The 144,179-nt window shown below is 45.5% G+C and overlaps 1 long non-coding RNA gene across 2 annotated transcripts; it reads left to right on the top strand.

Moving 5' to 3' along the window:
- Positions 1 to 24,499: 24,499 nt before the first annotated feature.
- LOC138297431 (uncharacterized) lies at positions 24,500 to 142,914 on the top strand. 2 transcript variants are annotated; one of them, XR_011204099.1, is made up of 4 exons: positions 24,500 to 24,644; positions 44,095 to 44,216; positions 75,442 to 75,544; positions 142,852 to 142,914. It is a non-coding gene; the product is annotated as an uncharacterized lncRNA (long non-coding RNA). The 2 variants fall into 2 exon arrangements; XR_011204098.1 differs by lacking the exons at positions 75,442 to 75,544; positions 142,852 to 142,914 and adding an exon at positions 50,025 to 53,455 and having other exon boundaries at positions 44,095 to 44,295.
- Positions 142,915 to 144,179: the final 1,265 nt, after the last annotated feature.

The following is a 144,179-nucleotide window of genomic DNA, read 5'->3' as shown; positions in this document are numbered from 1 at the left end:
GTTACTGAGCCTGGGTCTGAGGACTGTCTCAAAGTACAATTGTTCTGAGCAGTGTTTTGTACATTTCTGTGAGTACCATAAAACAAATTAAACATTCCTTTCTGGGTCAACAATGTGAGCAGTTGTCTTGGAGCCATAAATATGGCCCTGATAACAAATGTAGGTGGGCTTCGAACTTGAGTGGACACAATGAGGGCCAGTGGATAATGTGTCCAGATGTCCGGCCTCGGGGGCACACAATCACTGTGTGTACTGTTTGTGCTGTGTTCTGATTGGCTGAGTATTCCTAACTACATCTGGCATCTGACTTTATGGTGTTTGGGAATGTGCTCACCCCTCTGGAAATGTGTGCTTTATTGGGGCCAATCTCCTGGGATAGTTGTGGTGTCGCACAGCTGCCCCACCTGTGACCTATCAGTCAGTATCCTCAGGCCTAGGTCTCACAGCCTGCCTAACCATGTACTTTTGACTCAGGGTTGATGGAGAGTTCATAACGGGTGAATGCAACAATAGTGATGTGATTTTATTCTTATATTCAAACATATCATGGTGCATATCAACATCAATGTTTCCAAAATTAACACCCCCCCCCCAGTTGAATTTTCAACTATACCATCTAACCCATACTTTAGTCACATTATTGGGGGCTTGGTGTTCTACATCCCTAGTCACTTGCATTCTACCCAGTTTGAAGATTGCATTTTTATAGCAGGAAACCCCCACTTGCAGGAATCCACACAGAAAAAATAATTCTCTGAAAATGGGCAACAATGAGGTGCACAGACCTTGGGAGCCAGGAGAGCTAGTTTGTGAACCACTCATGCTCAGGGCAGCTCCCTACTTACTAATTTCTCTTTGTAAACAGTGCAGTGCTTGTATGGCAAGAGCCAGCATACTGTTGTCCATGTTGCTGTCTGGTATAAACGTGCAGCAGGAGGCACCGATCTTGGTGCACACCCCTCCCTCCATTGCAGTCATTAAGTTCAACACATATCAATGTTGCATCACCATGGGGCGGATGGCTCTCAGTTCTTCCTTGATCGAATTAAGGCCGAGGTCAGTGCTGTTCATCTTTTTGAGCATTTACCACCTGGCTATTTGTAACCAGCAGGCGTTTGCTTTTGTCTCCATGGTGAAGGAGTTTATGGACCCTCCCACTGATATTTGTGCATCAGAGAACAGTCTGAATTTTTCTGGGATTTCCTTGTATTGAGCCCAGTGAAAATAATCAGCAGTTATTTTTCCCAAGCCTGATGCAACAGACTCATCTTCTGTTTTAACTGGTGTTGGTACAACTCTAACAGATCTTCTCAGGGAATGACCAGTGTCAGGTGAGTATAATGATGTGGAACCACTGACCACACCATCCAGGGATGAGCTGAGTGTAGGCAAACTCACCGCATTGCCAGTAAGTGTCCATCAGCATGGATGTACCCCATTGCATGTTTGCAATGTGCAGGATTGTGGCACAGTTTTCATTTGTTCCCACTGTCCTTCACTTCTGAAACACAAGGAATACAGTGTGAATTTCTGCACAATTAGGGTTGTCCCTTTCCTTCTATCCACGTATATCTACCTAACTCAGAATCCTAGATTTCCTGACATGTGGTCTCTATGTTGTCACTGAACCCTCCCCGACAAGACTTATTTCCCTTTGTTTCATTGAGGTGGATGGCCCTACACTGGCATTCCATGTCTGGGGTCAATTTGTTATTGAAGATGACAGCCCCAGATCCATTAGGGGCCACCCTGGGACCACAAATGGAAGCAGAGGTGGACATGTTCATGCACTGGTTTGGTGGTTTTGCTACCTCCAAGAATCTCTTGGAGCTAAACAATATCCTCCTATATGGTGCCCTTCCTGCACATCCTATCTAGCGCAGCTTGATGTCGCTAGGCTTAGTGTAAAGGTACAGTGTGGTGGGATTAGTCTTGTATTCGGTCAGATTTACTACTACTCTATTGGGTTCTACTCTGTTGGCTTATATCTTGGTCCTAATCCTACATAGGTAAAGTTCGAAAAAGTGTTTTGCTTTTTGAGGGGTTACTTCTTGGGGCAAGTAAAGCCTATCTGTGCCTACTGCATGCGGTATCAGCAAACAGACATACATGACCTGGCTGATGCCTTGGAACATAGAGCAGCCATGTGCTGGTTACTATGTGTTGTATAAAAGGGTGCTGTATAGTGCATATGGAATGATAGTTTTAGGTGTGGTGTAATTATAGATGACATGAGAGAGGTCCCTTCGCAAGCCCGATGATAATTTCTGAATAGATTCCATTAGACTAGACTGCTTTTTGGCAATGAATAGATGCAGCAGCACCCCTAGTAAACAGAGGTTATACAAATGTGCAAAAACGCATAACTTATAGAAAATTGTGGGTCTTGAAATGAATCCAAGGGAGATGTCTGAAGTTTACTGGTGATGGGAGTTTCTTAGATGTAACAGTTCAAAAAATGTTCTCTGAGCAGTTTGCAGTTCTGATTCCTGCTGAAAAAGTGATGATCAGTTGTAAAGGTGGTGCAAATGGCAGCTCAATTGTAGACCTGTTGGATAAGAGCTAGGTTTGGTTTGTTATTTGAAAAACAAATTGCATCTTTGCTGGTTGTTCTGGTGAACCTCCTCTTATGCAATCTGTTGGATTTTGTGCATGCGCTGTGGAGGTTATGGGATCTTCACTATTCCAAGCGAAAGGGAAACCTGGCTCCCGACACCGGAGGACAGCTTTGTTTTGGAACTCCATTTGACTGGAGGCTGTTTAGCTTTCAGGGGGGCACTACTGCTATTGTGACTACACACCACAAAGAATTTTCGGTCCCAGCTAGGCACCTGCCCGAGAATGGGGGCTTTCCAACTTGGTGACTGGAACCTGTCCCAATTGACTTGTGAGTGCAAGGACCTGGGGTGCCTGCTTTTAGGCACTGGCCGGGGTGCTGCCCTGCCCCCTTCGTCAGACTGCCCTCCCACTGGGGATCAGAAGCAGAGAGGGACCTACGCTTCCGTAGGTACCCAGAATGGTGGATGTTAGTGAGGATACCCAGTCATCAAAACATGTGCAGCAACTCTGAGCTTCCTGAATGCAAGTAAAGTCCTGAATCTCTAATGTTGCCTCATGTGTCCTTCTTTTGAGGTTTCACAGTGAAGTTTTAGATGTGCGTGAAATGGATGCTTCGAATTTGGGGTATTAACTTTACTACACATGTGGATTCTGCATGTGTGTGAAGAAATTGCTTTCCCAAAGAGTAATCCCTTCCTGCCCTCATCCTTGTTGGGATGGGTTCCCTGTCTGTGGTTGCTGTTGCCACATGTTTGTCCAACTACCTGACCCCTGTTGCAGTAGTGCAGCGGTGGACTGATTTCCCTGCAAGTGAGTGTAAGGTGCATTCAGGTTTCTCTGCGCTTGGCTTTGTGGAAGTACAATTGTTCTGAGCGATGTTTTATATATTACTCTGAGTACCATAAAACAATTTAAACATTCCTTTCTTAGTCAAAAAGTGACCAGTTGTCCTGAGTCATAAATAAGGTCCTGATAACAAATACATCTGGACCCTGACCTTGCGTGGATACAATAAAGGCCAGTGGAGATCATGTCCAGATGTTCAGCCTGAGGGGTGCGTGATCACTGTGTGTACTGTGTTTGCTATTGGGTCCAGTCTCCTGTGACCACTGTGGACTCACCTGAGTTTCCTGTTTGTGCACTTGCCTGCTGGCTGCGTGCTTCCCCACCTGTGGCCTGTCAGTCATTAACCTCAGGCCTATGTCTCAGAGCCTTCCTGACGGCATACTTGAGAGTTCATGATGGGTGAATTTAACAATAGTTCTGTGATTTCATTCTTATATGCAAACATTATCATGGTGCACATTGACATAAATGTTTCCAATATTAACAAAATATGGTACATTTCTAAATTCCATTGCACAATTTAAGCAAAAAATTTAAAGTACTGACCAGGAGTATGTGTGTAGTTTAATTAATGAGGAAAGTAAGTTTGGTGAAAAAGAAGAGAATAGATTAAAGCTGAAGAAAAATTTAGACTGTCAAATTTGTACCCAAAATTGATAAAGAAACATGAGGGAAAGGGTGAGCAGTGTATGGTGCGTCTTGATCCTACTAGAGTTGAGATGGTTGAAAATATGAGTGAAAGTTAATTTGAGAAAAGCTATGCTGTAAATAGTGATTTTCTGGCTGGTGAAGAGCCTGTTCTGAGAGCAATATATTATGTGTCTGTTAAGACTGCTCATTTTAATTTGCTGCGTAATTGGGTTGAATTATGATTTTTTGCTTTGGTGCTTCCTAGACTAAAACATATGAGTGGAATAAATTATGCAATTAATCTGAAGAGAGTGAATCATGGATTTGGACAGATGATATTAGATAAATTAGGAGCCATTATTCCACTTGTAGGTGTGGCAATGAATGACGTGAAGATTAGACTTTTGCCTACACTTGTGCACTGGCTTGCTTCTAACACAGCTGGAGCATTAACTCAAAGTCATTTGGAGTTAATAGCAATATGGGCAATGATTATGGAAAACCATTTAGATATCCTCTTGCAAAGGAAGGACATGTTTTCCTGGTACTGAAGATAAAGGGGTGTTCTACCTATATACCTGAAGGGTTATTAGTGCATTTGTTTTTTATATGGCTTTGTCTGCAGGGTCTCCCCCCAGCTTTTTGTCTTCTGTTGCTGAATCTGTTTTTGTTAGCAATCAAACTCTATGCACTTTCCAGAACCAGATGTGGAGCTAGGACAGGGAGTTACTCCCACACAAAGGCTGGTACCAGGTATAAATATTGGACCTCCAAATCCGCTCATCAGAACCCTCCTGAACCTGTGGGCTTTACAAAAGAATGACTGCCCTGCTGCTGCCAGAGAACTGCCCGACTGCTTCAACACTTCCTTGCTGTCTGAGAAGGAAGACTGGACCTGCTTACCTTCATCCCAGGCTAACCTGCGTGACTCCAAGTGTCAGTTGACCTTTGTCAGCTACATTGTCACACAAAGCTCCAGAGGCCTCCCTGCAATTGACCAGCTGACCTATTGCAACTGGACCTTCCTGGACCTACAACTGGATCTGCTTGAACCCTGTTGGCTTCCTGATTCCCCAAGAGGTGCCTCCTCAGATCTCGAACCCTTGGTTCTCTTCAGTTTGAGCTTCTCCACAGAAGAAAAGGTGAAATCCTGAATGTTAGAAATTGGGTCTCTAGCTGAGAGGGGTATGCACCCTGTTCAAGTAGGGACCACAATCCTAGTCAGGGTAAGTCAGATTCACACCGTAAATTAACCTGTGCTCATCCTCTAGTAGCTTGGCACAGAGCAGTCAGGCTTAACTTAAGAGACAATGAGTAAAGTATTTGTGTAGCACTTAATTACATTAACACAGTGCAAAATAACACAAAAAAAACTCAATACCAGTTTAATGAATAGAGAATATTAATTTGCATAAAACAAGACCAAAGTGATACATATCCAATAAGTAGAAGTCGAGATATGAATTTTTAAAGATTAAGGCCCTGATTACAACCCTGGCGGTCGGTGATAAAGCGGCGGTAAAACCGCAACAGGCCAGCGGTAAAAAAAATGGAATTATGACCACTGCGGAAACCGCTCAGACAGCCACTTTAACACACTGACCGCGATGGCGGTATCAACAAGCACCACAGTGGTAACCGCCAACAGCCAGGCAGAAGACAATGTACTGCCGACAATATTACGACAGGCCTGTCCGCCACCTTTTCTGGGGCGGTACCAACAACATCAAAAGCACAGCGGAAACAGAACACAGAAGTCAAAGGACTCACCTCTGGAGACTCAAAACAACCACAAGGCCATTGAGCCCGAGCTGCACATATTTCCGATGCTCATCTACCTTTTCCTGCATTATGAACACCAACGACGGAGAAGACGACCAGAGTGTGTACTGCTGACTAGCGCACAAGGGATGGGGGGAGAGAGTGACACACACATGCAACACACAACACCCCAACACCATACACACAACCAGATGCAGTAACATTACATATCCACCCCGTACCTCTTAGGAATAATGCAAGGACAAAATTATTTGAAGAAAGTGAGTGTAATACGATAAAATAACATGAACAAGTGCATCAAAATACAAACGTATATACATATTTACAAATGTAGGGACACTGCCCAGTCCTCAATGTCCTTGGGCCACAGGGGCACATCACATAGGCCAAGGCCCCACCTCACTCCTGCAACAACACGTAGAGAACACTGCAGGGGCATCAGGTCGAAAATACACAGGCACCTCAGGGGGACGGGGAATGGGGGTGCACCTCAGCCGGAAGATGGTACAACATCACTGGTCCTGGACCACAGTCTCTCAAGTGGGTGGTTTGCCCACTGCTTGGACTTGGGGAGTGCAAGGTCAAGGCCTCTCAAGTGGGTGGTTTTCCCTCTGCTTGGTCCTGGGGCGTGCAAGGCCACAGTCTCTCAAGAGGGTGGTTTTCCCACTGCTTGGTCTTGGAGAGTGGAGGCCACAATCTCTCAAGTGGATGGCTTCTCCACTGGTTCTGGAGGGGGCCTTGTGCCCAGTGTGCTTCATCCTGGGATGGATGGGGTGAGTGGATGGCTTCTTCCACTGGTTCTAGAGGGGGCCTTGTGCCCAGTGTGCTTCATCCTGGGAAGGATGGTGTGAGTGGATGGCTTCTTCCACTGGTTCTGGAGGGGGGATTGTGCCCTGTGATACAGATCTTGGGAAATTCACGGTCAAAGTCTCTCAACTGGGTGTCAGACCCACAGGATTTGCAAGGACCAGGACGCACAACAGCCCATGGAGGAAGGACTACACACTGTCTGCCGGCGGTGATGGCTGCTCAGTGGTGGCAGTGGCGGGGCTGGTGTCGGTGCTAGCAGTGGTGGGGGAAGGCTCCAGCCCACTCACTGCAGTCTCAAATGGCTGCCAACTGGGGCTGCTGCTGGCAGTGGTGCTGGTGGCTGTGCTGGCAGTGGTGGGGGGAGGCTCCAGCCCATCCCCTGCAGCCTCGGACGGCTGCCCACTGGGGCTGCTGCTGCTGGCCGTGGTGCTGGTGGCGGTGCTCACAGTGGTGGGGGGAGGCTCCAGCCCATCCCCTGCAGCCTCAGACAGCTGCCCACTGGGGCTGCTGCTGCTGGCAGTGGTGCTGGTGGTGGTGCTGGTGGTGGTGCTGGCAGTGGTGGGGGGAGGCTCCAGCTCTTCCCCTACAGATACTGCAAATACATAGCAACTTTGATACCCAGATCATTCCCGAAGTATTACCCCCCATGATAACAGAGCGTGCTACAGCAGATGACCAGTCACTAATGTCATATTTCCAACCCCCTTCCATGGATACTATTAAAAAGAAGATTCTTGAAATTAAATCAGGCTCCCCTCTGGATCCGTGTCCTCCTTCCATTTTTCACTTGGTCCCCATTTACCAAGAGGTAGCTATGTCTGGGGAGTACCCATCTATCTGGAAAGAAACGATAGTAGTACCCCTCAAGAAAAAAACAGAGGGGGATAATCAAGACATGAGTAATTTGCGGCCAATAGCACGTCTCCCGTTTTTGGCAAAGATTCTAGAAAAAAAATTGAACTCTGAATTGAACGAGTTTTTAACAAAAGCGGATGCTCTTGATATCTCCCAATACGGGTTCAGAAAAGGGCATAGTACTGAAACTGCCCTAATCTCATCCTCTGATACTATTCGAAGGATGGTTGATGAAGGCAAGGGGGCCGTTTTGGTTCTTTTAGATTTATCCGCTACCTTCAACACTATCTCTCCCACACAATTAATGTCCTGTTTGCATCATGTGGGTTTGAGGGACAAGGCGCCTAAACTTTTGAAGTCTTTTCTTACAAATAGATGGACCACAGTTAGCTGTGGTGATTTCAAATCTAGACCTTATCTTCTGCCATGTGGGATTCTGCAGGGATCTTCCCTCAGCCCCACATTGTTTAATGTGTATGTAGCGCCTTTGGCTTGTCTAATTCGTACTTTTGGTTCCATTCCATCTTCCCATGATGATGACTCCCAGCTTATTATTCCTATTAATCAGCCATGGGAGGAGGTTGCAGATCGGTTTAGTAATTGTATGGTGGAAGTGAGTAAATGGATGAAGACCAATTGGCTAAAAATGAATGCCATCAAAACTGAAGTTTTATGTTTTGGACCTGGAAAGAATTTATGGAACTCACGGTGGTGGCCCTCTGAATGTGGTAACTGCCCTGTGCCCACTCCTGTTACTAGAAACCTAGGCATTTTGTTCGACGAACATCTGTCTTTTAAAAAACAGATTAATCATGTGGTAAACATCAGTTTATGGTCAATTAAAATGCTCAGAAAAATCTTCCCCTATCTGTTACATGAATGGAGAGTATCTGCTATCCTGGCATTGGTAATGTCCAAGATAGACTACGGTAATGCACTGTTCCTTAATCTGGATAAGGGGCTGATAAAAAGACTCCAATTAGTTCAGAATTCCGCTGTCAGAGTGGTTCTTAATCTCCCACGATGTATATCAGTTAGAGAGAGTCTCAGGAAATTACATTGGTTACCAGTGGCGCAGCATATCCAGTTTAAGTCGCTCTGTCTTACTTTTAAGGCAGTTCATGGAATAGGACCACGGTACCTGACTTCCAGACTCCTCCTGTATGTACCTAAAAGAAGCTTGAGGTCTTCCCAAGCACACTTGATTCAGGTCCCTTGCACACATAAAGCCAAATGGGGAGACAAAGCTTTTACAGTAGCTGCAGCTAGAGGATGGAACTCTCTCCCACAGAATATTAGGCAAGAATCAGGTTATATGAAATTTAGAAAAATGGTGAAAACTTGGCTCTTTCCTCGTTAATTTTTTGGTACATCAAGATCAGGGTCTTTGATTTAGTTTATTTCAGTTTCTTCTACTGGATGTTTTTTCTGTTATTTTTCTTATCCTCTGTCTATTTTTTACTACGTGCTTTCTTCCCAGCGCTTCAATGGTCTTTGAGTAGGAACGCGCTTTATAAATCTCTAATTACATTATATTACATTACAGCCTCGGATGGCTGAACCACCATGGTTGATGGTGGGGCTCAGAATGAGCCCCTGCACCAGGCCTCCTTTCCTTCCTGCCTGCTGGTGCAGGCCCCTTGCCCTTCCTGTCAGCAGCCGGGGATTGCCCCTTGTCCTTCCCTCCTGCAGCTGGTGGTGCTTCCTTGCCCTTCCTAGACACTGCTGGTGGTGCCTGCTTGCCCTTCCCTGTCACAGCTGGTGGTGCCTCCTTGCCCTTCCTTGATGCACCTGGTGCAGGCACCCTGTCAGTGTTGCTGCCTGGTGCCCGGGATCCTCTCCCACTTGCAGTAGCTGTCGACACTACTGTGGCCGTGGACTGGCTGGCTGAGGTGCTCGCCTGGGTTCTGACCACCCTGGCCTGACAAGAAGGGAGGGGGGAGTGGTAGGGAAGTGGTCAAGGGTGGAGAGGAAAAGCTTCCTAAGGACATTAGGGCGGTAAGAGGGTGAAGGTTTGGGAGTGGAGGAAGAGGAAGTGGTTGTAGGAGGTGTATGTCAGCTGTGTTTGGGTGCAGGTGCATGGGCTGGATGCTGTTGTGAGGTGGATGGCTGTTGGGTGTCTGAGTGTTTGCATTTGTGTACTTAGGGAGGAGGGTGCACAGGCACAGTGGGAGAGGACACAGGGGACGTGTGCATGGATGTGGGGGTGGTAACTGCCATTGAGAGGCGTGTAGTGATAGGCATGATGGTGGTAGTGGATGAGGATGTAGTGCATGCAGGTGTGGGTGTAGACGCTACTGGGAGGGAGGTGGACGAGATGGAGGAGGAGGACACATTGGAGGCAGTGGATGTTGGTATGTCTGCATCTGGATGGTGTTTGTGTGAGTGCCTGTGGGATGATGTGTGGTGCTTGTGTTTGCCTGAATCACTGCTGTGTGTTGTCCTGGGTGCATGCTGGTCTGCCTGTGTGCTTTGAATAGGTTGGGGTTTAGGAGAATGGGATTGGGCAGAGGAGGTTGGAGGGGGGAGCCAACAAACAGGGACAATGGCTGCCATCAGGGAGGAGGCCAGAGCCGGGATGGATCTCTGTTGGGCCGCCATGCCAGAGTGAATGCCCTCTAGGAATGCATTTGTTTTTTTTTCAAATGGGCTGCCAGCCTCTGGATGGCATTCACAATGGTTGACTGCCCAACAGAGATGGATTGCAGGAGGTCAATAGCCTCCTCACTCATGGCAGCAGGGCTAACTGGGGCAGGGCCTAAGGTGCCTGGGGCGAAGGAGATGCCCACCCTTCTGGGTCAGTGGGCACGGGAAACATGCTGAGGGGCTGCTGGGAGGGCGGTGCTGGTACGGAGGTGGTGGCTGTACCTGTAGTTGGGGTGGACACAGAGGTGTCAGTCACCACCAGGGAGCTTCCATCAGAGGAGGTATCACTGTCAGAACTGTTCCCTACTGTCTCCGCCGTGGTGCTCCCCTCGCACTCCGTCCCACTGGTGCCCTTACCGTCGGTGGATTCGGCGTCCTGGCCCAGTGGGATGCAGATCTCCCTGTCGCCGGTGCCTCTGCTCCTCCGCCAGATGATGCTAATGCACATAAGGACAGGGTGACAAAACAAAAAGGGGGGAGAGACAAAGGATACCCTTGGTCAATGGCGGCAACAACACCACAGTTGGCGTACACGACACACACACAGGGAACAGCCCTACGCACTAGGCAATGCACCAACAGTCACAATGCTAGTCACCAGCCAATGGACAGAGATACCTAATGCCAATTGCAGCATACCTGAGACTCACAGACACCTGCTGAGTAGGGGATGTCTACTAGCTTGGTTGGAGGAGGTTTACATCAGACTCTGCCTAAAATGGGCCCTACCCTGCAATGTCCGGCCTGGCCTAGGGGGCACCCTCAGTCTCACATCCCCCACCCGGATGCCAACCCATCATGCACAAGTAGTATATTGGGGCACTGTACTCATCCCCTTGTGCTGCTGTGATGCCCCAAGCACCCATCCAGCTCCGGATAGACCACTGCCTGTATGCGGGCAATCAGGGGGGTTAGGGTTCGACGGGCACCCCTTCCTCGTTGGGAGGCCATTCCCAGCTGGGCCTCTGCCGTCTTCCATGCCCAGCGCCTCAGGTCCTCTCACCGTTTGCAACAGTGGGTGCTCTGCCTGCCGTAGACCCCCAGGGTCGGTACGTCCTTGGCGATGGCACGCCATACACCCTTTTTTTGATGGGCGCTGACCTGCAGAGAAATATACATAGGAAAAGGTATCAGTCAGACCATCCTGCCTGTTACACTCGTGGCCCACCACAGCCCTCACATCCCCTTACGCACAGACATTGCCCCCCATACATGCAGCACGCTGCCCAGGGCCCTTCCACCAACCCCCCCACACGAGACCCTCACACACAGCACTCATGCTTTCATACCTCATGCATTGTGCTCACAGTGTATTCACCTGTTGGTCTCGAGGCCCATACAGCATTCGGTACTGGGGTAGGACCCCATCCACCAGTCTCTGCAACTCAGCAGCAGTGAAGGTAGGGGCCCTTTCCCCAGTGACACAAGCCATGGTCGGTTCCAGACACAGGTCACAGCAGCCCTTGCAGTGTAGATCCTCTCCTGTTGAAGGTCAGGTAGCAAGTGAGTGAACAGATAGAAAATGGCAGTCACGTCCGCGGCAGTGCGTACCTTCACCACCAGTGTACATCACCATTGGCCACTGAAACCCAAAGGGCCCAATGGTAATCAATGAGGAGTTGCACGGCAGTTCTCGACTGCCTCCCGCAACGGCCCACAACGTCAACAGAATTATCTCATTTCCACATGTCCCTCCATACAGGACATGCGGACATCATTTCAGGGGGGCAGGCCATGGCACCTAACTGTGTCACAGTTCACAGAGGCACCATTTGGGCCTATCCAACAAAATACTGTTACAGTCACAACATGCAATGCAGTGTAGTGTTTGGAAATATGGAATACTGACCAGCTGCTCACCGTTTGCCCCCTAGATTGCAACCGCTGCGGAGGAATAGGAGATGGAGCCATCCCCCTGTGTACAGGCCCCTGGTGGATTTGGCAACAATGGAGGACAAGCACATTATCCTCACCTATAGACTGGACAGGGCCACAATCACAGAGCTGTGTGCCCAACTGGAACCTGAACTGATATCTGCTATCCGTCACCCCACTGGGATCCCCCCTCTTCTGTAAGTCCTATCAGTGCTCCATTTCCTAGCAACTTGCTCCTTTCAAGTGACAATGGGCTTGGCAGCAGGAATGTCTCAGCCAATGTTCTCAATAGTGCTGACCAGAGTGTGTCTGCCCTGATTAAACACATGTGCAGATACATCATTTTCCTCCAGGAGGAAGATTTGGCCACAGTGAAAGCTGATTTCTATGCAATGGGACATACCCCCAACATTATTGGGGCAATAGATGGTACACATATTGCATTTGTCCCCCCCCCCGGAGAAATGAGAGGGGTTCAGAAATCGAAAGAGCTTTCACTCCATGAATGTGCAGATAGTGTGCCTGGCTGACCAGTACATCTCCCATGTCAATACAAAGTATCCTAGGTCTGTGCATGATGCCTTTATCCTGAGGAATAGCAACATCCCATATGTGATGGCTCAACTCAAGAGGCACTGGATGTGGCTAATAGGTGAGCCCTGGTTCCCAACCAGTAGGTGTTGGTGTATGGGTATGGTGTGGGTCCTAAGGGTTAGTGTGTGTCTAACAGGTGTCCCTCGATATTTGCAGGTGGCTCTGGTTACCCCAACCTCTCATGGCTACTGACCCCTGTGAGGAATCCCAGGACAAGGGCAGAGGAACGGTACAAAGAGGCACATGGGCGAACAAAAAGAATAATAGAAAGGACACTCGGCCTCCTGAAGGCCAGGTTTCGTTGCCTCCATCTAACAGGTACTACTCACCCAAGAAGGTGTACCAGATCATCGTGGCATGCTGTATGTTCCACAACCTTGCCTTACATCGCCAGGTGCCTTTTCTGCAGGAGGGTGAGGCTGGAGATGGGCATGTGGCAGCAGTGGACCCTGTGTACAGTGAAGATGACGAGGCAGAGGATGAGGATGAGGACAACAGAAGTGCAATAATACGACAATACTTCCAATGACACACAGGTAAGACACTGTAATTTCACTTTACATTGACAGTTTTGTGTTTGACATTGTCACTGGCAGGCTGATTTTCCCGCTTCTATTGCCACTTACTGTACCCTTTGGCATCTCTATTTTCAGATATTTGTGCCCCACTATCGCTCCTGGTGTGTTGACTGTAGCCAACTACAGGTCATTCCTATGTATACATTACTGTACAGTTGTATTGCAGTGTTTAAAGCTTGTTAAACAAATACATAGTTCAATCATTTAAAGGTCTCCATTCTTGTATTTATTCAAATGGTGTTTATTAAAGTGCTAATAATTACAGGGGGTTGTGTAATAAGCTGGGGTGATGGTGGAGGAATGTCCAGGATAGAGTCCAGTCTATTTGTATCACAGATGCATCGTCTAAGGGGGCATAGGAAGTGGAGCAATGGCAGTTCAAGGTGGACAGGGTGACTGTGTGGGACACAAGGGTGACAATCAGGAGAATCTTATTTCCTGGCGGGGGTCTTGGCAATAGTCTCTGGTTTCTGCCTGGATTGCAGGGACTGTTTGTGGGGTGGTTCTCCTTCTGCAGGGGGTGGGGTGCTGGTGGCCTTTTGTTCCTGTGGGGGGCATCCTGTCCACTAGCAGCAGCGGAGGTGGAAGGCTGTTCATCGGTTTTGCTAGTGGCAGGGGTCCGGTGGTGTGCCACTGCCTCCCTCATGGTGTTGGCCATGTCTGCCAGCACCCCTGCAATGGTGACCAGGGTGGTGTTGATGCCCTTCAAGTCCTCCCTGATCCCAAGGTATTGTCCCTCATCCAGCCGCTGGGTCTCCGGCAACTTGACAAGTATCTGGCCCATCATCTCCTGGGAATAGTGGTATGCTCCCAGGATGTTGGTGAGGGCCTCCTGAAGAGTTGGTTCCCTGGGCCTGTTCTCCCCCTGTCGTACAGCAGTCCTCCCAACTTCCCTGTTGGCCTGTGCCTCTGTCCCCTGAACCATGTGCCCACTGACCCCAGGTCCCTGATCGTCCTGTTTGTGGTGTGCCCTGGGATCCCTCTAGTGGTGGACACACTGCTGATTGACGTGTCCTGGGGATAAAGGTATGGGCCCGCTGGATGGGTACTGGGCTGGTGTTTCCTGAGGGGGGAGGCTCTGTTGTGGTATGGGACTGTGCCTGGGTTACCGACTGTCCGGAGATCCCTGATGGACCAGGTTGGTCATCCAGATCCATGCTTCCAGAGCTGCTGTCATCACTGTGGGCCTCTTCTGGGGGTGGTCTGGATGTTGCTGGCACCTCCTCTCCAGTGACGTTGGGTGGGGGAGCAGTGGGGATGTAAATGCATTGTTATTATTTCTATGTGTGTCATCTTGTGCATGGGTGTGTTGTTCTCTATAATTGTTATTGCTCTGTCAGCTTTGCCTTGTGTGAGTAGGTATTTTGTGGGCAAGGTCATTCTCTCTAGTGTGCATGCTTTAGTGATGGGTGTCCATGCAGGTCTCTGATGGGGGTCCGTGCATTGGTGTTACATGCAGGGCTTGGTATTGGGAGGGGTGGGTTGTGATGGTGGGGTGTGTGTGAGGTGTTGGAGTGATGGGAGTGAGGGTAAGGGTGGGGTTTTGTGATGGCATGCAGTTAGGGGGGTGATAGTAATAGAGATTTGACTTACCAGAGTCCAGTCCTCCTCCAACTCCTGCCAGGCCCTCAGGATGCATGACTGCCAAGACTTGCTCCTCCAATGTTGTCAGTTGTGGGGGAGGAGGTGGTGGTCCTCTGTACAGCTATTTGGTGTCTTGCTGCTGTGGAATGCACCTTCCCCCGGAGGTCGTTCCACCTCTTCCTGATGTCATCCCTTGTTCTGGGGTGTTGTCCCACGGCGTTGATCCTGTCCACTATTCTCCGCCATAGCTCCATCTTCCTAGCAATGGATGTCTGCTGCACCTGTGATCCGAATAGCTGTGGCTCTACCTGGATGATTTCCTCCACCATGACCCTTAGCTCCTCCTCTGAGTACCTGGGGTGTTGTTGTGGTGCCATGGGTGTAGTGTGAGTGGTGTGGGTGAGGGTGTGTGCGGTGCTGTGTTGGAGTGTGTGATATAAGGTGCGTAGATGGTGTATTGGTGATGGTGGTGTGTGGCTGTGGTCTTGTCTGTGGTCTTGCTATCTCTCTTGTGGCAATTTTGTTTAGTCGTAAAGGGTTGTGGGTAATATGGGTGTGTGTTTTATAGTGGTGTGGGTGTGTGGGTGTGGTGTGTGTATGGGTGTCAGGTGTGTGTTATTCAAATTGTCCAATGTAGTGTTGTTTTGTTAGGTTGTGGGTATTTTCAGCACGGCGGTATCTACTGCCAATGGTTTAGTGCCACTGAAAGTCTGCTGCGGTGATTCGTGGGTCATGATGCTGTGGGCGTAGTTCTGTTGGCGTAATGGTGTGGATTTTGCTACTGCCCATTTATCACTGACCTTTGGGCTTGCGGACTTGTGTGTGTGGCTGTATAGTGACGGATTGCTATGTGTGGGTCATATTATAGGTGGCGGTAATCCACTGCGGCGGCAGTATGTTGGCGGCAGTCAGCATGGCGGTAAGCGGTACTTACCGCCAATGTCATAATGAGGGCCTGATAGATGTGAACACAGTGCTTAGAAGTCACTAGCGAACAAAGGTTACTTGAGGTGCAATGTCCAAAATGCAGGCTGACTATGATGGAGGGTAGGCCCACTACAGAACCCATGTAGGGCCCGCTGAAACAGTACCTTTGATGGAGAAAAGCACTGACGTAGAGGGCATGATGTGCCTGTATATTTCATGCAGTCAGGTCACTGTATAGTCGTCAGGCTCCACTGAAGTCAATGTGATGCGTCATCGTCGAGTCATGCAGAGTGTCGTCATCAAGCGACTCAGGCTGTGAATCCACTGTCAGCGAGCAGCCTTTACGCAGGCATCAAGGGAGAAATGTGTCAGAATATCTCCTCCACTCGAGGTGATGCGTCGTTTTTTGCAGAAATCAGCTGCAGAATCCACTTCTGAAGCCCAGGACTGAGAGGGCCACCCCAGGCTAGGGTAGGAATCACAGATGGAAGAGTCCAGCATCACCAGGAGAGTTGCAGGCAGTCTTTGATGTCCCTGAGACTGCAGAATATCAGGGAGCAAGCCAACAAGCCCTTGGAGGATCTTTGGGTTCAAGAATGTAGACAACAGGGCCAGACCTTCTCACTGCAGGCAAGAACAGACAGGCATTGGGCCAGCACAGCAAAGCAAGTAGCAAAGTAGCACAGCACAGTACAGCACACAACTAGCATTAGGCCAGCACAGCAATGCAGTTGTAGAGTGGCAGTCCCTCCTGGCAGCACAGCAGTTCCAGTTTAGAAAAATGTTGAATATTTATCTGCACAAAACAAGACCAAAATGACAAAAATACAATAAGTAATAGTTGAGATATGAATTTTTAAGGAATAACTGTGAAAACAGTGCTTAGAAATTACTAGCGGTCAAAAGGTTACTTGGGGTCACAAGGGACCAGTGCAAATCCAAAATCCAGGCTGAGCGTGATGGAGATAGGCCCACTACAGAACCCATATAAGGTCCGCTGAAACAATACCTTTGATGGAGCAAAGCATCGATGTTAAGGGCATGGTACGCCGGTATTTTTCACACAGTCAGGTTACTGAATCGTCGTTGGGCTGAATGTGATGCATCTTCATTGAGCCACGCAGAGCGCCATCGTCGAGCCACGCAGGCTGTGAAGCCACAGACAGCGAGCAGCCTCTGTGTCAGCATCGAGGGAGTGATGCATCAGAATTTCTCCCATCCTTGAGGTGATGCATCATTTTTTCCAGAAATCAGCTGCAGAACCCACTTCTGAGGCCCAGGACTGGAAAGGGGCACCTCAGGTATAGGTAGGGCTCACAAATGGCAGAGTCCAGAAGCACCAGGAGAGTTGCAGGCAGTCTTGATGTCCCTGAGACTGCAGAACAACAGGAGGCAAGTCAACAAGCCCTTGGAGAATCTTGGGTTCAAAGACGTAGAGAACAGGTTCAGTCCTTCTCACTGCAGGCAAGAAGCAGCAGGCAACAGGCCAACACAGCATAGCAAAGCAAGTAGCAAAGTGGTAGTCCCTCCTAGAGCACACAGCAAGCAGTAGGCCAACACAGCAATTCAGTTGTAGAGTGGCAGTCCCTCCTGGTAGCACATCCGTCCTTCTTCCTGGCAGAGTGTCCTCCGTTCCAGTAGAGTTCTGATTTAGTAGGATTTGGGGTCCAGTACTTATACTCAAATGTGCCTTTGAAGAGGGGGAGACTTCAAAAAGGGTTTTGAAGATCACAAGGTCCCTGGCCTTCCTTCCATGGCTCGAGACACTGCAGCCCTTTGTATAGAGAGGCACAGCCCTATTCAGGTGTAAGCGAGCCAATGCTAAGATCTGCCCCCCTCCCCAACGAGCCAGTTAATGGCCTATTATGGCCCATTCAATCACACCCAAGCTCCCATTGTGTGTGACTATGTAGAGGGAATGCACAAAACCCAACTGTCACCAACCCAGGCATGTATTCAGAGACAGGCAGAGGCACAGAGTGATTAAAGTCACAAAATGCCAACTTTCCAAAAGTGGCATTTTAAGAGTTACAATTTAAAATTTGACTTCACCATAAGTTGTGATTTCAAATTGTGAATCCAGAGCCAACAAATTCCAAACGTATATATTTTCCCAATTGGAAGCTACGCTTAAAGGCTGCTTCAAGGTAACCCCAATGTTAAACTACAGGAGACAAGGGCCTTGCAGTAGTGAAACATGAATTTGATCGTTTTTCGCTATCAGGACATGTTATACTTAAAAGTACATGTCAAGATTTTTAAATACAATGCAACCTGCTCTTGGGGCTAAGTAAGGCCTTCCTTAGGGGTGACATATGCAATACAAAAGAAAGTTTTGGCCTGCCCAGTGGCAGGTCTGAGAGATGTTTGAAAAGGTACTGTAGTGGGCGGCACAATCAGTGCGCAAGTCCCACTGGTAGCATTTCATTTACAGGCATGGGCACATGTAGTGCACTTTACTAGGGACTTACGGTTAAATAAAAAATGCCAATTGTCACTAAGCCAATATTACCACATGTTTAAGGAGAGAAAACAAGCACTTTAGCAACTGCTTAGCTATGATAAAGTTCACAGAGCCCTAAAGCCAACAAAACAAGGTCAGAAAACGAGGAGGAGGTAGGCAAAATGTCTGGGGATGCGTCTGCAGAAGGACCATATCCAACACTGAAGTTTGGACTCTTCACAGCAGCAATGGGCCCCTTCATGCTGAGAAACTGCCATTCATGACAACCGCCAATGTGTTCTTTGCTCTACAGTGACCACCAGTGATGACTGGCAACGCAAGATCTGCTCTCCGCACTACAGCGATGACAGCCGTCAGTGACCTCCAAATGTGAAGCTCCCGAAACATCTGTCTGAAAAGTCTGTGGTTCTTCATGCTACAGCGATGACAGCCCATGACACCCGGCCTGCTCTTCGTGCTACAGCAACGACCATCTGTGACACTCTCCCTGCTCCTCGCGGCCTCCTCCATCGCAAATGGACATCTTCATGCCAGACTTTCAGAAGGTAACTTTTTCAACAGGTCTAACCAGGTCCCTGTATCTGATCGGCGCTCCATCACTGTCGGCCTGAAATTGTGACTTTTGTCCAGTCTAGTACTACCAGAAGAGTACGAGTGATACTTTGTGCTTTTCTGTGCTTTTTTGCACTAAAGACTTTAAAATTGCACATCTCTGAGTCGATTGATTGGACTTTTATTGTTCTGGTGTCATTTTATTTATCACAACTTACTCTATTTCTCCAAATTGGTGTATTATTTTTCTTGTATTGTGTTTTCACTTTATTACGGTTTGTGTGTTGTTTTTAAATTGTGAGTGTAAAGATAAAATTAAGTAATTTAAAGCGAAAGAGAGAAGTGCTTGAAATGAAAAATGACAAGGATTATTTTTACAACCATCTAAAGAGAATGAAAGATTCAAATAGAACGAAAGAAAAAATGATGCAGACTCAGTTATAATTGTTGCTTAGCCTAATTCAATTAATTGAGTACTTTAGTGCTGTATGATAGGCCGTTGGTCTAGGTGCAGGCAGCAACTCTCCTGTTAATTGGTATTTTATTCTTTATTTTTAAAAATTGGTTATTTATCAGATAGTGTTTTTATGTAAATACTGTATGGTGTTTAACTTATAAATGTTGGGTTGTGGCCTGATTACTTTGTACTGAAATACCTTTTGTTTTATGTCTTTGTCTTTTAAATAGTACTAATGATGGGCGTGTATTTATTTGATATGGACTGCATTATTATTTGTATAGTTTCTTCTTTTTTTTCAATGTTGGGTGAACATGTGGATCTCTGTAGAGTTCCAAATCGCGAAATAAATAAAGTGAATTGAAAACTGAATTGAGTACTTTAGTGATTATAAAGTAATTAGAGAGGGGATTTTGAAAGATGTATATAGGTTCAAATATTTGTGCCTCATTAATAACGTGCAGAATACATTTTCACACTCAATTTCACATATGCATATTGATAACGTACTGCTGCTTTTAAAACTTGGTTACAGGTTCTCAATGTGGCAAAGGGAGTTAGCAGTTGTTACTCGGACCCTGTTGCATTAATGAATCTCCCAGATTCCAGTAGTGTGGGACCACAAACTTCTGATCAGGAAATCTGGTCAAACTCACATTCTCTGAATCATCATTTTCACAACCTTGGAATCATCAATGACAACAAGCTCAGCTTTGATATCACAAATAAAAGCTGTCTCGCCTGCCTGCTTCCTCACTTAGCGCATGCTACGTAAGATCTTCAAGTGGCTACCCCTACACACAAGATGCACCATGACACAGGCCCTAATCACCAGCTGACTGGACTAAGGCAACACCTTCTGCAAAGGAATCACCGCACACCTCTTACAGAGACTTCAGACCATACAGAATGCCGCAGCCAGACTCATCATCGGCCTTCCTCAATGAACCCACATCACACCCTACCTCAGGCAACTCCACTGGCTCCCTATACAGAAGAGATGCCAATTTAAGCTTCTGACCCACGGTACACACATGGCTCTACACAACCAAGGACCCACGTACATTAACCACCGCCTGAACTTCCAGCAAACATCGAGAAGACTACGTGCTGCCTCCCTTTCACTTGCCCATACTCCCTGCATCTACCGAAGCAGGAGTGGAGGACTCTCCTTCTCTCACATTGCAGCAAAAACCTGCAACAGCCTCCCCATCCACCTCTGGACCATCACCTCACTTCTGGAATTCTGAATGGCTCTCAAGACCTGGCTGTTCGAATAAGCCTCCGGGACCGGCAAGTGCCTAGATAGCCTATTCGATGATTAACTGCGCTTTATAAATCCTGATTGATTGATTGACTCACTGCAGGGTTCTGCCCCATCTTCATACACAGACAGCAGACAGCCATTGGGTATTCCTGCAGTTCAATTCAGTGACTGGTTCTGGGCAGTTCTGCACTTTTGCTATTTCCATTCAGACTGGTCTAGCCATTGTCTTTGTCCAGACCCTGAGCAGGAAGGTGGGGGAGCTGGACGTTTCCATTCAGGAGAAGCCCAAAACAAGAGCATGAAAGTTATTCAAGCTGTCCCATTCAACCACATGTTACCTTTTAGAAGTAGCCCTTCGAGCGAACAAAGAACCAAGAAAGGACGGGAAAAAACTCCTTAGCTTCAAAGGGACCCAATGTCTCCACTCCTGCACAATCTCCATCCTTCCCACTAAAGAGACTGCTGGAGCATCTGAAGGAATCATCCACTTCACATCATCAGTTTGGCTATTTCTGGTCATCCATCTTAGGCACCACTTGGACTCTGCAATATACAAAATGGAAGCTAGTTTGGACATGGCCATCTGCACCATACATATTCATAGTGCTTTTTCTACTCACATAGACAAATTTATGCATGTGACATCCATGTACTGAGCAGATCGGAGAACATGCCGTTTTAGGGGACTGGCAAGGAATTCTAAAATCCTGGGAGAGGCTGGTAGGCAACGGGTAAAAAGGCCTGTCCTGCAACTATAAGAAAACTTAATAGGTAACGGAAATCTAGCCCAGCAGTAGACTCTCAGATTACTGGTTACCTGCCAGTGACAAATTGTCATGTAAACTACAACAAAGTGTATCTGATTTTCTGGGAGTAAAATATAAAGTCCTTGAATCATGAATGTTTCATGGGAAATTATTTTTATTTTCACAGACTAATATTTAAATCCACATGATTGTTTATGCAAAGTAATAAGTGAAAGCCAACTCGTTTTATGTGAATAATCACTTCTTCAGGGTTGTTTAAAAAATGAGGAAAGAAACAAAAAAAAGAAAAACACAAAACCAAAGTGACATTTTTATTCAGAAAAAAATCAAGTAGGGAGAGTAAGAAGCAAGGAGGGGTTCACTTAGCTTCCTATTGCATTACCAGAAACATCAAAGAAGAGGATGTTGTGTGATGTGAAGGAGTAATAACTGGTCCCTAGCACATCCAACTGTTTTTAATCTTACCCCCTCCCGATTGTTTAAAGCGCCATCCTCCTGCGATAGGAGGTAATTTTATTCTACCCTTACAGATGCCTCCATGTCTCTATACCCAGTAATTCTTCCTCCTGGTGGAGGTAAAACTTGACGATGAAAGGATACGCTATGAGTACATCAGTGGAGATAACATACACCACTGATAGAAACTAGCGGTTGAGGGTCTCTACTCAATGTTTTAAGAGACTCTGGTTCCTAGAAGGGTGTGGTTTTACTCCCCTTTGATGTTTCTGGCATATTTGAATTATCACAATGTCACTCCTTAAAAATCTTAACATTTCCAGCATGAGTGAACAAGTATTTGACTGCAAAAATGACTGAATTGTGAGCAACTGTACTAGAACAGGATCAACATGAGAGTGTGGATTATAATTTGAGAGATGAACAGGAACAACATGAGAGTGTGGATTATAATTTGAGAGATTAACAGGAACAACATGAGAGTGTGAATTAAAATTTGAGAGATGAACATGATCAACATGAGAGTGTGGATTACAATTTGAGAGATTAACAGGAACAACATGGATTACAATTTGAGAGATGAACAGGAACAACATGAGAGTGTGGATTACAATTTGAGAGATGAACAGGAACAACGTGAGTGTGGATTACAATTTGAGAGATGAACAGGAACAACGTGAGTGTGGATTACAATTTGAGAGATGAACAGGAACAACATGAGAGTGTGGATTACAATTTGAGAGATGAACAGGAACAACATGAGTGTGGATTACAATTTGAAAGATGTATAAAATGGCACCTTCTGAATTGAAAGACCTATACCAGTTGTTTGAGCCTGTGGCACACACCACTCTCGTTGCTGTTTAAGCACCTTAAAATATATATAATCATCCTGCTAAGGACCCCTGAATGGAAGAATATTCCCCTGTGAGGAACTGAGAAAACCATGAAACGTGTGTCGACAGACTTCCAGAATAAGTCTGTGTGATTTAACTGAAATCTAAGTAACCGGAGCTGTGTTTATCACAGTGTGACTGGTTCTACATGTGAGTGTATGATCCACACATTGGAAGATTCTTTTTTCTTTTAAGCAGCCCTCTACACCCATTGTTTTTTTGCTGTGTCATTCATGTTTTAATTCTACCCCCTACAGCATACAGCATGGGTATTGGTCAGCCCACTTCAGCCAGTGGCTAGCATACCTGTGAGTAATGACATTCTCCACTATCACAAGCAGTACACATGCACAGAGTACTCCTTTCCTCTGCCAATGACTACTGTGGCAATGTGTGCTTTTTGAGACAAAAGCATTTTGATAGTAGCCATGTTTTCCTTTATATTTTCGAGGGCCCCCAACAATAATTTTACAAAAACCAAGACAAAATAAGCATAGGCAAAGCCAATAGATCTGACATTGGCTGCCAGATTTTCAACTTTGTCAATGCTTCCTTTGTAATGTCATGATTTTTGTAAAGCTTTATTGTTGGAACATTTGCTTCACCCTCGGTGATATCACAAAAAAATGCCTGCAAGCAAAAATCTTGTTTTTGGTCTTCAAAGCACTCACCGTCATAGTAGCCCTATGTACTGAAAAGAACTACTTTTCGTACTGATGCGCTTTCCTTTTGAAAGAGCAGAATGCTGACACGCATAGGGAAGATAACACATGCCTGAGGTGGGATGACTCGTTGTCCCATGCTCTATGCTGCAGTGGGTGGAAAGAAATGTGAATGGCACAACGGCAGACCAATGAAAGAAGAGGGCTGGCTGAAAGCCCCTGTGAGTAAGGGTGCTATATATATACATATTGTAAAATCAAAAAGTCTTACGTAAGAGAGAGCCGACCAAACTGTCGGTTTCAGTCCTGTCTGTGTTTTTTTTTTTTATTCTGTGATAGGCTGAAGAGAATTCAGTTTGAATTCAGCTCCACATACTACGGAATTTTTTTAAAAAATTGCCCAGCTCTAGAATGCAAAATTATAGTTTTCTTTGGATCTTTTGGTGAAAATGTCACCTCTGTGTCTGTGGTCTGCTTGAGTTATCGTCGTTATAGTACTGTTCGGTCTTTTGGTGCAAAGGTCATTTGATGTCGGTAAGTTGGGATACATGTCTTTGTGGCGGGCTTTTTTGTTTCATTTTTGTTTTTGCAACAGTCGTAAGGTACACGTGTGAAAAACTGCCCTACACAGGTGTAAATATATGTATAATATACATGCAGAAGAGCTGTTTTAACACAATTGTGATGTAGAACTGTTGAATATTAACAGTGCTTCGCATTGGAAGGCATTAATGAAAATTCACAATAACTCATAGTACAAACTATAATGCTTTTATTTCTCTGTGACATATATTCATTGGGTGCTTTTTAAATTTCTAAATCAAGATTGTGATTTACTATACGAAAAAAGAGGACTCGTGCCAAGCCTGACCAGCCTTTTCATGTCCTTCAGGGAAGCACGAAGTTTAATACACGGTGTTCGCCTGTAACCAGCTGGTTGTCAGACATGTTACGGACCTCAGTGACGCATGAAAGAACCAAGCGGGCGTCGGGAAGTGTCTGCAGCAGGCGCTGAACCCAGAGAGCTACACCACGGGCGCTGCTTTCCAGGGGCCTCTTTGGAGCTCCGAGGGAAGGCTGCGGTGACCGGGGGAGCGCCTAGAAGCGGCCAGTGGGGCCCTGCTCTGGAAACAATGGGAGGGCAGGTGCGGCCCACAGACCACGCACTGCCAGGAAACGCCGGAGGAACGCGTGACGAATCCGGTTTCAAAGCAGTGGGCGCACATTAATGAAAGATAAAACAGACACGCTCTAGTTGCCCTGTGTTTTTTTGTTTAGACGTCTTTAGCGCAGAAAGGAACGGGGCGAGAGCGCAGGAGGCTCCGAGCGGGGCGTCCCCTCTCTCCGCTCCTCAGAGTGCTGGGGAAGCCGCGGCTCGGCGACTGTGGTGCCGTTTGTGGGGCGCCACAGGGTGGGAAGGGTGTGCGGAGAGGACAGGTATGGCGGTAGCGCACAGCTTACTAAACCGCAGAGCAATGCTCGACTCAGGGGTGCAGGTGGGACTCCGAGCTGTGGAAACAAAAACATCCCCGCAATGAGAGCGGCTGTGGGTGTCGGTGGGCGCCCCTTAACCCCGCACCGCCCGTCCCTGATAAAAGGTGCCCAGCTTCGTTTGCATGTAGATTTCTGCCCCCGTTCGCGTTTCAGGATTTTATTTTTAATAAACTTGGTATGTCAAAATTTAAATCCACCCGGTTATCCCCCCCCCCCAGCTCCACCAACCAACACCCTTACACCCCACTCACACACATAGAACACAGATACTTTCGTTTTTCGCTGGCAGTGATTTATAGCACCTTGGGGGTCATCAGAAGTGGACAACACCTTGTTGATGGGCTTCGTGTTGGTGCTGAAGTCTGTTCCATCACAATGACATTTCTATTGCGAATATGTAGAAAAACACCAAACCGGATGTAATAGCTTTTATTTACAAATAAATACATACATGGTGGTGAAAGTTTGTATTTAAACCATACATTCAGCTTTGTGATATACGATAGGAATACGTGGGGTTGTCCTAGAATGCTTAAACAAACAATTATCGGTACTTTACTCGCAGAGCTCTGTGCTCGGGTCGGTGCCACCTGTCTCGTCATTTGATGGACTGTTCCTATTTTTTGGGGAGAAATGTATTATTCTTGTCAATTAAGTTTGATTAAAAAAATAGTGCTCTGCCTGTACTCTTCAACAGAATGTGTAATTACATCCCCAAAATACTGTTGTGTGTTCTGTCTGGCAGATCACTTACAATTCTCACGTGCCCCCAAATGCCCCCGAAAATGTCCTTCGAAAGGTGCCAGCCCCATTTCGACCTTAACTGTAAGTGGCACAATGTTGTTGTGTGTTTTTCGATTATGATGGGTGACGGCTTAGTCCCAGCTCCACTCCTTGCGACGGTTTGTGATCTTGGGCGCACAACCGACCGCACACTCTATGCCAAACATAAGAGATCAGACTTTAAGCTGTGAGGTGGGGTGACACACGCAGGCTCACATGTACATGTACAGGACAGGTGCCACTCAGGTGCAATTATAAGGCCAGACGCACCAATATGGTTTCTCCAAATTCGCGATAATTGTAACTCGTTTTTCTGTGAATAAAAGGCTGATTCAATTAGTGTACAATTGAAAACAATTTTATGACATGAGACTCGTTTATTCTCTCAGATGTGACGTGAACGACAGAGCCATTATCAACAAAAACAAACTTCATAATACGAACACTCACACTACAACTAATAAAAGTATCTATTATTATTATTGTTTTTATTGTTATTACATTTGATGTAGTGTTCATACCGGTTTCAAAGCGCTGCAGGGAGAGGCTTTGCAGTTATCCGCCATATTGCGAGTTATGATGCCCCGAAGTTATTTTCCTGTTTCTCACAATTAGCGAGTGTGCAGCCGTAAAAAAGCGAGCAATACTAAGTGGCTCTCTTACATAGTAGGCCCTTGTGGGGGTTTCTTTCAAACCCGGAAACGAGAGTTGCTTCTCAGCGGACGCTCTGTTCACGTTCGCCGAGCAGCGCTCTCTCTGGATGAGAAGTGTTGACCCGGACACTGTGATATGACCGAGGGTGGCTCAGACTTTTAGAGTTCCATTTTATGTGGGGAGAAGAGAAGGGCTTGAGGGGGTGGGGGACGGAGTAAACCCCTCGAAGGTGCACCATCAGAAAGACTGAGGTCTCTTTTGCGGGTATCTGGCGGTATTCCGAAACCTAACGCCTCCTTTCCATAACTGGACCTTCTTTATAAGATTTTGTTGACTTTAAATTGCTGAATTATGGGCGATCCCAAGTATGTTTATTTAGCAATAATACTCATATGCCTCATATACTTACTGTACTAAATGTCAAAATGTATTCATGCATTTACAATTGTTGATAAACTAAATATTAAAAATAAAAGGAACATAATTTCACGTTACATGTTACATGTTACATGTTACAAACAGCAAATAGGGCTTTCTGATCGAAATACAAGTAGTGACATGAAGCCCGTTCAAAGACCGGGTTTATTACAAATTAAACGTGGTTTTTTTGTACCAAAAAAAACTTGCACTGATGACCACCAGGGGGAGCACAGTAGACGCAAATGTTGTTTGGCTGCCTTAGCGTCCGCTCACCTTGTGCAGTAAATTGCTACGATGTGTGTGAATAACGCACATACGTAGCCATGCATTACATTTAATGGTTTTTGATAAAACCACAGACACGTCCATCTGTGTGGCGGGTAAGCCCGGGTGGTTTAGTTAGCAGTTGCTAAAACTTCTCTGTGCAAAGAACATTGTTAGCTGCACTTAACCTCTCATCCGTTTAAATCGACAAAATACGAATCGGCCAGTTTTGTAGCGAGATGACATATTATTCCAAAGCTAAAAGCCCCCGTCCGGTGATAGAAACGCGAAGGCAATCGTAAACTTCCCTTTGTTCTATTGTCAGCGTATGACTATACCCTGCAGCCGAAAATGTATTTTTTACTGGAAAAAGTGCCCGTATACCCATTGTGGAGTGACGATATCAAATATTTAACTTTTGTATAGCGTTCAACATTTTGTCTTCTGATAGGTGACCTGGCCCAATGATTTCCCAAGAATAATGATAGCAATTTGGATATAGCCAGTGCTTAATTTGTAAATAAAAACGTGACGGTGCCGAAAGCCCTCCTCCGAAACAAGTGTCTGCTACAATTAAATGTGCGAGCACAGAATACTAAGGCAGCGTAATTCTGAAGCCATCTCGGGCCTCTTTAATCCATTTACAGCCACTCCCTGGCCCTTCAGCTCACTCTTGCTGCTTTCTCCCTTAGTGGTGCTTTTTCGTTTTTCTCTTCCTCCGTCTTTCCATACGAGTCTTTTGCTCGCAGTAAATGCTTGAAGCAGAAAAAGAAGTGCCGGCCCTCAAAAATAAGTGCGGGTGTTCCTCACCGGAATCAACAAGCAGAAATTAAGCACTGGATATAGCGCGTTCTGCTACGGGAGCGGGATCGTAGCGCTGCAGACAAATCACAGATGTTATTAGTAAGCAGCCGAACGAAGTTTGGACGATGAATGTCAGGACTGGAGATCAACATGTGAGCATGAGACTGCTGACTGCACACAGCTCACGGCAAAGCCGCCCTAGACAGACTGCTCGGCTTCTGCTGTGAACCAGCACGAGTCACGTCCGTCCATCAAACGCAGAATTCTAGATGTGAAATCTGCATAGTGCTATAAATTGATATGGAATTGTAGGTCGATACTGATTTTACATTGGCTGTACTGTAATCGCTGCTGTACTGCTCAAAATAAAAGGTAAAAAAAAGGTTTACGGAACCTTGTGGGAAGTTGGCCAAATGATTTTTTAAATGATTTGCAAATCACTCTGAACATTTACAAAAAACAGCGTTTTTGTCGCTACTACGTTGCAACTTAAGGGCGCTTTGCCCGTGGCTTATTTGGGGAATCCAATATCTTTCTTCTCTTTTGAAACTATAATTCTTTTTGAAGGATCAAAATATATTGATTCGTTTTTGCAGTATATCAAGGCATTCTTGCCATTGTCACAAGGCACATTTTTCGTTTTCAACGAGCATTAACAGGGCCCATAGTTATATGTATTTTTGATTTTCATGCTTTTAAGGGGTGTTTCGCAAATTTGCAGATTTAGAATAAAAACACATAGCCTCTTTATTCGGCTGACGTCCATTACTTGTCCAATTATTCGAAATTGTGATACACTCCAAAATGTGCTTCAGCTGCGTTTCACAGAGGAGTCTACCTAGTCTGTAATTTCCAGGGAAAATATATTAATTGAAGGTGAGAGACAGTTGTGCATTTTACCATTATAGGAAAGTGATATAGGAGCGGAACAAATGCACATATGTATTATCACAGTTTGCCTCTATCTCAGTACTTCATTGTGTCTGCTCAAAGGTAAGGCGTTTATAGCGCCTACTTCAGCTATTTGCGCCTGCTGCAGGGGGGCAGATTCAGGACAGAGGCTTAACTCCATCGGGGCCACAAAGACCCCACTTTTGATTTATCGACTTCAATGAGTTGAGTAGCGAAGGAGGTCCTTATTTAGAGGGATGAACATTTTCACCGTAATACCGCAATATGGTATTAGCATTACGAAAACGGGGGTGTGGGGTGCTGTGACAATACAGCAGCAAGTTTCATCACACTTTTGTGTGCACTTACTGCCGGCTTTTTGCTGCTAGTTGGTTATCTTGCTTTTGCTATGTTGTATTGTTGTATTGTTAAACATGGCCGCTGTGTCACAGTGATCCTGCCAGGCAGGATCTCAGACACAAAGGTAGGACAACAAAAAGCCACAGGTTGGATGCTTGAATTAATTTGTGTCAATGGTGATTACTCTGGCTGCATTCCTGTGCATCATTGCTTAGCTGTCTGAGCCACAGCAGCCGGGCCTCAACGAAATACTCTTCAGACTTGACCCTACCCCAACAGAGGCTGATATATCTGACCCGCTATGTGCTCTATAAACCAGAACAAAAGCAACAGCAGACATGTTTTGGCCTAAATGGGCCTTATCATCACTAAGCAGGTTGGGTCCCGTGGTGCAGTGAGCTGTGGGATCCACTTTTGGGAATACGCGTCACACTTGGGCTTCTCTTTGAGAGAAACAAAAAAGTGATGGGTGGAATGCTTGAAATAATCTCAGCCACGTGTACCTCTGGGATGCATTCCCCTCCATCATTTTTTGCTCACTTTCACAAAGTATATGGAGGCCAACCATATTCAAATTAGTGGCTGAGATAAGTCAAAACACCTCATTAATAATTTTTCTTTTTGGACAGATGAAGACCAACCAAACCATCAGGGGTGTGTTTTCCATCAAACCACTCACTTATTTTTTAAGCTAAACCCCTCTCATACAGAGTTACATGCTAAGCAGTGCTTGAAATGGAAAAATAGAAGTGCTGGTACTCTGTACAAGAGTATCTGCCTGTTTCCGGGAAGTGCAGGTATTCTCCAATTAAAAGTGTTGCGTTTTTCTTGAGAAGTGCAGATACTCTGCCCTCTCAAAATAAATAAGTGCCGGTACTCAGTACCAGACAGTACCGGCCCATTTAAAGCACTGATGCTAAGACAACCCTCCAGCAGTGCTAGACAAAGGAGACCCTTCACAAAGGCATTAATGGGTACCTGAGACAGCACTCCTGTAGAACTCTCCTTGGTACTTCCAAAATTCCTTTGTGAATTGGCTCCAAAACATTTAGAATGGGAATGAGATAGGAACATTCAGGGGATATTCATAAACAGCACAATTGAAAGGACTGTGTCTTTTTGCCCTTTTATTAATGGGGAGATGTACGTTTCTGGACCTGTTCACAAAGGCAGTAAGAGTATGTAAAAGAGTACTTCTGTTAGTACTATTTCTCATACTCATAAATGCTTTTGGGAGTTGGCCCCAAAAGTTTTGAAAGTCAATGCACCAGTCAGAGGATCACCAAAATACCCCTCAGCCACTTCAGGAGGTTCAAACAGTTCTAGCCCAGCTCACCGTTGGACCCTAAACGTAAAGCTACGTCTGCGCGACCCTCACCGACCACCAATAAACCTGTGGATCTCATTGAAAAGCCTGATTGCAATTTTTAAATATTGAGCTTGGATGGTGAGCCGCTTCTAACAAAAGCACCTGATAGTACAGTGGTGGAACAAGAAGCCATTGTCAGTGTGTGGTTTACTGCACTCCAAGTATGAGGCACTGATACATGATTAGTGGTAAGCGATGGTCAGACATAGACATTTCAGGTAGAGCATGACCATCTGCAGACAGAAGCTTTACATCCTGTATGCGCCTTACTGACAAAGAGCGGGCACCTGTGGTCAGTCGGGATCTTTTGTAATTGAGCGCGCTTTTGCTCAGACTTCCACGACTTTGGATAATTCTTAGCTTGGGAAGTTGGCCATGGTGCAGTGTTTCATTTCAGGGATTGCAAGTGTTGTTGCTGAGTTGACAAGAGATATCACTCCGAGAAAAGCACCTAAGTGGTTGAAAGATCTGTATCCTAGGACTTATACATGGTGTTTTAGGGTGCGGGAAAGCACAAGTTGCGAGAAAATCTTTTGGAAGTACAGGGACGCTGACCCATAGATTCATTTAAACACCAGTTTGAGTATTTTGTATTTGACTTTCTGGTGGAGTGTGCCAACCTGCTTAGTATCAGTGGTACACCTTGAAAGGCTGCTGAATGTCCTACTGGTGAAGTTGAAAACACTGTGCGTCCTGCAAAGAACAGCATTCATACCTTTAAATATAAAACTTCTGATGGCCAGAGTCACACTGAAGCCAGCTGCTGGGATTGCAGTGCATGCTGGAATGTAGAATGATTGTGTGGAATTAGGGGTGCAGGGATTCCGAGGGTGGCACTTGGAGAGAGGGGTACTGGTGGTCTCTGCATATCGCCAGGGCTTCAATAAACATTCACTTAGCTGGTAATCCATTGGAGTACCATCTTCTTTTTACAAACCAAAGCCTTCATCCTACACTTTCAGAGGACACTTACATCCAACATGCTCTAGAAAACCTTCTCAACTTATGTCCCCACTCCATGGAATGCCCTCTAAGGATATCTACGGATCAAAATATACAAACCTTGCATGAGAAATGGACACATTCCTTTAGTTCTACCAAATTCAGTTAACAGGATCCCTAAGCCCACTGTAAACTCGGCATATGTAGAAATCTAGTTATGTGTGAATCAACAGGTTGCTTCTATTTGGATTATACTGAATAAAATATCCCCGCATGCAAATATCACTGGTCATTAAAATACCTTTTCTGTCTTTGGGGTATTCACACTGCGTACTGTCAGAGGTAGTATGCTTGTCACTGAAAACTTGTAAATTTCATCCAAATGTATATGACTAAAGGCCTGTTCCTGTGTAATATTATTACAAACCATGGGGCCGATTCACATGAGCATTTATGAGTATGGTCAGTGGTACTATAGGATATCCCATTTAGGTATCTTCGTGAATCTGCCCTGAAATGTCTAATTCCCTATTAGAATAAGTGCAAAAAGGACACATACTTTCTATTTGCAATAATTGCACATGAATATTACCTGAATATTCTAATATCAGATCACAAACCCACACAAGAGTAGGTAACTATAATGTAATCCAGAGGGTATGGGGTAACTGCCAAAATTGCCGAGTAGGAGCTGAGGAACCAGGGGCCATATGTACGAACACTTTTTTCCATAGACACAGAATGGGTAAAAACCTTTGCTCCATATGGCCCCAGATTCGAGTCTCGGCTGGGCTGAACATCATGTGATTCTGGGCAAATCACTTAACCTCCCAGTGCATGCCAAATAAAAAAATGAATGTGCCCTTGTGTAAAGTAACTGATACTCATGTAAAGCTCTCCAATACCTTCGGGTCGTGTTCGTGCTCTATAAAAACTACAAAAATAAGAGGAATACAGGAGATCTTCTTTGTGAATAGGCCCCATTATCCTGACTTTTCTACCAGTTCAACACACATATGAAAATCCCAAGCACATTTTTTACTTGTTTTTCAGGTACCATTCAAGAGTATAGCTTTCTGTGGTCATATTAGGGTTTCCTGAAAAACACAATTTTTATTCAAAAGAATAGGCATGGGTTTTAATTGGATTCCACCGCGTCAGCATTTCTCGCGCCAGAAAAAAGCCTACCTACCGAAATGACGAAATATGCATACTTGTGGTCGTTCACTTGGTTGCTATTAGCCACATCCACTTCCTGGATCGCCAGGCAAGTTCTAATTAAATGTTTCCATCCTGCTTGTGTGCACAATGTCGTCTTGCAGCCCAGACCGGAAGAGCAGCATCCTATCCCGAGTTATCATGCAGATCTCTGTGGTGCAGTCAGGCAGGCCTTCCGGGCTGTGCTTACAAACATCTCAGTTCCCATTAATGGGCCAGAGGGTCAGGAGCCGGTCTGTGGAGGCAACACCTACCTGCCGCAGTCACTGTCTAATGGTGCAAACAAAACATACTCACTCCAAGGATGCCCGGAAGGCGAAAGTAGAAGGGAGAGGTAGATCATCAATCTCCTTCTCGTGCAACCTAAAACGTTTTTGGAAGGCTACTTAAATATTATGTTTAATGGTGACACAGATTGGGGCCACATAATTATTTAATTGCTGCATGTAGGCAGCCGGGGAACTGGACTGTGTGTGGGTTACACAGCTACTTTCAAGTTGCACTATGGCTGGATATTCAGGCCCATATTTATACTTTTTGACGCTAAACTGCGCTAACGCAGTTTAGCGTCAAAAAGTTTTGCGCCGTCTAACGCCATTCTGAAGCGCCATGCGGGCGCCGTATTTATGGAATGGCGTTAGACGGCGCAATCAGACCGGCGCTGCCTGGTTTGCGTGGGAAAAAACCACGTAGACCAGACAGCGCCGGCGTAGGGGGAAAATGGCGCATGGGAGTCTTAAAATGGGGCAAGTCAGGTTACGTCGAAAAAATCGTCTTAACCCGACTTGCGCCATTTTTTAACGACGCCCATCCCCCATCAACATGACTCCTATCATTGTAAAGATAGGAGTCATGCCCCCTTGCCCAATGGCCATGCCCAGGGGACTTCTGTCCCCTGGGCATGGTCATTGGGCATAGTGGCATGTAGGGGGGCACAAATAAGGCCCCCCTATGCCACCAAAATAAAATATAAAAAATAAAAAATTATACTTACCTGAACTTACCTGAATGTCCCTGGGGTGGGTCCCTCCATCCTTGGGGGTCCTCCTGGGGTGGGCAAGGGTGGCAGGGGGGGTCCCTGGGGGCATGGGAGGGCACCTGTGGGCTCATTTTGAGCCCACAGGCCCCTTAACGCCTGCCCTGAGCAGGCGTTAAAAAGTGGCGCAAATGCGCCGTTTTTTGCCACGCCAACTCCCGGGCGTCTCTTTTGCCCGGGAGTATAAATACCACGTAAAGGCCTGGGAGTCATTTTTTAGACGGGAACGCCTCCCTTGCATATCATTAACGCAAGGAAGGGGTTCACGCTAAAAAATGACGCACATTCCGGGAACTTTGGCGCTATTCGCCTCTAACGCCATAGTATAAATATGGCGTTAGTTGGCGTTAGTTTTGCGTCGAAATTGCGTCAAAAAAACCGACGCAATTTCGGCGCAAACGGAGTATAAATATGGCCCTCAGTGATGCAAAGGAGAGGCAGGGTCATGAGGGCATATCCAGTCACCTTTAGGCCACAGGCGGTGAGGGGGGAGGGAGAGTCGAGGGACTGCAGTTTGTGTGTGTGTGAGAGGGGGACAATAAACCTAAGTATCCCTCTTTTAGACTTGGGAGCTCTAATGAGAGCGAAACATTAATAAGCTACGCCTAGACAGGACCTCACTCAGTGGTGGGAAAAGGGGAAAATACCTTTTTTAAAATAAATAACCCTCACCCACTGTAGTAGGGTTCACCCTGACTCCTAAAGGTAGTTTTGAATCTTTCCCCGTCAATAAAGGGACACCTTGGGGTCGGATGAGGAATTTCATCTAGCAGCAAAACAAAACCAAAACAATAATATTCAAAGTGTTCCCTGGAACGTGGTCGAGCCCACCCTGACCTTTAGGAATCATGGTGAACCCGATGATGAAGCATGCCAAGGCTAGAGTCGGTGAGGGTTATTTATTAAAAAAAAAGCTTTTTTCTCTTTTTCCACCACTGAGTGAGGTAGTGTCTAGGCGTAGCTTCTTAATTTTTCCCTCTTCATTAGAGCTGCCACTTCTAGAAGAGGGATACTTCTTAGGTTTATTGCTTTCGTTGTAGGGAGTACGTATCCCCCCACCCTCTCGAACATGAAAGGATCTCTCCACCCTTCCTGGTGTAGGAGCTCCTTTGACCTCCTGCACCACAGTTTTGATGTGTGTGAGGTGGGCCATGAGAGAAAGCTACACACCCCTCCTCACAGATATGCCTGGTTACATCATGTGTGGCACTATATTTTGCATTGCAGTGACTGCAAGTCACAAACCCTCCTGACCAATTTTGTCCATCTTTGTGTGTAACTCTCAGGGAACAATAATAACGGTAGGATAACTCTGGAGGTAAACATATTTTCTATAGAGATCTGTGTTTTGTCTAGTCCCAGTTTTAAATCAGAGTAGCATAGAGGTTAATATGCTTCCTGCAAAGCACATCATGTGACACATAGATGAAAGACTTTTGTTTTATGTAAAAGAGTAGGTGGGTTACACACAGATCCGTTTGTTATTTGCATGTTGCAATCCTTCTAATGTAGCACAGTGAGCTATGAACAACACGTGGCTCCTACACCCTATAACCCTCACTATCATACGTAACACATCCTGTACATTGACTTATTTACATATGATTTATTGTCAATGTATAATATGCACATGTGATTTAAAGTGCTTTGACACCCTGCATTTGGATGAGTAGGTCTAGATCGCTATAAAAAATAAAACAAAATAGTGGTATTTAAATTGTTAATTGTGTAAATACTGGAACAGACTAGCACATCTGGTATTCTTACAGTGCACGCATATGTCTTATGTACAGGGACTGAACAAAGTGAAGAGCCTGCCTCTCTTTACCTGTGAAGTCATAAGCTGTGTGGCTCCCGATGGCTCCCAAGCCAGGATACTCCAACAAAAGGAAGCCTGGTGGCCCATGAACTTTGGCCTTTGCTATGGGCCCAGCTGGAATCTGATAGGCCCCTTTCCCATCTGCACGTTGCTGCTCATAAAGGAAAGCAGACAAGGTGCTGGTGCTACTGAATGTGTCCCAGTGTCTAAATATTACACTGGGGCAAGTTTATCATATTTCTGTGGGGTGTGTGACAGAATCTACACTGTAGAAAAAGTAAATAGACACAGTCTAACCATGTATACTCTCAACTTGTGCTCAGTGACCTTGCTTGTACATTGTCAGCTGTCACTGACATCGGTATTATAACCTCACAACTGAACTGTAATATAGCATTATAGCCCACTACTGAAGGTTATAAAGATTGCTAAAAGCCAATAACCTGAATTACAGGCTCACACCACAAAAGCAGGCCTATTACAAAGGAGAGGGCCTTTAACAGCTAGTACAGCCTTAGGCAGAAGAGCTCTGATGCTAGTAGAAAAGTCTATCCATTGAGGGTAGAATGTTTCAAATTAAAAAAGGGAGAAATAGAAACAACAATTTTGCAATGTAGGAGCAGAAGGTCTGCACCAGCCATTATTGTTCCTGAGCCACTCCACTGTCTCCAATGGATCTCTCAACACTCCAGTGTTCTAATAGAAATAAACAACCCTATCTGTGTTATGCATGTATGGGATACATGACATGTGACCAACTGTGTTGACTTGCTCAGTGAATCTCACTTTTTGCTAGTGGACCTTGTTCCAGCCAATGTGAGGAGAGTAGTATGTAGAACTACACAGTATCCTTGTTAACAGTGCTTTATTGTCCTGTACTGTGAAACCTGATGATTACCTTCAAAAGCATGTAATATATGCATAGAGTGTAATAATATTCATGCTATAATTTTTCTTAAATGTTATCAAGGTCTCACTTACTTACAAAAACTCAGCATATAATTCCTGTCTCCTCTTGACACATAAACAATATATGCTCCTCGAATTTACACCTGAATTCAGCAATACTCTTTCCCTGTTCTGTCTGAAGGCATTGAAAATGTATTTCTGTTTTTCTTCACAATCTTCTTCAGAGAGTGGCTGTTCGAAAACATTAATCTTCTTTCTACAAGAACATTGTTTCAGTGTTATTGCAAGTGTTTCCTTGCTCTATTGGAATACTCTAAGTTCTCCCTTTAGAAGAACATATTTTTAGACTTAAAAGTCTGAACTTCCGAGCCATGTCTTTTCTTTCCAACAGTGCATCCATATTGACGCTATTGAGCATCTTCACTAAAGGCACATGGTTTACACCATGCAGTCATGTTTATAACCTGTCTTCGGTCAATCTAGCCTCTGTTGTCTGACTTCCAGTGCGGGGACTGGACACTATGGGCCTGATGTATCAAAAAGTTTTAGCCATTTCGATGTGTATGTGAAAAATCTCTGATACTTAAGGTCCTATATTCTATATGTTTATCATTGAGAGAAGAATAGAGATAGGTGCAAATGTTTGAATAACTAAGATTATCCAGCAGTATGGAGTTAGGACTAGATGGTAAATGAAGATAAGCCTAAATTTCCATGGCCATTATCTTTATTCATAACAGTGAATGGTGGACGGGTCCTGATTATGATGATAATCCTCAGGAATACGCAGACAGCGCCAAGTGAGCAGGTCTGGTTAGTACACTGGAAAAGCAGTTCTGGTTGCAATGTGGAGGAGGCACAGGTATCAGGCCGCTAGCAGGATATTCCATGATGAGAAACCATAGAGAAAGTGCTAGAAAGGATGGAACCAGGATGCGGGTAATGTCTGACAGCAGCCAATGTTGACGTGCTGGAACGGCAGGATACACTCTGAAGGTAGGAGAGGATAACGGGCCATCTCGAGGGAGTTAGGACCTTGCTATATTCACACTTAGGCCCATATTTAAAAGAAAATGACGGAGTGCAACGCTGCACCAAAATTGGCAGCGCTTGCTGCACTCTGTCATTTTCACAACACAGGGATGCGCATTATTTAATTGAATACGGCTCATCCGTGTTGTCCCTCATGCTGGCGTTAAATTGAGCTTCCTGTGCCAACGCAGGCATACTTGCACCATCGTGCAAGGATGTCTGCGTTGAGGGGTATGATTGTTTATGTGTGGGAAGATGTCCCTTCCTGCACATAAACAATCACTAATGGCGATTTGGCACTTCGGAGTGTGCTGCAGAATGCAGGACACACAGAAGTGCCAAAGCGTCATTTTGAAATGATGTTAAGCTAAGAAATGGCTACGCTAAGAAAATGATGGCAATACGTTTCAGTGGACTTACACAAACCTTTGGACACAAATGGCCCTCTCTTTTGACATTCATTGTAGGAGTCCTGCAGGAAAGGTACCCTCATGGATGTCCTTTAGAGGTCTCCAGGGGTTGCAACTGTGACCCCTGACTTGCCCCTTGTGACCCCTGGCTTCATAGGTGGCAAAAGCAGTGCCAGAAACGCTGTGGCGGCTGGTTGGGGCGCCTTTATATTTGTTTTCTCTCATTTTCTTTTCATTATACTGATAGTAAATAAAGTTTAATTATTCACTATCAGTGTAATAAAAAATGGAGCACAATTATCTGGATTAGAACCTTCCTCACAGTGGAGGTAAGCAAAAAATGCTTTTAAATGTATGGTGTGTGCGTGCTTGAGGGCGAGTGTGTTTAGAGGAGTGAGTGTGTGTGTAAGTGTGAATGTGTGTGTGTAAGCATGTGTGTGTGAATGAAATTGAAGGTAAAAACCGGTGTGTGACATCACTTCAGCGACCCCTGGCATTTTGGTGAATTGACGCTCCTGGGTACAGTATTCATAGATTGTCATAGTTTGTCAGTGTTAATTACATGAATAAAAATCACACGGAGAGAATTTCCACCAGGTGGATTTTTTTGCGTGTCCTTGGTCCAATTATTTTTCCTCAGGAAGAAACTCCTCCTCCTAGTTAATTTTTGGAGTTTTATTTCCCGTCTCCGCTGTGGGGAGTGAAATAAAACTCGGGGAAGGAAATCTACTCCAAATGTTTGAGTAGCCCTTCGGGAGCAGATTCTGATCTTTTAAAAAAAGGTTTATGTCAATCGGACTCAAGATGTTGTTGTTGTTATATTATTATTTTTATTATTGTTATTATCATTATTGCAGCAATAACATCATCAACAATAATGATGATGATGCCTGATAAAATTGCCTTGCCATTTGTTACTTTTAAATACAGGCACTACTTTTACCCAAAGTTTGGAACAGATGACCAGCCAGAATTAACGTCCCGTATTATAATAAACTCTGTCAGCTCCTTATTGTCTGTCTGGGCTGCCTGTTCCGTGCGTTGCTTTAGAATGAGATTATGAGATAGCTCTGAATTCGGTTTAAGTAGCTGGCATTAGTAAACGATTATCAGGACTTCAGATGGTTTAAACGTCTTGTCTGTAAGCAATCCCACAATTAGACGCTCGCATACGGTAAACACTTTACTGGCGTGAGAAAATATTTGTCAAGGAGCCCCAGAGGAGCTCGTGTCGCAGTAATCGAGGAGCCCGCGCCATGTGAGGGTCACCACATCCCCCCCAATTAGAACCTCTCAATGCATTTCGTCTTTTTTCAAAAGACTGGCTTCGGAGCCCGGAGGGCGAGAGATGCCACATGTGAGCCCCCCTTTTCCCACCACTCCCCCTCCAGCCCCCCCTGCCCCCCCCCCCGCAGCTCGGGGGCTGCTGGAGTTCACAGGCGAACAATGCAGAATGGGCAGCGCGTGGCACGTGTCCTGCAGCTGAATACGAGTGACAGAAAATAGGGCACTTGTCCCCCTCCTGCGCGCGGAGCACAGAGGGCCAACTGCGGGCAGCTGCTTCCTAAGTGTGTGGGAGAGGCTGCCCGTCTTCATTACCACACGGGCGGAGCCGATTTCTGCAGTCGGTGCGACCTTGAAACAATTCGGAATGAAATGAAAAAAGCAACAACACTCTTACGTATGCATGCCTCCCGCTTAAACTCTCGAGATGCCTGACAGTCATATTCTGTGGGCGTGGCCGTGGGGGACAGCCGGAAAAACGTGTTCAGAGAAGAAAAAGTTAAATACGAATGTTTAATTCTGTATATATCTATATAGACACGTATACATAGATAGATGGATAGACAGACAGACCTCGGATTCGACTTTTTCTTCTCTTAACCCTTTTCTGGACTGTATTCACCCCCAAACTAAAGATATGGTCAAAAAAAGATGTATATCACATAGTGAGGAGGTTCGAACTGAGAGGTCCCTTGACATAGTCTCAGCCCTCAGCTAGATGCAAATTACCACCCCCCCAGGCATGCAATTTTACTTAATTTGGGTCGTTAATCCAAAACAGAGATTTTACCTGGCCAGGTTAAATTTAAATACGGTTCACTTTCTAGCCGCCTTTCCCTTGGTAGGCATTTGGCTTGCCTCTCTTCCATGCTGCTTCCTACCAATCCACCGTGCACTTTATGCTCTTTTGCACTTTGCATCACATTTTAAGGGACCGCTTTTTACACCCATTTCTTTCGCATGAGCGCTTTACTTTCTACAAAGAAGGGCTGGAAAATTTACAAAGTCTTGCCTCTCCTGTAATCTGTTTTGCTGTGCTTAGTTATACTGTTGCTGTTATAAAGTTAAGAAAAAATATGCTTTTTAATTACAAATTGGGAAGCTTTTTTAATGTGCTATACAACTGACTGCCCATTGAAAAGTATTCTATTATTTAATTTTTCTGCTTGTGATCATTCAAAATGTATTTTATATTTTGTGCTTTTATGGTCATATTTTTTGACCGAATAAAGATTGAGACGGCACTCGCCGCACCAACTTATGGTGAAAAACTTTCAAAATGCTGTTCAAATTCGTGCTAATGACTGCATTTACCATGATGCCTTGGGGTCACAAATGCTGGAATGGAAGACAGGGTGCTCCCCATTTTGACTGTTGTAAAGATTGAGACTGTGTTTGTGCGCCAGTAGCTAAACAGTTGGTCATTTCTCATGTAAATTTTTGCCCGCGTACCAGACGTTCACTAGTATGGTAGGAACCAATAACAACTCCCAAAGAAACTACCATTGGTGGAAGTATTGTGAAAAGTGCTTTTAACCATTTTTAAATTCAAGGCAAGTGAAGTGAAGAAACTCATTATAATCCAAAAATCATCTTAATTTGTTCCCTTCCTAGGGTCTGCAATGGTTAAAGAAAGTACTAGTGTGTAATTTGTGTGCTTGAATCGTTGCATAAGCCAAACCACTCCTGACTCTATTGGTTCTTAGGTGACAGCAACCCAGGTGTGCTTGTGCTGGAGAAAGGCCAAAGTGTCATCAGGTGCAGACAACCCAAGGCAGGTCTTGTCTCTTTCTCTTTCCATTAGCGCACCCTGCCGTGATGCCCCTCAGTCTATCCTGTTCAGTTCTGGGGATGGTTAGACATTCAGTGTAGGTTACAAGATTAACTATCACCCCCACAATTTCAGCACATTACTAAGGTTAGTATTAGACAGTAGACTTGGATATTCTCAGAAGCTTTTCTAGCACTAGAATGACTTCACAGTATCAACTTGTACCATGTCATCAGGGTAAGTAAAAATAATTAAACATGGATCCTTAATACCACATGCAGTTATCTGCGACGGTCGCCACTATACGATTATGCTTTAACAACGCTTTCTCTCAAAAATATATTTCTTGATTTGTTAATAACTTCTGTCCCCATGGCTGGGTTTGCACAAAATTTGGAACTGCACACATCTAAGGTTTGGGATGTTAAGTTTTATGAAGGTCTGCGCATGGAAAAAGTAAATGTAGGGGAGTGAAACAAGATGTGGCCACAGACAATTTTGTTCTCTGCTAGAGCAAAAAAAAAACCACTGGATTTAAGGCAGTTTAGAATGAATGTAGAATTTAACTCGGAAAGTGTACATTTCACTCATATTGGCTGGTCGCAAGATCACTTTTTCTATCATAGACTTTGGGCCATATATACTAAACTTTTTCGTGGTTGAAACCCTGCTTTTTTGTAAAAGTTGTAGGTAGGTGACCACTAAAATCTTTCTACTATGTACTTCACCCGTTTTAGGAGATGGTAAAGTTTTACAGACTCCTACAAATTGGTTTAGAAATGGATTAGGAATCGCAACGTGGATCAGGCCTTTTGTGGGGATTCTTTCCAAACTGAGATTCCTATCCTATGTAACAGCAGTTGCAAACCATTAATTGACTAAAGGGATGGGGGTCCAATGTGAGCCTCTTCTCCTTTTAGGTAAAAGCTTCAGTGGGAGTAGACAGTGGTCTAGGCAGTGACAGCCACCTCTCATTGAGATATAAAAATAAAATAAAGAAACTCCCATTTCATTTAAGGATTGGGACTGCATTAAAAAGCTTTCTTTATTTAAAAGTAATCACAGGCATGGTGGTTTCCTGAGCCTTGCAAGCCACCATCCCTGTCATTGTGATCAATCAAAGTTAGTCACAATTTGTACTATACCTAATAAATATTAATTGGGTAGGTCAGATCATGGCCCATTCAGATTCCTTATTTTGCAAATGACCTATTAGAACATAGGTCGGCTCACAAACTAAGGGGCGTATTTACAAGAAAGTGGCACATTATTCCCGATGTGCCACTTTTCTTGCATGGTTGCATGGATGTCCCGTGAGGTTGTAGCAAAGCACAGGGAGGCCCATTGATGTCAATAGGTGTGTCATTTTAACACCTGCTCTGAGCAGGCATTTACAATGGCCGAAAAAATGGCGCAGTGAAATAATGTAAATTTCACTGGACCATTTTTTTGGGCCCCCCCTTTCGTACATGCACGCATTGCACCACTTTGTAAATATGGAGTGGGGAAAAGGCCACCTTAGCGCTGCCTTAGCATCATAAAAATGATGCTAAGGCGGCACAAGGGGGTTGTAAATAAGCCCCTAAATTTCTGGTTGCTAAAAGTAGAATTACAAATACAGTGGCAAATTCCAACTACTTTTTGCAACCGGAAAGTTAGGGCACCTGGGTCTAGTTGTACGTACAACTGGTTGCAAAATACTGGTCACAATTTGCAAGCAGTATTTTTGCAACCAGTTTGGTAATTTGTGACGTGGCCTATGTATTTATAGGTCAAATTTCAAATTACTGATTTGTAGTGGGTCACAATTCGGCCTACATCATGAATATTAATAAGGTAGGTCACAAATTGTGACCCACTATGAATAGCAGCCATTACAGAGGGCGCAGCCTGGTCTGGTCAGCAGACCCCCAGTTCTGTGATTCCATTTGAATACAACAATTGTTTTTCTTTAAATGCAACTTAGTTTCATTAAATGAAAATAGGATGGGTTTTTATTTTTTAAGAGTAGGCAGTTGGCCACTGTCGACTCTTGACATTTTTTTTTCAACATTCACGACGGAGAAAGGGCCCCTTGGGTACCCCTTTTTGTTTGAGAATGGGCTAACATTTCCTTTGAAGAGTTGGTAAAATACTAATGTTTTGGTATTTGGAAGGGATGATCTAAAAATGCCCCTTTCAAGTACTGAATGTTTTGCAACCACACTTTGGTTGCAAAACGTTGATGCATACCACTACTGTCTGGTTTTTGGAAGGGATGACCTAAACACGCCCCTTTCAAATACTGATACTAATAGGTCACAAACCCAAATTGTGATTTGATAATCTATTACCAAATCATGCATTGAGTTTAATACATGAGAGAGAAAATGAGAGAGAGTGAGTTTTCTCTTTAGAATCCTGCAGCTGCCCAGATCCTCTCTTCAACCTGCACCAAGGAACGAAGCATCAGAATTGCATAGCTTTTCCAATGCATAACTCTGTCTGGAACCAACAGTAAGTTTTAACTTATGACAGAGATGCCTACCAGAAGCATTGAAGTTTTGCATGGAGAGGTTTCACCAACATGTGCAGAAGTTACCCCACATTTGTCTAAGATATGAAATCTTAAAGTCTCCATTGCTGAGTAAGTGGGAGCATTTACATAGGGGCATTAGAACAATGATCGGAAAAATCAACACAAAAGAGAGAAAGGAGTTTTGTAAATCATGTAATAAGCTTGTTAATATTGAATGAATCGATGTCAATACACACAGTGACACATTTGTACACAAACAAAGTTGCATTACCATTATTAGATTCCCTTTTCGTGAACTCTGTCAACTACAGCAGGTAGGTTTGTGGGCAGGCAGGCTCTGAGACCTAGGCCTGAGGTTACTGACTGACAGGTCACAGGTGGGCACTTAGTCGGCAGGCAAACATTTAAACAGGAAAACTTAGATCGGATCCCACAGATAGGCGTGGCAACACCACAATGGTCCCAGCAGATTGGCACCATTAAACACACATATGGCCAGAGGGGTAAGCACACCCCTAAAACACCATAAAGTTAGATGCCACATGTAGTTAGGAACACACATCCAATCAGAACACAGCACACACAGTACATGCAGCAACCACACGTACCTCAGGCTGGACATCGGGACACATACTATTTGGCCCGCATTGTGTCCACCTAAGGTCGAGGCCCACCTGCATTTGCTATCTGGAACTGTATTTATGACTGTTCACATTTTTTACCAAGAAAGGAATGTTTTTTATTTTTTATGGTACTCACAGAAACGTATAAAAACCTGCAACAAACTGATGTACTTTGAGAGACAGTCTTCAGACCCCGGTTCTGTAACTGCTCTCCCGGCTGTGATGTTTAATTAAGCGAACTGTTCCTGCTTTGCCAATACACCTCTTGTCTTTTGTTTTTTAAAAGGTAAATTCTCATTTGAGCAAATGTTGGCAAGCCAGCCAGGAGCTGATTGGTTCCTCAGACCAGACTGCTATCGAAAGAAGGGGACCCCGCCCAGACAGATTCACATTTGCGCCTCAAGAAAGGTGAGCAGATGCTTCAATTGATTGGAAGTTCTGCTGAGTCCACAGGGTGGAGGTCCATCCTGAAGATGCTGTCAGAAGGGTAAGAGACTACAGCAGAGCCTTAGCCCTAGCATTAGGTGTATGGCAAACTAGAAAAAAAGCATAACCCGCATAACTTGCAGAAGTCATATTTTTTTATTATCAGGGAAGGTGAATATTGTTTGAATCGATTTTTAGTTTGGTTTGCTGATCGCTTAGACCGTTGGGCGTGTCACAGATGGGACACATAAAGCTCTGGTTGCGACATAAGGCAAACACCTATGTTGTAAGAGGTGTCTTCCGCTTGGACCCCTGGGCATGACACAGATGGTATGCATAGACTCTGGGTGTGATATAGGGCCCAAAGTTCAATCTTACTAGGCTAAAGAGGTTTTCTCAGTGCTACTGTTTCTTAACACTTTTGTTATCTGAAAGAGGTGAGAGATGTTTTTGCTTGCACCGCTGTGCATGACACAGATGGTACGCAGGACTCCTGGGTGTGACATTGGGTGTAATTTGAATGTTAGGGAATAAGAAAATTGGGATCCAGGAGATTAGGCATAGTTAGTGTTTGGCCAAGAAGGGCCTATGGGTGTTGAAGTTATTCCTTTCTTTCTCTGTATAAATTGTTATAATCTTCACCTGGGAGCCAATATCAACAAGATTATCAGGCTCACCTAGTCCCGAGCACTGTGCAGAGCTTCCCCTGGGAACAGGATAGCATGTGCTAGGAGTGGGCTAGGGTATTTCTGACAGGCTCCTTTGATATTTCTGGAGGGTCTTCCAGGTTCCCTTTATTTTTTTTGCCTTGTCAGCTTTTCTTGTGTCAGTTGAAATGGTGTCATTTTGATATTGTGACGCTGGTAAATTAATGTGACTGTGCTTGCCTCAAGCGTTGAGTGTTGTATTTTGTCGATGACTTAATGTGCTATGAAGTCATAGTTGCTTCTTACAAATAGCTATTTGATACCAAAGCAAGACTCACTATTTTAATGCCGAATGTCATGCTCTTTTGGATTAATAATTGCGCGTTTTCCTAGGTTGTTATTCTTCATATGCATTGATGTTTGTTTGTTAAATGCTTATTTTAATGCATCTGTGAATAACGCTGAGCTCATTAGATCTAGTAATCCCTGTGTATAATATTCTCCACTACCAGATTAGGGCTAGTCATCCCCGGGTAAATATTTACCCGCCACCAGAGTAAAAACATGAACTTGTCTAAAAAAACTGAAAAAATAGACACATATAACTCAAAATCCCCGAAAAACTTGAATGCTAAAAAGAGTAACTACACCCTAAAAGACTACCCAAAACCATCATGTAATCTCCTTTAAAGCATATGCAAAATAAATTCTCCACACAGGCTAAAAAGCTTGACAAGATTTGCCATAAATGGCATGCACACACCAAGGCACATGCTTTCCCCTGGCAAAAAGAGGGAATTTAATTGGACACACAATGACACACATACTAATAAAATACACAGGGCAAAAGATGGACAAAAGGGAAGCATTACTAGAATTATGGCCATCCTTGAGGAGGCCCAGGCTGACAACACTGATCCACAATCAGCAAGCAAGTTGTTCGCACCTCCCTTGCCGTACACAGGAATGGAGGTGCTCTCCCTGATGCCTGCTGTCCCCACATTAGGATACACAACTCCTCCAGTTGTGGGAGCCCAAGGGCCCCCTACTGAACCACAGGCTGTTGGGTGTAGGCATGGCAGAGTAAAAGGCCAACAGGCCCAGACACTCCCTGCACCACCCCAGTCCAGCGCTAGATCTTCCCGAAGTTCGAACCCTCATCTGTTGCATTCAGGCCACCAAACTTTAGCAGCATGGAGAACACTCACTCCCGCTGGTTCGGGGGAGCTCACCCAAGTAACAAGGAGATTCATAGCAGTTCTGGACAATGAGACAACTAGCGAGTGTGAGGAATGGGGTCCCAGCCCTCTGGGATCTAGTGGCGAGAAGGGAGCTACAGAGTGTGCTCAGGCAGCCGAGAAAACCACAGAAAGCAAGCTTGTGGGCAGGTCCCAACTTAGAAGAACAGTGCATAGCTCTGAATGAAGGAAGCAATCCAATGGGAGCCAGAGCAAAGGCTTGAAATAAGGAGGGAGAGAAAGAGAGAGAGAGCTCGCATCCTTTAAGCCCAATGAGAGAGTAGAGCAGAACGCCGTCCACCTGAGGAGAGCAGAGGTAGGTACAGTGCAGCCTGGTGCAAACCCAGCTTAGACACAGGAGGACCAAGATGGCACCTTTGTGTGTGCACGAGGAGAGCAGCAATGACGACGTCTGCTGCTGCTTCCGAACGCACAGGACAGATAAACTAAGCCCAAGGGATAAAGTAGCCCAGGAGGAAGGAAAGATCTTCACATGACCTTTTTGCCACCTGCTAGCCCACTGGAACGAGAGAAGTGATCAGTATGGTAGACAGGGTCGGAGGAGGGATCCTTCAAACCAGAGGACATAGCAGTTCCCTTACATGCAGTATTATTTGAGGAGACGGGAACACTGAGTTGAGGGAAAACAAGTAGAGCTGCCCAAAACAAGAATATGCCTGCTACTACAGAAGGACGTCAGGGACCATCTCTGTGCCATGGGCTCAAATGGATAAGGAAAGGCTAAGAGCCAAGCTGCCACCGTTGTTGGATGGGGCCGGGAAATGGCTCTCATGCTTTGAGAATAACACCTCTGGAATAACCCTAGCGATGAGGGATGTTAAAAGTCTGCTAAACAGTATTATCGGACAGCAGACTAATGCAGTGTTTGCCCGAGCTCGCATCCCAGCAATCATGCTGACAAACACGGAGCACAACAGGGTCACATTTAATTCATATAGGCACCAAATATGGACCGCCCTGAGGGAAATCTTCCCTGGATGCCCAGATGTAGGAGGGTTAATGGCAGAAACCAGGAAACCTGGGGAGACCTTAACAGATTTTCTAGACAGGATGAGAGAGGGATGGGGGCAGGAGACAGGACACCCATGGAACGATACGGACCTTAAGGTCGTCTTCTTTTATACTATCCTCAAGAAAGGACTGCCTTGAAATACAAAGCAGATTGGGCAGCGCAGTAGGGCTAGACACCAAACTCTGGCCTGGAGATATAAGCGCACATGTTGCATTTTCACAAAACAGGAAAAGGATAAGAACAGGAGCAGGCCCAGACGGACACTGGTAAGTTGGTCCAACATTAGCAGAGGAAGACCGCCCTTGAAGTGGCCACATTAGCAGCAAGCATGCAAATGGTACCAGTTCTGAAGGGAGGTCCACCACAGGACCCCACAATGTTAAAATATAGCTACAATGATAGAAACCAAGGAGGTTGGCAGCAGCCAAACCCCATACAGTGCTACCATTGTCACAGAATGGTCAACAGGGCTGACAGATAACAACTAAAGGCACACCAGGAGCATAGGTCAATGGGCCTTGGCCAGGCATTGCAAAATTTTCATCCACATAATCAAGCCCAGGGAAAATAAAATGCACCATATATTCAGCGGCAAGGAAGTCAGTCTGCTGCCGCACCACCACAAAAGGGTGGATCAGCAACCACAGGCAGGGAACCCAGCCTAACAAGGGCCAGGGCCACAGCTGCTGGAGGGACGGATAACTGTTTGGGGAAGCTATCCATAATGCAGACACAAAGCTCAAATGTGCAGTAAACCTTAATACCCCCAAAACAAAGCATCCTTTTCATATACACCTTAAAATTCACTGCAGTAAAATTCAAAAGAAAGGCAAACAAGACAACATTAGGGATTTAAACACTTACTTGCATTCAGTAAAAACTCAGGGTTTCTGTGCGGCTGTTGATCAGATATCCTCACTAGAGTCCACCATTCGGGGTTTCTGTGCAGCAGTCGATCTGGTATCCTCACTAGAGTTTGCTGTTCTGGGTGCCTGCTGGAGACTAGCCCCCATTCCGCTGCTGATCCCCCAGGGTGGGGCTAGTTGGCCACACCCCAGGGGAGGGCAGACTGACAGAGAGTGGGCAGGACATCTTCCTAACCAGTGCTTTAAAAGCAAGCACCCAGGACCCTGCATCCACAAACAAATTGGGGTGGGTTCCTGTAATGAGGGAAAAAGATCCCCATTCTCGGGCACCCAGCCGGGACTGGAACGCCTTTGTCGCATAGTCCCAGCAGCAGTAGTGCCTCAAGCGGCCCCAAATGGGGGGCCCTTTTAGTTCCAAAGTGAAGCTAAAAGTACTGAGTGCCAGGCCTCCTGTACACTTGAGGAAACAAAGATTCCATACCCTCACAGTGCACACATGAGTTCCAACAGATTGCGGAGCACCGTATGGCACTGAGTCAGTAGAGGAGTTTTGCCAGAACATCCATCCATCCCAGTCCATTCCCATAATCTGGGCAAACTTTGATGAATTCATGGCCTTTCTCCAGAACCTCCATATGGTGATATTTTTGACCTCCTCCTTTCCCCCAAAGCTTTCCAATTGCAGCCGGAAACCGTAGGTCCAAAAGATATTGTCTGAGGTAGAGGGGGCTGCCAGGGAAGGGAGTCCAAAACACCCATCACAGTCCAAGCAGAGTAGAATGCAGAAATGTGCTCACCCTGTGCCCAAAACCCAATAAAAAGAAGCCCACATCTAGCCAAAAGAAGCCTCTAGAAAAGGGTGTAACCAAGACACCTGGTGCCACTTGGAAGTGTGATGTAGCACACCACATTCCGGGACTAGTGGGTCATGCATGTGACCTCAGGGCATGTTGTGATCATTGACCAAAGTTCAGTGTGACAAGCCTCTTCTTTATAAATTCTCCATGCACATGTAGGTTGGAAACATCGCCCACACTAATGGCACCTCCATGTGCACAGTAGGGTACTGGAGGGCTGGCAACACCAACAGATCACCAGTAAAAAAAATGAATTACCCAAATGCATGAGAACCACCTCGTAAAACATACTCACAGATGCACACTTAGGGGGTCATTCTGACCCTGGCGGCCGGTGACCGCCAGGGTCACCGACCACGGGGGCACCGCCAACAGGCTGGCGGTGCCCCGTCGAGCATTCTGACCGCGGCGGTTCAGCCGCGGTCAGAAACAGAAAGTCGGCGGTCTCCCGCCGACTTTCCGCTGCTCGGGAGAATCCTCCATGGCTGCGGAGCACGCTCCGCAGCCATGGGGATTCTGACACCCCCTACCGCCATCCTGTTCCTGGCGGGTCTCCTGCCAGGAACAGGATGGCGGTAGGGGGTGCCGCGGGGCCCCTGGGGGCCCCTGCAGTGCCCGTGCCAATGGCATGGGCACTGCAGGGGCCCCCGTAAGAGGGCCCCACAAAGTATTTCAGTGTCTGCAAAGCAGACACTGAAATACGCGACGGGTGCAACAGCACCCGTCGCACCTTCCCACTACCCCGGCTCCATTCGGAGCCGGCGTCCTCGTGGGAAGGTAGATTTTCCCTGGGCTGGCGGGCGGCCTTTTGGCGGCCGCCCGCCAGCCCAGGGCAAATCTCAAAATACCCTCCGCGGTCTTGCGACCGCGGAGCGGTATTTTGTCGGGGGTAGATTGGCGGGCGGCCTCCGCCGCCCGCCAGTCTCAGAATCACCCCCTTAGTCAGGCATGGTGGGGGGGGGGTCTAACAACCCCTAAAAATTAAAAACTGTTCATAACCAATAACCCATTTTCTCCAAACTAGGTATCCTGAGTGATGTCACCTTAGGGTGCCTTATTAAAATCATGGAAAATGCAGAAATTCCTAAGAAATATTTGGTGACATGCAAAAATGTAATGTGTTTTTTCTTTTATAACAACCAAATCCAGCTCTAGAAATCTAGTTGATCAGCTAAATGCACCATCTCTACAGTGAACCATCACCTTCTCAGCGGATGCACCAGTACCCCAACAGGATCAAGAGCCACAAACTGCTACAAGAACTTTCCGCACCAATTTCCCCAACAGGATCAAGAGCTACAACCTGCTCCAAGAACTTTCCACACCCAAACCCCCACTGGAATTCTGAACCACACCTTGCTCCAAATACTTTTTTCAAACTGTTCACAACCGAGGAACTCTCATCACCAACAAACTGCAGACATCTCTGCCTGAATCATCCCAAGACCTACAATGTCTCACAAATTATGTGTTTTTATACATTCTCTGTTTACTAGGGGTGCTACCGCATCCGTGCATTTCTAAAAAGTGGCCTTGTCTAATGGAATTATTCAGAAATCATCACACCGTTTGCATAAGGACCTCTTGCATGTCACCTATAAGTACACCACACTCAACACTAGCATTCCACACGCACTACACAGTTCCTTTTTACACAACACATGGTATCAACACATGACCACCGTGGGTTCCAGGACATCAGCTGAGTCATGTTATGTCTGTTAGCTGATACCACATGCAGTAGGCGCAGATGGTCTTTACCTATTCCAAGAGATAGCCCCTGAAAAAGCAAAATGCCTTCTCCATCTGTACCTGCGTAGGATAAGGACCAAAAAACAATCTAGCAGAATACATCCCCATAGGTTTGTAGTAAATCTGACCCACTACAGGACCAAATCCATGGCACTGTACCTTCTCTCCGAGCCTAGCGATATCCAAACTGAGATAGACAGGATGCACAGAAAGGGATCCATAGGGGAGTACATAGTTTGGCCATGAGACTTTCCTGAGAAGAGATTGTTGGAGGTACCTAGATCACCTAACCAGCACACAAAAACATCCTCTCCCGCTTCCATCTGTGGTCCCAGGGTGGCCCTTATGGAGTTGCGCTATCTATGTCTACAACAAGTGGACCCCAAACATAAAGTTTCAGTGAAGGGCCATCCACCTCGACGATCTGAAGGGAAATGGGTGTAATAGGGAAGGGTTCAATAACAGCATAGATACCCCTTGTCTGGAGTTCTCGGACACTGCGATAGATAGGTACACATGGATAGAAGAGAAGGGGCAACCCCTAATTGTACTGAAACTCACACTGTATTTGTTATGTTTTCGATGCAAAGGAACCATTCTGCTGGGCACGAATGAAAACTGTCATGATACTGCACATTCCGGACATGCAATGGGGCACCTCCACACTGATGGACACCTGCTGGTAATGTAGCATTTTTTCCTACACATAGCTCATCCCTGGATGGTGTGGCCTCTGCTCCCTCATCACCATGCACACCCTTACCCTGGTCATCCCCAGAGAAGATCTGTTTGAACTGTGTCAACCACCGTTAAGGAAGAAGATGACTCTGTTGCATCAGGTTCTAGAGAAAAAGAACTGCTGATTATGTTGGCTGGGCTCAATACAAGGACATTCCTGAGGAATTTAGACTGTTCACCAATGTACAAGTATTGGCAGATGGGTCCATGCCCTTCTTCATCAGATGAAAGCAAACGCCAGCTGGTTGCAAATAACCCAGTGGGAAATGCTCAAAATGATGAACAGTACTGATCTTAGACTTAATGCAATCGAGGAAGAACTGAGAACCATCCACCTCAGGGTGGGGTTTGCATGAAGATCAGTGCATCCTGTTGTCCTTTCATATCTTTCATGGACAAAGGGATTCTGACACTTACCATTTAGGCATTGTACCGACTAGAGAAAGACATGCATGAAGAGGGAGGTGTCCCTGAGCAGGAGTGGTTCACAAACTGTGGCTGACCAGTCGCTGCACGTCATTTTTGCCCATTTTCATTGTGTTACTGTCTTTGTGTGGTTTCCCACAGTGGGGGTTTCCTGCTGTAAAACCACAGGCCCCCAAAGTGGGTAGAGTTAAAGAAGCTAGGGAAATGGGACAACAAGCTTGTGACAATATGACTGTCATGACGTGAGTTTGATGGAGTAGTTTAAGATTCAACAGAAGAGGGGAATGTTAATATTGGATTAACCAATGTCAGTGCACACAGTGACATATTCATATACGTGAATGAAGTTGTGTCACCATTATTAGATTCCCCCGTCATGAACTCTCCACCAACCCTTGCGCATAGGTATGTGGTCAGGCAGGCTCTAAGACCTAGGCCTGAGATTACTGACTGACAGGTCACAGGTGGGGTAACACTTAGCTGGCAGGCAAATGTGCAAACAGGAAAACTTAGATCAGATCCCACAGATAGGTGCAGCAACACCAAAATGGTCCCAGCAGATTGGCCCCAATAAAACACACATGACCAGTGGGTTGTGAGAATTCCCAAACCACCACAGAGTTAGATGCCACATGTAGTTAGGAGCACACATCCAATCAGAACACAACACACACAGTACACGCAGTGACCAGGCGCCCCTCATGCTGGACATCTGGACACATACTCGCTGGACCGCATTCTTTTCATACAAGCTCTTGGCCCACCTGCATTCGCTATCTGGAATTTTATTTAAGACTCGAGGACCACTGTTCACATTTTTTAACCAAGAAAGGAATGTTTTTTTATTGCTTTATGGTACTCAGAGAAACGTATAAAAACCTACAACAAACTGATGTACTTCGAAAGACAGTCCACAGACCCCGGTTCTGTAACTGTAACTGCTCTCCTGGCTGCAATGTTTAATTAAGCAAACTATTCCTGCTTTGCCTAGCCACCTCTTGTCTTTTGTTTTTTAAAGGTAAATTCTTATGCAAGCAACAAACAGAAAATGTCTTTGATGTATTATACTCATATGCCTTGCCTCCCAGGATTTTCAACTTTATTTCTGAATATGGCTCCAAGGCTCTTGCTTCCTTCTGAACAGCTTCTGAGCAGCTAGCAACATTCATTGTTGCCAGTGACAGGCATTCTGTGACAACTGCACCACCTGCAGTGGACTTAGTTTAAGCAGGAGCTTTGCAAAACATACAAAGTAGAGGTCATGCAGTCTGGTTGAAGACCACAAGGATCACATACTCAGCCTTGGATTGAACCCATTCAGCCATTACAAATAAGTGGGTTCCATGAGGAACTGCTGAAATGTATTTTCACTTGGTGATTCTGTAATGACAGGTTAGTGGTTAAAATGCCTGAACACATTAAACATAAGTGTGGTGTTATTGTGAAGAAGGGAGAATTTGAAAAAAATAGCTGTGGTTTGGCAGTAAGCAAGACTGCAGCAAGGCTGCATACATCCACAATAGTGGAGAAGCGTATATCTGAAACCTGTTTGCGTAAGGGGAGAGATGAATGAACGTCAAAGCACAATATTGTTTTGTTTGGTCATTAGTGGGTATTTAGAAGAGTGGTATAGAAGCATGGTACAGCACATGGAAGATACACTAGAACCATTAATGCACAATAATAGACTGTTATTCAAATTATTTTTAAAAATCACAGGAGCCTAATGAATTGAGACAGATAGTTTCTTTTAACTATTTAGTATACATTCATAGGTATGTATGTTGTTTTCATTTACACATGAATTTTGACAAACTACTGACGAAGGGACTGTGCATTGGGCATACACAGTGCTGTGAGACACAATGGCGGTGAACCTAATGTATGAAGTTGAAATAAAAACTCTCGAATAAATGAAAAATACTATTGAATTGTAATAGTGACACTTCACTCTTATGAGAGTGCGACATGGATTAGGTCCAAATAAGGGATTATTGGCTCTCGATGTTCCAAATGGGATTACTACATCTGCTGTTATTGGCCCACCTTATTTGTGGACCCAAAATTAACTGGCACCAATGTGACACTTGTCCCTGCAGGTAATAAAGGAGAAGGACCATGGCATACTCAGGAACAGAGGTGGTGTGGACTAGAGGCCAAGAACTCAGTACAGTGTAATTACCCAGTGTTCATTCAGTGCTTAACCTTCTAAATTAAAAGGGCCTTGATTCTTCCAACAGCTAAAAAATACACATAAGAACACTGAGCAATTTATTAAACATTAATCACATTTATATTAATGGCTTTTACAGTAATCCTCAAACCACTGCCCATCAGTGCTTAATTTTTATAACAATAAGTGCCAGGGCTGTCATCAGAGGCCACTGTAGCTTGCACCGCGCATTGATCCCAGAAGCGCTACCAATGATAATATTAACACAACTACCAATGATCACAATCCTACAAGTGTGACTGGGCTATTGCAGAACCCTAAGCTATGAGAACGGCGTGGGTGGTCGGTAATAGTCATTTTTAATGTATATGGTATTAATTAGCAACTGTTATTGTGCTCATCTCTAAATTAGACAAGCCCCGGTGTTGCCAGCACCGGAAACCACTGGCTCAAATTAAGCCCTGCTGCCTATTGGATTTAACCAAAGGCTTTCTCTAACAGTACACCACTGCCAAATTGACTTTTGCAAAAGCCACCCTATGCGAGTCCAGCCTTAAAAGTTTGTCAAAGGAGCACAAGTAACTGTCCCGGTGAATAACTGGCCTTGCAGTCTGTGTGGATTTCCGTGGTGTCCTGTTACTGGAGCACAAGCTTTTTTCTGCCCCTGGTTTTTGGAGATGGTGTGCCATTCGATCCAGTCTCCAGATGCCCTGCACCTATTAAAGAGACCCCATCCAGTCAAGGTGATTTCTCTGCCATCACTGCAGTGATCCAGTTGTGGTTTGTGGGGTCAATCGCTCCACAATCAGCCACCCCATCAATATTACTCTAGGCCAAAATGTGGTCCGACCTGTGTTCAGAGGTCCTGTTTGGGCTGACGAAAAAGGAGAGAAAGAAAGTCAACATAGGAAAGTCACCACCACTGAAACTGCAACTCTGAATTCAGATAGAAGCAGTTCAAATACATAAATTAAACCCAAACTATTTTATTTGGCGCGCGCTTCCACTCGATTTCTAGTCTTTTTGATCTCACCATTTTCTTTTTCCATTCATTAGATTTTTCTAAAAGTAGAAGGACGCTTGTCCAACTTTATTAAGTGTCGACACGAACATTTAATGAGAATTATGCATAATGTTTTAATCATTCTTTAGAGGTATATTGCGGTGCATAGTTACAGTGCACCTGGCATTCGCTCCAGCCCACAGACCCGGACTGGAATCCATCTGGGACACAGAACCATGCTGTGGCTTGCCAAAGTACCCGAGGGACCAGCTTAATACATTCAATGTTTCATCACTTCGGTCAGGACCTGGTCTTCCACCAACTTCAGCTTTCAGATCCAAACATTTTTTCTGCAGTGCAATAAAAGGTAATATGTATCCTTTTGGCAAATAACCTCAATGCAGCCAACCCCAAAATATGTCAAAACACATTTCAGGAATGCAATTGCTAATGAAATCTTTCTTTTATGGAAAGGCCGGCTTTCTTTCAGGGACGGAAACAATTATAGCTATAATTGGTCCTGGGGTATCAAAGCTGTTCTTGCCACGCAGTCTGTGTGGGCAGACGTGTCATGAATAGGCTCCTTATTGGTCGAAAGAGAAGGGCGCACGAAGAAAATAGAAGTTGATACTGACAAGAACGTGAGGGTGCCATTTTGGCAAAGGGGAATTGGCTCTATTGTATTTCTATCCAATGTTAGAAGCTCGAGAATCCCAGTGTGGTTGCTGGGCTGAGTAGCATCTTGCGTGTGTGTGTGTGTGTGTGTGTCTTTGCGCGTGCGTGCGCTTGCTTGTACATGTATCACCCACGCTGTGAGTTCTGGATAGAACTAGGCAAACACTATTTTTCTAAGGACTGGTGCGCTATGAGGACCTGTCTCTGCAGTGTGTTTAGGTACTTTCGAGCAAGTGCATCCAAAAAATAAAAGTGCAGTTATATTTGCCACGGTCCATTTTGTAGTTTTATTGAATTCTGCAAAAACAAACCACGATTCAAAGTGTGTTTCAATGGCAGAGAATGTCAATGGCACAGTCTGCACCCGGACATGTAGATAGATTAGCACAACATAGGCCCAGGTGTTCAATGAAAGAGAGGGACAGGACTCACTTCAAAATGTGCATTCGCTATGCTTGTAACAAAATATTTTGTAGACAGGAGAAGAATGTACTGGTAACAGATTTCATTCCCTTTGAGGGTGTTTAATTATGCACTGTTATTTAGATGAGCAAGTAGAGAAGAAACCTTTGCACCTAATGATTTTTGTTATTATATATATATATATATATATATATATGATCAGCAGAAGAACCCCGACTTATCGAGACTCACTTGCGGCGGTCTTGATATGGGATCGGGAATCCCATCAATATTAATCATATTTTCTCTCCCAAAGAAAAGAAGTCAAGACACAAAACGGACAGTTCAAAAAGCTATATTAAAGAAAGATGGTCCTCCTCCCAGCGCGTTTCAGCCGTAGCCTTGTTCACGGTGTGTGTTTGCCCAGGTTTTCATTGAAGTAGGTGGTAATGGCACACAGCAAGCTAAGTATATTTGGTACCAAAGAAGGGTCATTCATTTTTAGAGTGGGTAGGATTTAATTTAGGGAATTTGTAGTTCTGCTGTATTGAGAATTTTTAAGACAACACTTACATGGTTAGAAGCAAGATGAATCTGAAAGAGAAAAACATAGAATTTAGTTACACAATAAAGCTGTGCTGTTATCTAAAAATAAGTGATTTTTCGAAGTCAATAAGTTATGGGGAACAATAGAATTTCAAGTGTGAATTGTTGAAAACTATTGTTTTATAGAAGCTTAATTTCTACTGGCAAAATTATGTAAACTTTAGAGGCTGGCAAACATAAGAAGTTGCAAGGTTTGTTAACTTTTAATAACTTTACTAGCTGGCGACATGTCCCCTCAAAAATGTATTCTTGGGATGTTTTTCCTGCAAGAAAACATTCCTTTGAAAATGTGCCCACAAAAGAAGTTGCTGTATCTTTCCTCTCTGCAAAACGTATGTTGGTGCACTCTTAAACCCGTTTTTAAACATGCAACAGTGTGATGTTTTCCAGTTTGGTGTAGTATGAAAAAACTACGAATTGGGCGGAATTGAAGATGGGCATTTTCACATAAACTAGTTTTCATAAAGGAATTACGTTCAGGTTAAAAGGTTCCCAACCAGGAGAGCCATTAACTTTTTAATTTGCCTCCTCCATCAAAAGTACAAACCCTGAACCAATAGCGCTGAAAGCATTATTAAGATTAATGTTAATTAAAATAACTTGCTTTTATGTTTCAGGCAGGCATTAGTGCACGCATACTTCCTGTTTCAGGGCTGCTCCTTGCTGTAATTTTCATTGATTTTTAAATTCTGTGTAACAAACAGACACATTGCTGTTGTGACTTCGTATGCCATATAAAAGAGGGTGTCCATGGTAGGTGAGATTTCTCCATATTGCATCTTAGGCTGGGCGGCATGTAAGCAATATATATTATAAAGGTGTATTTAATAGATGTGATTCATAAACTCTCGTAGAATGTATTTGAAGTTTAAGGTGGTGTTTTAATAGGGATGTGTTTTTTCTCTCACAAACTTTCCATCATTCTCATGAATACCGCAATTACTAACCATAGCTTGCAAACTTTCCTAGTTGTGAGTCCTCATGTTAAAAGAAACATGCTTGTACTCCTGTTAAGTTGTTTGGCTATAGGTAAGATTGCCAACATTCATTCTGTTTCAGAGATGTAAGGAAAATATTTAAATGTTAACTCATAAAAAAGTGCATGCGTGGCACATGCATGACAATAAAAAATTGCAAAAAAAGTAATGGATAGAATGCTTCTATTAATCTCAGTCAATGATAATTATTCAGGCCACACCTAGGGCCAGATGTAGCAAGCTTTTTGCATGGCGCAAACAGCAAATTTCGCTGTTTGTGACATGCAAAAAGCACATTGCGATGCCCATTCCCATTTTGTGAGTCGGTAACCTGGTTACCGACTCGCAAAATGGGAATGCGAATCGCAAATAGGAAGGGGTGTTCCCCTTCCTATTTGCGATTCGCATCGCGATGCAGAATTGCTTTGTGACTGCGAACGCAGTCGCAAAGCAATTCGCAGTTACCACCAGTGTCACACTGGTGGTAACCCATTCACAAAGGGGGCCCTGAAAAAAAGAAAATTCAGAGCAGGCAGTGGTTCTATGGACCACAGCCTGCTCTGAAAAAATGAAACTGACACGTTTCATTTTTTCGTGTGTAATGAAACTCGTTTTCCTTTAAGAAAAACGGGCGGCATACAAAAAAAAAATGCTCTATTGAAAAGCAGTCACAGACGTGGCCTGCTGTCTCCAGCAGGCCACCATCCCTGTGAGTGCTGCGACTCGCAAGGGGGTCGCAAATTGCGACCCACCTCATTAATATTAAGGAGGTGGGCCTTTGCGACCCCCTTGAGAATCGCAGATGGTGTCAGGGACACCATCCTGCATCCGAATTTGCTACACGCAAGTTGCGTGTCACTCAGACTCAAAATTTGTGAGTCGCAAATCCGGAATTTGTTACATCTGGCCCCTAGTTCCTTGTTTTTTTTTGCCCACCATGCTACTTCAGATTAGACCCAGCCATGTGCAAATCAGCAGTGGTCCTGCTTCAATCGTAACAGTCCAGCCTAAAATGCCAAGCCAGATTGTTAGACCTGGCATCCTTGGTGTGTTTCTCACCTAGCATTTTGTCTTCAATCCTCCTGTTTTCCTTGCGCTTTCTCCTTAAAAGATGGTAGGCATGGCTTACACTGAATTAGCACATTTAATGTACCTGTAAGTCCCCAGTAAAGTGGTACTGCCTGTACCCAGGGCCTGGAAATTAAATGCTATTAGTGGGCCTGCAGCACAGATTGTGCCACCCACTTAAGTAGCCCTTTAAAGATGTCTCAGGCCTGCCATTGCAACCTATGTGCAGTTCTTAAACTGGCATTTCAACCTGGCAAAATAAACCTTTTTCAGGCCTAAACTTTCCTTTTTAGGTTGAGTGTGCAAGCGCTTTGATGTGTTGTAATCTATCTGTGGGCTTTTAACCACACCTATCACTCGTTCATGAGCTTGCCTTTCAAAAATCCTGTGCTATCATTGGTAAATGCTTGACATTTGTCCCTCCTTTGGGCAGTTTTGTTACTACATTGGCCATCGACCCTGTTACGTGGATAATAGCACATTTGCTGATACGTTTGACTGCGAGCGATCTTCTTTTTCCTTTTGTGTCTCTCCTTCGCGCTCACAGCAGCCGTGGCGCTTTGAATCAGCTCGCTTATGTGAAGTGTTTTACTTTTCATTTTCAATTTATGTTCACAAGAAAAGTTCAGTTAGGAATTTACAATGCTAATCGCTCTAACTTGAGCCCCATTGCATTGCAAATGCTTGTTAATCCATATGTGACCCTTATGGTAAGCCTTGAACAGAACAGAGGGCAGATGCAGTGTATTTAAAAACCAAGACATGTACGTGTAACTTTTACATGAACTGGTAGTAAAAAAACTTCTAATGTCATTTTTCGCTACTACAAGGCCCACCTCTCCCATAGGATAGCATTGAAGTTACCTTATTACATTTAATTAGCTGTAACTTCCAATTCGCAACATGGAGACAAGTTGTGTTTGGAGTCCAAAGAATTGTAATTAAAAGCCCTCTTTAATGGTAAGTAAAGTTTGATTTTTAATCACAATTCTGAAAAAAAAGGAGTATCCAACTCTGTAACTGATCAAAGGTATCAAGTGGGTAATTTGCAAAAGAAAAAGTGGCCCAATGTTTTGCTCAGAAGTTGTGTCCGACTCTACTGAAGGTTGTGTTGACAAATACCAAGGTTGTGTAGTCTTGAGATCGCTCATGCTTCACAAATCCAACAACAGACTCTCACTGGCCCTTTATTTCACTGTTGCAGGTTCCTGTCATCATTTTCAAAGCCTGTTGGGGAAAAGTAAGTGCCAATCCCCAAACACGAGGGCCGATGGTACCCACCAGCAACATATATGCAAACATTTTAGAAGAGAAAAGTGAGAACTTTAAAAAAAATAATCAGGCAAACCTCTTTCCCCCATTGACTTCTATTGAAGCACAGGCAATTTCAGGTGAGAGATAACCAAACTAAAGCCTTTCTTGGCTGGAGGTTCCCGCCTGAATCGGGTCTGTTGGCATGTATGGTACAACCACCACCTCTAAATGCTTTGCATCAGCTTCGGAGAGACACCTTCCTCTGCCTAGACACCTTGCCTGGTTGTCACCCTCGTTGTCTCATCACTGAGATTTATTGAGAAGTGCACAGCTAATTAAAACCATTACACTAACAGTAAAACCCATGATTTAAACGCGCAATTCTCAATAACATACAATGTGGGACCGAGATCAGTCAAAAAATACCTTCTTCCACCACAGCAATAAACAAATCACCATGTGACCTCATGCACTGAGAAACTCGACTGATTTTAGCCCAGTTCGCACTAAATGATCACTAGCAGGAGATTTCCTAACACTAGTTTACATTATCTTCTGTATTACCAGAGCATTCACTTCGGTGAAAATGCTTAAAGCTACTTTTCGGTGTTTTTTCTTGATTTTTTATCTTGAACTACTGATTCAATTCCCTGGGAGTAAATCTCCAACTCGGCGCATGTTACTACTGGAGAGCCCCAAGAGCGGTTTTGTGGTAACCAGAGTGTTAACACCCCTCTAACACATGACAATGCTAACACCTTCAATTACGTCTTGACACGTAGGAGACAGAAACCAGAGTGATGCTTACTTAAAAATATTTTTGAGGGTGTGGAGGTCCACTGCTTCTTGGGGGAGGACACAGTCATCTTTTCTTCCCTAACATCAGAGATGCTGAGGTGAGGATTTCTGATAGAAGCAACCAGGGTGTAATTAACTGCTGCCCTCATCTGGTTTTCTGAAGTTAGTTATTCAATCTGCTCTGCTGCAGCACACAGGGCTGCCCTCCCATCTCGTGCAATTAATCTTGCCAGACAGGGAAAGGGCCCTGGAGCAGTGGGTTTGGGACGCAGAGAGGAAATCTCCGAGTGCTATAACCGTAAATCAAAGATGCTGTCTGCTTTATGAGTATTTGGCCCAAAGACACATTTCACTTCCCAAAAGCCTCTTTGCTTAAGCATGTATGGCTTAACCTAATTCCTCTGAAACTTTGTTGGTACTTGTGGATATATTTTGCATAAAGCCTAGCTCAAACACAGTTACAGCACAAACACCAGTGCTTAACTGTAAATAAAAACGTGCCGGTGCTCAAAGTTCTCCTCTGAAACATGCGGCTGCTGCAATTAAATGTGCGAGCACGGAATACTGAGGTAGCGTTATCCTGTAGGTATCTCGGGCCTCTTTAATCCATTTACAGCCATTCCCTGGCCCTTCAACTCACTCTTGCAGCTTTCTCCCTTTGTGACGCGCTTTCGTTATTCTCTTCCTTCGTCTTTCCCATATGTGTTTTGCTCGCAGTAAATGCTTGAGGCAGAAAAAATAAGGCCCATATTTATACATTTTTAGCGCCGCATTTGCGTCGTTTTTTTTTTACGCAAAATCGGCGCAAACAGAAAATACAATGGTATTTTGCAAGTTTGCGCCGATTTTGCGTCAAAAAATGACGCAAATGCGGCGCTAAAAAAGTATAAATATGGGCCTAAGGGCCGGTCCACAAAAAAGAGTGCCAGTGCCCCACACTGGAAACCACCGACTCAAATTAAGCACGGAACACGACTCACATTTGCGAGGCTTGCAAAGACAAAAACTACAATGAATGGGGCACAGGAGATTTACCATGAAACTCAATCCATATATAATGCTATTGATTGCTTCTATCGCCCGTACACCAACCGGCAATCACCTGTACATGTTCGTGCATAGGTACTGTAATTATCCAATTTAATTACATTCGTGGTACCAGCCTTATAAGGACAGAAGCTTAAAAAAAAACGTGCAAAGTTTTGACCATGTGACCCAAATGCTCTTACCAGATGGCTTCTGAGAAAAAGTTTTTTTTAATTTAAAGAGATGTGAACAGCAAAGTCGTCAAACGTTTAGAGCACAGTGAATAATTAAAATAAAATACTTCAGCCAATAGAACTCATATTTATTTTAGGATTTAAAAACAAAAAAAAAAAATACTGGTCTGCGTGCTGAATTGTTGTCGACTGCAAAGCCTTCTGAAGAAGAAATAGGGAAAATCTATTTGCCTTTTTTTTTTTGCATGTGGCAAGTAGAATTTACGTAGTCAAAGATTTTTGAACAAGGGCGAAACTGGGAAACGAAATAACCACACACACACACACACACACACACACACTCTCTCTCTCTCTCTCTCTCTCTCTCTCTCTCTCTCTCTCTCTCTCTCTCTCTCTCTCTCTCTCTCTCTCTCTCTCTCTCTCTCTCTCTCTCTCTCTCTCTCTCTCTCTCTCTCTCTCTCTCTCTCTCTCTCTCTCTCTCTCTCTCTCTCTCTCTCTCTCTCTCTCTCTCTCTCTCTCTCTCTCTCTCTCTCTCTCTCTCTCTCTCTCTCTCTCTCCCTCTCCCTCTCCCTCTCCCTCTCCCTCTCCCTCTCCCTCCCTCTCCCTCTCCCTCTCCCTCTCCCTCTCCCTCTCCTCTCCCCTTCCCTCTCCCTCTCCCTCTCCCTCTCCCTCTCCCTCTCCCTCTCCCTCTCCCTCTCCCTCTCCCTAGCTACTGGCTTGCCAATGCCTGTCTTCTAACTTATAAACGCAAGCTTGTATTAAGGGGCAGAAAAGTATATTCCTGCAAACATAGTCCTTATCTTTTACATTCTTATTATGTATATGCAAAGTTTCAGAACGATGCCGTGATCGCTTATTACTATGGTATAGAAACAGTGAGTGACAGGAAAGCAAAATGATAGCATCACAGCCACTGGCCCATCTGAATTGTCATACGAGAGTGGGGTCTTTATTTTTTCTGAATATAAACTGGTTTAACTCCTGATTATATACATTGTTTCACTTCTGCCACCTAACCAGCAATACACATGCTGCATTCCCTTTTCAACTATTTTACTTATGGTAGGATTTTGATGATGTGGATCCCAATATAGGTCATTTTCATACGTATATAGGCGCTGCAATCCCAGCTAATTATGAACCCTCTCTTAGCTTATACGTCCCATAGGATATCAGGAACGTCAAGCTTGGTTTGTTGGCCAGCTACCACAAGTAGTTCAAAATATTATAAGGAGTCCCTTGAATAATGGAGTCCCTTGAATAATGAGGGGCTATTATGCCTGTACCATGTACCTGTACCATACAAAATCTGCCAATTGCAGAAGACACTTACTAAGATAGTGGTCATTTTTGGGCGACTTCGTCATACAGTCAAATGCTACGGGAGTATTCATTCCTCGTCCTGCACAGCCACCGCATTCTGTGGTGCAGGCAATTAGTCCACATGCAAAGCAAGACCTGATTCCATTTTGGATTGCTCAAAAAATGAACCAGATAGAAGCAGTTTATCCTCATGCAACATCCCAGGATAGATGTATAATATTAACTATGTGTCTTCCACTTGGTATGGTATTACCTGTAGAAGAGTGTACAACTCGGAGAACAACATTTGCAAGTATTTGTGCTACTACGCATGGCACACTCTCATTACCTCCCGTCCCTCCCTCGCCTTCCTTTAAACCAATGAGGCTTCCTGCCTCCCACTAGACCCTCCCTGCCCCTTTTAAAACCTCCCCCCACCCCTAGCCCCTCCTGTTCTTTTTGTCTAGCCCACGCTAGACTTTCCCTTTCACTTACCTTCACGACGGGGCCTGGGGGACATCGTTGGATGCACTCCTCGGGACGCGGAGCTCCGAGAGGTGTGCTTCGGCCGGGCGCGTCTTTTATGAGCAGGCGGGGCTGCTCGTAAGACGCGTCCTGGGAGGCGGCTGACAGGGTCAGCCGGCTCTTGGTGGCTGGGGCGTTAAGTTCCGTTTTTTCTTCGCCGCGGAGTGATGCCGAAGAGCGTTTTTTTGGTTTCTGTGCGGGTAGGACGGGCGTTCTGCCCGCATTTTGACTAAAATTCTTGTTTTGACCTTTGTGTGGATTGGTTGATGGGATATTGTGGGAGGTCCTGGGCCCTGTATATTTGGGGGTGTTTTTTTAGGTTGGTGGAAGTGTGTTCCTTGGATGAGATCATGCCTAAAGATCCAGCTAAAAGACGGAGGATTGTTTCTTCTTCCTCCTCAGAGGAGGAAGGTGCTGATGGCGTTTCCACCTCTGGGGGCCCCCAGATTCAGGGTGGTGGTGCTGTGCCCCTCATGTCCAGGGAGGAGGTACAGGAGATGATCGAGGTGGCTGTTTCCAGAGCTCTTCAAGCGGGGATGGCCAGGCCTAGTCGGGCTAAGGCTACCCATACTCCTGCACCTGCAGGGAAGTCCTCCTCAGAGAGTGAGGAAGGGGATTGCTCCATCTACGTCCTCTGGGGGGTAAATATGTCTCCAGGGAGGAGATGTGGGATGTGATGGCACATGTACGGGACAATTTGGGGTTTCCTGTGTTTCAACCTACCAACTCTGACTCTCACTTATTTCCACAATATCAGACGCCTTCTAAATTTGCCATGCCTTTTCAGGGACCTGTGAAGGATATGGTGTTTCAAGAATGGAAGGATGTGGATAAGGCTCAGGTTCCACGATTCCTTCCGAAACTTTATTTACTTGAGGGTGAGGAGGTATTGCCTCCCTCGGTCTGCCTGGATTTAATTTTGGCTACCCTGATTGGCAAAACAGCTGTCAATCCGGAGGATTGTGTGCCTTCTGATGCCACGGACCGTAAGGTGGACTCAGGGCTTAAGAGGGCTTTTGAGGCTGAGAATCTAGCTCTGAGGGCAGGTATTTATTCTGCTTATGCGGCCCAGTCGTTGGAGCAGGACTTTGATAAACTGGCGGTGGCTGTTCAGGATGGGGCGGAGTGTTCGGAGCTCCTGGCTGGTATGGAGCAGCAGGCAAGGTTGTTGGCAGATGTGTCTTCAGATGTGGTCCGTACTTCGGGCTCTGGCGTCTGGTGCTTTGATTGGGGCCCAGAGGTCCCTCTGGTTACGATCCTGGAAGGCCGACCCGGGGGAGAAGTCTGCCTTGCTGAGACTACCTTTTGAGGGTCGTAGCTTGTTTGGGGATCAATTACCTTCCATGCTTTCCAAAGCTTTTTAAGAACGGAAGCATGCCTTGCCTTATAAAGGGGGATCTGCTTCAGGAAAAGGGTGGAAGAAGCATTCCCGTTCTTCTCCTAAGATGGGATGCCAAATCTTTTTCTTTTTAGGAAACGGCGTTTTCAGCCGCGTTTTTCCCCTAAGAAGTCAGCGCCTTCGAACCGGGGTGGGTTCAAGAAGGGGTCCTGACAATCACTGTGGGCCTGGCATAGGGCCGGTTGGGGGAAGGCTGAGTCACTTTCTTTCAACTTGGAAGGAGAGTGTCAGCGATCATTGGGTGCTGGACATTGTGGCCAATGGTTACGTCATCGATTTTGTGGTGGTGCCTCCAGATTCGGGGGTACGTCCCACTCCTCTACCTGCAGGAGGGTCACAGAGAAAGGCATTGTTGGACCGAGTCCGGGACTTGCTGGTCAAAGGGGCCGTTTCCCGCGTCCCGCTGGAAGAAAGGGGTCAGGGCACTTATTCGGTCTTATTTCTAGTTCAGAAAGTATCAGGGGGGTTTCGGCCTGTGCTCAATCTGAAGGAAGTGAATGCTTGGATCAGGACAGTGCATTTCCGCATGCTGTCTATTCAGACTATCTTTCCCTTGGTCCGTCAAGGGGACTTTCTGGTGTCACTGGATCTGCAGGATGCTTACCTGCACGTGCCTCTGGCAAGGTCTTCGCAGAGGTTCCTGAGGTTTGCTGTGGATCAGGAGCACTATCAGTTTTGCGTACTGCCGTTCAGCCTCAAGTCTTCTCCTCGGATTTTTACGAAGATGCTGGCCCCCCTGGTGGCTTTGCTACATTCAGAAGGGGTGTTTATTCATCCATATCTGGACGACATTTTGATCCATGCACCCTCGCAGGCCCTATTACAGAGGCAGGTGGCCCAAGTTCTGGTGGTCCTGCAAAACCACAGGTTTTTAATCAACTGGGGGAAATCAGATTTAGTCCCATCCCAGGATCTGGTTTTTCTAGGGGCTCGGGTTCGGACTCTTCTTGGCTTGGTGACAGTGTCAGAGAAGAGGTTAGAGGTGCTCCGGTCCATGGTGAGGAAGGTTGTGGTACAGACTGCCCCGTGCTCTTCTATGGTTGCGGCTGCAAGGTCATTTGGCGTCTGTGATATTTCTGGTCCCTTGGGCGCGTTTCCATCTGCTGTGCTTGATGACATGGTTCTTGAGAAGGTGGATACCAGGGTCCGGTTCTCTGATGACCAGGGTTCCGGGGTCCGGATTGATTCGCAGGGAGTTGAGATGGTGGTTGGAGGCAGATCATCTTCGGGTAGGGGTGTCTTTGTCTCCTCTGAGCCCGGTGGTGCTGACCAAGGATGCCAGCCTTTCCGGCTGGGGTGCTTGGATGGGGTCGGCACAGATTCGGGGGTTCTGGTCCCCGCTGGAGGCCAATCGGTCATCGAATTGGCGCGAGTTGAGGGCTGTATTGTTGGCTCTGATCCATTTCCAGGGGTCCCTGAAGGGAACTGCGGTACTTGTTCGGACTGACAACTTAGTGGCCAAGGCTTATGTCAACCGACAGGGGGGGACCAGGTCAAGGGCTTTGTTCAGTCTGGCCAGGAAGATTTTTGTGTGGGCTCAGGAGTGGGTTCCTTCTCTCAGGGCTACATACATTCGGGGGTGGTCAATGTGCGGGCGGATCTGCTGAGCAGGGTGATTCCTTCCTCTCAACTTTTCTCCCTCTGGAGATCACTGTTTCTTCATCTGGTTCGGCTCTGGGGTCTTCCAGTGCTGGATGTGTTCGCGTCCGCGCAAAACGCGAAGCTCGGTCGCTTCTGCTCCCGGTTTCGGTGTCCCCGAGCCTAGTAGGTGGACGGGATGTAGTGTCCTTGGCCGAGGGGCCTTTTGTATGCGTTCCCGCCATTTCAGCTACTCAGGTCTTTTCTGTTGAGGGTGCGGCTTCTGGGGGCAAGGGTTATCCTGATTGCTCCCCATTGGCCGAGGGCGAATTGGTTCCCATTGCTGCGGCTGATGGCATCCGGGCGGATGTTGCCTCTTCCTCTTTGTCCGTCACCCCTGGAGTTTCCCTGCCTCTCGATGGGGTCATTGAGGAGGTTACACTTGACGGCCTGGAAGTTGAACGCAGAGGTTTGATGGGTCTGTGGGTACCAGTGGCTTTACTGGCTTCCAGGCGGCGTTCCACTTTACTTTCTTATGGTAGGCAGTGGAAGGTTTTTTCTTCTTGGTGCTTGAGGCATGAATTGGATCCTACCTGCGCGTCTCTCTTTGATGTGATGCAGTTCTTGCAGGACGGTGCACAGTTGGGGTTGTCAGTGGCGTCTCTGCGGGTACAGTGGGCGGCTATTCAGGCATTTAGAGGTCCGTGGCGTAATCTTCTGGATGAGGGTCGTTTGATGCCAAGATTTTTTCAGGGGCTTCTTAATTTGTTTCCTCGCCCTGTACGTTCTTTTCCTTCATGGGATCTTTCTTTGGTGTTGGATGTTTTAACGGATGCACCTTTTGAACCTCTGGGGGACTGTGATTTACGACATCTTTCCTTGAAGACGTTCTTTTTGGTGGCCATTACTTCGGCTCGCCGTTTAGGGGAATTGGGGGCCTTGGCCTGTTCCTTTCCTTTTTGTAAAGTTTTTCAGGATCGGGTGGTTCTGGTTCCGGTACCTTCTTTTATCCCAAAAGTCAATTCTTCTTTTCATGCTCGCCAGGAGGTCATCCTTCCTTCCTTTTGTCCGAATCCCGCTTCAGTGGAGGAGGTTCTTTTGCATTCGTTGGATGTACGCAGGGCTTTGTTGGAGTACCTGCGTGTGGTGGCTCCTTTCCGTAAGGGTGATTCGCTTTTTGTAAATTTCGGGCCAGCCCGTAAAGGGGAGAAGCCTTCCACGGCTTCCTTGAGTCGGTGGGTGAGATCATTGATTCTGTTGGCTTATTCCTTGAAAGGGGTAGTTCCTCCTCAAGGGATTCAGGGTCGTTCTACCAGGGGTATGGCGGCTACAGTGGCAGAGCTTCAGGGGACTTCAGTGGTGGAAATTTGCAGGGCCGCCACTTGGGCCTCTCCTTTGACGTTTGTTCGGCATTATAGGCTGTCGGACATGGGTAGTTTGGAGTCGGTTTTGGGTCACCGAGTCTTATCCTCTATGAAGTAATAGGGGTGGGGTTTTGGTGGCCTTTGTGCATGATAATAAACTTCTTGCAACTCAGTGTCCGTCTCCTGTGTGTTTCTTGCTATGTCTCATTGGTTTAAAGGAAGGCGAGGGAGGGACGGGAGGTAATGCGTCCATTTTCTTGCGATAATGGCATTACTCCTAGTCCTACTCCCTCGCCTTCCTTTCCGTTCCCTCCCACCCTCCTGGTACGGACTGTCTGAGTTGCTGCTTGGGCTTGGTTTTTGTACAGGAGGGGGTAGGGGTGGGGGAGGGGTTGAAAAGGGGAAGGGAGGCAGGAAGCCTCATTGGTTTAAAGGAAGGCGAGGGAGTAGGACTAGGAGTAATGCCATTATCGCAAGAAAATGGACGCGTTAGCAGTGTTTCTGGAGGTGTTAAAATAAATATATGTTTGCACCCCTTTGAAGGGAATGCATGAGATGGAGTTCGCTTCACTATGCTGCAGCATGTATAATGATGTGTTCTTTTGTTGTTTGTTTTACACTATAAAACCAATAAAACGTGATCATGAAAAAATTACAAAATGAGCATGCAGCTGCACCCACTCTTGACTTATGAATTAAATGAATGGTTAATTTTTAGACAGTTTCTTCAGAAGTTCTGAGTAATGTTTGAGGAGAAGCTGTGGTTTTGGCAGGTCGCCAGCAGTTGGCAGCCGTTCCTCTAGAAGATCCCGAAGAGGAGCCCCAAATATTATTTCAGAAGTTCAGTAGGCCTTAACATATTAGGTTCATGGACTGTAGAACTGCATTTCAAATCAAAGACTGAGAACGAGAGTTATGATAAGGAAAAAGCCATGCAGAAGACTAAGAAAATGCAGAAGGTCAAAGGTATGGCAGTAACAAAGGACTTCTGTCTGTCTTGCGCAAGTTTCAGTATGGTGCCCAACCTGTGTTTCATGATTTTCATTTCTGTTTCCACAGATGTTCTTTTGCCTGCCTCTTTCTGTTTTCCTTTCTGGGGTCCAGTGGAGAGCTGTTCTTGTGATAGAGTTGTGTTCTCTTCTGATGGTCTGTTCCATCCATCTACATCTTTTTCTCATAATGCTCTCTTTCTTGCATGTTGTTCGCAGTTCCTGCTTGGAAATGGTTTGTGGCCAGAAAATGTGTAAGATTCTTCTCAGGTTACTGGTGCAGAAGGCTGACAGATTGGTGATGTCACTTTTAGTCATACACCAGCATTCTGATCACTACAAAAGTGTGGAAAGAATGGAACTTTTGTAAAGTTTCAGCTTGATGTTGGTCTGGCACAAAGTTCCTCTCAAGCAAAGCACAAGGGGCCCGATTCACAAAGGTAAACTTAGACCAAAAGTCCAAGTTTAGACCAAAAGTCTAAGTTTAAACCTAAAGTCTAACTTTACTCATGGTAGAGTTAGACTTCTGGTCTAAGTTAGTCAAAAAGTCTAAATTTAGAGCAAACGTCTAACTGTACTATGTGTAAAGTTAGACTTTAGGTTTACATTTAGACTTTTGGTCTAAGTTTACCTTTGTGAATCGGGCCCTTAGACTGCACCTCCGCCAATGCAGGAGTCCATCGGGGTGGATATAATTTAAGGGACAGTGATAAAATTAGTGGTGGTCAAGATTTTAATTATATCGAAATAATCTGAGTATTAAGATAATTTTGCGTTACTGTTTTGATGTGAAACTATCTAAAATTGTGTGATTATGCCTGTTCGTGTATTTATGAGTAATTTGGCACAAAAATCCTACCAAAGGACCGCAGGAACAATAAACGTAGTGAGCGCAATGGGCTGCTGCTGTTGTTGTTCAGTTGCATTTAGCGCTATTTCTTAACACAAAATGCATCCTTTGTCCAATTTAGATGCAAGGGTTCTATACACTGGGTTACACCCCTCCCCTAATCTCTCATAATTTTGCTGTAATTTCACATATTTAAGATACAGCATATTACACAGGTTATGCCCACCCCTAGATAAAATCAGAAAGCTGGATCGGCATCAGTATGATGATAGTCGTTCTTACCGTTCTTTTAAAGACCCTGGGGACCGTACTAGGGGAAAAGTGAGGGGAAGGACTGAGTATCACGATTACATCAAATAGAAAGGTGAGACAGCACATGATGATACAAGTTAGTATTAAGAAGAAAGAGAATGGTTCAACTCGAAGACTCACTTTAAAAAGAAAAAAGCATCCGGTTTAGCATACATGCATACCCTACAAGACACAGATACTTCTGTGGAACGAGACTTTAGAAGTAGGACTTCTGGACAGCACATGATAAGTGGCAATAGTTCTCCAGAGTCACAAAGAGGATCTAGTAGAGTTTGGGTCACTGGATGAACAAGTAAACCCTCCAGACAAAGGTGATGATGTAGAAATTCAGACTGAAGGAGCTGTATTATGCAGAATTAAAGCTTTATTCTGACCTCATTTATTAAATGCACATGATCTCATTCTTGCAGAGGATATTGAACTATGGTTTTTGTAGGGGATGCATCTCAAAATGAGAAGGGAATGCTGCAAGCATTTTCCTCTTTAGTTCCAAAAGAACTCAAGGAAAATTATGCACAAGAATGGGCTTTGAAGGAGGCTCCTACGCTATGTAGAAACCAACCGCACTAAAACAAAGAATCTGTTCCATATGTGATTCCTTTAAGGTGTGAGCCCCAAACAGAGGCTCAGTAATCTGTGCAGTCAGAAGCCAAGCCCCATATAAAAGCTATAGATTAGCTACAATATCAAGGGATAATAGTGCATTGCCATGCCACTATGAACACTCCTCTTTTTCCAGTATTAAATCCTGATAATTCATACAGAACAGTTTTAGAATACAGAAATGTAAATATCCATTCATGCAAAAAAACTGTACAAAATGCTCACATTAGTGGATTAGTAATGAATCTAGTCAGAGAAAAATACAAAAATACAAAGCCACATTGGAAATATTTACTTTTCTACTGGATTCTTTAGTCAGAATATTGCACCTGAATCCCAGAAACGAAATGCTTTCTCATTCAGTGTTTTTTCAAATGTGAAAACTTGATATTGCCATTTGGTATAGGAATGTATGTATATATATATATATATATATATATATATATATATATATATATATATATATATATATATATATATATATGTACATCTATATATGTATATATATATATATATATATATATTTTTTTTTTTTTTCACTTAAAAAAACTGAGATTATAGGGAGGTTGTAAATGCACAAAACCATAGAAATTCACCAGTTATAGTTAGAGTTACCTCAAGTAGCTATAACTCGTACCCTAAGGTAACTATAAGTCATTCCCTCACCATGCACAGTTTTTTCATTACAAATTTTACTGCAAATATTACATTGATATTACCAATGATGTTATCAAAGATGTCATGAGTGCCGTAATTTGTGGGTAAATTAGCAGTGCATAGTGGGGGTGTGAGTTATAGTTACCTTAGGGCACGAGTTATAGTTACTTGATGTAACACTAACTATATCTGGTGAATTTCTATGGTTTTGTATGTTTGAAATGTGAGCCTAACTATAACCTCCCTGTAGCCTTTGTTTTTTTAAGTGAATTTCAATGTTTTTTTAAAGTTCTATTTCCTAAATATAACGTCCCTGTAACCTTGTTTTTTTTAGTGCATTTCTATGTTTTTTTTATGTATAGTAATTTTAATTAATATACATTAATCCTTCGGCCATGGGGAGCGGTGGTTGGCCACAGGGCCTGGCCTCCGGCTTGACCCTGAGGCCAACCCCATATAAGCACCCGACCGTGCAAGTCCTTCACCCATGCGCAGGGGAGGTTGCCCGCAAAACCTGGCATGCAGCCAGACCTTGCGGCCAACACCCCCTAACCACCCAAACCCAAGCTGTGCACAGCCCTTTCGTCGTGCGTGTTAGCTGCAGCTTCTCTGGGTGTGAGAATAGATATAGGAGGGTGTATCTGGGGGTGAGAGTGGCTGTCAGATTGTCTGGGTAAGAGAGAGTGCAAACATCAGTGTTTTAGTGGGTGCCTCAGTGTATGCATGGTTCTGTGAGTTGGTGCGTGAGTGTCTGAGTGGGTCTGTGAGTGGGTGCATAAGTGTCTAAATGGGTGTGTGAGTGGGAGAAATTGATTGAAAGAGAGACAGAAAGAGAGAAAGAAAGTGAGAGAGACAGAGAGAGTTTTTTTTAGGCTTTAATATTTCATATACTTAAAATGAGATATTTTTGTTAGATTTATCAAAAAAATGTATTTAATATATTTTAAAAAGTATAATTTTTTTATTTAATTAAAAAAAAAAAAAAGGAAATGAGTCCAGCTGGACTCGAACCACCATAGCTCAGTATGAAGGTCTGCAACCTTTTTTTCTTTTTTTTTAGCCCTTTGTGGGCTATGTGGGACCCTGAGGGAGCCCTTGCTACTTTATTTATTTATGTTTTTAATTTAAATAATTTTTATTGCAAAGCCATTTATGGGCTATGTGGGACCACAAGGGAGTCCTCAAGAGTTCCACCATGGTCCCTACGTTTTATTTTTAATACAGAGCCCTTACAGGCTACTTGGCACTGCGGGGAAGCCTTAAGACTTCTCTCGCAGTTCCATTGCTTCAGCAACCATGCAGGGGACAGAGATGAAACTTCAGATTTTGATAGTGGGACCTGCTTTAATGGCCCCGCTGTCAGAACCGAAGGTGTTTGCTGTGGCTAGGCACCCCCGGGATGTAGCAGGAGCCGGCCCTGGGGGAGTGGCGGTCCCCAGAGCCAACTCTGTTTCCAAGACAGGCGCTCCTCCAATAAGAACTTAGCCCGGGGGTGGTGGTCCCGGGTGCGCAGGGGTCCCATAGGGCCCCCCTTTGTTTTTGTGAACATTTGCCCCATGTGCCAGATAACGTGTTGCCCCGGGGGAAGTGGTCGCAGGGACAGAAGGGGGGAAATATAAGCCCTGGGGAGGTGGCAGTCCCCCGGGCATTGGGAGGTGGCCAGGAGGACCCACCCAGGGGCATTAAACTAACAAAGCGCAGGAGAGTGCTCTTTTTTTTTTTCGAGTGATTTTGTGGATCTACTGCATCTTCACTCATAAAATAAAATAAAAAATGCTTGTTAGCCCTGGGGGTTCTAACCCTGGCCCCTTTTGCTTTTAAACTTTTTTTGGGACTCGGCTGAAGCCAAATCCCAAGGCGGCTGACAACACTTCAACAGCTTCTGTTGTTGAAGTGTTAGCAGCCAATCAGATCTCAGCACAAGATCATTAGGGGTCATGAATCCTTCGCATCCCTGGATATACAGATTTGTTTCCCCTTAATGTCTCAAAAACTACTGAGTGGAATTACACCAAAACAAAAAACGAAAAAGCACTCTTTCTGGACCAGGACCTACCTTCCTGCAAAATTTGGTGTAATTCCATCCAGTAGTTTTTGCGCTATCGCTGTTCAAAGTCCCTATGGAAAAATGAATAGGGAAAACGTGTTTTTGGACCCCCTTTTTTCTTGTCCCTCCCCAGACGGATTAGCCTGAAATTTTCCAGGCAACAGCTGATGAGACTGGCAAATGTTTTTGAAAAGTTTTGTGAAGATTCATCAAGCAGCGCCAAAGATATAGGCAAGTTAAAAAATACTTTTATAAAGAAACTAGGATCTAACTATAACTACCTAGTGGCGATCGCCCCTAGGTAATACATTTATATATAATACATATACACATATGAACTTTCCCCTCGTTCCATGAAACCACAGTGTTATGATTCCATTCCCCAGGCAGAAGAGACAAGAAACAGCACAATCCAGTAAGAATCCAAAAGATGTCCATGTATTTTTCCAAATTCATAAGAAAAGTGCAAGTGCTCAGGAAACAAACAGCCTATGCGTTTCAGCCGAAGCCTTCAACTGGGCCATAGAGGTGCGTTGCAGAGGGTCTATTCCCCCCTCATTTACCCATACCATTTAAAATGAAAAGCAGAAACAAGACCAAAACAATACTTTTAAAGTCCTATATGTAAGCTGAAGGGCTGATGAAAATATCACATCTCTTATGTTTTCCTCTATTTTTTAGCTAACATTATAGCAAATTTTAAAAAGTCAGTGCTTACAAGGAAAGTCTTTGTAGCCTCAATCCTTTGCTGTGAGTGAACATTTTCAAAGTTATGAAAGTGTAGGAGGCTGATACTGTGAGTAATTAGGGGCAACACAGTCTATGATACGGAAAATGGTATTCGTTTTCTTTTTCTTTTTCTTGAGGGTTTAGAGACATAATATTATAATCTACTATCCCGTAGGTTCCGTGAAGGATAGGTTTTATGGTCTATAGTTATATGATATCTATTCGCCAGTTCAATAGCTTCAGTAGTGGATACATTTGGATGCTGTTTTATCCAGTTCCTAGTGGAACTAGGTAAGACTTCTAAATATTGTTCAAGGAGGATCTTCTGTATTATTTCCTCTTTAGTAGACTCCTCAGGTTTTAGCCATCTTATGCCAAATCATGAAGTCAGAAAAATAAAGCCCTAGCTTGATCCTGGACACCTCACTTCTCCCGCCTAAATCTTACTCGATAATGTTCACTATCATATCCTAACCTTTCGAGTATGTTTTTTTAATTTCGTCATATGGGGTAGTTCCCCCGGGATTGGCTGCTTGATATGTGTTTTGTAATTCGCCGGTCAATAAGGAGGCAATATATTGGGCCATGTTGCAGAGAGCAACCCTCTCACAATCAGTGAAAAACAAGTCAGGGTCTTCTCCTGGTACGTATTTTTGCAAGACTGAACTGGGAACATGCAGATGGACCTTAGCACTAGCAATTGTCTCTGTCAGTTTTTGTATGGCTGTTTCATGTACAAACTGATTGTTCACTGTTATGGTTGCCTGACTTTTCAATGCCGCCTGGAGCTGTTCATGATCTTTTCGGTATTCTTTACTTGTTTACTTCTTTATTTATTCTTCAAAGACTAGCTGTAAGTGTCTCTGGCCCTCAGCTAATTGGCTTATCATGTCCGCGAGGCTAGTGTCCGTATCTATTTTGTGGTGGGTATAGGTATAACACTATTAATTATCCCACTTCTGACACCACTGTAGGAGGCCAATACTGTGATTAACTAAGGGCAACACAGTCTATGATCGGGAAAATGGTATTTGTTTTATTTTAATTTTTTCTTTAAGGTTGTAGAGACATAATATTATAATCTGCTACAGTTCTTTCTTTCTCCTTCTCTTCCCTCAGGTTGGTTCCTCCGTCCTCTGCATGGTCTGATGTGGGGAATTGGCGGTGCCTGGGTCACACTCCTTACCGATATGCCTCGGAAGGAAGGAAGACCAGGTATCAGGTAAGTGTAATAGCTTACAAAATAGTCTGGGGTTCACCAGGGATGGGAGTGGGTGAGGGATGTGAGGTAGGGATCACTCCAAGTGTGTCACACGTGCTTTGCATGCAGTAGTGGTTTGTGGGGTTTTCCTTTCCCACCTGACCTGCCTTATCTAGGAGACTATTCCTCCTAGGTGTTCCCTTACTTCCCCTTGTGTCCCCTAACCCCAATAGGTGCTCTTTTATTGATAAATGCCAGTACCTTGTGGAGCCACGTTCCTCCAGGAACGTGGCATAGTCTCCTTGTGGTGAACTCCTCTCTATCTGGCTCCCGGTCTGTTTCTGCTCTGGGTGATGTGTCCTCTCCTCTTGTTTCTCCGTTCTGCTAATCTTCGTTGTCGCTCTCCTTCACGTCTTTTTCCTCATTGGGGTCTCTGTCCGGTCCCTGAAGTGGCATCACCGTGTGCTTTCTCTCTTCCGTGTTTCCCCGGTTGCTTGCATCCTCTTTTTCCTCTTTCCCATTGTCTCTCTCCATCTCCTCCTCCTGATCCCGGAAGTCCTCTGAAGGTGCCGGATCTCTTCTATTTGAAGTGCCCCCGGAGCACTTCTTGGTGACACTCTCCATGGTTGCCTCGGCAACCCACTCTGCCAGCGACAACCCTGTAACGTGAGTGCCATTACACAAAGCTAAATTCCAGTATTATTTTTTGAAACTGAGAGAATGTTCAAAAATTAACAACCATATTCACAGTGAAGTCTCTATTATGCGGTACACAACTACTTAGCACTTTAGCCTGTATGATATAATTCAGAATTATTCACGATTGTCAGCCAACATCATGGTAAAGTGTCAGGGAGACCAGATCCTCGGGGCTCGAGCACGTTCCCAACATGTCCACCACTAGACAGCTCCAAAGCTCCGATAGAAATATCACAGAGCCTGAGAGAGTTCAAGTGGGGGAAAAGAGGATTAGACAGGGAACAGATGGGAAGGAGACCTGTAGGAAGCAAAAGATTAAACAACACAATATCAAGATATAATCACATTGACTTTCAATAGACTATGGTTCTAGGAGTTCTCATACTGTAACCAGGGATAACCTAAAAAGTGACTATAACTAGACTTCAAGAAATCTAGGTACCTGGAAAAAATCAAGAATGGGTTAATACAATGTTTCATATGAGCTTTTCATGAAATATCACATACTGTCTAGGAATACAAGAACCTTCTACAATAATGTTTCAGAACAAAACATTGCATTTTTACATGAGGACAAAAGGCTATCTGAAACATTCCATGGAAAACAATAGGAATTGTACTAGGGACTTAATATGCACAAAGACTGTCACATTTTGAATTAAGCATCTTCACAGAAAATCCAAAAGCTTGGGATCCATGTGTGCACCTCAACAAACACAACACATCTAAGTTTTAATTGCCATGAAATGATTGCGCACACTGTTGCCGATCTGAACGTCAAGTTTTACATGCTGGAAATAAATCGCGCACACTGCCGATTCGAACAAGAATATGCAAATGCCATGAAATGATCGCGCACACTGTTGCCGATCTGAACGTCATGTTATACATGCTGGAAATGAATCGCACACACTGCCGATTCGAACAAGAATATGCAAATGCAATGAAATGATCGCGCACACTGTTGCTGATCTGAACATCAAGTTTTACATGCTGGAAATGAATCGCGCACACTGCCGTTTCAAACAAGAATATGCAAATGCCATGAGATCATCACGCACACTGTTGCCAATCTGAACATCAAGTTTTACATGCTGGAAATGAATCGCGCACACTGCCGATTTAAACAAGAATATGCAAATGCCATGAGATGATCGCGCATGCTGTTGCCGATCTAAACATCAAGTTTTACATGCTGGAAGTGAATCGCGCACACTGCCGATTCGAACAAGAATATGCAAATGCCATGAAATGATCGCGCAAGCTGTTGCCGATATGAACATCAAGTTTTACATGCTGGAAATGAATCGCGCACACTGCCGATTCGAAAAAGAATATGCAAAACACACTGTTGCCGATCTGAAAATCTAGTTTTACATGCTGGAAATGAATTACGCACACTGCCGATTCGAACAAGAATATGCAAATGCCATGAAATGATCGCGCAAGCTGTTGCCGGTCTGAATGCCAAGGTTTACATGAGAGCAATGAATCGCGCAGTCTGAAAGTTTCACAAGTAGGCCCAAAACTTGAGAGTCTTTGAGAACGGGGTTGGGGGCTCAGCCCGACCTCCACCTTACTGCCCTGCCCTGCTCAAAGATCACCAATATAATGCAGGGCAGGCCTGGAACATCAAGGTAGGCCTCCGGAACAGGAGCTCAGGAAGTTGCTGCTGCTCTGCACCGGGACCTCTGAATAGTGAGCACGTGGAGCTGGGCTGGCTCCCTTACATAGAGTCTGGCCCAGCCCACAAACCACAACCAGTCATGCTGCAGGGAAGGCTTCTAGAAAGTCCTAGAAAAGGGGCCACACCCTAACACACTCAGTAAGCCTGCAGCAATACCTTGCAAATGAACAGTTATTGCAAACATCATTAATAGTGTTTTTCAAGGTTAAATTCTGCAATGCAAAAGGTTAACATACTGCATATAAATACAATGCATGAATTATGCTCTTGCATAAAGGCTGGGGTTTTGCATTTTTGTCGCCTGTAGAGCGCACACTGTCCTGATGTTGACAAAAGTACCTATCTTTCTGCAAATGGCTGTCTTGCACTCTGTCCGATATAATCTGTTACCAATGTTAATTCCTTAATTCATTACTAGAGGAAAGAACAGAGTTGTTTTTGTCTGAACTGCCAGACTGTCTATCTACCCAATAATTTACAATGATAAAAACAGCAATTATTCCCACATGGAAAGAAAAGAAGAAATATAAATTCAAGCCTACATATAGTATCAGTTGTACATTGAAGACCTCAAACTAATATAATACTCAGTTTATCAAGCATCATGTCACATTTCTTTCATCAAGACCCTCTATCTACATCATAGATGCATGTGGAGCTCAGCATCAGTATTAATCCCCCAAGGGGGTTCTGCACCAGCTGTAATTATCCATCTTGACTCCAGCTTTCATAATGAAAGCTCTTGATCCCCACCACTTGGGTTGGCCTGAATTTGTTGAATTCCATAATACTGAAACATGTTCAGCTCTCCTCCCTGTTCTTCCCAGGCATGCTTTGCAGTTACATAGGTATCATCTTTATTTGAGATTGCTCTTAAATGATGTAAAATGCACAGTTTAATTTTATCCACTGTGCTCCCTATATACCTCCTCCCACACCTGCATTCCAGCATGTACACTACGCCTGTTGTTTCACCAAAATATATATTCGCCTATTTGTCTTTCTGTCGCATCTATGAGTTTGACAGATGTGGTATATCAGCCAATTTTGCACGCCTTGCACTTCTGACATTTATAAAAGCCAGGTTTCTTCAATCAATTTTTTGTACCTGTTTTGAGGTGGAAAAATAGCTATAAATTAAAATGTCACCAAGAGAGGTTGGATTTTTATACATGATGGTGGGATGATTGGAAACCGAGTCTTTTAGATCTTCATCTCTTTTGGTGATGTCTCAAATCATGCCGAATAGTGTTTTAATTTCATGATTAGATCTATTGAAATCCATTATGTATCTCACAGTGTTCTTTTCATGTGTAGTTGTTGAGGCTTTTGGAACGAAAAACTCCTCCCTATCTCTCCCTCTTGATAGTTCAAATGCATCTTCCAATACCATAGTTAGGTATCCCCATCTTTTAAATCTGTGCAACATCTCCTGTGCTTGGACCTCAAAATCTTGTACCTCTGAGCAGTTTCTCCTTGCTCTTAAAAATTCACCATATGGCACACTGCATTTGAGAGCTTTTCGGTGGGCACTGTTAGCAAAAATAATGCTGTTACTGCTTCTGAGTTTTTTATGAATCTTTGAACAAAGTTTTATGTAATCCACAAACAACTCAACATCCAAATAGCCGACTCTGGTCTTGCTTATCCCATAGGTAAACTTCAATTTCATAGGATTGCCATTCAGAGATTGTAAAAATAACGTCAAGTCCTCAATTTCACCATTCCAGAATATGAAAATATCATATATAAAGCACACCTCATAAGGCAACATGCTTTAGCTTCTCACTGTTTTCATCTGTCCCAATTATTTCTGCTTACCAGTGCCCCATGGTCAGATGTGCATATGTTGGTGCAAAAGAAGTGCCCGTTGCGGTACCCTGTTTTTGAATGTATGACTTGCCATCAAAAAGAAAGACAATATTGGTCATTCAGAATTCCATGATTTCAGTTAACATTTCTGTATGTTCCAACAGACTTAGGGGGTCATTATGACCCCGGTGGACGGCATTAATATGGAGGAAAGTACTGCCAACAGGCTGGTGCTACTTTTCTCCATATTAAGACATTTGCGGTTTGGCTCAAGCCAAACCGCCAATGTACCACACCGTCCCCCATGGCGGTAATGACCGCAGGGCTGGAGACTTCAGTCTCCAGCCCGGCGGCCGTCACTAGCCCGCCTGCGGGATTATGACCCCGTCTACCGCCATGATTTTCGTGGCAACCGTGCCACCACAAAATCCTTGGCGGTAGGCACTATCAGTGACAGGGAATTGCTTCCCTGTCACTGATAGGGGTCTTCTCCAACCCACTCCCCCAGCTCCCACAACCCCCCCCCTCCAGACCCCCCCTTCAATCACATACCTTCATTCTCACATGCACACATGCATTCACACACGTATACCCACATTCATCCACGCATGCATACATCCATTCACACACATCCACACACACTGACATACATACAAGAACACACTCATTCACACAACTCAACATACATGCACACACATACAACATGCAACATACACCAGCATGCACGCACGCACAGACATACACACACACCCCCCCACACACACACAACACCCCCCACCCCCTCCTCTGTCAGAGCACCCACTTACCTTTGTGTAGAGGGTCCTATGGCAGGAGACAGGATGGGGCGCTGCTGTCAGCAGCACCGCCCACCAGCATAACATCGCCAGGCCATATCATGGGTCATGAAACGTTGTGCGGCGGTCTACTGGCGTGGTGCTGCTGCTGGCAGCGACACCACCTTACAGCCATCCCCTGGCTTGCCCACAGCCAGGTTTCCACCATCCTTCTGGTGAAAATCCAGCTGTTGTCATAATCCGGCAGACAGCTGGTAGCTACGGCTACGGTCTTTTGGCAGCTGTCGCCATGGCAGTAGGCGGTTTTTACCGCCGAGGTCAAAATGACCCCCATAGTGATCTAGATCATGAAAAATGCCTGCAAGCTTTCAGTCCAGCTTCATGTGCTATGGAGGTGTATAAGGACACTACATATATTGTAACCATTATCTATTGCTCTTTCCAAGGTATGTTATTAAAAAGATTTAAGAGCTCCATGGAGCCCCTAATTACCATGGTAAATTTACCACATACGGGAATAAAAATACATCTACAAACATTAATGCATTTTCTAATAATTATTCACAAATACTTATTAGTGCACACCCTGGAGGATTTAACAAGCTTTTGTGAACTTTAGGAAGCACATATATTTCAATTCTTCATCATCTCTCAGGCCTCTAAAACCTTGCTCATGCCAGACTTTAAGTTTTCCATGAAAGATCTTCATCAATATTTTTCTGGATCTTCCTTCAGCCTTTCATAGTGCTCTCAGTTCTGTAGCTGCCTTTTAACCTAATTGAAATATTTGCTGATATCCATAATGATAATATTTCCACCTTTCTCTTAGGCTTTGATCACAATTTCTTTATCATTTTGTAGCTCTGTTAGTGCTTGCCAGTCATCCAGTGTCATGTTTTTCATTTTGGCATAATTTGTTTCCTCTGTTTACAAATCTCACTTTTAGACCATCTGTCACTATTTCTTGGAAGAGATTCACTTTATTTCCAGTTGGCAATTGTGGGCAAAAGTTTGACTTCATTTTGCATCCACTACCTACTGATTTATTTGTTTCAATACTCATCAGCATACAGAATTCCACATCAGGGATGCTTCCCTGCATTGCATACATTTCCATACCCTTGGGTTCCATTTCCAAACTGGCAAGAACTTTCATCTGAGCTATATCGTCTACTGATAGAATTGTCAATTTCTCTATTGAACTTGATTTTGTCACGTCTTGTTTCTTCATTGCAGAATATTTTTGCAATTTCAAATTTCTGCAGAATTTATAAAGATCAATCCTTGCTGTTACCAAGGACATTTTCATGCCGGGACGGAATGTGAGACCTTTATTTAGTAACTTTCTATGTTTCTCATTTAGTTCTTTCAGTGACAAATGTATTACTAGCTTATCCATTTGTACTAATCCTTTTGTTTTTTGTTCCTTTGCTTCCTTTTCCTTTTCCAATTTCTTTAGCTTCCTTTTCTGACTTTGTCCACTCCTCCTCCTCTTCTGGTTTCAAATGATACAAGCGTATATATATATATATATATATATATATATATATATATATATATAAAAATATATATATAAAATATATCTATCTATCTCTCTCTCTCTCTCTCACTCTCTCTCTCTCTCTCTCTCTATATATATATATATATATATATACATATATATAAATATATGTATGTGTGTATATATGTGTGTGTGTGTGTGTATGTGTGTATATATATATATATATATATATATATATATATATATATATATACAAACAAAATGGAGTTCCGGAGCTGTTAATGCGGCATTCTGTGTAGGGCTCAGAATATACACAGCCAATTTCCTCATGTAATTCATGTAAAAGGAAGACATGGACACTCCAGAGTTAGAATCTGCAAATGTGCCTTACTCCAACATAGGCCTTCTCGCCCAACACGTTTAGGCCATAGCCTTGGTCACGGTAGGGGTCAGAAACTGACAAAGGCACTGTGAACAATTTCACAGTGCAAACACAAATGAAGGACAAACAGTGAACACACATTGTATTAGTGCCCTAACATAGCCACCATGCTTGAAAGACATAGAAAATAGGAGAAAGTCATTCAAAAACAATTTAAAAGGCATTGCAATTACTTTAATATCAATTCTATCCAACATAGGTGCTTGAAAATAATATAGTTTCCACAGATCTAAATCAGCAGTTTCAAAATCAATGACTGAGCAATACAATATATTGATATTACTGCATGTTAATAAATCAGGAATCCCCGAACAGCCCATTCCCCCAGTTATTGTTTCACAATACATCTAAACAAAGCATGAATGCATATGAAGTAGCCCATAACATGGAAATAAACCATAGTATTGCATTAAATGTTAATGGCCTTTAAAGTACACTGCTGTGCTACCCTATACACGTCGCTCTAAAATGGATAGTACAACTGAACTTGGCACTTGTCAGAAAAGGTGCAGAAAGGGTAGTTGCTGAACCTATCAACAATACAGAAAATATCAGCTAAAGATAGTATCTACTGACCAGCACATGTCCACGAGGTGACACCGCAGCAACAATAGTTTGTGCCATACAGTAATATTAGTATAGAGGATCCAACGATATATTGTTGAACAAGGCTGCCATGCACATGCCAAATGTCATAATGCACAAATGGTATTTAGAGTAATGACGCCCAAATCGGCATGATGGATCCAACAAAATGTTGTGGAGCAAGGCTCTCATGCACATACCTAATGTCAAGAGTGCACAATAGTGTTATTAGTAATGACTCCCAATCAGGCATGTCTGATCTGGTACTGACATCACTATTGTCCCTCGTAGACCAAACAGGTGCACAAAAAGCCCAGATACAGAATGGGTGCATAATGCAGTGTTTCTCAGGCAGCCTTCAAACCAACTAAAAACACCACCTATGAAAGAAAAAGTAAAATATGATATAAAATCAGTTCCATCAAACAGACATCTTAACATCTCACTAAAAAAGGAAGGAAATACAATTCTGAATGCTTTACCCTAAATGCACCGACAGTTCTTCACTTGAATTTAAACCCATTGGATTAAAAGTGTCAAAATCAGGTATATATTGAGTTTCCAGGGTTCGCAATCTCAGTTCTCTATTGCCCCCCCTGATGTCCAGTACTACAACATTTATAACTACAAATTTCAACAGCCTCTAATTTTGAAAATAGGTTTCAGAGAAGTGTCTGGCCACTGGATACTGTGGGTCATTGTGTCTGATCGTTCTCATGTGTTCTGAGATACATTGTTTGGCTTTAAGTATGGTACTGCCAATGTAGAGCTTGCAACATGGGCAAATGAGGCAGTAAATACAAAACTCAGTACAAGAGTTGTAATTCCCTTGGATGGTATGTATTCGTGAGCTATTGGGTATTCTCACTGTGGTGAAGGATAGCTAGAACTATAACTGCACACTTTGCATCTCATACAGCAGCAGAAGCCCTTGGTGCTTGCAGATTTATTTACTTAGAGGTTGAGTGTTGGAAAGTGGATTATTGGTAAGGGCAGGTAAGTACCTACACTTAGCAATAGGGCACTAACCCCAACTAGGTCCAGTAAGGTCTCAATAAATTAATCCCCGCTCAACCCTCGGTAGCTTGGCAATGAGCAACAAGGCTTAACTTAGAAGACATGTATAAAGCATTTAAAAATCACAAAACAGTAATTAAGTAAAACACAAAATGCAACACCAATTTATATAAATAGAGTATATTTGTATTGTTAAAAGGACACCAAAACAATTAAAATTGGATAAGGGGAACCAGAGATATGAATTTTTAAATAATTACTGTATTCTAGCTCATAGAAACTAAAAACGCCAATCTGGTCATCTGGTCGCACTAGACTGGGAGAAAGTCAAAGTTTGAGGCTGACCACGATGGAGCCCTGCTCGGCTACAGCAAGCGAGAGGCCTCGGTCAAAGTTTATCTTTGGACTTGGCCTTTTTCTTGAAGATTTTCTTCAGCGGGATGAAGTCACTAATCCGATCTGACCTCCCTGGAGCTCTCTTCGGATATGCGGCGCAGGAGACCTCAGTAAAGAATTCTACCTTTGGACTTGGATGATTTTTCAGGATGGAGATCGTCGTCCGGGCCAAAGTTTAATATTGAGCCAACGTCCCTGGAGCCCTCCTCAGATACACTGCCCGGGAAGTCCAGGTCAACTTTTTACATTCGGACTTTGTCACTTTTTTTTAGCTTTTTCCTTCCGATAGGGGTTGATCCTCCACAGGAAGCCTATCTTGATGCGAGGTTGTATGATCACCTTTCCAGGAGCCTCCAGTGAAATCCTGGAAGTTTGGGTCTCCGAAGCTTTTTAGCGGAACAAACCTGCAAGTCAGGCCGGGTCACGGTTAAGGTAAGCCGGGTTGACTCATCATGGCGAGTTGGTCTCTTTATGCAGCTTTTTTCCAAAAGTTCTCTAAACTTCTGAATCTTCTTCCAGAAGGTCTTTGAAGGTTCTTTAGGAGCACACAACTCACCCCAAGGTTCCAGAAGCTCTGAGTTGCTCCTTGAGGGTTAGGTCTCCAACTCCCAGAATGCACCTGCCTCAAACTCCAAAATTATCACTGGACAGTGGTCAGCTGGTCAGTTCCTTCAGGATGTGATGCAGGGGACTCTGGTTAGATATTTCTCACTTGTAGCATGCATGGAGATCCTTCTTGAACCAGTTGAAGCCAGGGAAAGTCCTTTTTTGGATGAGGCCCAAGTGTGCAGCTTGTGCAGTCCTTCAGAGTGCAGTGTCCAGGTGCAGGTCAGGGGTCCAGCAGAGCAGTCCTTCTTCTTCTCATGTTGTTCCTTGTAGGGATCTGAGGTGTGGGAGCAGCTCTGCCAAATGTATCCTTACTCTTGAGGTGAAAGGAAGACAGGGGGGCAACTGTCCAATCACAGGTAGGCCACCACCCTCTTGGATGACCACATCCTGGGAAGTGTGGCAAAAATCAATCCCAGGGGGCAACATTCCTTATACATCCAAAATGGCGGAAACTGAATTTTGGAGGTTAGGTCTGGCTGAGTCCACCCACTGGTGTGGCTACAAATCCTTAACACACTCCTCTCCTGCCCTCTCCTAATCTAATTAAAGGGGCACCTGATTGTCTGGGTTTGCAGGATATGGGGGAGGTACTGAGCGGCTCCAAATGTCCTTCCCTCCTTTGAAGTCCAGTTTGGCTGCTCTCCCTCATACTGTTTTCCCTATCTGCTGAGGCAGATATCCACCCCTAGGCACATTCTTTGTCTTCAGCCCAGGCCACTTCACACCTCATCAAGGCAGCCTGGCCAATCAGGGAAGGGCACTACAGAGCTGAAGTTGGCAACTTTCAGGTAGAGTTCTACAAATCTTTCTCTGAGCTAGTTATATTAAATTCAGCAATCGCAGGTTGTTGCATTTATTATAACAATCAGTTTCATACCAAACTTGAACTATTTAGCTCCTATTGGGACTTTATTAATTACAATAAAGTCTCCCCAGTTTAGCCCATGGTGCCCATTCACTACAGGGAGGGAAAACAAATGTGGCTATTATACCTCACCAGGGTTTATAAAACAATTTTTATAAGGTTGCTGCTTATAGTTACATAGCACCCAGCCGTAGAGGCACTTATGGGTGACTTATATGTACAAATAAGGTAGTTTAAGACTTTGGAAGTACTTTTAATTCCAAAGTAAAATGTGCATGTAACTTTAGTTTAAAAACAGCCAGCAAGTCAGGCCTGCCTTTAACATGACACTGGGCACCTCAGCAGCACACCTATGGGTGCACCACGTATGCCTAGGACTCTAAGCCTACATGCCTGACATAGACTAGGGGCCTATAGATAGGTTGACATAGCCAATTATAATTAGCCTAATTTGCATAATCATTTTACACAGAACACAGGCCCTGGGACTGGTTAGCAGTACCGAGGGCACCATCAGAGTCAGGAAAAGACCAGCAGAAAGTGAAAAATGGGGCAAAAAGTTAGGGGGCCTCAGCAATCAGCCCAGTTTTCTCACATTGAGTAACCATGTTGTCGCTCAAATTGTCTCTGAGTGATCTGCTCTAGCAAAAAGTAATGTGAGCAGAATCGTGCAAATACTTGCTAAAGACACTGTCTGTTTTGAGTATGTGCCAGTTGTAATTAAATATGTTTCTAATGCGATAAGGACAGTTGGAGAAGATGGTGATAAATCTCACTTTTTCAGAGCCATCAGCACAATGACCCTGTTCTTGGTGAAGCAGACTGGAACAAGAGACCTTGTCAACCTTGTTGCATGCCTGATCTACTGTCTTTTTGCTGTAGCCTCTCTCTTTGAATCTTTCAGTCACCCTCTTCTGTTCAGAGCAAAAAGATTCCTAAGTACTACAGTTGTGTACAGCACGGAGAAGCTTACCATATGGAATACTATACATCAAGCTAGAAGGATGTGCACTCGTAGCATACAGAATACTGTTACCAGCCTTGGGCTTCTGGTGCAGTCTGGAATTGAGCTGACCTTCACCGCCTACTACATCGAAATCCAAAAACACACTAGACGTTTTGCTTACATGTACCATAAGTAGTATATTGTATGGATTCTCGTTGAGGTTGGAAATAAACCTCTTGGATTGAATCTCATTCCCTTTCCAAATTACAAAAACATTATCAATATATCTTACCCACAGTACAACATGTGTTTCAAAATCCGCCAACTGTGTGGAAACCTGTTTCTCCCACCAGCCCATAAACAAGTTTGCATAGCTGGGGGTGAAACAAGTGCCTTTTGCAGTCCCCTGTAGTTGCTTGTAAATGTTGTTGTCAAACAAGAAGAAGTTATTATTTAAACAGTAAAACATCATCAATTAACATCTCTGTATGGAGCAGATATGAAACTGATCTAGCTCTGATAAAGTATCGGTTGGCTGCAATTCCTAGTTCATGTTTCATACTAGTGTACAAGCTGCACACATCCAGTGTCATCAATAGAAAATCATATTCCCACAGAATATTCTCCATTAGTTTAAGAAAGTGTGTTATATCTTTGACATGGGTGGGTAATGCTATCACACAAGATCTCAAATATTGATCAATTCACTTTGAGGTGTTTTCCAAGAGAGACCCTCTGGCGGATACAATCAACCTACCAGGTGGTCTTTGAGCATACTTGTGGAGTTTGGGCAAGAAATAGGGAATGGGAGTATGAGGGTAGTCACATTTCAGAAACAAATATTCTTCTCATTCGAGGAGACCCTGATCTCTCCAGTCTCCCAACATTTCCCAATATTTTTGATTGCACTATTTCAGCATTGCTCGAGAGGGCATAGCAGACAGGATCATTAGGCTGTCTACACCCATCCTTCAAATACTCATCCCTGGATAAAACAACCACATTGCCCCGCTTATTGGATTGTCTTATGACAATATTGGAGTCTTGTCTGAGGATTTGTAATGCCTGAAAGTGTTAGTGCAGGTGTCTTTAATATAATGTATTAATGAATGTTTATGTATTTTGAATAATGAGTTTATGTAGAAAATGAATTAACGTAGAAAAATGATACACACATTTGAAAATGTGATCTCAAAGAATGGCCACCATTATTAATGAAATGTACTAAATAATGATTTATACTTATGAAATATTGAATATGTATTAGACTAATGCAGTAATATGTCATATTAAGGGTTATGAAGTATGTTTTAGCTTTATTAATTGTAGGCCTTAACTTAGCGAGTGTCTTGGCCTATTTTACAAGGCCTCATGCAGAAGCTGTATTTTCTAGCGTTCAATAAAAATGCTGACCAAGTGAATTAAACTGTGAATTGTCCATTGTCTTGTGAAATGTGCTTAACTGAAGCTTTTCGTGAGAACCGACTGCTAGGAGATGATGTACCTGCTAGTGTAACATTTTATGTGTAATGTGTGTGAGACTGACTTTCCCAGGACAAGAACAAATACTTACTGGAGTGCAAACTGCAACAATATTGTTACCTGACAAGCCGGATGATGAGAACATTGTAAGGTGGACCAATCAACTGTATGTGAATGATGTAATATTAGAATTCATATATTTGACATAGAAATATTATTGGACAAAGTTTGAACATACAGTTGACTGACCAATAGGGAATTATGGGATAGCTTAGGTGACTTTGATATAACAACCCCCCAGGAGGAAAAGACTTCAGACTTATTGAGATTTAGAGAGATTTTGCCAGATTTGAGAGACTCCAGAGTTTTAGGAGAGAGAAATTTATCCTGACATTGGGCTCATATCCCCTGACCGAGAGCCTGATGGCTTGCTGATCGATTGATGTCCTGAGGATGAAGACTGATTCTGCTTTGCTGACCCATACCGAGGACAGGTATAAATCAAAATGTGATTATTATGTACTTTTGCTTTTCTTTCTAGGTACCAACTGTGCTATTTTTGCTGAAACTATAGTTAGATGTTTTTCCAAATTTGTGGCACTAAATATTTTGCATGAAGTCCAACATGCTGATGCTAATCTGACATTAGTTAAGGGCCCTCAAAATTTACTGACGATCACAAGGACTAATGTTTGATGAATTACCTTGCTAAATTCCATGTATGTTATAACTTTGTCACAGCTGACAATGCTATTGATTTTCACTGTAACCTTCGAATGTGTTGTAGTACAAGCTTTGATTAGATTGTGTTTCTTTCGCCTCTTTGGACAACCAGCATTGTTTTTATATGTGTTTCATTTGATTTTGAGATTAATTTACATGACCTTAGCATTGTTAATATATGGAAATAAACGTGCTAAACGTTTACTAAAGGTATGGTTATTCTGTGACTGAAAGGTCATGGTGCGTGACAATTACTGACTCCATTGATTTTTGATTTTATTGATTACTAATGATTGTTGATTATTGTGTATTGATTATTTATTATCCACTGGAGCTATGGTAAGAACTTCTTAATTGCGAGTCAAAATGTTTATTGAGCTATTCACGTCCCCTTGTAAGTATACTTATTAAGGTCTGATGCGCTAACAAATGTCATCCCTTGAGAGAATATTTTTCTTAGTGCCCTCCAAACTATACCTCAGTTTTTTAAGTTCACTGATTATGCTTTTCTCAAACATGTCAATTGCATCACAGTGAATAGGTGGTATAAACACTGATTTAGGCTTGAGATTGCTAGGACAGGAAAGGTCAACACCTAAATTCAAATTCAGCAAATTTAAGAAAGGATCATCACAGTGGTCACTAAGGGTATCAAGCATAGCCAAACTGTGCAACTCATTTTTATCACGATATATATATATATATATATATATATATATATATATATATATTATAAACAACTCAATAACAAAACAGCACTCCAAACAAACTTTGATGTTTACTTAAGGCTTGTAAAGTCTTCCACAGAGTAACAAAGTATCAACTTGCGATGGCAACGCGTTTCAACCATTCCGGTCTTCTTCATCGGTCCAAGTCATTACAGAAGCCCCCTCTCCCGTACAAAATATACCATTGGCTATGCTAGACATAAAAGAAATCCTAATTAAATCCAACATATAGATCTAAATAGCCCAAACAAATTTGTGGAATGAAAATATCTTAACCAAAATACTATATTCTAAATTATAACCTTTCATATCCAAGAGAACAGTTCAATATACATTTATTTAATTACTTGGCAAATCCAGTGATAGCATTACTATTGATCCATCTTTGGCGCTGTTTGATGAATCTTTATGAAAATTAACAAAATACAGTGCACCCAAGGGTCTTGTTGTACATGGAATGTTTTGGAGGTGATCCGTCAAGCGAGGTCCGTGAATAAAGGAGAGGTCAAATAAGTGCAGTCCCATTTTAATTCCCATAGGGATATTAGACATGACTACATACTGAACGGCTGGACGGAATTGCACCAAATTTGAAAGAAAGGTAACTTGAGGTCCAGAAACCACACTTTTTGCTATTTGTTGTAAATCTGCTCAATAGTTTTTGGGATATTTAAAGAAAACCAAATTTGTATATTTGGGTTGAGTCTCATCACAGATCTCATGGTGAGATCTGATTAAGGAAGTGCTGTCAGCCATCTTGCAACCAATATACATGAGAGAACCCCATTGAAATGTCTCAAAAAGGAGAACATATAAAGGGTGATAACAGATTTTAGTTACAATATAATTCATTAGTTGATGGCACTATATTCATTTTAGGACTTGTGGTCTCTTCTAAGGTGATTTTATCCTGTGAAAAAGCCTTCTACTGGATTTCATGAATCATGTTTTCTCATGCTTTTCCCATAGAGGTGATGGAATGTGTTCCAGAAGCTTAAATGAGAGCATATTTTCGGTAAGCTCACACTATCTTTCTCAGACAAATGAGAATGAAGTCTGACATTCTCAGTAAAACATGAGGGGGTTCATTTTGTCATAGAAAGTGTGGCTAGTTTTGTAGAAAGAACAATTAGGACATGTTTAAAGTAAGTTTTCAAATATCTTTCTCTTCTATTTCATTAAAACATTCTAAACTGCTAACGTGCCACGTAATCCTAGCTATCATTTACACTGAATAGTGCATTCTGCGCTAGAGGATGATGGATCAAAGCGACATAGGTTTGAGGGGATGTCATCAATGAGGAATGTGAATATCAACAATAACCAACACGTTCAACAATAAACTTTAGTCAATAACCACATCAGTTTATTAAGAAGAGTTATAAAATGTATTTCCCGAAATTAACAACGCTAATGTCACGAAAATAACTCTCAAACACAAGTGGTAAGGATATAGGATTAATAACAGCTGATTTAAACGTCTTATGTATCTCAATTTGATTAGTACAACCAAACAAATTATTTCCAAAAGAATCACATTTGTCAGTAATATCAGAACAGGTAATAATGGTAAAGTATACATTAGTATAGCATTTAAAAGATGCCAATATAAGGAATGAGCATTTTAAGATAAGACCCTCACTAACCACAAATAAGCATGAACATGTTGGGCTTCATGTGAAAAGAATTTAGCAAACCAAATTTAGAAAAAACTTTTAACTCTGGTTAATAAAGGAATATCAATATGCAACTTCAAATCATAAATTGCAGCTGGTACCTGAAAAGCAAAAGAGACACATATAGCATTATAACAGCATACTTTACCCACAGCAATAGAAGCAGCAACAAGCAGTCTACTTCAGCCAGGGGACACCATCAGTTATGTCTTCTGATGATTCGGGCCTATTAACAGCTAAACCCACACTGCTACAGGAACACTAATCAGTCTCCTGCTCTAAATCTTGACTGACTCTCGTGATCGATCTCCTCCATCGCCTGCCCCAAGGAATCCTACCTAGGTTGTTATACTAAACTCTAAAAAGCTTATGATTGGTCAGTCTATGGGGTGGTATGGGGTGGTTACGCTCTAGCCAATCAACAACTAAATTCATAACCTAAAATACGAAATTTCTACATTGACTAAAACTTTTTCTTCAGCTCTATCTTTTCCTTTTCCGACTCGTCTGTGGCTCCATTGTTCCATCGCCTCCAAAACCCTTCTTCTCAGGAAGAAACTTGAACAGTTTCAATCTTCATTTCCATCCAATTATTAGTAACATTCTCAAACAATAGAATATTCAACTTATGCAATGCTCGGTCAAAACATGACCTTGTAAGACATAATGCAGCAACCCACTAGGGGTAACTGTGGACACATCTACTCAAACTCCAAATGCATTTTTATGTAAGGATTGAATCATGGAAAACAACACAACATTTGGCTAAAACTTTACTCAGTTAGGATCAGAAAAATGAACTGTGGTGACCATTTTAAAAGCCACCCGTTTTACACATTAATTCATCATATGTTTAGTTCATTAAAATCATTATTATCATATTGTATTGTATTGTATTGTATTGTAATCGTATTTATATAGCGCTTACTACCCCTGACGAGGCGTCGAAGCGCTTTTCGATGAGTAGCACGCTACTCCGGAACCCAACAAGAATTAGTGATGGATTAGAATCATTTAATAATGAGTACAGTTTTAGTATTATTATGAGTTAATTTGAGCCGCGGATTATGAGAGTTTGTTAGTTAGATTGACTGGAGTAATGGAGGGGTGGAGGAGGAAAGAAATCCAGAAGTGTTAATTGGGAGTATATCCCTCATTTACTCAACCCAAAGTCTTGGGATGAATAAAGGGGAGCGGAGGGGGAAAGAGTATGTGGAAGGGTTAGGGAGAGCATAGTAGCAGGGTGAGATGAATGCAGGAGAATTTAGTAGGGTTGTGTGGGAGGTCACAGAGGTAGAGAGAGGTTTGGTGAGTTAAATGTGGAGGTGGAGGGAAGAGCTTAGGCAGAGATATTTAGGAGATGAAAGTGGTAGAAGGGATTTGGGATGAGTCAGAGTGAGAATGGAGGATAGTTTGATAGAGACATGATAGAGACATGACATAAGAGTGATGAGTAGATAAGTGTGATAAGATGAGAGCAGAAATTCATAGATATCTAGTATAACAACCAAAAACCAGGAGCCATGCAATGATCCATGAACATGCCAAGCACAGAAACAACATATTCACATACATACACACATATATATACATATATATATATATTTATACACACACACACACACACATGAATACACACACATATGCACATACAATACATAATTAGAATCATGGGTAAAAAATACTTATATTAGAAAATTCACACTGTCACAGACCCAAAAGGTAGCACATCTAAAAACCATCTTGATGGAACTGAAGTGGAAAACTGAAAGCATTTTCTACTGAGGCTACTGCAATAAATAAGGAAATATGGGAGCTTCCTAACAAATAAGTCTCCCAAGATGGCTACCAGTGAAAAAGGTCCCAAACGTTACACACATATCACCCAAATGTATCTCAAGTATAGCCCAATGTCAGAAGTGTGCAAAACTCCTAGTGTTTTCGTTTGTTTTGCAGTTTTATATAGCGCAAACTTGAACCAAAGGTATTGGAGTGTTTTACATGAGCATCAGTTAACACAGGGGTCAGGTGGGAGATGGGAAGGGCCACCAAACTGACCTTAAAAGGCAAGTATCAGGGGGTTGTAGCAGAATAATGCACCACACAAGGCAAGTCGGACAGCAGTGCAGCACAACGGGACATAGAAAGCAATAGGGAGAGAACAAGTCCGGGCACATGGACAACAGAGAGCAGAGGGGAAAGAGGGCAGCAAGGTGACCATACCAGACAGACAGGAGGGATAGTTGCAGCATAACCAACAATGAAGGGAAGAAGGGAAGAGGCAGTGGTAGAACATTGGAGGCTGGTGCATTGTCTCGGAGGGAGCAGGTGGATGGAGCAGCAAGATAACTGTTTAGGGCAGGCAGGAAAGGCAGTGGCAGAACAACAGCCACACAGGGCTGTAGTGAGGGAGCAGGGGCATGGACTTGGACAGTGGATGTCAAGGAGGAGGGGGGCAGGAGCAGCAAGCTTGGGTGGGGCGGCACAATGCCAAGCTAGGCCCTGCGTCCAATGCATTGTGATGGTCATATTACTTAATGTTAAAAAAAACTAGAAATTCACTGAAAAAAACAAAGGTTACAGGGACTTTATAGTTAGGAAATAGAATTTAAAAAACTGAAATTCACTAAAAAAAGCAAAGGTTACAAGGATGTTATAGTTAGGTTCAGATTTTACATGCACAAAACCATAGAAATTCAGCTGTTAGAGTTATTTTAAGTAAATACGACTCATGCCCTAGGGTAACTATAACACGTGCCTTCGCCATTCACTGCTAATTACCCCAGCTATTATATCACTCATGACATCTTCTTTGACATAATTGATAATATCACTGTAACATTTGCAATAAAATTCTAGGGCAGGACTGGAGGCGAGGATTATGCCTTGCTTTCCTCCTTTATTACAATCCAGCAGCTTCAGCATTGACAACAGCATGATCTAACTTTCCCATCAGCACTAGGGAAAAAAACTACAGAACTAAACCACCAATGAGTGTGCAGGGTCCTTTATATGCCAGGCCACTTCCCATGTAATGTCCTCTTTCTTTACTGCTACATGTCGCAGCTAAGTACATGTTTTTTCTCTCTCCAAAACTATAAACAGTGTTGGTAGTTATTCCTTACTGCTGTGGGCTGTTTACTGCTCATTTCTGCTGTGGGACTGCATCTCAGCACTCCTATTGCAGCAGCGAAAGCCTCGGGACAGGCCCGAGTACGGTACAGCTGTTCGCTGCTAGAGGCGCAGGTCTCTCGCAGGGACACTCTTTAGTCAGTAATAAACGTGAAACTGATGAGCATCGTCCTGAGGTGAGCCCTGCCCCCTGAACCACCTGGGAGCCCTGACACCCATTATTACCGGTCTGTATGTTTATTAGCACAATGTGCTTCATCTGATCTTGTAGCCTGACACCCGCTGAGTGCATCAGATTTCTTCATTATGTGCTCTCTGTAGTACATCGCTGCTAAAGGGGGCCGGCACAGGTGTTTACTGTTGTTTTTTTTTCCTCACCCTTCTGATTATTCAGGGTGTGAGGGCCCCATGGCTGTTCCCTGCCTAGCTCTTCGCGCAGCCAAATATTGCTAGTTTGCCTAGCTCCACATTCGCCCCAGGCGCCCAAATGAGCATCTCTGATCCCCTGGCCTGACTCTGTGCCCTGTGCCATCCTCCTATAATAAAGCAGCCAGGTCAAATTGTGCTCAGGGTTTTTTTCCCTCCTTATAGCTGGGCAGCCAGGTCAAATTGTGCTCAAGGTTTTTTTCCCTCCTGCCTTGCCTGCTCCACATAGGGCCACAACTTTATCACTATGGCAGAAGAATATTCATAGGATACCTTCGGGTCCTTCCTATTGACAATAAGTTGTGCCAAGCGGTTGACACCTCCATACACCAAGCAGTCGTGTCAGTGATAGAACCCTTGGAGTGACGATTCATGGAGCTTGCTTACATCTGTCTCCTGCCTTTAGGAGGTACAGATGACTCTCACCCCACGCCAAGGCTGCCACCATCGTGGAGGCCATCATAGAAACGCAAGGGTGGCATACCCATGGATCTAGGGGTCTTCGAGTGCCTGAAAAAGGCTTTCCTCCTGTGGCCTGAACCCTCTGGAGAGGACAACTCCCGTGGTCCACTAGAAGTGCCCCTGCCGCCTGACCAGGATGACGGCGAATCTCCTGACGAAGTAGGCCGTCCCACCCCTGGTGTCCCTCACCGGTCCTGGCAGACCCGAAGCCTCAAGAGCCCCCCTCTGAAATGTTAGAACCGGAGGACCTTATCCACCCACATTACTCTGAATGGACCCCTACAGACAAGGTGGCCAAGTATGTGGCTAGTCTTCTCAGGAAACCTCTTTATATGGAGGTCTGGGCATGCTTGAAAGCTGAATACCCCCATCCCTCTCTTCCCAGGAAGGTAGCGCTCACTCCAAGTTACATACCTCCATGACCACCTTCCTTCACAAATACATCAAGGATCCTAAAAAAGAGATTGATAGGTCATGGCGTTCTTGCCAGGACATTAGTGGTCCTCTTACCAAAATCCTGGACCTTGGGAGGAGGCAAAAGGAACAAAAATCCCCATCACCCCAGAAATCTTCTCAGGATGGGCGCAGCAGGCGGTCATATTTTTAGAACATGCCAATTGCTCCCTATCCGTAGAACTACGCCGTTCATTGTTCCTGAAAGTTGATCCCAAACTAGGAGACCTGGTGTCCACAGAGACGGAACCAGTGGCGCAGGGAGGCCTCTTTGGGGATTCTTTCATAAAGGATCTGGACAAGTTCGTGGTCACCATTACCTCGCTTGACAAGGCGCAAATCTGGATAAAAAAGATTTTCCATCCCGAAATTTTCATTGGACCAGTTGTGGCAGAGAGTGCTCGCCGGCCTCTTCTACATCCAATGCCCTCCCAGAAGCTCCAAACGGCCGCAAGACCTGCCCAGTCAGGGAGAGTTCTTCGCTACATGAAGACCCTTTCGAGGACGTTACCTCAGAGGTTTCTCCAGAGTGCAATTCCAAGCCCAAACAGGTTAGAGTTTGCGATTCTTCCTCACTAAAAGTGGGAGGCAGACTTGCACTGTTCAGACATACTTGGGAGGGGATCACGTCAGCTGCTTGGATCTTACAGACCATCCAGGGTTTTCACATAGAGTTTTACGAAACTCCGGTGCAACCTTGTCCTCCACACTTGCTGACTTTTTCAGAAGGACAGGTGGCCTTGCTAGACTGACAGGTCGAAGATCTTCTGCAGAAGGACGCCATTTCCAGGGCGCAGCCCCACCCCCAGGGTTTTCTAAGCAATATCTTACTGGTGGAGTAGAGGGATGGGGGTCAACGTCTGCCGATCAACCTCAAGGAGTTCTATGGATGGCTCAATTATTGCCATTGCAAGATGGAAGGAATACATCTTTTATGTGATCTACCATGGCTCAACGACTAGATGGTCCGGCTGGACCTTTAAGATGCCTATCTAACTGTCTCGATTTTTCCTCCCCATCGCAGATTTCTGTAATTCAGGTGGAGACACCAAGTCTACAAATTCAAGACATTCCAGTTCGGGCTGTCAAATGGCCCCTGGTGTTTCACCAAGGTCCACAAGCCAGTAATGGAACATCTCAGGGTTTCCGCCTTATATTTTATCTGGATGACATTTTAATCATGGATCAATGTCCACATCATTTGGAGGAACTGCTCCAAATGATGATCGACTTACTGGAAAGTTTGGGCTTTATCATCAATGGATGGAAGTCCCTCCTTTCTCCTACCAGGCAGACTATGTTTCTCGGCTTTTTGACACATTAGTTGGAAAAGACCCTGAGGCTTCCTTCACACAAGATTGCAAAAACCCACAGGGAACTCAGGAGAACCCTGTCCAAGAAAGCAACCTCCCTGTGACAGACAGCAAGAGTGGGTGGATTGCTATCCTCCTCCATTCAGGTGATCTTTCTGGGCCCCCTCCACTTCAGAGACCCTTAGCAGCACACAGCCTATCATTTGCGCAGGGGCTTGCAATACTCGGAATAGGTTCCCCTCACAGACGACGTCATAGATGAAATGAGGTGGTGATTGGCGCACATGCAGGCCTGGAATGCAGAGCCATCTTTGAGTCTGACCTAGATTTGGTGATTGAATCTGACGCCAGCTGGTCCAGCTGGGGTGCACGCTGTGCAGACTCCTTTGCAGGTGTAAAATGGTCTGTAGAAGAACAGCGCTTGCATATCAACTGCCTCGAGCTCAGTGCAGGGTCCTTCGCGATAAAATGTTGGACGAAGGACAGAGTGCACTGCATTGTGCTGTTAAAGATTAATCTATCTGCGGTCAGGTATATCAACAGTCTGGAGAGTGTCAATTCAAAGGCGTTGGCGTACTTGGCCAAGGACCTTTGGGAGTTCTGTTTGTCCAATGACATCTCGGTCACAGGAGAGTACCTACCTAGAGCATCCAACTCAGTAGCAGACTGGTATTCCAGGCAATGGTCCGACACGAGTCTTTGGCGACTGAATCCATTGATGTTCAAATGATTAGAAGCCATGTGGGGGCCTTTCTCAGTCAACCTGTTTGCATCCAGACTGAACCATCAACTTCCCAGGTACTTCAGCTGGAGGCAGGACGCCCTTACAACCACAACAGATGCGTTTCTACAGGACTGGTCGAAGGAACAGGGGTATGCGTTTCACTCCCCCTTGCAATGATCATGAGGTCTGACGACAGGAAGCCCGAGTAATCCTGATCACTCCTTGTGGAGGTCGCAAGTATGGTTTGAAGTTCTTCTGGAACTTTCTTGGGATTCTCCAATTCTTCCACCCCACATTCCGGATCTCCTGCAAGATCCTCTGGGCAATTAGCAACCATTGATGCTTCAGGGTCTAATGCCTCTGATGGGCTGGTGGATTTCAGGCAATGCTGGAGAGTCACAGGACTATTGATCAAAGCCAAGAGAATGCTAGTGGCTGTCTAGGACGATGGCACCAACAAACATTATAAATCTGCATGGGCTAGATGGGTGCATTGGTGTGTTAAAAAAATCAACATCCCATGGGGTCCTAGGTGGTCCCCATCCTTAATTTTTTGGCCTCACTGGCTGCTCAGGGTTTGGCATTTAGGACAATCAACTCATACTGATCAACATATCTGCTGGACATCATCCCTTGGATGATTCCCCTTGTTGAGGCACATCCTTTAATGTATAAGCCATTGAGAAGAGTATGTTTGGCTCTTCCTCCAGAGCTTAGATTCTCAGCATTCTGGGACATCAATAAACTCCTTAATCTCTTATGCTTTTGGCAATGAAATTAGTTTTAGTCACGTATAGATCTGTCTGCAAAATTGGCTATGTTAATATGCCTAGTGTCATGCCGTCGGGTGTCAGTGTTCATGCCTTCGATCTCATGGGCCGGACGTTCACTCCAGATGGAGTGGCCTTCCATATCTCCAGATGAACCAAAATGTATTCCAGAGTAGTCTCATATCCGGCCGTTGATAAATTTCTAAAATTGTGTGTGGTGGTTTGCCTCAAGGCATATGAAGATATGACGGAACAAGTCCACCCCTGGGGAAAAATGCAACTTTTAGTCTTCCTCAAGAAACCTTACATGGCAGTCACATCCCCTACCATTTCCAGATGGATCCGCTGGGTAATGCAGGAAGCGGATATTGATGTCTCGCTCTTTGGTGCACATTCAGTAAGAGGAGCAAGGGCCTCTAAGGGTTTTTGCCTGGGAGCTCAGTTGAAAGATATAATCAATGTAGCGGATTGGGTGTCGGACTCCATGTTCAAGCAGTTTTACTTCAAACCTGTGCTGGGCATGGCTTTTTTCGTGGTAGATAAGCTTTGAATGGACACAATCCTCGCCTCCGGTCCTACCATAGAATGTAAAATGTCCTAGTAAACACAAAGGAAAGTTTCAATTCTATTACAGACACAGAGGGAAGGATTATTCCCACCCAAGGCTTTAGAGAGATCTTTTTCCCTACCCAAATTATTACTTTGTATAGATTTCTGGAATGGGTAGGCGTAAGGTCTAAGGCCCTCATTACAACCCTGGCGCTAAATGCCGCCTACCGCCGTGCTGACGGCCGCCAACATTCCGTGACCGTGGCGGTATTCCGCTACGGGTATTATGACCCACACTGAGAAATCCACCACTATACAGACACCCACACAAGTCCGCATGACCAAAGGTCAGTGATACATTGGCGGTACCAAAACCCACACCATTACCCAACAGGAATATGCCCACAGAATCAGGACCCACGAATCACCGTGGCGGTCTTTCAATCGCCGTAAGCCATTGGCGGTACACACTGCCGCGTTCATAATACACACACACTTACAAAACACCACCACATTGGACAATTCAAACTACACACGCCTGACACACATACACACACCACACCCACACACCCAATCCAATATAAAACACACACCCACATTACCCACAACCCTTTCCATGAAAAAAAAGGATTGCCAACAGAGAGAGACACAAGCCAGGAGCACCCACTCAATCTGAGCCACAGAACACCATCACCCATACACCATCCACACACCTCATACCACACACCAAAGCACATCACCCCACACATCCCCCCACACATCCTCACATCCATGTCACCCCAAAGACACCCCAGGTTTTCAGAGGAGGAGCTAAGGGTCATGGTGGAGGAAATCATCCGGGTAGAGCTAAAGCTATTCGGATCACAGGTGCAGCAGACGTTCATTGCTAGGAAGATGGAGCTATGGTGGAGGATCGTGGACAGGGTCAACGCAATGGGACAGCACCCAAGAACAAGGTTGACATCAGGAAAAGATGGAACGACCTACAGGGGAAAGTACGTTTGGTGGTTGCAAGACACCAGGTAGCCGTACAGAGGACTGGCGGTGGACCACCACCTCCTCCCCCACAACTAACGACATGGGAGGAGCAAGTCTTGGCAATAATGCATCCTGAGGGCCTCGGAGGAGTAGCAGGAGGACTGGACTCTGGTAAGTCAAATCTTTACTACTATATCCCCCACCCTACCTGCATGCCATCACAAAATCCTACCCCTACCCTCACCCCATCACTCCACCACCTCACATATACCCCACCATCACCATCCACACATCCCAAAACCAAGCCCTGCATGTAACCCCAATCCATGGACCCCCATCACAGACCTGCATGGACCCCCTTCACCACAGCATGCACACTAGTGACAATCACTTAGCCAAACCAAGCACAACTCACACAAGCCAAAGCTGCCTTGCTAATAACAACCATAGAGGAAACACACCCATGCACAAGATGGCACACGCAGAAACAATAACACTGCATTTACATCCCCACAGGTCCCCCAGCCAACGTCACCGGAGAGGAGGTGCCAGCAACATCCTGTCCCCCCCCACTAGAAGAGGCCCACAGTGATGACAGCAGCTCTGGACGCCTGAATCTGGATGACCAACCTGGCCCATCAGGGATCTCTGGACAGTCGGGTACCCAGGCACAGTCCCACACCACCACAGAGCCTCCCCCCTCAGGAAACACCAGCACAGCACCCACCCAGCAGGCCCATACCTCTATCCCCAGGACACGTCAATCAGCAGTGTGTCCACCACTACAGGGACCCCAGGCCACCCCACAAACACAGGGCGATCAGGGACCTGGGGTCAATGGCAGTGGGCACATGGTTCAGGGGACAGAGGCACAGGACAACAGGGAAGCTGGGAGGACTGCTGTACGAGAGGGGAGGACAGGCCCAGGGAACCGACTCTACAGGAGGCGCTCACCAAGATCCTGGGAGCATACCACCATTCCCAGGAGACGATGGGCCAGATACTGGACAAAATGCAGGAGAACCAGCGGCTGCAGGAGGGACAGTACCTGGGGATCAGGGAGGACTTTAAGGACATAAACACCACCCTGGTCACCATTGCAGGGGTGCTGGCAGACATGGGCAACACAATGAGGGAGACAGTGGCACACCATCGGGCCCCTACCACTAGCCAAACTGATGAACAGCCCTCCACCTCCTCTGCCGCTAGTGGACAGGAGGCCCCGCCACAGGTCCAACAGGCCACCAGCACCCCTCCCCCTGCAGAAGGAGAACCACCCTGCAAACGGTCCCTGAGATCCAGGCAGAAACCAGAGACTATTGCCAAGACCCCGCCAGGAAACAAGACTCTCCTGAATGTCACCCTTGTGTCCAACCCTGTCCACCTTGAACTGCCATTGCTCCCCCTTCCTATGCCCCCTTGGCCAATGCACCTGTGATCCACATAGACTGGACTCTATCATGGACTTTCCTCCATCATCACCCCAGCCCGTTACACATCCCGCTCTACTTATTAGCACTTAAATAAACACCCTTTGAAAATGGAGTATGGAGTATGTCAAATGATTTAACTATGTATTTGTTTAACAAGGTATTAACACTGCAATACAACTGTATAGTAATGTATATATAGGAATGACCTGTAGTTGGCTGCAGTCAACACCAGGAGCGATAGTGGGGCACAAATATCTGCAAATAGAGATGCCAAAGGGTACAGTGAGTGGCCATACAAGTGGGTAAATCAGCTTGCCAGTGACAATGTCAAACACAAAACTGTCAATTAAAAGTGAAGTTACACTGTCTTACCTGTGTGTCACTGGAAGTATTGACAAATTATTGCACATCTGTTGTCCTCATCCTCAAACTCTGCCTCCTCATCTTCACTGTCCACAGGGTCTACTGCTGCCACACACCAATCTCCAGCCTCATCCTCCTGCAGAAAAGGCACATAGCAACGTAAGGCAAGGATGTGCAACATACAGCATGCCACGGTGATCTGGCAGACTTTCTTGGGTGAGTAGCACTGGAAACCACATGTGAGATGGAGGCAACGAAACCTAGCCTTCAGGAGGCCGAATGTCCTCTCTATAATTCTTCTTGTTCGCCCATGTGCCTCATTGTAACATTCCTCTACCCTTGTCCTGGGATTCCTCATAGGGGTCAGTAGCCATGAGAGGTCCTCAGAGGACAGCCCTGCTCTAAAAGGACCAAGAAACTCCAGAGAACAGCGGCCCTGTTCACCCAAGACTGCAACTTTGTTTCCAAAGAAGCAACTTAAAGACAACTGCATTTCCCGCCAGAAGCGTGAGACTTGCAACTCTGCACCCAAGGCCCCCGGCTCGACTTGTGGAGAAACAACACTTCAGGGAGGACTCCCCGGCGACTCCGAGACTGTGAGTAATCAAAGTTGTCCCCCCTGAGCCCCCACAGCGACGCCTGCAGAGGGAATCCCGAGGCTCCCCCTGACCGCGACTGTTGTAGGAGTGAGGTGGGGCCTTGGCCTTTGTGTTGTGGCCCTGTGGCCCACGGACATTGAGGACTGGGCAATCTCCCTACATTTGTAAATATGTATATACGTTTGGATTTTGATGCACTTATTCATAGTATTTTATCGTATTACACTCACTTTCTTGAAATCATTTTGTCCTTGCATTATTCCTGAGGGGTACGGGGTACGGGGTACGGGGTAGACATGTTATGTTGCTGCTTCTGGTTGTGTGTATGGTGTGGGGGTGGGTGTGTGTGTGTTGTGTGTGTGTGTCACTCTTGTCTTCCTCCCCCCTCCCTTGTGTGCTAGGCGTAAGAACTCACCATGTTCGTCTTTGCCGGCATTGGTGTTCATAATGAAGCAGAAGGTAGACGAGCATGGGGAAAACTTGCAGCTCGGGCTCCATGGCATCATAGTTGTTCCCTGAGTCTCCACAGGTTAGTACTTCAACTTCTGAGACCTGTTTCTGCCAGACTTTTGATGTCATTGGTACTGCCCCGGAAAAGGTGGCAGATAGGCTGGTCATAATAGAGTGGGTGGTACATTGCCTTCCGCCTGGCTGTTGCCGGTTACCGCCGTGGTGACTGTTGATTTCGCCCTGGCAGTCGGTGTGTTAAAGTGTCTGTCTGTCAGAGCAGTTTCCGCTGTGGTCATAATTTCATATTTCTTACCGCCGGCCTGTTGGCAGTATTTCCGCCGCTTTATCACTGACTGCCAGGGTTGTAATGAGGGCCTATGTGTCAGATTCTATTCAATAGACCTTGAGCGATGCCTCCGGAGTAGATCAGTAAATCCACTCCATACTCTGGGAGCTACCCCGAGGAGGTTACATTCATGCTGAAATCTTAAGTCTCATTTAGGAACTGAGGAGACTGCTGTGTCTCCAGCTTCATACCAAGTGCCAACTTCAAAGAGTGTAATAGTCTTTAAGGTCAGTGCAAGGGGAAAGTAACCTAGACTTTCACGGCATGTAATCAACTTAAAAATAATTTGAAACAATCTCTATGTACTATAAATGTAAAACAAGTGAGACTAGTATTTTTATAAATCAAACAGCACTGAGACATTAATAATTAAAGCGAAAGCTCTGTCAGACTGCACCCACATATAGATCATGAAGCTTTCAGAAAAGGTCCACCCTTTCAATAGTGATGACAGGTCTGACTCAACATACGTTTTTAATGCCAGTAATTAAAAAGACTTAAAAAGAATCCTGATCACCAATCACAGGTCTTATTTATTCTACAAAGTTTCTTGATTCATTCAAAGTCCCAGGTTACACATATTGGAAAGAAAATGTAAATGAAAAAATGTGTTTATAGAACCAGGTTTTTGCATAGAAACTCTATTTAGAGCATGCATGATTCCTAAAGGAATGATAATTTAAAAAAAAGGCAATGCAGCAAACAATATGTATGGGCACTGCATCCACTATATTCCCAAAAACAGCATCCATGCAAAAATTTGTTTTAAACAATTCTCACATTGGCAAAGGAAAGAAAATTACTGATGCTGAGATGAATTAAATAGTGGAGAATGGAACATATAATATTATTCCTAATAGTAATAACAATAATAATAATAACAACAAAAACAACAACAATAATAATAATAATAGTAATAATAATAACAACATTCAATTCAGATGGAATTGCCTGTGGCCGATAGACACTCAGGGGTGTATGAACCGGTTTCTTTCGAAAGCTGCTGGTCCATTAGCAAACAGACCTGAACTCTTATATAACATATATTCCCCTCTGATGATGACCACCTATTATATTGATAAGTTGTACCAACAATGGGTCGAACATTCCAGTCTAACTGCTGTGAAGGAACAACTGTCCAAAAGTAGTAAGGACACAGTGTTGAGTGATATGCTTTTTGACCCCCATCATGTAAAAAGTAAAAGATTTGTATCCACTTCAATATATGCTATCAGAAAGGAAGAGAAGGCATATTTTAAAAGAGAAGCTGCAGAAAGAATTAGAAAAGCTGACAGAGAAATAATATAGACCACATTTAAAATTATTGACAAGAGCTTTCAAACACTCTCAAAACTAGTGTATAAAATTTGGACTATGATTTGCTTCAACCTCAAATTTTTGAAAGAACATTTAAATCTGTTGCAACTAGGACAGGCTCAAATGCGAGCTGTAGCACAATAGAATAGGGTATTATAAACAAAGGTGAATAAAGTGCCATGGGAGCTTATCAGCAAGGCTGTTGTTTTTTTATATTTTACTTTGACCTAAGACAGACACAAATTGCTAAACAAAAAAGCACTGTACACCCTCTTGTCCTCAAAGGAGATTGAGAGCACACCATTCTTAGCAGCAGAAAACCTGTATCTATTGTGGATCCTACATGGAATAATCTCCTTGACAAGTATTGCCATTCTTTTCTATGATTATCAAAAATGCACAATCCTAGGCTGGCATGAGAAGATACATAACCACATTTTTATGCCTGGAAAAGTTTCCACGTGAATTCTATTACCGGATAAAACAATAACAACATCAATAATAATAAGTGTAATGAACACATCTTACGCTTACTCTCCTGTGATTCTGTCTCTCTGCATGGAACTTGTAACTTTTAAAGCCTGGGCCTACTTGCAACTTACTTGAAGCACCTTTTTCATTCATTCCTTCTTATCTGAAAACCAATGAAAGCTGTTGTGGGATTACTCCTGGTTACACCTTCATGTTTACTGTTCAAAAACAGCAAAATGTTGTGGTATTACATTGTATCCTCCTCCAAAGAAATGATCTGAAAGTGTTCCATGGTCAAAAATAGACACAGTAAAGACGGCCTTTCAAACATTAAATAAGCTTGTTGGCATCGTAACACAAAAACTGCTGAATTTCTCTAGTTTTGTGTGAGTAAATTCAGAACCAAACCATAACGTTACTGTAACCTTTGGTTTCTTCAATGAATTTCTAGAGTTTTTTAATTCTATTTCCTAACTATAACGTCCCTGTTACCTTTGTTTTTTAGTGACTTTCTATGTTCTTTTAATGTAAAGTAATTTTAATTACTATACGTTAATCCAAGCACTGCGCCTGTCGCCAAGCCCTCCAGCCAACCCCCCCATAACCACCCAACCCTGCGTCATGCATGGCCAAAGGCTGTGCGTGGGAGGGTTTGGCCGCAGGACCTGGCCAACCATTATAACCACCCAACCCTGTGCTGCGCATGGCTATGCACAGAGGGGGTTGGCTGCAGGACCTTGTCTGCAGCTGGAGCTTGCAGTCAAGCCCCTATAACTATAGCCACCCAAACCTGTGCCAGTCCTGCGGCCAACCGTTATAACCACCCAACCCTGTGCAGCGCACGGCCTTTGGCCGTGCACAGCAGGGCTTGGCTGCTGGACCTGGCCTGCAGTCAAGCCGATATAACCACCCAACCCTGTGCCATGCACGTTTTTCGGAGAGAGTGAGAGGGAGAGAGTTAGAGAGTGTTTTAGGGTGTGAAGAATTACGTACTTAGAATGAGATATTTCAAGACAAATTGGACAGAAACATGTATTTTCAAATAAAAAGATTGAGATTCCTTTCAGTATTTCAAGTTGAAAATAAACTAGGGCAGGGGAATGACCACAGTCTCACCTAGACTGGAACCCTGAACCTTCAGTTTAAGAATCTGAAACCTTAACCACTAGGCTAAAAGTGACTGCTTACTGTGCTTTGTCCAGACTTACCTATGATATTCAACCCACAGATTTTGGTGGGGAAAATGCAACAATGTTCCATTAACAGAAATGTGTAACAGTCAAAACACTCACAAATAAACACCCATTAGATCAGTGGTCTCCAAACTTTTTAATGCTGCGCTCCCCCAGTTGAAAAATAAAAATCATTGGGCCCCCCTCAGTATTTTTCACAAATATTTTAGAAAGACTGCAATGTTTAAATATGTCTAGACTTATTAAAACATTGCATTTAAGTACTGTTACCTTTTTAAAAATGCAATAACACTCTTATCTGTGCAATGCTTCTTTTGGCCAGAGCCTGGCGCCCCCCCCTGGGATCACTTGAGGCCCCCCCCCCTAGGGGGGCCCGCCCCAGTAGGAAGACCCCTGCATTAGATACTAACCTTTGAACTTTTCAACCTACTGAGTGACAGTCCAAGTGCTTTACTATTAGGCCAGAAGTGTCCCTGGTCTGTTGTTTGTCAAAAGGTAACTACACCATTTGAACCAAATTGTAATAACAATCTTTCTCTATCTCTTCAATCCCTTTATGGGATGGAAGAGAGCGAGACAGTGACAGAGTGACAGGACCGTGGGGGAAGCCTCAAAGCCATAGTGGTCCTAGCCAGCTCCACGTGTCCTGCAGGAGCCTGCATAGCTCCCACAAGCATGGAGCTGCTTTAAATGGCAGCTCCCTGCTTGCAGGAGCAATGTTTTCATCTATTTGCCTGCACGCATGTTTTACAGCTCCCACTTGCAGAAAGCAGAATTATGTTTGCTTCTGCTTGGTGGGAGCTGGACATCCATCAGGGGGGCTGAGGACACTGGACTAAGCTGTCCATAAGGAGGGACTCTTAGCGCATATCTTTTTAATTGCCTGGCAATCTGCTGTAGGGCAACCACAAGGGCCCCGCTGACTGGCTGGACCACTGCAGTGTCTAGTGCATGGACAATGTCCTCAGCCCGGGGTAGGTCCTCTTGCTCTTGGTAAAGAGCTGTTTGATCTGGGGTCTGTCTGTCTGCCGTGGTCAAGGCTCACAATGCAGTAACTGAAGGAATATGTGCTTTGCAAGCACACTCCTGTGTGCTGTTCGCAATATATATATATAAGGGGGACCCCAGATCAATAGGCCACTCAGGAGGCTTGAGAACTTCCAGTGAAGTTAATAGTACTGGCAGTAATTATTATAGTTAGCACCCCCTCAGGACCGAGCCTGTAATAGCCTAAATACAGCCCAGGCACATAGGCATAGGAGGTACGCTCTGCTCAATCGTGTATTGACAGCGGGAGCCGATTCCAAGCTTGCTGAGTAGAGGCGTGGGCTCACTGTCACTATTCAATTAGTGAAACTGACCTGCGGTGCTGCGTGCACGTAGGCAGCGAGCCAGAAAGAGTATAAGATGTCCTCGCTCAGTAGGGCTCCGTCCCTCCACCTCCTCACACTCAGCCGGGTGCCACAAACAATTGCAGTCGTGCGATAGCACTGCGATAGTCATTACTTTGCCGCACCACCCAGTGAGGCAGTATCGCCGAGCTGACAAAGGGTGCATCAATGGGTTAAACTGTAGAAAGAACTGTAGGACAAAACAACATATCTGTCAGCGTGAAGCAGTAAAGAAAGAGGATGATTAATGGTTCCTCACTGCTTTATACATATTAGTGTACCGTAATTGGTACTGAAAGGATGATGTCGTGGTTAGACATTATGGGTATTGTAGTTTTATAAAAGTTATGTTTTTTATTGGCTGCTGTGTTTTGGAAAATAATAAACATCACAGAAGGAGAAGCATAATTTGAAGCCTCTGACCCTGACATAGAATTCATTTTGTTTTGGTCTATTTTTGCAGCTTACCAAAAGGCGCCAATGTATTTGCTGCCCATTTTCAGTGATCAGTGATGTCATTTGAGATATCATCAGTGATGTCAATGACTATGTCATGAGTGATGTAATATGTGAGGTCATAAGCAGTGCATTGCGGAGGCGTAAGTTACAGTTAGCTCAGGTAACTATAACTGCTGAATTTCACTGGTTTTGTATGACTGAAATGTGAGCCTAACTATGACATCCCTGTAACCTTTGGTGGATTTTCCAGTAAAAAAAATATATATATATTCCATTGAAAAGCTAAAAGTTACAGGGACGTTATAGTTAGGCTCACATTTTAAACGTACAAAACCATAGAAATTCACCTGTTGTAGTTACAGTAATCTCAAGTAACCATACCTTGTGTCCTAAGTTAACCATAACTCACGCCCGCCATGCACAGTATATTTTGTCAAAATTTTACTGCAGATATTACATTGATATTATCAATGGTGTTATCAAAGATGTCATGTGTGCTGTAACTTCTAGGGTAATTAGCAGTGTATGGCAAGGGTGCAAGTCATAGTTCCCTTAGGACATGAGTTATAGTTATTTGAAAGAACTCGAACTATAACAGGTGAATTTCTATGGTTTGTATGTTTAAAATGTGAGCCTTACTATGACGTTCCTGTAACATTTATTTTTTGAGTGAATTTCTATGTTTTTTAAAATTCTGTTTCTTAACTATAACGTCTCTGTAACCTTTATTTTTTCAGTGAATTTCTATGTTTTTTATAAAGTAAAGTAATTTTCATTACTGCACGTTAATCCAACCACCGCTGCGCATGGCCTTTGGCAGGGATGGCGCTGCGGCCAGCCCCCCTAACCAGCCAACCTTGTGCTGTGCATGGCCTTTGGCCATGCGCAGCAGGAGTTGGCCGCACATCCCCATGGCCCCCTCCCCTGGCTGATTTCAGCCCCGGAGGCCCTATACCCCAGGACCTAGCCTTCTAAAAAATGTTTTGGGGGGGTGGGTGCCAGGTGGCCCTCCTACCCTGGGCGATTTCGGCCCGGGGACCCCATCCCCCAGGGCCTGGTGTTAATATATTTCTTTTTTTCAGGAGAGGAGCCACGTGGCCTCCCTCCCCAGGCCAGTCTTGGCCCCAGGGATCCCATAACTGATGTCCCGGCACCACTGGCAACTAATAGATAGCTGGAGAACAACCAATCCACACTCAAGAGACTATTCATATTACTCACCCGTGCATGATTTACATGTCAGGCTTGATACCTTCTTAGTATCCCCGGAAATTCAAAACGACATGATAATAGCTGAATATCTCAGCCGTACAATATCTGATCACAATCCCCCGATGACTTTCCTGTCTTGGGGCAGGGAGAGACCGACAATCCCAACATGGCGCCTTAGAGTCGAAATGCTTGAAGATGAAGCATTCAAACACACTTTACATACAGCTATAGCTGAATTTTTTAAACACAACAAGGGAACTGCATCCTCCAGGTCTATCGAATGGGAAACTTTTAAAACAGTAATTCGGGGCAAATGCATCACCGAAAATATAGGTGTCCGGAAATCAATAGAAACAGAACCCCGACAATTAGAAGACTCCCTTAGAGACCTGGAACGAAGACGCCCTACACAACCTGACTTACACCCCATTTTAACGGAAACCAAGACGAAAATACATGAGGCTAGCAACAAATTAGCACGTTTCGATTAAAGCAATACTTAACCAGACAACACTCGGAAGGTGACAAAACTGGCGCCTTACTAGCTTGGCTTGCTCAACCCCCAAAAAAACAAACAGTTATAGTCGAAGTCGAAGAGTCTCCGGGCAAAAATGCATACACCCAAAAAGAAATAAATACCGTCTTCCATGAATACTATGCAAAATTATACGCACCGCCAACCGAAACACGGAGTACTGCCCAGATGCGAGAGCTAGAGATCCTCACTCTCCCCAACCTGAAACCAGAAGAGAGCTCGGCCTTAGCAGCACCAATTTCGATAGCAGAAATAAAAACCGCTATCCAAAGCATGGCAAGGGGCAAGGTCCAAGGAGCAGATGGGCTCCCATTAGAGTTTTACCACCTGTACCAAGACTTACTAGCTCCCCACCTTAGCACACTATACGCAGAAACCTGGAGTAGAAATAACCTCCCCCAAACAACCAACGTAGCTATTATGATCCCCCTACTGAAACCTGATAGGCCTGCTACAGATATTCTCTCCTACCGCTCTCTCCCCATGCTTAATATTGACTACAAAATAGTGAGCCGGATCCTTGCTAATAGACTACTCCCCCATATGCCATCATTGATACACCAAGACCAATCAGGCTTCATACCTAAACGCAGCACATCTCAAAATATTAGGTGCCTAATATCAGTACTCCACTCCTTGTTCCCGACTCTACCACAGGCGGCGATCATCTCGGTAGATATAGAGAAAGCATTCGACAGCCTAAGATGGGACTACTTAGAGCAGACCATGCTGAAACTGGGATTGGGGGAAGGGTTTATGAGATGGACTAAATTACTATATGCCAAACCCACTGCAAGAGTAAGAACAGGTAATACTATATCTGCCCCGTTCCAGGTTGGAAGGGGCACCAGACAAGGATGCCCACTATCCCCCCTTCTTTTTGCAATTGCAGTAGAACCCCTAGCCCAAATGGCTAGACCCGGTCCACACTTTAGGGGTATCTCACTCAACAATTGGACCCACCACATCGCCTTATACGCAGACGACATGCTGCTCTTCCTACAAAATCTTGAGACAGACCAACCAGGGGCTATGAAGATGCTGGAGAATTACGGGACAGCCTCCGGACTCCAGGTCAACTGGAGGAAATCCTCAATTTTCACGCTGCGCAAGGACACTCCTGAGCCTAATAACACAAGGGGTCTGCCCTGGTCCCCAAGTACGTTTAAATACTTGGGAGTACAGATTTACCACAAAATGGATGACTTACTAGAAGGAAATATACAGGGAGCACGCAGAGGGTTTAGAGCTAACATGCGCTTCTGGGAGACTACACCCCTGACGGTCACAGGAAGAATTGCCCTACTTAAGATGATAGTACTGCCCAGATTGCTATATTATTTTTCAACCATCCCACTCATAATCCCGAAAAAAACGTTCAAAGAGATAGAGTCCATGTCTACGAATTTCATATGGGGATCGGGCAGACATAGAATAGAATTACGCTTCCTTCAAAGACCCACGACCGAGGGAGGCCTAGCTGCCCCAGACATGGAAATGTATTATTGGGCAGGGCAACTGCAATGGATTGCAAAATTAATTAGCAGCCCTCCAACCGCAGCTGAACTATGTCTCCCCTTAAATTGCCCAACGGATAGAATAATGGGTATACTACTGAATCCCCGAAAACCTAAACAACAGTTACCAATAGAATGGGAATCGACCATACAGTGCTGGGACCAGTACCTAAAACACTCTAGCACTAAAACTCCATATGCACTAGCGGCTCCTTCGTCCTGTCTGAAACGTTATCTCAGGGAATCAAACACTTCCAGGTATCAACAAACTGATAACACACAATGGCCCTCATTACAACCCTGGCGGACGGTGTTAAAGCGGCGGTAAGACCGCCAACAGGCCGGCGGTAAGAAATTTGTAATTACGACTGTGGCGGAAACCGCCAACAAAGACAGCCACTTTAACACTCCGACCGCCACAGCGGTACAAACAAACAGCGCGGCGGTCACCGCCAACAGACAGGCGGAAGACAATGTACCACCCACACTATTATGACAGGCCAATCCGCCACCTTTTCCGGGGCGGATTCACCGCGGATAAAAACACGGCAGAAACAGGAATTTCAAAGGGAAAACGCTCACCTCTACACACTCCACGAGGAACGAGGACACCATGGACCCGGAACTCCAAATTCTACCTGCGATAGTCTTCCTGCTCCTGTACTAGGAGCACGAACGCCGGTGGCGAAGACCACGGTGAGTACTGCACGTACGACACAGGGGAGGGGGAGGCAAAATAGAGGGACACACACAAGCAACACCCCCACCCCCACCCTCACCCACTACAACACACACACTAATACATATCTATATATTATAGTTACACCCCCCAAACCCTCCGGAAGAATGCAAAGACCAAAGGGAATGATTGTAACCATTGTAATCTATTAAAATACAGTACTATAAAATATATATACACTATAAACAAATATATACACCAATAATACAAGTCCAGGTATTGCACCATTTTTAGTCCGTGGACCACTGGGCCCAAAATGCATGGGCGAGGCCCACACTCGATCCCCGATCAAAACAGAGAGAACACTGCAGGGGCATCAGATAGAAATACAACAGGCACCTCAGGGGGAAGGGAAGTGGGGGCACCTCAGCCGGATGAGTGCACAACGCCAGATCCACGAGCGGGCTCAATGCCCACTATTCAATCCTGGGGAGTGCAAAGCCACAGTCTCTCAAGTCTCTACAGTGGGTGGGTTGCCCACTGTTCAATCCTGGGGAGTGCAAAGCCACAGTCTCTGAAGTTGATAACAGTCTCCACTGGTTCTGGAGGGGGACTGGTGCCCAGAGTGCTTCATCCTGTGAAGGACATAGGTAGTGGATGGATGTCTCCACTGGTTCTGGAGGGGGACTGGTGCCCAGAGTGCTTCATCCTGTGAAGGACAGAGGTAGTGGATGGATGTCTCCACTGGTTCTGGAGGGGGACTGGTGCCCAGAGTGCATCACTCACCCCATGACGGTCCCAGTTGCGTCAGTGTCCCTGCCGCTCATGGGCTAGCGGTGCTTGATTTGGCTGTGCCCTGTTCAGCGGTGCTTGATTTGGCAGTGCCCTGTTCAGCGGTGCTTGATTTGGCTGTGCCCTGTTCAGCGGTGCTTGAGTTGGCTGTGCCCTGTTCAGCGGTGCTTGAGTTGGCGGTGCCCTGTTCAGCGGTGCTTGGGTTGGCGGTCCTTCATGGCCCAGCGGGGCTTGTGCTTACGGTCCTTCGTGGCCCAGCGGGGCTTGTGCTGGCGGTCCTTCATGGCCCAGCGGGGCTTGTGCTGGCGGTCCTTCATGGCCCAGCGGGGCTTGTGCTGGCGGTCCTTCATGGCCCAGCGGGGCTTGTGCTGGTGGTCCTTCATGGCCCAGCGGGGCTTGTGCTGGCGGTGGCCTCCTGGGCAGCTGGTCTGGGGCTGGCGGTGGCCTCCTGGGCAGCTGGGCTGGGGCTGGCGGTGGCCTCCTGGGCAGCGGGGATGATGGCGGTCTTCTCCGCCATGCTGCTCTTCCCAGACTTGCCGGGTTTCCTGTGGCCCTTCCCCACCTTGGGAGGTGTCACAGGAGTCCACACTCCCACCGGGACCCCTGGGAGCGGCTTTGGTGGCTGGAGTCTTCCCCCTCTCCCGCCGGGCACTGGCCAACTTATGATGCTTCACAGGGGGGACTGGCTGTGCTGTAGCATCGTGCCACACTGGCTGTCCTGGTGGCCGGTGCACTCCACATACCTGTGACTACAGGCACCACTGGTCCCGGAGATGTTGTGGCTGAGGTGCTAGTTCGGGACCTATGAGATGGACGGGGTGGGGGAGGTGTGGGAAAAAGGTCAAGGCTGGACAGGAAAAGTTTTTTGGACACACTGGGACGGGTAGCTGGAGGGGGTTTGGGAGTGAGGAAGAGGTGGTGGTAGTAGGAGGTGTACGTTTGGTGACTTTGGGTGCAGGTGCATGCGCTGGAGGCTGTCGTGAGGTGGATGGCTGTTGGGTGGGTGGGTGTGTGCCTGCGTTTGTGTATCTTGGGAGGGGGCGTCACAGACACACTGGGAGAGGACACAGGGGACGTGTGAATGGTAGTGGGGGTGGTGACTGCACATGAGCGGGGTGTGCTGGTGGGTGTGCTGGTGAGGGACGTAGTGGCTGTAGAGGTAGTGCATGCAGGTGTGTGTGTAGACGAGGCTGGGAGGGAGGAGGGAGACGACGAGGAGGGGGACACAGTGGAGGCAGTGGATGTTGCTGTGTCTGTATGTGGGTGATGCTTACGTGAGTGCCTGTGGGATGTGTGGTGCTTATGTTTGCCTGAGCTTCCCTTGTGTGGTGAGGTGTGTGCAGGCTGGTCTAATGGTGTGCTTGGGATAGGCAGAGGTACAGGGGATTGGGTCTGGGTGGAGGAAGTTGGAGGGGGGAGGCTAGAGACATGGACAATGGTTGCCATCAGTGCTGAGGCCAGAGTTTGAAAGGCTCGGTGAAGGGCCGTCTGACCAGAATGAATGCCCTCCAGGAATGCATTAGTTTGTTGCAACTGCCTTTCTACACCCTGGATGCCATTCAAAATGGTAGACTGCCCAACAGTGAGGGACCTGAGGAGGTCAATGGCCTCCTCACTGAGGGCAGCAGGGGTGACTGGGGCAGGGCCTGAGGTGCCTGGGGTGAAGGTGCTGCCCACCCTCCTGGGTGAGCGGGCATGGGGCGAAGGCTGAGGGGCTGCTGGGAGGGCGGTGCTGGTAGGGGGGGTGGCGGCTGTACCTGTAGATGTGGGGGGCACAGATGTTGCCGCCACCACAAGGGAGCTCCCATCAGAGGACGAGTCTGTGTCGCTGGTCTCAGCTCCTGTCCCCGCCGTGGAGCTCCCCTCGCCCTCTGTCCCACTGGTGAATTCAGAGTCCGTAGTGTGGCCCTCCATGGCCATGTGGGATGCAGCTCCCTCGTGCTCCGGTGCCACTGCTCCTCCGCCAGATGATGCTAATGCACACAAGAACAGGGAGACCACAAAAAGGGGGAGGAACAGAATAAAGACATGTTGAGTGCATGGATTACCGCTACCGTTGGCGGACAAGACAGACACAGAAGCCCCCTGCACTACGCCGCGCTCTTGGGCTCTACAGTGCAATTCCTGGGAAATGGACTACAAGGATATGTACGACATCTGCAAACATAGATGACACAGGGGCATGAATAGCTGTACTTGGCACTCTACAGAGGTGGGGTGGGGGCCACAGGGCCATGCCTTACGGAGGGGCCTAGCCTACGGAACTCGCCCTGGCCTAGGGAAACCCACAGCCCTCCTCCCCTACCCAGACAACTCCATTGCGCGCAAAGTCAGCTGAATGAGAGTGTACTCACCCCCTTGTGTCTGCTGTGATGCCCTCAAGAGCCCATCCAACTCCAGGTAGGCCACCGCCAGGATCCTGAACATCAGGGGGGTCATGGTTCGACGGGCACCCCTCCCACGTTGGGAGGCCATCCCCAGCTGAGCCTCCGCCATCTTCTTGCTCCAGCGGCGAATGTCCTCCCATCTTTTCCGGCAGTGGGTGCTGCGTCTGTGGTAGACCCCCAGGGTCCGGACGTCCTTGGCGATGGCATGCCAAATATCTTTCTTCTGGTGGGCCCTGACCTACATGAAATGTACAGGGGAAGAAGAGAAGTCATTACCAACTGCACCGTCAAAGTGAGTGGCCCCCATCCCTACCCTTGCCATGTGGCACATGCACCCACCGTCTTTCATGCACGCAGAACTCTGCCCTCTTCCTTCTTACATCCAGCCCTCTCCACACAGGCATAGCCCATACAACATGCTCCCTGTGTACTTACCTGTTTGTCTGGAGGACCGTAGAGTAGCGTGTACTGGGGGAGGACCCCATCAACGAGCTTCTCCAACTCCTCCGATGTGAAGGCAGGGGCCCTTCCCCCAGACGCACGAGCCATTGTCTCTTCCAGACTGAGGTCACAGCAGCACTTGCAGTGTAGGTCCTCTCCTGTCGAAGATCAGGTATCGAGTGATTCAACAGATAGTAAATGGCGGTCACGTCCGCGGCGGTCACATCCGCGGCGGTCACATCCGCGGCGGTGCATACCATCACCGCCGGCGTACATCGTCATTGGCTCCTGGGACCCATAGGGTCCAATGTTAACCAATGCAGCATTGCGCCGTGGTCTCCGACCGCCTACCGCGACGGTGTACAATGCCAGCGCAGTTACCTCACATCCCATTGTCCCACTTTAGAGGTCAGGCAGCCGCCATTTCAGGGGCCCACATGGCCTAATTTCCAACTGCGTCACACATACCTAGGCCTAGTCTCAACACACATACAGGCCACCTTTTGTGTATGATTGGTGTTCTGTGTAAACTGTGGGTACGTACCTCTGAGTTGTTTGACTCTGTGGTCACTGTTGTCATTCATAGGCACTGTTCACTGGGACATGTGAGGAGATGGCGACATCCTCCGGTGTACCGACCGCTGGTGGACCTGTCGACAATGGAGGAAAGACATTTGATAATCACCTACAGGTTTGACCATGCCACAATCCAGGAACTGTGTACCCAGTTGGAGCCAGACCTGATGTCACCAATCCGCCATCGCACAGGAATCCCCCCTCAAGTGCAGGTGCTATCAGTGCTCCATTTCCTTGCAAGTGGGTCATTTCAAACAACTGTGGCCATGGCATCAGGGATGTCCCAGCCTATGTTTTCCAACGTATTGTCCAGAGTGTTGTCTGCCCTGCTGAAACACATGCGGAGCTACATTGTTTTCCCTCAGGTGGAGGATTTGCCTACAGTGAAAGGTGACTTCTATGCCCTTGGACATATCCCCAACATCATAGGTGCCATTGATGGGACCCATGTGGCTTTGGTCCCCCCCCACAGGAGTGAACAGGTGTACAGAAACCGGAAGAGTTATTATTCCATGAATGTACAGATGGTATGTTTGGCCGACCAGTATATCTCCCATGTGAATGCCATGTTCCCTGGCTCAGTGCATGACGCCTACATCCTGCGAAATAGCAGCATCCCTTATGTGATGGGTCAACTCCAGAGGCACCGTGTGTGGCTATTAGGTGAGCCCCTGGAAGCAAGACAGTGGGAATGGTTGTCTGGGGTTATCCCTACAGGTTAGTGTGTCTCTAACAGTTGTCCCTCGCCATTTGCAGGTGACTCTGGGTACCCCAACCTGTCACGGCTACTGACCCCAGTGAGGAATCCCAGGACCAGGGCAGAGGAACGCTACAATGAGGCCCATGGGCGAACTAGGAGGGTGATCGAGCGGACCTTCGGCCTCCTGAAGGCCAGGTTCAGGTGCCTCCACATGACAGGTGGATCCCTATTCTACTCACCAAAGAAGGTGTGCCAGATCATCGTGGCCTGCTGTATGCTTCACAACTTGGCTTTGCGACAACAGGTGCCTTTTCTGCAGGAGGATGGTCCAGATGGCGGTGTTGTGGCAGCCGTGGAGCCTGTGGACAGTGATGAGGATGAAGCAGAGGAAGAAGACATGCAGAACAGGGACTCAGTGATCCAGCAATATTTCCAGTGAAACACACGTGAGAATACATTCCTGCCTACTACATGTACTACTACTCTCTACTGTCTGTCGTTTTCACCCAGTGTATGGTCACTGAGTTGTCACTTTCCCTTATGGTTTCACAGATGTGGGTCCCAACGTGTTTCATCTGCTTAGATTCCTCATGGACTAGAGCTGTGTGACATAGGTATGTTGACATTACTATTTCAAGAACATTTTGTCACTGTAATTGCAAATACACTATTTCAAAATCACAGACAGACTCCAGATCATTTTGTGCTTTAGGTGTGTTTATTTAAATGCAAAATATTGGAGGGGGATGTTAAATGGTGAGGGGTGATGGCGGAGGAGTGTCCATGGCAGAGTCCAGTCTATTAGTCTCACCGGTGCATTGCCCATATGGGCATAGGAAGTGGAGCTGGGGCACTTTAATTATGGACAGGGTGACAAAGTGGGACAGTGGGATGACAATCAGGGTGGTCTCATTTCTTGGCGGGGGTCTTGGAATCGTGCTCTGTCTTGTTCTTGGATCTCAGGGACCGTTTGCGGGGTGGTTCTCCCTCTACAGGGGGTGGGGTGCTGGAGTGGTGGTCCTGTGGCGGGACGTCCTGTCCACTAACGCCGGCGGAGGTGGTGGGCAGTTCATCTCCATGCTAGTGTCAGGGGCCCCTTGGAGTGCCACAGTGTCCCTCCTGGTGTTAAGTAGTTCCTTCAGCACCCCTACGATGGTGCCCAGGGTGGAGCTGATGGTTCTGAGTTCCTCCCTGAAGCCCATACACTGTTCCTCCTGCATGCGCTGGGTCTCCTGAAACTTGGCCAGTACCGTTGCCATTGTCTCCTGGGAGTGGTGGTATGCTCCCATGATGGAGGAGAGGGCCTCGTGGAGAGTGGGTTCCCTTGGCCTGTCCGCCCCCTGTCGCACGGCAGCCCTCCCAGTTCCCCTGCGTTCCTGGGCCTCCGCCCCCTGGACCGTGTGCCCACTGCCACTGCCCCCAGGTCCCTGTTGTTGTTGGGGTGGTGGGTTATCATAGGTTCCCTGTAGTGGTGGACACACAGCTGATTGACGTGTCCTGGGGACGGAGGTATGGGCCCGCTGGGTGGGTGCTGTGCTGGTGTTTCCAGAGGGGGGAAGGTCTGTGGTGGCCTGTGCCTGTGTGAGGGGAACCGACTGTCCCGAGGTCCCTGATGGTCCGGGCTGGTCATCTAGATCCAGTTGGACAGAGGTGCTGTCATCACTGTGGGCCTCTTCTGTGGGTGGAGTGGACATGTCTGGACCCTCCTGTCTGGTGACGTTGGGTAGGTGTCCTGCAGGGGTGGAAAGGCATGATTATTGCATCTGTGTGTGTAATGGTGTGCAATGGGTGGGTGACCGTGTACCCCAGTGCTGGCATTCTTGTGTGGGAGCTTGTGTGATGATGGTTTAGGGGGGTGTATGGCTATGTGAGGTGTGCATGCTTTGGTGATGGGTGTCCATGCTTTGTTGTTGCATGCAGGGCTTGGTGTTGGGATGTGTGATTTGTGATATTGGTACATTTGTGAGGAGTTGGAGTGATAGGGGTGGGGGCGAGGGTAGGGGTATGTGATAGCATGCAGGTAGGGTGGGGGATGTAATAGTTAAGATTTGACTTACCAGAGTCCATTCCTCCAGCTACTCCTGCGAGGCCCTCAGGATGCAGAATCCCCAAGACCATCTCCTCCCATGCTGTTAGTTGTGGGTGAGGAGGTGGGGGTCCGCCGTCAGTCCGCTGAACCGCAAGGTGGTGTCTTGAGACCACGGAACGCACCTTCCCCCGTAGGTCGTTCCACCTTTTCCTGATGTCCTCCTGATTTCTTGGGTGTTGTCCCATTGCGTTGACCCTGTCTACTATTCTTCGGCATAGCTCCATCTTCCTTGCAATTGAGGTGTGCTGCACCTGTGCTCCAAATAGCTGTGGCTCGACCCGGACAATTTCCTCCACCATGACCCTGAGCTCCTCCTCCGAGAACCTGGGGTGTCTTTGCTGTGCCATGGGGTGGTGTAGGTGATGTGTGGGGTGGTGTGTGTGGTGATAAGTGTGGTGATATGTAGTGGTGTGTTGTGTGAGGTGCGTGGAAGTTTGTGGGTGATGTGGGTGTGTGTTTTATATTGTATTGGGTGTGTGGGAGTTGTGTGTGTATGTGTATCAGGTGTGTGTATTTTGAATTGTCCAATGTGGCTGTGTTTTGTAAGAGTGTGTGTATTTTGAGCGCGGCAGTGTGTACCGCCAATGGAATACCGTGGTTGAAAGACCTCCTTGTGGATTCGTGTGTCGTGATAGTGTGGGCGTATTTCTGTTGGCGTGACGGTGGAGGTTTTGTTTTCGCCAGTTTATCACTGACCTTTGGTGGGGCGGACTTGTGTGGGTGTCTGAATTTTGGCGGGTTCCGAGATGTGGGTCATAATAGCTGTGGTGGAATTCCGCAGCCGCGGCGGTGTGTTGGCAGTCTTCTGCATGGCGGTAAGCGGCTTTTACCGCCAATTTTGTAATGACCGCCAATATCACAAAACTGGGAGATCTATACAGCGGAGGGAAACTTTACACCTACACTGAACTACAAACTCCATACGATCTCCCTCCCGGTTTATTCATCACCCACAATGCTATTATTAGAGTTGCTCAAAAATCATGGGGAACTGGAACTCTTGAACCCCCCACCCATAATAGCTGTAATATTATCTGCTCAATAGGGGATCAGAAAGGAGTGGTCTCAGGAATATATAAAGCCCTGCTAGCTAGCATACGCTTGCGTTTAACAAAACTTAAAACCAAATGGCAATCGGAGTTAGATATCACATTTGAAGAATCTCAGTGGGACCAGATTACCTCCCATGTTTACTCAGTATCCGGAAATGCCAGATTCAAACTAATAAACCTATATGACTACCACAGGGCCTACCTAACCCCACAAATGATAGCCAAAATCTACAGCACAAACGCCATAGGCTGCCCCGATGCGCTGAACCCGCAGCAGGGCTCGCACACATGCTCTGGAGCTCAACTTGTACCGACAGAACACTGAACAAGTCTCCGACAATGGCCCTGTTGGGGGACTTTTCACACCCTGCAGCCCTTAAAATATCCAACAATTTCATAGACCTAGCCCTGATCCTTGCCAGAAGAGAAATCACCTCAAATTGGAAGGCCCCGGCAGGACCACAAGTAAACAGATGGCAAAATGCATTGGAGAAATGGGCAGACACAGAAAGAGTAGTATTGTTGCGAGAAGCACTACGAGGGCAAAGACCCAGAGACAATGCCACACAATGGGACTCGATACTTGAGAAGCTGAAGACACCAAAAACATCTGCCACAGAAGTAGACACATCCACATCGGACTCCGAAGCGGAGCCAGACACTACACCCGAAACCTAATGCTTTGCGGAGAGATAACGTAAAAATTGTCTTAATGAGAATTGTCAGCTGAGGATCATATCATACAAATGTAAATGCATGTGGGGAGGTAGGGGGGTATGGGTGTACAGTTGGAGAATTCACTATGTCAATGTTACTGATAAGTTCAAAACTATAATTAAAAATGTTTTTTTTTTTTAACTGAGGTCACGGCCTTCCAAATTCTTTTCTATGATGTAGGGGGACCACATACCCTGGCCGATTTTAGCCATGGGGACTCCCTCCCTCAGGGCCTGTTAATATATTTTTTTTTGGGGGGAGGGGCAGTGTGGCACCCCTCCCCAGGCTGATCTTGATCCCGGGGACATCTTCCCCTGGGGCCTGGACTCAAAATATGTTTGGGGGGGAGGGTAGCCACACTGCCCCCCTCCTCAGGCCGATCTCAGCCCGTGGGGGAGCCAGAAGGCCCCCACCATCCAAGCCAGCTCCCTGCCTCCTGCATGAGCCAGCATTGCTGTCGCAGAGAGGGAGATGCTAAAGATGAAGCTCTATGTCTGTGAGAGAAATAATTTCCTCTGTTTCCCTGCCTGCATCTCCACAGCTGCATCTCCACAGGCAGGGAAACAGAGGAAACCTCTGCTCCCAGTAAGCGAGAGCTCTTTGACAGCTCTCACTTGTTGGAACCCGAGTGTTTGCTCTGACTTGGTGGGAACTGTCAAAGCTCCCGCAAAATCAGAACAAACAGCTATATCCCGGCAGTGGGCACCCGGGACATAGTAGGTGCCGGTCCTGGGGGGTGGTGGCCCTCAGGGCCATTATTGGTTTCCCAAGTGTGGCAACTCGACCCACCTCCAACATTTCAATTAGTCACGGCGAGGTGGTGGTCCACACAATGTACCCCCTATCTTATTTCAATTCAGTCCAGGGGAGATGGCAGTCCCTGGGTTGTAGGGGGCTGAGCATCCCCCCTGCACTTGATTGAATATTTGTCCTGGGGAGATGGTGGTCCTTGGGGCTGCGGAGCAGGTGGACATCCCACCTGAATTTAATACTATCCTTGGCCCCGGGGAGGTGGCGGTCCCCTGAGCTGCGGGGAGGTTGGGAGGCCTCCCCACATTTAATTCTATGTTAGCCCTGCGGAGGTGAGGTGTCTGTTCCTGGGAATGCGGGGAGGCCTGGCGGCACCCAGCATTTAATACTATCTTTGGCCTGAGGAAGTGGTGGGCCCCTTTCTTTGTATGTATGCCCGGGGGAGGTGGCGGTCAGCGGTGCACAGGGAAGGTCCGCAGGTCCCCCCTCTACTTAAATACAAGCATTTTGCCCCTGGTAGGTGGTGGTCCCTGAGGTGCGGAGGGGGAGTGACCCCCCACATGCAATGTAATAATCGCTCTGGGGAAGTGGTGGTCCATGGGACTTCAGTAAGCACAGGAGAGAGACCCCGTGCGCCACCCTAGTCATTTTTAACATGACCCCAGGACCTGTCCCAGGCGGAGGCTTCATTTAAACAAGCGCTGGAGCCTGTGCTTGTTTTTTTTTCTTGTTTTTCATTTTTGCCAGATCCATGTATCTGCTGTGACTCCTGTGAAAATTTTAGACAAAAATGCTTTTTGTCTCTGGAACCTCAGCACCAGAGCTAAGGGGTCAGGATGCCTTTACCTTGGTCCGGTTTCTTTTTTGAAAAAAACTTCTGGGTCTCGGCTAAAGTTGAGACTCAAGGTGGCTGCCAAGACTTCCTTGTTGAAATGATGCCAGCCAATTGGATCCCGGCACGAGATCGGGAGGGTTCGCAGAGCCTTCATGTCCCTATATATACAAATTTGTTTTTGCTTTATATTCTCAAAAATTACTGGATAGATTTATACCAAATAACAAAAAGATCGCTTTCTGGACCAAGAGCTATCTTTCTACCAAATTTGGTGTAATTCCGTCCAGTGGTTTGAGTGCTATTCCTGTTCAAAATCCCTATAGGACAATGCATGGAGAAAAATCATTTTGGGACCACTCCTTTTTCTCTGCACCCCCTTGAAAGAACACTCTGAAACTTTCAGGACAGATATTGAAGTGAGCATTATATTGTTTTGGAACTTTTTGTGAAGATTCACCAAATGGCACCAAAGTAATTTGCACCTTTTCTATAGACACTAGACCCTAACTATAACTACCTAGTGGCAACTGCCACTAGGTAATAAATATATATATACATATATGACTCAGCTTGGACTGCTGGGTGAGATACAGATCGTACGCCTGACCCTAGGTGTGATATAGGTTTCTGCTTGGACTGCTGGGCAAGATACAGATGGTACGCATGACTCTGGGTGTGATATAGGGCTCTGCTTGGCCCACTGGTCGAGATGCAGATGGTATGCTTGATCCCTGAGTGTGACATAGAGACGAGGCCTCAACGCTTGGACCACTGGGCGTGACACAGATGGTAGGCACAGGCTCTGGGTATGACATAGGGCCAACACCTCATTCTTATTTTTTAGTGTAAAATGGTTTTCTCAGTATTACCAGTCTCTTATACACTGGTGGTCTCTGAAAAATGTGGGAAGTGTTATTCGCTTGTTCCGCTGTGTGTGACATAGATGCTAAGTCCTTGGGTGTGCAACAGGGTGGTTTGAATGTTAGGGAAAGATTTAGACCTTGGAGATTAGGTGTAGCTTGTGCATGGCCGAGGAGGGCCTGTAGTTGTCGAGTTGGTCCTTCTTCTCCCTGTAAATTGTTGCTATCTTTGTCCCCGAGTCGATATTGACAGACTATTGGGTTCACTTGGTCCTTTGTACCGTGCAGAGCCTCCCCTCTGCATTGGGCAGCATGCACTAGGAGTGGATTAAGGGTATTTTTTGGGACAAAGTCATAATTTTTCCACTGTCATTCTTTCCTCTCCTTTAACTTTACTTTGATTGTGGCTTTAAATTGATGCATTATTGATATTGTGGTGCTGATAAACTGTTGCAACAATATTTCATATTGAAATGCTATGTCTTGTTAATTTTTGTGCGTATAAAGAAGTCTCTGTCTTTCTCTCACAAATATTTATTCCTTGTCTGTTAATCCACTGCTAAAACGATTTCTCAATATTTTAAATTAACTATTGCAATTTCTTTCAGGTTGTGACCCTTCATATGCATTATTTTATGTATTGTAAAAAGTCTATTTGATGCATTTCTGTCTAACATTGAGCTCATAGATAGTGGTTATTGCCCGCATAATCCTGTGTACATATTTTCCCACGATCAGAGCAGAATTTGAGATTCTATAAAACTTAAGAAAGTTAGAACTGTACCAGTCCCCTAAAAGGTTTGTAGCCCATCATGGGATCGCTGTTAAGCCACATGCAAACTAGATTTCACATGCAGGCTAAACAGCTAGATATATACTACCATGAATGTCACACACATACTAAGGCACATGCATTCACCTGGCCAGAGGGGGGAACCTTCAACACCAGCACAATAGAGCACATGAGGATACACATTCAGGCCAAGTTTGCAGGGTGAAAGGAGACTAAAAGAGAAGCACTGTTAGAACTATGGGCCACCTTTGAGGTGGGTCCTGCAACCACCCAGAACCCACAAGCAAGGCTTCCGCACCTCCCCCACCATACATAGGTACAGAGGTGCTCTCTCTGAAGGTTGTCATCCCAGACGTTCCCACTCTAATTTACCCCAATCCACGGTTGTGGGGCTCAGAGGCACCCCGCCGGGCAGCAAGCCACTGGATCCAGTGCTGGGGTGATGCCAAACCCAGCCCAGGTTGGTGCTGGGGTTCCCCCAAGCATAACCCCCCCCTTTTGTCACACTCCGTCATTCAAACCCCAGCAGTGAAGGGAGCATAAACTCCAAACCGCACGGGAGAGCACTCTCATTTACCTGGGAGGTTCATAGCTGACTGTGACACTACCAGCTGAGGAGAGAAAAAAGTTTCCAAGCCTCCAGGGTCTGACATAGGGAAGGAAGCCTCAGGGTACACTCCCCCAGAGTATGCCCAGGCAGCAGAAGAGATGACAGAAAGTGAGCTTGAGGGTATGCTCCCACTAAGGACAAGCACGTTTAGCACCAAACAAAGAGGCAGCTCAGGCGGGAGTTAGAAGAAAGGCATGGGTTGAAGAGAGAAAGAGAGAGAGCTCTTGCCTGGGAAGCACAAAGGAAGAACAAATTCACACCCGCTCCCTGGGTGGATGAGTGGCGCTAGGCCCCAGGCACCACTCGAACAGGAGTCCGAAGTAGAACCAGAAGGGAGGCCCTGAACATTACCAGAATGTCAGCCAATTAAGGCACAGTGTATGCAAAATGGTACCTTTATGCATGCATGAGGGGAGCAGAAATGAAAGACGTCCGCTGCGCTCCCTGAATGGACAGGTAAGACAGACTGGAGAGATTGTTCCTCATTACAAGTTTGGAGGTGTTTTGCCAAGACCGCCGCAGTTGCGGACGCCAAAAGACCGCCAGTGTAGGTGGTATCCCGCATGCCACATCAAGAGTGCACAATGAAGAGAGTCAAAATACAGCCACAAATCCAACACCGCCAGGACGACCGAGAGTGGGATAGAGGTGGTCCCACCACCATCACCGCCACGCCGAACGCATTTCGCCCTCCAGATTATGACCCACAAATCAACACAGCAGTCATTGGACGGTGGAAAGCCATTGGTGGTGCAAATCACCGCAGTTATAAACTCACCTCCACCAGAACACAGCACCACAATGGACAGTATGAATGCCCCAAACCTGAGACACATATACACACCACACACACCTGTTCACTGTATAACACCCCCCACTCGCAATCCTTTGAAACCACAACTACTAACACAGACAGCGAGAAGCAAGCCAACAGAGGACTTTGCATGTTGATACCATAGGCACCATCACACTTCACACGCATCACACATCACACAACTGCACCGGCAACACAATACAGACATCGCCACTGCACACAAACACCAGACACCACCAGCACACACAACCAAACACCCCCCAACCACCCTACACTGCACACTTGAACACAGCACACACCACCACCCTCAACACAATCTCAACCATGTGATGTGAAAAGCACCCACACTTCTCAGACGAAGAGCTGAGGGTCATGGTTAATGAAATCATTAGGGTAGAGCCATAACTGTTTGGAGCACAGGTACAGCAAACACCCATAGCCAGGAAAATTGAGTTATGGCAGAGAATTGCCGACAGGGTCAACTCAATGGGCAACCATACAGCAACAAGGGAGGACATCCAGAAGAGGTGTAACGACTTACGGGGGAAGGTACGTTCAAGGCATCACAACACCAAATTGCCATCTAGGAGATGCTCTGGGCCCCCACCTCTTTCCCCAGAGTTCGCAACCTGGGAGGAGAAGGTTTTGCAATGCTGCATCCCAAGGGCCTGACTGGAATACCCAGAGGACTAGAGTCTGGTAAGTAACTAACACTCCCATGGCACCAAGTACTACTCCCCAGCATGCTTCCTCAGCACCCTATCCCACTACCCAAGTCACCCTATCTACCACTCCACCCCACACCCAATCACCTCACACCCCTCCCCTGTATGTCTCACCACCACCCAGCAACAGTGCCCATACAGTACCTCCCAAGTGCACGGATAGCACTGCCAACTACAATCACTACAAATCCCACAACACACCACCAATCTACAAATAAACCTGCCATGTCCCCTGCACAGTGTAACTCCTGCATGTATAACTATCGCACCTGTCACACCAACTGGATGCTTCAACTGAGGACCAATACATGGCAATGACAGAAATGTAATCCCCATTCCTCAAACCCCAATGGAACAAGAGACCTTCCCCACAATTCACTATCCACAAACAATGCCTGTAATGCTGCATCTGTCATTGCCATTACTGGGAATCAAGTCGCTGTATGAATCAGACAAAGAGACAACCAATCACACCTCCACCAGGTAACACTTTTCCACTACATTCACAGGTACCCCTTCCACTGCCACCACGGGACGGTGCCAGAGAATGCCAGCCCTCCCCAGGATGAAGGTCCAAGTGATGACTACAGCTCAGGATATCTGGACATTGACGACTTACCTGGCCCACCGGGGACACCTGGTCAGTCCACCACTCCCAGCCTCACCCTGCCCACATCCACCCCTCACTTTGTGGCAATAACAGCGCAGCCAACCCCTCATCCCTAAACCTGTGTCACAAGGAATGGTCAATCACTAGTGTGCCCCACATTACAGGGACCAGAGTTGAACCCTCACACCCAACACAATGAAGGTCCTGGTGACACTGGAAGTGGACACACGATGCCAGAGGCACAGGCACAAAGTGTCAGGGGGCATGAGAGGACATCTGTGGGCCAGAGGACAGGCCAGCCAAGGGAGCCAACTGACCAGGTCTCCATCTCCGGAGTCCTGGGAGCATACCAGCAATCCCAGTACAAGATGGGCCAAATACTAGGCATCTTGGGGGACAACCAAAGGCTGCAGAGGAAATACCACCAGGAGGCCATGCAGAAGTGGCAGGCACTCAATGCCTCCATTGCCACCATTGCAGGAGTGCTCAGGGGACTCCCAAACATCCTGTGTCCCACCTCCACCCAGAATCAGGCCCCTTCCAATGGCAACCCGAATCCTGAGCCCTCTACATCAGTGGCAGCCAGTGGACTGGAGGCCCTGCCAGGATAGCAACAGGCCACTGACACCCCTCCCTCTGCAGCTGAGGGTCCCCCCGCAAACGTGGTCGTCCATCCAGGCATCCGGCTGGAGCAGATACAAAGACCAAACCCACTGTCAGGAAGTACCTTCTTCTGAACATCCTCCCTTGTGTGCCACTGACACACCCTGTTGACTGTTCTATGTCATTTCTCCATTTTGCCTACGCCCCTTGGACACTGGACTTGTACTACCTACAGCTACGCCATCCACTCCAATGATTTCATCCACCATGGTCCTACTCATCACTGATTGGACAAAATATGCACAATAAACACTGTAGATCACAGCAAATGCATTTGTGTTTTTAGTGTGTGATGTTCAAATGTGTGTTCAGCTAAATGTCATGTGTACTAATATCCTTCAACCAACAACCAGTGCAAATTACTGTAGAGGGAGGTATCCTCTGCAGGATACCTAGTACAACAGAGATGTCACAATAATCAGTTGAATGAGAGACAGTAATCCAGCCACGCACCAGAGTAGATCAAGTAATCAAATCTGACAGGAACACAAATCAGGATGTGAGGCATGGTAGCACTCTAAGCACATATGCAGTCCATCATTGTGGTGGCCTTGTGGATTGGCAAGGCAACAGGATACAACTCATTACACTTCTACATCAACAAACACAACAAGTACATCACTAAATAGCTGTAGCTGACAGCTGTAAAGGGCTCAACTCAACAACTTCAACTGTTAGCAAAGGCAACTTGACATGCATGGCTCAGGCAACTTATAGAAGAGGAAAGGAAACACTGTACACAGTCCATAGCTGGACTCACATCTGGACATGAGATGACAGGACACATATCACATTACATGACTGTCCTCAGAAGATGTTTGCCGAGCATTCTGCATAGGGGACATATAGCTGAGTTGAGAGCTATTACACTGCTCCTGATAGACAATCACTCATCTATCACCACCCACCCACACAGAGGAATGGGTAATTGGTACGTCTGCACTGATGTAAATGGCCAGGAGGGGCATTGTAATTAATCTAAGTGCAAGTATATCACCTGTTGCAACACACACAACATACCTGTATGTCACTTGAAGAACTGATTGATCAGCTCCATCGTAGAGTATGCTGCACCATCCTCATCTGTCTCCTCATCACTTTCCATGTCACTATCACCACCCACTGGTCCAGCGGCCACCTCCTCATCTGCCAGTAATGGGGTGTGACATTGTAGGTCCAGATTGTAGAGCATGCAGTAGGCCACTATGGTCTGGCACACCGTTTAGGAACTGTAGAGGAGGGCAGCTCCAGAGAAGTGGAGACACAGGAATCGTGCCTTCAGTAGGCCAAAAGCAGTTTCAATCACATGCCTCATCCTGCTGTGGGCCTCATTGTAACATGTCTCGGCATCCGTGGCAGGGAACCTCACTGGTGTTAACAGCCAGAGCAGCTTAGGATAGCCTGAGTCACCTGTACGAATAAAGGCAGGACATTTTACAAACCAGGGACAGCCACAGAGAAGAATGTGTTGACAGGTGCTACAACAGAGACACACATCCATATTGATACCTGCCAATGAGCCAAGCCTTCTCCCTCTGTAAACGTGCCATCATGTGTGGAACATTGCTGTCCCTCATTATGTAGGCGTCATGCACAGGACCCAGAAACTTGGCAGTCACTTGGGAGATGTACTGGTCCACCAAACACACCACCTGCACGTCAATAGAGTGAAAGTTTTTCCGGTTCCTATATACTTGTTCATTTACCGATGGAGGAACCAAAGCAATATGGGTGCCATCAATTGCTCCTGTGATGTGAGGAATGTGTCCAAGGTCATAGAGGTTTGCTTTTACAGTGGCCAAATTTGCAGTTTGGGGGAACCTGATGTAGCTGTCCATGGGTTTTAGGAAAGCAGACAGTACATCCTTCTAAACGAAACTGAACATGGGCTGTGACATCCCTGCAGCCAAGCCCACTGCGACCTGAAAGGGCCCTGTTGAAAGAAAGTGTAGTACCATCAAGACTGGTACTGTGTGAGGGATGGCATAGGGATTGTGGATGGCAGGCAGTAGATCTGGCTCCAACTGGGTACAGAGCTCCATAATGGTGACACGATTCGGATTTAGGTCTGGACAATGTGTCTCTCTTCCAAGGTTGAGAGGTCAACTAGCGGACGGTACACTGGCACATTTCTCATTCTCCTCATTACATGGTATCTAGGATGGAGAGGAAAAAATGTAGATTGTGATTAGCACTCCACACATGTTACATGTACAAAATGTTGTGCCACACACCAAACTATGCATACATGCCTGCACAGGGGACACACTACATTGTGTATGCAGGAGGGCCATTTCTACCATCCGTGCTGGCCATTGTTGGCCCTGTGCATTGTTTGTGCCATACAACATTTGTGATGTCCTATGTTGTGTGAACATATGGGTCCCGCATGGGCCATGTATGTACATGTTACAGTGATCTATGGTGCAACACTGCCTACGAGGCAGCTAATAGGTGAACCTGCAGTTCATGTGACCTCCGCCCATAATACAGCACTGTGCATAGAATGTGACATGTATGTGCCAATACATGATGGTACAACCTGGTCCTGCGCAGCATTCTGGACATATAATTGCCATGAACCACTTATTTTTCAACAACAAGCCATTTACTGTACATAAAATGGCAGATACATGTCCTGCAACACAGGACAGATGGAAGTGATGCAAGTCCGCTTGCTTATGCTGTCATGGCGGTCGCAACTGCTGTGCAACTTCTCATTGGTTAACATTGCTGCCTATGGGGGACTGGGGCCAATGATGATCACCGCTGGTGGCGGCGGTCATGTATGCGGCGGCCGTGACCGCCATTTTCTACCGCTTAGCTCACTTGACTCCTGACAGTCCTGCAAGCAACACCTCCACTACGTGAGCTGCTATGTCCTGTCTCTGGGAGCATTCATGCCACATTCTGCAGGTGGTTGGGGCCCAGCCTTAACCCAAGAACTGGAGAAGCTGGTTGAATGGGTCCTACCCCTGTATGGACAGCTGTATGGGGCCCCAGAGGAGCACATGAGCACCATGCCATTATCGTGTGTGGTAAAGGTCTGTGTCATTGTCAATGGTGTAGGGATATTGACCAAGGAGTACAACCTTGCTGGGGGCATGGATATTAGGAGTGTGACCAGTTACAATGGATGTGGATGGCAATGTGGTGTGTCTGAGGTGTATAGACCAATGCTGTCTACTTTATGCCAGTCTTAATCACTTTCTCCTCCTGTCTGTGTCACCCATCCAGGTTCAATGCCCATCAAAAGAAAGGGATTTGGTGTGCCATCGCAAAGCAAGTACGGACCCTGGGGGTCCATAGCCAGTGGAGCACTCATTGTTGGAAGCGGTAGGAGGACCTGAGACGCTGGGCCCGGAAGACTGCGAAGGCCCAGCTGGGGATGTCCTCCCAATGAGGGAGTGGTGCCCGTCAGATCCTGACTCCCATTAATGGCCCACATTTTGGTGGTGGCCTACCCTGAGGTGGATGGGCGCTTGAGGACAGCACAGCAGCCACAAGGGGGTGAGTACTGACTGTGACCTCGTCCTTGTCAGGCCTTGAGTGGGATTGGGTGGGCTACTACTGGAATACTGTGATTGTGGACAATGGTAGACATACAACGACAATGGGTATCAGTGACCCAGCCAGGGTACATATGATTTATGTGTGACAAGACAATGCTGTCAGTGGATTAAAATATCACATTTCACAAGGATAGGGCAGTTTTGTCAACCTAAGCATTGTGTCTGCCCAGCTCAAACCATTGGCATCAGTGTATCAGAGGTGTAAGTGCGATCCCATCTGTGTTAGTCTTCTACATGAACTGAGAATGTCTTGGTTTTGTACAGTTGCTGCCATGAACTGATTGTGGGTCTAGCTTCACAGTTCCACCACAAGAAGGGCCTCAGTTTAACAGGAGTATTGCCCTGATAGGTGACTATGCAAACATATGTCACCTTCAGAGTGTAGGGATGTGTAGGAGGGAAACAGCAATGGGATACTGCTACATGAGATTACATAAGGGCAGATTGTACAGCAATTGCTGCTATTGTATATATCACTGTGTGGACTTGGGCTTACAACTATGGGTGGTGCCCTGGTAGGTCCCTGAAGTACCAACATTGTGTATTCATATCATTTTGAGATGTTCCTGCCAATTCCTCTGCTGCAATGGCGAGTCACTACCTTCGTCATGTCCATATCTGTACTTGTGTGCACATCTGGTGTTAACTGTCCAATACAGCTTTCCATGAGCAATAGGTTAAATCAAACTTGGAGTGCAATTGCAATGGCATGCCCGGCCATGAGATGTTATGTAAGATATGCACATGTTCATATGTGTTTATGGACGTTAGGTGTTGACCCTTTTCCACCCTTTCTTCTCTCCCTTTGTGTGCATCAGGCATCATCCGGAGAAGGGGCACAGGCGAGTGGGGAAGCGGCAGCCCACGGGACCCAGGTGGCTGATTCCAGCAAGGCCGAGGAACCCAGTCAGATGAGGGCAAGAGGAGTGCCACAAAGAGACCAGATTGTCTAAATCATGCTTGGAATCCTCCTCCAGTGGACACTCCTTGGCCGTGATGGACCCATCTGGGACCACCACAGCACCATCATTGTCTGCCCTCTCTGTAGCTCCCCACCCAGTTGCCAATGCCCGCTCACCCAGGATTGGGGGGGCGTCTTCTCCGCTGCAGGCAACTCTGCCCCAGCCTCAGTCAGCCCTGCTGCCCTCAGTAAAGGAGGCTACTGACCTCCTGAGGTCCATCTCTGTGAGTCAGACCACCATCGTAAATGCCATCCAGGGACTGGTGGCTCAAGTGCAACAGAGCAATGCGTTCCTGGAAGGCAGTCACAGTGCTATGGCTGGCCTACAGAGATCCATTCAGGCTCTGGCCTCCTCCCTGACAGCAGCCAGAGTACCTTTGTCTACTGTTCCCCCTCCACCTACCTCTTCCCAATCCCAATCCCCTCTCCCCATACCCATCCAGAGTACACCTTCACACATGCATGTAATAGACACAGTTCCACATGACAAACACAAGCACCACAGGACCCACCACCAGCATGCACACACACAGCACCCACCTGCAGACACAACAACATCCACTGCCTGTGCAGCTACCACCACCACCCCCCCATCACAAACACTTCACCACTCACATCTGCTGGCACAACATCAACACTCCCTGATCCAGCCACAGCTGCCATATTGCCCACTGTCACCACAATAGCTGACCAACAGACATCCACCCCAGTTACCATAGCCACACTCACCATAACCACCGACATCCCCACATACAGCACATCCACCAATCCTGCACCAATCCTGCAGCCACCATGTCAACACAAAGTCACCCACATCATGGCACTTCCCAGCACCTCCTCCCTCCCTCCTCCCAAGACACCTAAACGCCTGCACTCACTCACCCAACAGAGACCCAGCACACACAAGAATTCCACTCACACACCTGCACCCATGACGCTCACAGACACATCTGACAACCACTCCCACTCTCTCCATTCCCAAACGCTTTTCCAGTGACTGCCTTAGTGTCCCTAAGAAACATTTCCTTTATGAGTTTACGCAGCTCCCTAACCCTCTCCTACCCTGTCAGTCCCCGAAGTACCCTGTGTCTCTGCCCAGTTTCAGCCCATCCACCTCCACCTCCTCCCGTGCCCCCCTGGTGTTGCCCAGGCTCCTCCCCCTGCCAAGAGGTCCACGCTTCCAAACCCAAAGTCCCCCCTCCCAAGACCAAACCTAAAGACCTTCCACCAAAACCCAAACCCAAGTCCCCTCCAACCCAAGGGCAAACCCAAGGACCTACATCCCACGCCCAAACCCCTGTCTTGACCACCACCCCCTTGATGCCCCAACCATGTGGAGGTGATTTTGAAGTCAGGAGTCAAGCTGGGGCACTGAGACGTACCATTTGTGTAATGGCACGGAGACACATGGAATGGCCAATGGCCTTTTGCCTGTATTTAGTTATTTATTTCTATTTAAGTTTTAATACATCAGGGCCAACCTGCCATTGGTGAGATGATGACTTTCTTGTCCTGCTTTTCATTCAACATGTCTGATTTGTGTATGTGGGCTTTGGTTTGTGGGTGTGTTAGTTGTGTGTGTTGGTAGTGCTGGCTGTTATGCCTGGAATGCATATGTGTATGGGCCTGTCATTGGTCCAGCTGCTACTGATGTGTTTTGTGTGTGGTTCCATGCATGTGTGCCGCTAAGCTAAGCATTGTATGTGGTGTGATGTGTAGTGGTGTTGTGTGCCATTGTGTGGTTGTGTGTGCACCCGTGTGTGTGGTTATGGTTATGTCATCTGCATTGTGAGTTGTGTGGGCGTGGTGTGACATTTGGTACGTTGTGTGGGTGTGTGCTGTTGTTGATTGGTTGTGTGTTGTTGGTATGTGTTGTAATGTGTAGGTGTGCAGTGCAATGTGTTGGCAAGCATTTATGTAGCTGTAGTTGTAATGTTGTGAGACTCAGTGGTGTTGTGTACATGTGTGTTGGCCTGTGGCAGTGATGTGTGTGTGCGGGGTAGTGTGTGTATGGCACATGTGTGATGTGCTTGGTGTGTATATTGTTTGTGTGAGTGTGTGTGTTTTGTGTGTGAGTGTGTGTGTGTAGGCATGTGTGTATGTTGGTTTGGGTGTGTGGTTGCACATGTGTGTGACCGTCGCTAGCCGTCCCGGATGTGTGTGTTGTGTGTGCATGTGTTCTAATACCTTTTCTCCAGTATGTGTACTTACAGTTGTTGTCCTCTTTGCCATCGCCGTTGCTGTCGCTGGTTCTGAAGATGCAGGGTGAGCAGGAGCACTGAGAAGACTTCAAGTTCTGGTTCCATGGTGGCTCCGGATGTGTCTGTGTTCCTGAAGGTGAGTGTCTCCTTTTATATGGTTCGTTTTTGGTGGCGGTGCGACCGCTGCAAAAATCGTGTGCAACCTTGTAATACGCTCAGCGGGAACATGGTCCCTGCTGGCCTCGAGATGCTTACCGCCGCCCATGCGGTTCATCCGCACTGGCGGTACTGGCGGTGGATTGGCTGTGTTTGGTTCAGAAAACCACAATGGTTATAAAATGGCGTTCTCCTCTGCTGGCCCGACAGCAGTGTGACCGCCATCGCCACCATGGCGGTACTCATACTGCCAAAATCGCAATGAGGGCCATTGTGTCTAGAGAAGAAGGTGAGGCCTTGGAGCAACCATTTTGCCACCTGCTGGCCCGCTGGACTGAAAGGGTGATCACTATGATAAACCCTCGCCAGAGGAGGGATCCTTTGAACCGGAGGACATGGCCATCACAGAAGACTCCATCCAACATGGAGGGGGAGATCCTAAATGGAACTTCCCCTACATGCAGGAATGCCTGAGAAGTTGGGAGCACTACGTGGCCATTTTTACAGAAGGGCATGTCAGGGACCATCTATGTGCCATGGACACAAATGGTCAAAGAAGGGCTCAGAACCAAACTACCCCCATTGATGGACGGGGGAGGAAAGTTGATCTCACGTTTTGAGAAAAACACAGTGGGAATAAGCCTAGCAATAGGTGATGTCAAGAGACTACTCAGCATCATCATCGGAGAGCAGACTAACAGTGTTTTCCCAAGCCTGCATCCCAACAGTGAAGCTGACCAAAACTGAGCATGACGGGTCACATCCAATTCATTCAGACACTAGATATGGACAGCTCTGAGGGAAATGTACCCTGACTGCCTAGATGTAGGAAGACTAATGGCAGAGAGCATGAAGCTTGGGGAAACCATGTCTGACTTTCTAGACAGAATGAGGGAACAATGGGGACAAGAGACAGGAAAGCCATGGACCAACACGGGCCCCCAGGTTGTATTCTCTTATAAGGAAGCCCTGCTACAGGACCCCAGAGGATTACCACCCAGTACTAATGGAATAGGTCAGGGAGGCTGGCAACTGCCAAACCTCAGAGAGTGCCACTATTGCCACAGAATGAGCCTTATTGCAGACTGATGCAGTTTAAAGGCGTATCATGAACAGAGAGGGATAGGCCTAGGCCAGGCCCCACAAAATCCTCATCCACAAAAACAAGCCCAGGTCAACCTAAAAGCATCTTACATTCAGCAGACAGGGAACTCATCCCAGCAAGGACCAGGGCCACACCCACGGCAGGGAGGGGTGATTGTCTTGGAAAGCAATGCCTTTACACAATCACAAAACTCATGCTTTTACATGTTTGGAAAAAACTCAGGGCTGCTGTACATTTTGTCGATCGGGAATCCACACTGGAATCCGCTATTCAGGTGCCTGCAGTGGCCTATGCCCCACTCTGCTGCTGGTCCCCCAGTGGGCTGTTCGGCTGGCCATACCCTAGGGGATGTGCCTTCTGATGAGGGGGTAGGATGGCCCCCGACCAGTGTATAAAACAAAATACTTAGGTCCTCTCATCAAAGTCCATTTGGCACAGGTTTCAGTAACTAGATCAAAAAGTCCCTATTCAAGGGCACTTATCACAGGACCAAAGTTCCCTCGTGGTGCGCCTTCCAAACTGTAGTACCTCCAAAACCAGTAGCCTCCAGGCCAATGGAGGCCCCATTTTAAGTTCCAAAATGAATCAATGTTCCAGTGTGGGGAGCCAGATTTCCCGCACACTTGGGATGATGAAGACATCTTAATTTCCATAAGCATATGCACAAAATTCGACAGACTGCGAAGCATCACATGGCACCAAGTCAGTAAGAAAATTCAATCAGTGTCCTATCTCATTATTCACACCAGGAAAATCTCGACAAGTCCCGATCAGGCACCTGACTCCCATCGTAGCAAATGCTCTGCCTCCTCCTCCTCTCCCAAAAGGGTTCCAAATGATCAAAGTCTGCTCGTTGGATTGTGTCCCTCCAAAACAGCGAGAGCAGCGTGTCATCGGTTAGAAGTCCCAGGTCACAGACAGGGTGGCAGGCCTAAAAAATCCTGGATCTGAGGAGAGGGGATGCCGGGAGGAAAAAAGACTCTGAAAAAGACCATCACAGCCCCATAACAGCCCCATGCAAGGTGCATGGATATGCTTACCACCACGTCTGGCCTGTCAGTCAAATCACACTGTCCGGGAAAGCAATAGACCTGATCCCACCAAAATCATATGGGGCCACGGAGAACCTCTCCGACCCCCTTCAGCATACCACAATAAAACACCATCACATGAAGATCTAACGAAGTGCCCAGTGACAGTAAAAAGAAGCCCAAAAGTAGCCCAAAACAAAGTTTCCGGAAAAGGGGCATGGATAAAAACATCTAACTTCATAAAGAAGAACCTTATTGCATGACACATGCAGGGATTAGATGGGCATCCACGTGTCCTAGGAGCATGTTACAAGCACCAGCAACCCCCAAATTGTCAAAAGGTTCCATCTATATCGGTAACACACATATTAGGGAAAATAGCTAAGGAATACCCACTAAAAGATTACTCTATAGAAACACTCTCATCTGCCATGGTGACAGGAGAGGACCAAATGACCCACAAAATAAAACTCAGGCGACCCATGACTAAAACACTCATCGTCCCTAAAATAGTTGCCCCAGCTGGAGCCACCCCCAAAATAGATTCACGGAACATAAACAAGAAAATGTCCCAAGACTAAATAATGTATGTATGTTTTCCTAAGCTAACCTAAGGTAACCTACAACTTACAGATCTTATCCAACCGGTCTGTGATAAAACCACGAGTGCACCACCTTTACAGCGGCCTGCCACTTCTTCAGCATCAACTTCCAGAACTCTGATATAACCCAAATCTGCAAAGACAAACACCACAGACTGTTTTTGGACTGTTTTTTACAGACACTCTTCTACGAACTAATGTAAAGACACCCCTGGCGCCACATTTGCCAGAGCAGAAACATCCCCAATCACCAAAAGACCACAGATGTTTCCCCAGGAAAACATCCCAAGACCTACAAAACTCCTGAAATCTGCCTAGTCACAAGGAGCCTACCTCAACATTACTACATTGCTTGCGTAGGGGCCTTTCCCACATCACTTACAATTACACTGAACCTAGTGTTAGTATTCCACATGGATTACACAGCACACCCTTACACAACACGTGGTATCAGCACATGACTGCCCATGACGCTCAGACATCAGGTTGACTGTGCTATGTCTGTTCGTTGATACCACATGCCATAGGTGCAGATAGGCTTTATTTATCCCAAGAGGAAGCCCCTGAAAAAGCCAAATTTCTCATCCACCTGTACCTTTGTAGAATCAGGGACAAGATACAACCTAATAGGCTAGAACCCCATAGATTAGTAGTAAACGTCACTCGATATGAGACCAACCCCCACTGCCCTGTACCTTTACACCAAGCCTAGCAATATTAAAATTTAGCTACACAGGATGTGCAGGAAGGGCACTGTAGGGGAGGGCACTAGTTGGCCCGCAACTTTCCAGAAAATAGGTTTTTGGAGGTAGCAAAATCACTGCACCAGTGCACAAATTCAGCCACTTTTGCCTCCGTCTGTGCTCCCAAGGTGGCCCTTAGCGTGTCTGGGACAGTCTTCTTTAATAACAAGTGGACCCAAGACATGAAGATCCTGTGGAGGGCCATCCACCTCAATGATACAAGGGGAAATAAGTCTCATTTGGGGAGGATTAAATACCAGCATAGATACCCAATGGCAGGAAATCTGGGATACTGAAATAGGCAGGTACATGTGGTTGGAAGGGATAGGCCAATCCCTAATTGTATGGAAACTTACACTGTATTCATTGTGTTCCATAGGCAAAGGCATGATCCCTCTGGGCACTAATTAAAACTGTAGGGCAATACTACACGTAACAGACATGCACTGGGGCACCTCAGTGCTGAATGACTTCTACTGGCAGTGTGGGGAATTCGCCTACACTCAGCTCATCCCCGGATGGTGGGGCCTCCGCTCCCTCGTAACTGTGCACACCCCCATCTCTGGTCATCCCTGGAGAAGACCTGTCCAAGTTGTTCCATCATTCATTACAGAAGAAAACAACTCTGTTGCATCAGGCTCAAAAGAAAAGAACTGCTGATTATTTTGGTTGGGCTCAGTACAAGGACATTCCAGAAGAATTCAGACTATTCACTGACACTCAAGTAAACACGAGAAGGTCTATACCCTTCTTCACCCTCCAGACAAAAGCGAACACCCACTAGTTGTAGATAACCAGGTGGGAAATGCTGAAAATGATCAACAATACCAAGCTCGGCCTAAACGCTATCAATGAAGAGCTATCCGCCTCATAGTGATGCAACATCGGTATGTGTTGGACTTGGTGACCACAATGGAGAGTAGGGTATGTACCAAGATTGATGGATCCTGTTGTACATTTATATCTAGTAACGACCTGGATAATGGGACACTGACTTTCACCATCTAATCATTGCATTGTCTACAAGCCGACATGTAGAAGGAGAGAGGTGCCCTGAGCAGGACTGGTTGTTCAATTGGTTTTCCTGGATCCCTGTTGGATGACCAGACTGTGCATGTCATTATTCCCAATTGTCATTCCTGTGCTGTTTTTGTGTTGTTTCCTACAAATGGGGGGTTTCTGCGGTAAAACTGCAGTACCCAAATTAGGTAGAATGCAAGTAACTCAGTGAAATAATAGTGGACACAACAGAAACACGTTAAACTTCAAATAATGTGACTTTCATGAAATGTTGGGTGGATAACGTAGTTGACAATTCAACTAGAGGAGGGAATGTTAACATGCATAAAAACAATGTCAATGTACACCATGATATGTGCCAGCATAACAACGAACTCACATCACTGTTGTCAAATCCACCCAACATGACCTTCCCATTAACCCAGAGTCAGAAATACATAGTCAGGCAAGCTCTCTGACCTAAGCATAAAGCAACTGCTTGACAGATCACAGTTGAGTTGACACGTAGCCCATGGACAAATGCACAAACAGGAAAAACCCAGATCTGTTCTGCAGATAGGTAGCAACACCATGTGGGTCCTGGGAGATTGGCCCCCAATAAAACACATTTGGCCAGAGGGGCGGCATTCCCAAAATTCCATAAAAGTCAAATGCCACATGAAGTTAGGAACACTCAGCCAATCAGAACACAACACCTACACAACATGCAGTGATCATGCTCTCCCCATGCCGGACATCTGGACATGGTACCTACTGGCCCACATTTGGTCCACTCAAGGTTGAGACCCACCTGAGCACTTTATCCCATTGTCAGTTTTATGACTTCGTGACTAGGCCCAGATTCTTTTCTGTAAAGAATGTATAGAATTGTTCTTTAACCCCTCTAGAATTTTATAAAAGGTCACTCAGAGCTCTATAACTTTATTTTGTTTTGCCAAGCACCTCTTGTCTTTCATTTCTTCATGGTAAATCCGCACTTGAGGATCATCTTCAATGTAGATAGTCAGATCGAGTAAGACGACCTGATGTTTTGAAACATATGATGTCACTTAGATTGCCCTTCTGTTGTCCCCCAATTTCTTCAGACAGTCCATCAGTAATGCTTGAGGTTTCTAACAATTAAACAAGATGTCACCTATGTCTTGTCCCCACCACACAATATGGTTGGTTGTGTGAGAGAACTTGTCATCCCGTCAGTAGTAGTTCTCAAATTCTCCCATGAAAATATATGAATATGGTGGCGTAAATGCTGTGCCCATTGTTTCTGTAGGTATATGTCACCATTAAAGAAAAAGAAGTTGTTTGACAGACACAACACTAGCATTTCTATGGTTTTTTGGTTTGCTTCCAAAAAGTGTGCTTATCTTGTTGAGGGCTTTTCAGGTTGTATCAGGTTTACTGATGTGTAGAGATTTACTAAGCTGATTGTTGCTAAAATGAAATTATCTTCCTAATCTAGGTGCTCTAATGTCTGTAAAATGTCTTTGGAGTCTGGTACATAGGATTGTAAACTCCTCACAAATGGTTGTAATTGATGCTCTATGTACTCACCCAGGTGTGAGCATATAGTGGGAATCCCCAAAATTAAGGCCTGCCTTTTGAAGGAAAGCCAGGTTCATGAATTCTGGGCAGTGCATATATGGTTGCCATTATTGGATGCTGGATATAGGTGTATTGTTTATTATCCCATATCAACAATCCTTTCTGGATCAACTTCTCCAGATTGGATAGCAGCTCCATTTGTATCCTGATGGTTGGATTTTTTAAAAGTTTTCATAGCACACTTGGTTTTGTAACTGCTGTTCAATTTATTTGAAAACTACATTATTTCCCCCTTGTCTGCTTCCTTGATAGCAATATCAATATTCTGTTTGAGCTGATTAATTGCCTTTCTTTCTTGCTTAGTTGTATTGGATGATATTTTTTTCTTTTTGCAGTATTTGTTGAATTCCTTTTTAAGATTGGTTAAGACCACTTTTGAAACAGATCAATGGTGATCCTTGGAGGTAGTATTGGAGTGAATAAGGCTTTTGGTTTAAGGCCACTGTCTGTGGAATAGTTGGTATCAAATGCAAGTTCATATGCAGTTGTGGTTAGGTTTTTGTGGTCCTCTTTTTGTACATGACATCATCATCTGATAGGGTGGCCAGAAGATGCATTAATTCGAGGTTATTCACTGCATGTTCACATATAATGGGTTGTTGTATTTATTGTCTTCTCAAGTTTGGTTTCCAGGAAAGCACACTTGAAGTTTCAGCTTTCTTCTGAATTTGTAGAGATCAATCTTGGTCATATATTTGGTCCCGTTCTGAAGTAGGGCAGAATGATAGTACTTTGTTTAATAGTCCCTCTAGAGTTTGTGTTCCAATAATGATTCTTGTGACATATCACATAATTGATTGTTACCTGAAGTGCAAATCACTCAGATACTGCTCAGTGTGACTTAGGGTGATTGCAGTCGAACTGGCTATCTGTTCCGAGTTGTCAAATTGACAGAACCTGTAGAACCAGAGAGTCTGGAAAGTCTACCCGGCTGGGTGCTGGAATACTGATCCAGAAAACATATCACACACTTAGTGGACAACACACAAGGGTGTTGGATTTTCTCAGCCCCTGGGGTTTCAGTTGCCTCACAATACAAGAATGCTATTTTCAGGGAATACAATTGTTCTGTGTATGCGCCAAACATAACTATAAGCATGTCACTTAAAGCAAATACAGTCATTGGTCCAAAATGCAACTTTTAGTTTAAAGTAAACACATGCAAGTTGTCCCCAAATAACACTTTGTAATGTTTCTGAAATTACAAAACATATGTCACCAGTGCAAGTTGTTTTTGTAAGAAAACAAATTATATTGCAATGCCATTTTCTGAAAATACATTTTTGTCCCAAATTTTGTGCCTGATATTTTCAGTGATTTCACTTATTTGTCCATATTCCAAATACTCCCATGTCATTTTCTTATAATGTATAGTTTTTGTGAGATATTATTCTATGCTTTAGCATTTTGAAGAGAGAAATACCTTCCCAATGAGGAGGTCAACTTAATGATGGTCGTGCCCAAAAGATTTTTGTTAGAACTTCTTACTGGGCCAGCAGGTCTGCAGGAGGACATATTCACTTAAATGTGTAGGGGCACTGCAGAAAATTCACTGCTTTACGTGGAGCGATTATAGTGTTGATCAAGCTAATAAGTGATCCTACTCTCTCAGATCTTCAACCTAGTAGGTACAACTTCAGAGCAGGGCCCTCAAGTGATCCTCCATGGTTTAATTTTTTTAATGAGGACAGGTGTAATATAGTTTCATTAATTGCAAGAAGTACTATGTGATCATACTTCAGCTCTGACGAGTCCCCTTCAAGAAAGTTGCATAGAAGAAGCTTGAAGGGGCCATCCAAGACAGTGAGCGTACTTATGTTTTGAGGTAGAGTCCTCCCATTTAAGATGAATAAAGTGATTTCAATCTTAGAACTGTAGCCAACAGAATGTCTTCCATTTTGGACTTTTAACAGGTATTATTTGAGTTCCTTAAAGAAAAGGGAGTCTTCTGTTATGTTGTTATGTACTTTGATGTCATACATTTGCAGAGGTATTGTTGTTATGTCTGTGTTTATGCTTAATGAGCGCTTGTCTGTCTCTATTCTTCAAGCTGGGCTGGAATGTGGAACTGTATGCCGCATTCCATGACAGTTGGGGATCAGAGGCAGAGGAGACTGGTGGTCGATTTTCTTGTTGGTGGTTGCCCCGCTATTCTGCTACTTCTAATAAAGCATCGCACTTTTTCAGCGCGTGGACTAATTTCATAACATTGGTGATGATCGAACCACGCTGCTGAGACATTCTGAGGTGAGTGTTTGCAGTACTGTACCTTATCAAGTAATTTTTCTCTTCGGTGTGCATGCTGGACACCTTATGACAGCTGTATTGGGTGGAGAAGTGATCAGAAGCGGACACCGGTAATTTGCACAACACAAGCTGTTATCTTTAAGCCCGCCTGTGTCCTGGAAAATTATGGGGGGCAACCATGCACAAATCAGCAGCTATCTTAAAGTTCAGAGGACTGTCGCAATACAAGGTCATGCAACCTGAGTGACCTGACATTGTGTGACCATAGAATTTGCAATTGAAGAGGACTGGCGCAAGCGTGCTACACTCGCATATTTAGCCGCCGTTTCAAAAACTGTTTTGTGTCACAATACTTAGCCAGGAACTTTTTTTTCACTGAGTTAAAAACTCAGGAAATCTTAACACTGTTTGGGTGTTAGTATTCAGACATTTATTACCTACAACTGGGAAGGCCGTTTTATTGCTTGGTTTGTTTTAGGCAAATACATGTACTGCCTGGTCTGTACAAAGACAGTCACTAAGCTACACATTTCTGACAGCCATTTTATTGCCCGCTTTCTTTCATTATCATAGTCAGGCAAATAACTTAATGCTACAATTTATTTCAGTTTTGCATTTTTTTTTTTTGCATCAAGATTTCTTTTTGGTAACACGAAATCCATTAATCCACCACCATATTTTTCTACAGTAGCCAGGAGTACCACCAGTAGCTTGGAAAGAATGGTTTAGATCATTCAGTGCATTTTTAGGTGCAATTGATGGATTTAAGTTCAAACCAGAAAGGAAGCGATGGCTTCTTGAAGATTGACTGGGTATGGGTATGGAAGTTCAAGAAATAATAGCACACTTAACTGATCCATCTCTGGGGGATGAAATGGATGAAAATGAGATAGCTGGAATAAAACTGGAAAGACAAAAACATTTCTCTAAACCAACCAACTTAATTGTCAGGAAAAATAAGTTCTTCTCCAGGAAACAATCAGCGGTAGAATCAATTGATGCTTATGTAGCTTCATTACGAGTATTGGCAGCCAAATGAGGATTTGGTACAACCACTGACCAACTTATCAGGGATCAACTGGTAACCAGGTGTCATAGTAAAACAATACAAGAAAGACTACTAACATGCAAAAATCTGTTACTTGATGCAGTAGTTGACATTGTCAAGAGTATGCAGTGTTCAAAAAATTCTGTCAAGGAGTTGAACAATCTATCAAGGGGGTCTTGTGAGCATGAGCTTGTCACCACGGGTGGTCTCCAGGTGCTGG

Source organism: Pleurodeles waltl, chromosome 5 (genome assembly GCF_031143425.1).
Source record: "Pleurodeles waltl isolate 20211129_DDA chromosome 5, aPleWal1.hap1.20221129, whole genome shotgun sequence".
Classification (NCBI taxonomy): Eukaryota; Metazoa; Chordata; class Amphibia; order Caudata; family Salamandridae; genus Pleurodeles; species Pleurodeles waltl.
This window is presented reverse-complemented; position numbering and strand designations above follow the sequence as displayed.